Below are 144,179 nucleotides of genomic sequence, written 5' to 3'. Positions count from 1 at the left end.
CTACTCTCCCAAACTTAGTTTTGCAAGAGTTACATTTACACTCTATGTATTTATATGGTTCATATAGATTTCCTGGCTAAGGTTAACTTTTTATCTGGATTTCAAAATGTGGGGTTATTCATTAATTTATACACTTGAAGACTTGTCTTTTTTTAAAATGTTTATTCCTCTCAGGGTATAACGTCACGTAGTGCGTCGTGATAGGACTCTGTTCCCCAGTGTGATTCTCGCTATGTTGAGTGGACTGCATCAAAAGTGAATGTCTTCGATTATGCATGTAACCTCGGTTCCCTGAGATGAAGGCACTATCACTTCAGAGTTGCGAGGTGTGGGCGATGCACTCTTGTCCCTCAGTCCGAAAATTCAGAAGAAATTGTGATTTCACACCCTCTTATATAGGCCAAATGTGTGCCTAAAGCGGCAGGGCTCAAACACCATTGCCAATCAGAGGTTTTACGTTCTTGTATATGGGTTTCAACTAGGGCGTCGGGAAGTAATCCCCCAATGTGATTCTCGCAATGTCTTGTTCACTTCATCTCTGGGAACCGAGGATGTATGAGTAAACAGAGATGTTTTACTAGTAATTATGACTGTTGTAACCATGTAGTAAAACCATGGTATTTCATAATGGCAAACCCTTTGAAGTGTACCAAATAGAGTATTCCTACTTTGGATTTTATAGTATTTCTTTTTTTTCTGAACATTGCAAGTACCAAACCGTACCAAAAACAAAAAGTTGAACCGTTACACCCCTAGTAACCGCACACATTTTTACGATCACGCAGTCTTTTTACAGTCTGAGGTGTGAGTGATTGGTGCCGAACTAAAGTGGTTTCATGACACTTCAACATCATATATTAAAAGATTGATCTATGGATTTTAAGAATCAATATCAAGATTGTCAATATCAAGAGGAGGCAGGACCTACCACCGTGTCACTTCCATATGTGGCTGGTAAGCCCATGTGACATATTTGCCACATGTTAACCTCCCCTGCTGGGCAGGATGTGGTCTCCGCAGGGTCTTTTCCCCCTGAAAGAATATGATTGGAAAAGAACACCTTCCCCAATGCGTGTTATAGCGTTAGATGGCCCAAGCCGCATCTAACACTCTATGGAGAGAAAACTTAGAGAGGAAAGGCAGCGGCCTGCTCCCATGCTAGTTATGTCGCTCCCCACCCCCCTCAGGGATGTGGGGAACTATATGACGACTTTTGGGGCATTGGGGAAGGTTACGTGCAGTCTGATGCACCTGCTATTTTTGCACGCAGCAGCTTGCTTGCACCTGCAACAGCAGTCCACATAACACGGTTCAGTATTGTGGCATTTTTAGATAGGGACCCCTAGTGTCACTACATCGAAACAACGTAGAGTGATGGAGGGAACGAGACATTGTGTCCCTCTTGCCACAACACTGTACTAGCCGCTGAAATGGCCGGGGCCTTACTCTCAGCTCCTCTGCTCAAAACCTGTCTGAACAGATGCACGCTTCCCTCCTTTTATACCCGTATGTCCGGGGGAGGGGCATGCAAATTCTGTTCACCAATTCTCATATCCTTTTCTCAAAGATAAGAGGTAACCGAGGCTCTCAAGAGAGACCCCTAGTGTCACTACATCAACTCAACATCTCGTTCCCTCCATCAAGGAATGGAGGTTATGACAGTAACCGTAAATTCCATTTTTTTTTCATACTGCAAATTGTCTATTAGCACAGAATTTAACAAGTAATGAACTCGATTACATGTCATTACATAATGACAAAATGTGTTATGCTCCTGATAGAGTGGAATTGAAGAGATCTTGGGCTGAGAAAACGCAGATGATCTGAATGAAAACTTTTAAACATTTCATGCTCTCGGCAAAATCAAGCAACTCTGCTCTACTCCGCACTGCTCTGTCTCTCTTGCTCTGGATTTGATTAGACCATCATGACAAGCATGTTACTGACAGCAAGTGACCAACTTCAACTCCACAAAATATTTATTGCTTTTCGTCCCACAGTGTGTGGGATTTAATGATGTAACATTGTGAAAACCTGAAACTGCCTTCCTCTGTGTCAAAAACTTGAGTGACTTATTTGCCAGACATTCTCTTTTTAATTGGCTCAGCAAAGAAAATTTATCTGACAAATTTATGTGCACATAAACAACCTAGCCATTTTAGGTAGTTAAGTGATTATGTTCACCACTAACAATCACGTTATTACTGATGCATGGTAGGATATGAATCACCCTCTAATTCCACAGGAGAAAGACTTTCACTGTATCAGAGCATCTAGCTGTACTGTATTCCAGGTATATGCACTCACACAGACTGTCTGCTCCTTGCAGGGCAATTACCTTTCAGTCTAGTTATTACTTACAACTTAGCCTGACTGGCACACTAATGTAGATAGTTAATAGTTAGGACATCTGTGCCCCATAATGCGATGATTTCAGCCATTAGAGATGCACTATATTTCATATTATGTTGAGTCAAAATTTAGCTTACTTATTAATTATACACAGTGCAAGGAGCAATACAGGGAAGAGTGTTTTGTATTAACAGAATGATATGATCATTAGTGCCTCATAAGCACATATGATTGATGTCATGCAGAAAAAGCCTGCTGTTGTTTTGCCTTCATTTCATATCTATTCCAAAATACATTTACTTTACTTGCCAAACTCTAGGTGCAGACCTAGAGTCTCTCATTAGAGCAGGCCATCACATGAAAATACCAGAGGGTAAATTCATTTAGACTGCATTCACATCCATTTACTGTAATTCCATTATATTTTCTGTAAATCCTTTAGAATGTAGTAGCTATGACAAGCCAATGTACAATGACAAAAAAAAGTCACATTTTGGATTTAAATAAGCAGATACTTAAGAGCCTATGATTGGATCATTATTGCAGTGATTAATATGTTTCAGATGGCAACAATTCTTTTAACCCTAACTAATGCAGTGTGTAGCTTCTCGTGTCTTAAACAACCATGTTGTAAGACGTATCCCATGGTCGTGAAAAATATGTAATTGTGTTTCAGAAGGGGAAAATGATTGGCCTGCATCAAGCAAAAACAACTAAATAGAATGCTGAAATCACTGGAATTGGGATAAGAACTGTCCAATGCATTATTAAAACATGGAAGGATAGTGGTGAACTGTCAGCTTCGCAGACAAAATGTGGTCAGAAATAAATCTTGAATGATCGTGATCGGAGATCACTAAAATGCTTGGTGAAGTCACATCCAAACAAATCGACAGTAGAACTCACGGCTATGTTTAATAGTAAAATTAATAGAATTTCCACATGCACAATGTGATGAGATCTTACAGGATTGGGAATAAACAGCTGTGTGGCCACAAGAAGGCCACTTGTTAGTGAGGCTAATCAGAAAAAACTACTTCAATTTACTAGGGAGCATAAAGATTGGACTGTGGAAAAAATGTGGTCTGATAAGTCCAGATTTACCCTATTCCAAAGCGATGGCCACATCAGTGTAAGAAGGGAACCACATGAAGCGATGCACCCATTATACATAGTGCCCACTGTACAAGCCTCTGGAGGCAGTGTTATGATTTGGGGTTGCTTCAATTGGTCAGGTCTATGCTCAGCAACGTTTTGCGGCAAGTCAGCTGACTTCCTGAATGTACTGAATGACCAGATTATCCCATCAATGGATTTTATCTTCCAAACGGTACAGGCATATTCCAGGACGACAATGCCAAGATTCACTGGGCTCAAATTGTAAGAGTGGTTCAGGGAGCATGAGGAGTCATTTTCACACATGAACCACCACAGAGTCTTGACCTTACCCTATTGAAAGTCTTTGGGATGTGCTGGAGAACACTTTATGGAGTGGTTTGACTTTCCCGTCATCAATACAATATCTCGACAAAAACTGTATGCAACTTTGGACAAATAAATATTGTGACATTGCATAAGGTTGTAGAAACAATGCCACGATGATTGTGCTCCATAATCAAAGCTAAAAGCAATCTAACTAATATTAGATTATTATCAGTTTATGTGCATGCTTTAAACAGACATTAATCCGGGCCTGGGTAGCTCAGTGGTAAAGACGCTGGCTACCACCCCTGGAGTTCGCTAGTTCACGAGTTTGAATCCCAGGGTGTGTTGAGTGACTCCAGCCAGGTCTCCAAAGCAACCAAATTGGCCCGGTTGTTAGGGAGGGTAGAGTCACATGGGGTAACCTCCTCGTGGTCGCTATAATGTGGTTCATTCTCGTGGTGCGTGGTGAGTTGAGCGTGGATGGCGGTGTGCATCCTCCACACGCTCTATGTCTCCATGGCAACGTGCTCAACAAGCCACGTGTTAAGATGCGCGGGTTGATGTCTCAGACGTGGAGGCAGCTGGGATTCGTCCTCTGATACCCGGATTGAGGTGAATCACTAAAAAACCATTGGGAATTGGACATTCTAAATTGGGAGAAAAAGAGGGAAAAAGAAAACAGACATTAATCAAATTGGCATGCACTCTAAGAGAAATGTTGTTCTCACTGTAGCAAAATTCAAACTTTGAATTCAATGACAGAGCACTGCTAATATTATTATGAAGAAACAAAAAATAATTCTGGATGGAACTCACCCTTCTTTATGCAAAGGTGTAAAGATTTAAACAGAATTATAGCTTAAACAATACACTAGTTTTCAAAGAAGAATTAATTTAAGTGTCTTTATTCAATTATAAGCTTTACATTTCTGCCGATAAACCCTCTAAAATCGGCCCCATTCACTTCCATTTTAAGTGCCTTACATAATGCAACAAAGGCTGTCAATTGAGCTTAACTTGTAATGAACCCGGAATATTGAACAAGATCAATTTACTTGAGAAGCAAAATTGTGATGATTAGACATGATCACATAGGCACATCATTTTTTTTTATCTTTCTTGTTTAAAACTAAATCCTGTTAGATTTGTACCTATGACAAGAAAAGAAAACAATTAGCTTATGAGGTAAGAAAATAAACTGAATTATAATGCCATTTATCTTAAGGATGTTTACATATTTTTCCTGGAAAACAAGACAAATGTACTGAATAAGAAACGTATTTTTGCACCAAAATATCTACTAATTGAAAATCAGAACCTACAGTATGCATGCAACTAAAATATTTTAGACATTTGACAAGAAAAAGTGTACTTGAAAGAAACCATAAATGAAAGCATTTCCCCAGTTCAAGATTATGATTAGTAAAGAGATGGCAGATGACTGAAGTACAAATAGACAACAGCAAAATTGACCGTTTTCTCAATTAAATGGTTATTTGAATTGTAATTGAATGAGATGGTATTTTCTTTGATTAATTGATCTGCTGGACCAGAAAATGAGCCTTAGGGTTTGAATGCTCAAAGACAATGACATTAATGTCACGAACCCCGCTCCTCTGCCCCATCCCCTCTTCGTCGCACACACACTCACTCCCTCGACCTCACTCCCTCGCTCCGCCCCCTCGAGCTTTTCACGCTCTTTTTGCTCGCTCGAGCCCTCACGCCCACTTTGCTCCTACTCGCTCACATGCTCGTAGGTTATCTCCCTTCCTCGAGTTTCTCACGCGCTTCCAATCCTCCTGCACATTAGTTTCACCTGCACTCATCTCATCACCTTTCACTGTTTACACCTGCACCTTCCCCTATAAATACCACAGCACATCCGTTTCACGGGTGTTGGTTATTGTGTTTAGTTTCCCGTATCTTTGCCCCCGCTAGTCTCGTCTAGTTCTGACCTCCTCTTGTTTACCCCTTAGCTTGCCAGCTCCCCTTGTTCCCCTTTCTTTGATCCCGCTAGTCCCGTCTAGTTCTTCAGCCCTAATTGTTAACTGTTTTCCGGCTTCGACCTCCCGCTCTCGTTTACCACTCTCTCCTGGATTTGCCCCTTACGATACTTTGATTCCCCGGCTTTTGACCCTACGCTTCCCTCGACAACTCTTCACTGGATTTGCCCTTTGTACTTTTGCCTGCACTGCTTTCTATTAATAAAGCAGTTTCATCCGACATTGTGACTGTCTCATCTTGTGTGTGTGTGTGTGCGGGTTACAATTAATCAATATCAACATGTAAAATGGATGCTTATACTAAAGGTCAAGACAGACATTTCCCTAAAATGCGATGCAAAACACTTTGCTTTAATTAGCTGAGCACACATGTACAATGCAGGAAAAAACAAGCAGTTGTTCTTGTAAGGATGACCAATTTTTTCCCCGTTTTAACCTGTGACATACAACAAAAAGCCAAAGTGTCATAATTTCAACTGGTAAATGTTAAAGTGGTTTCAGATGTCTATTATCTAATCTTGATCTTGGTTCTTTTTAAGAAACATGGCAGGGTGCTGGTGCTCTTTGAATGTCAGGGAGCTCTAGTCTAGCCCTGCTGTCCCTGTTCTCCAAATGTCTAATTCATTGAGTGATAATACAGATGGCAGTAGGCAACATATGTGCCCTGTCGTATGCAAAATATTTCTACAGGGTGATATAGTTTGGTTACATCCCTCAGTGGAGCCTGCAGCTGTATGGTGATGTGCACTGTGCGTACCATGAGCGCTCTGACTGACCTGAGAAATATTTACTCTCAAAATATTTCATCAATCATGAAATGCGTCCTGTATTTCTGTTGGCTGTTTAAAAAAAAATAGCAAAAATATTCTTTTGTGTTGGTCCTTTTCAGTGAATTGGCCAAACAGGCTTGCAAAATGGTCTGAATCGATTCGTGATTCAGTACAAGTCGTTAGGACCGCTCTCTTACGAAATCATTTGGAGCGGCTTCTCACAGGGTAAAACAGTATCCGAATATTTACAAATACAGATAACAAACAGCACTTAATATAGTGCAAAAGGCTGCATTCGTATTTGGAATTGTGGTGGCGTGGTTACTCACCTCAATCCGGGTGGCAGAGGACAAGTCTAAGCTGCCTCCGCTTCTGAGACCGCCAATCCACACTTCTTATCACGTGGCTTATTGTGCATGACACCGCGGAGACTTCGCATGCGGAGGCTCATGCTACTCTCCACGATCCATGCACAAATTACCGCGCCCCAATGAGAGCGAGAACCACTAATCATGACCACGAAAAGGTTACCCCATGTGACTCTACCCTCCCTAGCAACCAGGCCAATTTGGTTGCTTAGGAGACTTGGCTGGAGTCACTCAGCATGCCCTGGATTCGAACTTGCGACTCCAGGGGTGGTAGTCAGCGTCAATACTCGCAGAGATACACAGGCCCCTAAAAGTCTGCATTTTTAAGAGGTAAATTTGAGAAACTTCAGCTAGTGCTGTGTCATATTAACAAGGGGCTGTTCAAACTAAATGTTTTTTTGCGTCCACTCGTGCTGTTTGTCAATCGTTTTCCATGTAAACATTTACTAGATGGATGTCTTTTGACAACTGCGTCATGTTTCACTGTGTTTTTAGCATCTCTCACGAGAGCACTGCATTTTTAGATGCTGTGTCAAGTTAAAAATAAATTCTTCAACTGATAAAAATGCATCTCGAGACACTTGCGTTCGTCTCTATTCGTGTATTTTTCTTTTTTAGCATGAAAACATGTCTGTCTGAACGGTTACTGGAAGAAATCCTTTAGCCAATAGTTACATGAATGCTACTCATGCACAAGAAAATAAAACAAATGCTTATCTCAAAGTCACCAGAACTGAATGCTTTAGTGTTGTTTTTTGAACAATAAAAAACTGTGCCTGCATTTGAGCACAATTACAACAATATCTGAAAGCCATATTTTTTTTACATACAAGGATCCTGGGACTAATAGATATTCCAAACTGTGCAAAACATGTAAATTTTTTTTTTTTTTTTTTTTTTTTTTTTTGGTTCTCCATCTTTTAACAATTTTAATGTTTTTACAACATACATTATGATATTTTGCATTTTTGCATTTTTATCTACCAAGTAATCATGAAATCACAGTATATGAACATTCTTTTCAAATCCTTATTCATATTATTTCTTTAAGAAAGCATCTGCAATGAACATAAATTAAATTGTAAATGATGGATCAGCTGTTTATCCTTTCAAATCTTCTCCCTTTGTTTGTCTGAAAATATGTGCCTTGTTTGCAGACTCCAGATGTATTCATGCAATATAACAAAATTAGACATTATTTATAAGGACATTGTTATGGTTTATAGTACAATTTAAGTTTATGGTAACATTTTTAAAAGTCAAAATCTTGTTTGCAAGGTATTTTAATCCTATGAGCTTTTAGACAGCATATATCTGTTGTGTTTCCATCTACCATTGTCAAGTGTCAAGGTAAATACACTTCCCCTTCTGTCGCTCTCTCCACGTTGTGTCGGAGAAGCGACACTAGGGGTCTCTCTTGAGCGCCGATATCCACCTCTGATCTATGAAAAAAGGCCAATGAGAGTTGGCAGCCAGTATTTGCATGTCCCGCCCCCGGACATACGGGTATTTAAGCGGCGCAAATACGGGAGTTCATTCAGAAAATTTCTTCGGAGCCGATGGTCTGTCTGCAGTTTGCTGCGAGTTTACACACCACTATAAACGTTCCTGTTTCCTCTGACGATCTGCATGCTGTTGGATCTTGACGGCGCACAACAGCGGCTTGCTCCTTCACATTGCATGGCATGCATTGTTGCCCCTGAGCGCTTCGACAGCGCAGATACACACACGCATTGTGTATTTAAAAGAGCAAATTCCTATTAAAAGAGTAATTTCTCTAAAAGAGCAAAACACAGCGGCGTTGAACGTCCTTTTCAGGACGCGTCTTTTTGAAGATGCCCTTCCGCCCCTGTGTTGTTCCTGGATGCGGTAGAGTGCTCTCCGCTTCAGACGGCCACAGGCGCTGTCTCGTGTGTTTGGGCCGAATCGCCGGGTAGCCCCCCGCGAACCTCCCGTTCCCCGACACGCTCGCTGGTCCCCGTCCACGCTCGCGGCGATATCGGCTCGCCTCACGGCCTGGCTGCCTATCCTCCCGAGCCTGAAGCAGATGAGCTCGCCGCTGCATCAGAGAGTGTGATGTCTGATGCCGAGGACTTCCCTGGACTGCCGCCTTCGGGCCAGCAGGCCCAGGCTGAGGCCAACGCTCAGATGTCTGACATGCTTTCCCGGGCCGCCGTGAGTGGCCTCTTCCCCACAGCCTTCACGGTTGGATGACTGGTTCCTGGGGGCAGCGCGCCATTCGAGACCTCCTCCGCAGTCACGAACCCGCCCCCTGCCGGGTGTGCGGAGCAAGTGCTTTGAGTCTATTCTCAGCACCTCAGCCTCAGGCCGCAACGAAGCCGCCCGACGCTGCATTACCTGTTCCGCCCCGCTGCGAGGCCCCGCCGGGTACGTCCAAAATACTCGTCCCTTTGGTGCCCCTACCGCAGAGCTGGGAAGCGTGGCTTTCGCTCCCCAACGCATCACGCTGGCTGCACCGGACCATTCGACTCGGTTACGCAATTCAGTTTGCCCGGCTCCCGCCCCCCTTCAGGGGCGTCCACTTTTCCGCAGTACATAGCGAGCATGCCAGTTTCCTGCGCACGGAAATCGCGACCCTCTTGGCCAAGGGCGTGGTAGAGCCCATCCCTCCAACCGAAATGAGGAAGGGTTTCTACAGCCCTTACTTCATTGTACCCAAGAAAGGTGGCGGCCTACGACCAATCCTGGACCTGCGAGTTTTCAATCGGGCCTTGTTAAAACTCCCGTTCAAAATGCTCACGCAGAGAAATATTCTGGCTGGTGTTCAGCATCTAGATTGGTTCGCAGCGGTAGACCTGAAGGACGCGTACTTCCACGTCTCAATTCTGCCACGACACCGACCCTTCTTAGGTTTGCGTTCGATGGCCAGGCGTTTCAGTACAAAGTCCTCCCCTTCGGCCTGTCTCTGTCCCCTCGCGTCTTCACGAAGGTCGCAGAGGCGGCCCTTGCCCCGCTACGAGTAGCCAGCATCTGCATTCTCAACTACCTCGACGACTGGCTCATCCTAGCACACTCTCGAGAGTTACTATGCACATACAGAGACCAGGTGCTCCGGCACCTCAGCCGCTTGGGGCTTCAGGTCAACTGGGAAAAGAGCAAGCTCACTCCAGTTCAGAGCATCTCTTTTCTCGGGTTGGAGTTAGACTCAGTCTCAATGACAGCACGTCTCACGAGCGAGCGTGCTCAGTCGGTGCTGGACTGCCTTGCTTCCTTCAAGCCAGGCACAGTGGTCCCTCTAAAACTTTTCCAGAGGCTCCTGGGGCATATGGCGTCCTCCGCGGCGGTCTCGCCGTTGGGGTTGGTGCATATGAGACCACTCCAGCACTGGCTCCAGACTCGAGTCCCGAGACAAGCATGGCACCACGGCACGCATCGGGTAAGGATCACCCCCGCCTGCCTCAAAACACTCTGACCCTGGACAGACCTCTGCTTTTTACGGGCAGGAGTGCCCCTGCAGCAGGTGTCCCGACATGTTCTAGTCACAACCGACGCCTCGCGGTCCGGGTGGGGTGCCGTTTGCAGCGGGCACGCAGCAGCAGATGTGCATTGGCACATCAATTGCCTGGAGTTGCTGACCGTCCTTCTTGCTCTCAGGAAGTTCCTCCCGTTAGTTTGGGACAAACATGTCCTCGTGAGATCGGACAGCACCACGGTGGTGGCGTACATAAATCGCCAAGGCAGCGTACGCTCCCGCCACATGTCACAACTCGTCCGCCGTCTCCTCCTATGGAGCCAGCAGTGACTCAAGTCGCTGCATGCCACTCACATCCCCGGCAAGCTCTACGTCGTAGCGGACGCACTATCACGACAACGCCTGCCCGGCGGGGAGTGGAGGCTTCACCCCCAGTCGGTCCAGCTGATTTGGGAACGGTTTGGCAAGGCCCAGGTAGACCTGTTTGCCTCCCAGGAAACCTCCCACTGCCCGCTCTGGTACGCCCTAACAGAGGCACCCCTCAGGACAGACGCGCTGGCACACAGCTGGCCCTCGGGGCTGCGCAAGTACGCATTTCCCCCAGTGAGCCTTCTTGCACCGGTGCTGTGCAAGGTCAGGGAGGACGAGGAGCAAGTCACGTTAGTGGCCCCCTACTGGCCCACTCGGACTTGGTTCTCGGAACTCAGGCTTCTCGCGACAGCTCCTCCCTGGCGAATTCCCCTGAGAAAGGACCTCCTCTCTCAGGGACGGGGCACGCTCTGGCACTCGCGCTCAGACCTCTGGAACCTCCACGTCTGGTCCCTGGACGGGATGCGGAAGAGCTAGCCGGCTTACCGGCGACCGTTGTGAATACAATCAACCAAGCCAGAGCCCCCTCTACCAGGCACCTTTACGCCCTAAAGTGGCGTTTGTTCGCAGATTGGTGTTCTTCCCGAGCTGAAGACCCGCAGAGATGCGCGATCGAGTCAGTGCTCCTGTTCCTACAGGAGAGGCTGGACAGGAGGCTGTCCCCGTCCACCCTCAAGGTGTATGTTGCCGCCATTGCCGCCCACCACGATCCTGTAGACGGCAAGTCTTTGGGTAAGCACGACTTGATCCTCAGGTTCCTGAGAGGCGCCCAGAGGTTGAATCCCTCCCGGCCAGCCCTAGTTCCCTCCTGGGATCTCTCGGTAGTCTTGGCAGGACTCCAGAGACCTCCCTTCGAGCCGCTTGAATCAATTGGACTCAGGGCCCTCTCTCTTAAGACGGCCCTGCTGATCGCGCTCACCTCTATCAAGAGGGTCGGGGACCTGCAAGCGTTCTCTGTCAGCGACACTTGCCTGGAGTTCGGTCTGGCAGATACGTCTGTGATCCTAAGACCGTGACCGGGCTATGTGCCCAAGGTTCCTACCACACCCTTCCGAGATCAGGTAGTGAACCTGCAAGCACTGCCCTGGGAGGAGGCAGACCCAGCCCTTTCGTTGCTATGTCCAGTGCGCGCCCTGCACATTTACCTGGACCACACACAGAGCACCAGACGCTCTGAGCAGCACTTTGTCTGCTTTGGGGGACGGCAGAAAGGGAATGCCGTCTCCAAACAGAGGCTCGCCCACTGGGTTGTCGACGCCATCACACTGGCTTATCACACCCAGGCCGTGCCCCTACCCTTGCGGGTCCGAGCTCACTCAACAAGGGGTGTTGCGTCCTCATGGGCACTGGCCAAGGGCACCTCCCTAGCAGACATCTGTAGAGCCGCGGGTTGGGCAACACCCAACACCTTCGCAAGGTTTTACAACCTCCGCGTTGAGTCGGTTGCGTCTCGTGTTTTCTCAGGTCCGAGCCCGTAGAACTCGGTAACACGTAGACCGACCGGCCATTTCCTGACATCAAGGTAAAGTAGTGCGCCTTCTTCCCAGGGCTCCACACTCCGAGTCGGGACCCTGGTCGATTCCTCCCCAGCCCTCCGGGTCCGCGGTTCAGCGGAGGAACTTGCTGACCCAAGCCACTGCGGGTACCCTGATGGCTACCCTGTACTGGTGCTCCACAGGTAAGGCCTCCTGCTCGGACTCCCCCTGTGTGTAATTCCACGGTTCTGTCCCCTTACGAGCGGACCCCCGTGTCTCCCTTCGGCAGTTACAGCTGCCCCGGTCACCGTGCTGTAGCAACTCCCCCCTTTCGAGGCTGGATCTACAACCGCACCATACTTTCCACACGAGCCCTAAGACGGCCGTGTGACGTGTCTACCCATTTTCCTCCCCAAGAAAAAGGGCAGGTGTGGTCTCCGCAGGGTCTGGGTAAGACCCCCTTCCCTATATGCGTGTAAGGGCCCCGGCCGTGATTGCTCTATGCGAGAAACATAGAGAGAAAAGAGGCCCAGCCAGGCTGGCCCGTTCCCATGTTGGCAAACATCGCCTTGTTCCCCTCTCAGGGTAACTAGAAGGATTCCGATGTTCTTATGGGGCATTGGGGAAGGGTACGTGCAGCCAGGTACAGACGATGCGCGGCACTGGATGAAATCCCTGCCCGCCTCTGTATCGGCGGTTCACGTACACGGTTCAGCGCATGGCAAGATTGGAATGGGTCCCCTAGTATCGCTTCTCCGACACAACGTGGAGAGAGCGACAGAAAGGGAACGTTTGGTTACGTATGTAACCTCCGTACCCCGAGGGAGGGAACGACACGTTGTGTCTTTCCTCCGCCATGTCGCTGAACCGAGCCACTGTTGCGGCCGGACCATTTCCGGCTCCTCAGAAAAATCCTGAATGAACTCCCATATTTGCGCCGCTCAAATACCCGTATGTCCGGGGGCGGGACATGCAAATACTGGCTGCCAACTCTCATTGGCCTTTTTTCATAGATCAGAGGTGGATATCGGCGCTCAAGAGAGACCCCTAGTGTCGCTTCTCCGACACAACGTGTCGTTCCCTCCCTCGGGGAACGGAGGTTACATACGTAACCAAACAATTTTTGTCAAGGAGGCAAGGAGTATAAATGTTACAGAATGAGCTAGATGCAATGCTAGAAAAAGTGTAATGTGCATTTTATTTGGCAAGCCTGAGTTGGAAATGTATAATACCACGTCGCTTCAGGCTGCTGGTTTGCTACGATTGTTAGAGAAGCAGTTTACGATGAACATTGATAAATGAATGTGACCTAAATGGGATTAACTGGACATGACCTATCAAAAAAAAAATGCTTTGGCCCTCTCAGGTTCAGAGAGTTGAGGTGTGCTTGTGTGGTGTTCTGGTTAAAGGCTTATGGTTGGTAAAAGGTGGGTTTCTGGTTTGATTCCAGCATGAAACAAGCCATATGGTCTCACAAGAAAATTATATTGTAATTTGGATGAGGGCATCAATTTATTGTCAAAACAAAATTAATGACTGCCCACAAAGGTTTGGAGGTCGTGCATGGAAAGAGATGTGAAGCACTTAGTCAAGTTGTGTTCTGGCTGTTAACTGAACAACATGCTCCCATGACCTGTTCCTGTGGTGTGAACAGGTCTGCCTGACAAGCTATGACAAATTGTTGCCATTGATCTATGTGGACAATATCCCTAAGGGAAGAGTCTACTAGTTCTAACAAGAAGACTCGCAGACTTGAGTGAAATTTAAGATGACATTTATTTGATGAATATAAAACAGAAAATTAATGTCTCTCTTTGGCATAGGCGGTCTGAAGAAGTTGTACTCGGAACCGTCATATCTTGCTGGAGATAGGAGGCAGGGACGAGGGGCCTACCCCCGTGCGGTACGGGACTCAACTAGTGGTGGTGGGGTGGTGGAGGTTGCCATGTTAGCACACTGAAACAGCAATGTGAAAGATTGTGAGCAGACTTATAAAGCAATGGCTTACATGTGATTGGCTAGGAATTACCCAGCTAATGGTGCGATGATGTACAAATGCTAGTCTCCCCGCATGAACTATGCTGCGCTTACATTTACCATTGATTAATATTCCAGATGGTTTTGAGGTTAGCTTATCTGCCAGTATAACTACCTCTGCTGCAGTCCCTTTTTTTGATGAAGACAGCTACACTGAGACAGGTACTATCTGTTACAACGGATCCAACGGATCATCTCCATCACATTGCACGGCCACAGTACACCGAAAGGCAGAATAAAGGACTGTTAAAGCTGAATGTGTTTTTACATCCATCAACGCTGTTTTCCAATTGTTTTTATGTAAACATGCACTTAACAGAGATGGCTTTAATCATTGCGCCGCATCTCAATGCAGGAGCTTTCCTTTTTTATACGCTGTGTTAAGGTAAAAAGAATGCCAACTTTTAAAAATGTGTCTCTTTTTTTGTGCTGCATCTAGTTTTTTAGTGCAAGAATCTGTTCAATCAGAACTATTGACTAAGACTATTGAAAGTACAATCTAGCGCTGTAATGAGGTTCTGCTACAAAAACCTAATCCACTGATCTCATTGTGAATTAATCGACAGTAGGTCAAACGTTTTTGTTTTTTTTTGCTGAAACTGGTCTGTGCTCACTGAAATTTGAAGCAATTTGAATTTGGGTATGTGTGAGCTCCAGTTTCTTGGTGAAATATCCACAGAGTGGCACTAAAAGCAAGTTGTATTTTTTTGTTGTAAATAATGTAATACAGTCAACAGGAATGCATATTAAATTTTTCCTATGTCCTAATCCCAACCCTAAACCTAAATATCAGTGGAGTAAAAATGTAATCTTAGGGGGAAAATGCAGCTTCCAAATCATGCTCAAGACTGATTATGTGACTACTTCATTTCACGCATTTACATTTACATTTATTCATATGGCAGATGCTTTTATCCAAAGCGACTTACAAAAGAGGAAAACATAAGCAAATCATCTTAAGGAGACATTTGTACGACAAGTGCCATACTACAAAGTTTAACTAACATCAGAATAGCATTAAAACCCGATTTAAGTGCAACAAGAATTACTGAATTTTTTTGTGACTGGTTAAGTGCTTGTGGAGCGGAGGGGGGCGGGGCCGGTCGGAATATCGCGCGCCCGGTCCCCAATCAGCCTGATGAGGCGCCACGAGGATAAAGGCGGCGGTGACGATTGTTCGAGAGAGAGAATTACGGACATGTCCGTCATGTGTGTTTGTTTATGTGTTTTTGAGTTTCTCATTAAAATATAATTTATGTTGACAAGCCGGTTCTCGCCTCCTCCTTGCCCATCCTTCAACTGTGTTACAGTGCTCTTGGAAAAGATGTGTTTTTAGCCGTTTTTTGAAGACAGAGAGTGAGTCTGCTTCACGGATGGAGTTGGGAAGGTCATTCCACCAATGTGGTATGATGAAACTGAGAGTCCGGGAAAGTGTTTTGGTGCCTCTTTGTGTTGGTACAACAAGGCAACGTTCCTTAGCCGACCGTAGGCTTCTGGTGGGAGTGTAGATCTGCATAAATGATTTTAGGTATGCTGGAGCAGACCCAGTGACTGTTTTGTATGCCAGCATCAGAGCCTTGAATTTAATATGTGCATCAACCGGCAGCCAGTGGAGAAAGACAAAGAGTGGTGTAACATGCGCTCTCTTTGGTTCATTAAAGACCAGACGTGCTGCTGCATTCTGGATCATTTGCAAAGGTCTAGTTGCACATGCAGGAAGGCCTGCAATTCACATTTGTCTAAGACAGTATATTTCAGCAGGATCAGGAACAAATTTCACTGGCACTGTTCAAGTTGCTGGTCACAAGCCATAATGGGTTCTTGAGTTGTTAACATAACATTACTATTTGTTAGTGTTAAATGTCTGTATGAGGAAGCAAAAGTGCAATGAATTGCTGTACAGAATTGATTTCATGTTGTTATGAGCTAAGATTATGCCAGTGCAATTTTGTGCTGTGACTTGATGCCAAAATTGATGCCACTGTTACGGCCTAGTGATATGCCAACATAAATTTGAGCTGGTAGAATAGTTCTGCATTATATACAGAATAATAAGTAGTATTGTAAAACAAGTTTTTATACACTGGCAAGATCATTAGTCATGTCAAAAGACAAGTGTCTGTAGATATGGGAATTAAATGAGAATTAGAGGGCTGGTGCATAAACATGTATCGGGATTACGTATTTAAAATACAAAATATTAGTAACTGTATTCCACTTCAGTTACAATTGAAATAATTGGTAATTATAATACAGTTACATTCAAAAATTATTTTGATTACTGAAGAGATTACTTTGCACTTTATTGTAATTTGTTTTATTTAATATTTAGTCCTTTCAGATGGAAAACATTTATACATACTGTATATGATGCGATCCAAAGGTGTATTTGAACATCTGTGAAACATTTTCTTATGATGTGTTGCATTCATCCGAGCAGACAGAGAAGTAAGTTTGAAGTATGTTTGGAGCAGAAGAAATAGAAATAAACCTTGTGTAAATTGTCAGCTTTATGCTAAGCTAAAATGCTATTTGATATATCTTGTTTTAGAAACAAAACTGCATAAGATATTTAGGCTTTTCAGAGAATGTATTTTTAACGTGTATTTTGTCTTACTGTACTGGCAGAGTTTTTATAGTAAAACAAGTGAAAAAATCTACCATTGCTGAAGAAGTAATCCAAAGTATTTAGAATATGTTACTGACCTTGAGTAATCTAATGGAATATGTTACAAATTACATTTTACAGCATGTATTCTGTAATTTGTAGTGAAATACATTTCAAAAGTATCCCTCCCAACCCTGTGCATAAATTAAAGGAATAATTCACCCCAAAATGAAAATTCTGGATGAGTTTAGAATGGCATACTACCCGTGCTACACATAATACTGTATGGCAGAAATAGTAATAATTGTATGGTAGCATGCCATTCCGATCTCGAACCCAGTTAACATTTAATTACATTTGTTATTCCAAATTGTCATTGCATCTTTTTTCCATACAGTGAAAGTAAATAGTGAAAGAGGCTGTCACTCTGTAAAATATTTCCTTTAGTGTGCTACACAAAAAGAAATTCATACATGTTTGTTAAATAAAATTTGAAATGGCACAAGTATATTGCTGATATTTGTTGGGAGTATTAAGAAGCAGTTTAAGGCAAAACAATGTTTTGTGGGGATGGTGAGATAAATGAGGATAAGTCTCTGAAAGACATTTGTAGAAAACGTGAATAACTATTTAATTGCCTCATATCACCACTAAGTAGACGTCACTCCCCTCTGTAGGAAAATTAGTTATTTTATTCCAATAAATCACAGTGTTGTGTAACATTTTAATGAGGTACATTACTGTAGATAGATGGAATTTATTGCTCTCCCATACACAATAAATTAACCCATTCTGTAACTCTAAATTAACAACTCCATTCCAAACTTATGATGTTAAGGATGGATATGGCCTTTACTGGAGTTATATCACTGTTACCATCAGATCACCACCTTACCATGACGTGTCGTCTAATTCTTTGTATATGTATCATACTCCTTGCGTTTTTCTGGTGGTGTTTCCCTAATCAATTCACACTTTCTGAAATATTATCTCAGAGAAAGGGTGATACTTTAAAGCATGGCACATGGTTCTTTATTATAGTAAATTATCCAGACAGTTCAGTCAAGGCTAAGCATCTTTGCTTTAAAACAGCTGAGCAAAAGACCTTGTGTAGTGAGAGCTGGGATACATCGGGAAAGTGTTTGTTTTTGTCAGAAGACATTTAATATTTTATTGAAAAGTTTTGATTACTGACCTGAAAAATAGAATAACTTCTTTACTGTAGTTTTATTGGCTGTCATAGGCAAGGACGGATTAAGAACTGAGAGGCCCATGGGCCGGTACAACATGGAGGCCCCCCGTTACATGTCATGTGACTACATTTACTTTTGCTCAATCGGCATGGTGGTTAATTCATCCCTGGTCATATGGCTGTCAACTGAATGTGATAGTTTACTGAGGTTATGCCCCCTGACCCATATGTAAATTCTTTAATAAGGGATTTTCCTTGTATCATAGAAATTCAAGCTTAGTACCACCATCATGTTTTTGCACGTTATTTTTAATTATTTTTTTCATGAAGGCGAAGCACAATTGAATGGAACAGAATGCTGGTCTCTTGAAACTAGTTTTTCCTGATTGTTGTGAACTGTTTTAAAAGTGATTCGGCATTCTAAAAATGCAGCGCTCGTGGTGCAAGATGCTAAAATATGGCAAGATGCAATGCAATGGCTAAAGACATCAGTCTGCATGTAAACACAGCCTAGACGAACAATTAAAAATATCACAGAGCACGTCCTGTGTGAACAGCCCCTAAGTCTTCCTCGGAGAGACTGACAACTCGATTACACAATAGATTGCAGTGGACTGTTAATCACAGTTAGGCATGTTTTTAATGATATGGAAATAAACAACAATACATTTATTTATAAATCCACTTTTTGCAATGTCTAGTCAATGCTTTTGTCTATCACAATAATGTAATATCTTCATTTTGTGGCTTTTCTTAGCTAATTTTAATATATGCAAATAAATTTAGATTCATTTGTTTAATTGCCATATTGTGTAAATAATTTGAACAGTTTGGACAGCCCAAGTTTTATGTTTTTGGGCCAAGTTGCTTCATTCCCATGGTCTATATTTTATTAAAAGACCACTTCCTATCACACAAGGACTAAAAGATTTCAGTCTCACCTCTGAAAGATAAAGGACATTATTTTTCTGTCAGTGATCAACATCCCAAGCCTCTAGAAACCTATTAAATAATTTCCTAAATGCAGTATACTGTATGTGTAAATGTTAGAAGCACAGTCAGGGGGCCCAACGATTTGTGGCTTCAGGACACCTGCAGTTCAATCATCATGAAAGAAAGAAAGAAAGAAAGAAAGAAAGAAAGAAAGAAAAGAAAGAAAAAATTGTTTCTCAATAGTAACTTTTTGCACTTTAACATAAGAAGTGCAAATTTTTTTGCTAGCAGTCTTTTCCAAAAGACTCTAAAACAGTGCTCCATTGTCATGTTTCCCTTTTTGTTTTTGTTTTTTGATTTTTACAATATCTGGAATAACAAAATGAGAAGGCAGGGTACCTCAGAATACAGTTGAAACTTTGTTCAGTGTTTGTTTGTTTTGGTTTTTAGAATGGAAACAAAAAAAGAATATTGTCATTTTTTATATATTTTTTTAAATTAATGTGAATAAAACCAAACTGATTGGATTAATCAGTTGTCATTAATCCAGTATAGGGAAGAAACAGGTACATTTTCACAAAGACTATATAACCATTATAGACCAGTAACCATAAAAGTTGGGGTGTAATTGTGCAAATATGTTTTCTCTAGCAGAGGTTTTGTGTGTTGGTTTCAAATATCTAGTTCAAAACCTTCTTAAATTAAAATTATTTTTGTGAATTCTACCCTAATTTTCCCCATCATCATATTTTGGTACAGCTCTTGTGTAAACAAGCAAACATAAACCCTTGTAACTTTGCTGACACTGGCAATGACAATGACGATGATAACGATTATATGTGATGAACCCAAGTGCAGTTTATTATAAATTGTGATAACCCTAACTCAAAACATGAACAAAACATAAACATGAACTTAACTTAACTAAACTTGACATAGACTATGAAACAAAACATAACATGACATGACTTGACTTGACTTGACTTGACTTGACCATAGAACCAACAACAATACATACACAAATACAATACCTGACCAAGGACAATGATAAACATGACAGCTTAAATTCATGGACAAGGGGTAAAACAATGACGAGGGAACCAATGAATAGACAGAACTGATAACAAGATAATCAAAAAATAAACCAATGAAAACAAGACACATGAACCTGGAGGGAAACATGAAATCACATGACATGAAACAGGAACTAAACTTTTCAAAATAATAGACATGAAAAACATGAATCAACAAAATACACTTGACAATACCAGTAGCTGAGTGTACATCCAACAATATTTATGCAAATTCTGAAATTGCGCATATAAGAAATCCTGAATGAAAACGCTTAATATGCAAATCAACTCTCATAATTAGGTTTAAAGTACATGCACTAGGATGAGGTAGATTTAAATAAACTTTTATTAAAAAAAATCTAAAATGCACATTAAGGTGATGGAATAAGTTTATTTACTTATAAAAAATTTTTTACATAGGCAGGCCGACAGGCGCAGACGATGATGTTGTGAGAACCCAAGTGCAGTTTATTTACAAAGTTATAAGTCAAGTCATTTTTATTTGTATATTGCTTTTCATAACACATATTTTCAAAGCAGCTTTACAGAAAATCTTGCATTAACATAAAATGAAACTGTAATATTTATAAAGCCTTAGAGTCATCATTGTGTAGTTTGATTAAATATGATTGAAAATTGAGGATAAAAATATTCAAATAATAATAGTATTTAGAACACCAGTGAGCAAGACAAAGGCGACTGTGGCAAGGAACACAAAACAATCTAAGTAAAACTAAGTAAGTGTTATCGATGCATTGTCCTGTGTTAGTTGGCTGATGAAGGCTTTTGTTGGTAATTAATTGATATTCTATGTATTCCATTTTAAGAGTGTAGTCCATCAATAGACAAAGGTGATGCAGGCAGAGATCAATGAGGTGCATCGCAGATTGGTCTATCCTAAGACCAAGGTTCAGGCAATGGCATATGAAGTATTCCATGTAATATGGTTGGAGTTGGCATCAGTTCATCCTCTGAAGTCCATCATAATAGACTGGCACCGGCTGCATTTAGTCATCTTAACTCAGGGACACAAAGCAGTGAGGTCTGTCACCAAGCATGAACGGAGCTGGATCTGGACAGCTCTGGGCCAGGAAATCAAATAGAATAATCTTAGCACAGATGCCATTTCAATTTTTGTGGAGTTATAGATCCTGATAAATGTTTCTGGTTCTGGCAGACCTAACTAAATCAGCATAATTGTGAGTTGATGGATATATTGTGTATGCCTGGCTAGATAGGTCTTTAGTCTAGACTTAAACTGAGTGAGTGTGTCTGTATCCCGAACAGTGTTAGAGAGACTATTCCATAGTTTAGGAGCCAATTAGGAAAGGATCTACCTACTTTTGTGGATTTAGTTATTCTTGGAACTATTAACAGGCCAGAATTTAGAGATCGTAATGAACTTGATGGAATATAGCATTGTAGAAGGTCACTTCAGTACTGCAAAGCTAGACCATTCAAAGGTATGTAGTTAACACATTTTTAAATAATATGAAATTTAACAGGTAGCCAATGTAACAATGATAAAATGGGCTAATATGATCATATTCCTTGGTTCTAGTCAGCACTCTGGCTGCTGCATTTTTAACCTATTAAAGCTTGTTTATTGAACTTGCTGGACATCCTCCCAGTAATGCATTACACTAATCTAGTCTTGAGGTCATGAACGCATGCATTCGTTTTTCTGCATCAGCAACATAGAGTTTCTTAACTTAGCATAAAGTGGAAGAATGCTGTTCTACAAACTTTGGAAATTTGATTTTCAAAGGACAGATTGGTATCAAATGTAACACCTAAGTTATTTGCTGTAGAAGATTATGTAACAGTACATCCTTCGAGAGTCAAACTATATTTTAGGGGCTTTTTTATCGGAATTGAGTAGAAGGACATTTCTGGTCATATAATAAAATATACAAAGCAAAAGCAAGAACTAAACAAAAGACTGGACTGGTCTAGACTGTACAAAAGACTGACTAGCCATGACTTGACTTATTACAATAACAAAACTAAACAAAGGTCAAAGGCAAACATGAGGGCTTAAATAGACAATGACTAACCAGGTTAACAAGACAACCAATGACAAGTCTAATGAAACGCATTGAAAACACGCAATGGCTGAAAGGTGCCGTACGTTGTTCCTGGCAGGATCCACATGTTTAGGATTAGGGTGGGGGTTGGGTTAGGGCATCTGCTGCCTGCCAGGAACAAACTGAGGCACCTTAATACAATGAACTGTGTGGCAGGGTGAGCAAGAGACAGACACAGTGGGTGTGGCATCAGAGAGGCAGAGTCTCACAGAGGCATTTATTGAAAATAATAATAAAAAAATATGTTCATAAAAAGGGGAATAAAGTGTCCAGGGGGAACAAGTGTCCAAAATAAAGGAGGATCTGGCATCCTCTCAGTGAGATGGGGCTCCTTGAAGGTCGGAGGAGTGTCCATGGAATGGCCCAGGTGTGAGCCAGGTCCGACGGCCACACACGCTCTCCTCCTGGTCTGTGGCACATGGGGCAGCGAGGTCCTTGGCGGCCTGTCTGTCCAGGCACTCAGCAGGTATGAGGAGAAGGCGGCCCTGCCTTCTTTCCCGATGAAAAAAGTCAAACAGCACAGGTCAATGTAATCAAATAACAAAAAAATGCATTCCCTTTCTATAATCTACATCCTCTGACATACCGTCATTAAAATCGCAACCCTTTATCAACAAGCCATGTTATATAGCATAAACCCTATTTGGATTCGATTCCTTTTATTCAGGGATGTGGGGCAATGTAATAAATATCAGAGCTTCTCATTGATTTTAATCCCATCCAAAAGGGCAAATCAGTATTTTTTCCAGACTTTTTCCGGACTGCGCGTTCCCGTGCCAATAAATCTTTTATCTTCTATAAAATGCCCTGAAAAAACATCCCAGGTAAAGGTAGTCCACTGTGAATTGACATGTTGGTAAAAAGCCAGTGAATCTGTGCTGTCAGTGAGCACTTGTTGTTTCTGAAGTTCTCCATGTTTGAAGTCTTTGGAGAAGAAGAAAGAAACCAGGAAAGAGAAGACGCGCTTCTCATCCTCGGATAAAGCTGGCTGTTGTGTGCATGGGTTCATGTATGTTTTTCCTCAAGCATTTTATGCAGTCGAGTGTTTATTTATTTAAAGATTAAATGGTTGCTCACAGGTACTTAGAGGCTGGCGGCGTATGGGAACAGACATTTGAGCCCTCATTATGTAAGCTATTGCACTTATTCTGCAACATCTCCTATAGCATTTAATAACAATGTATAGTTGCTCTATTACAGCAAATACAACTCTCCCTGAAGCGAGGAGGTCGTTCAGCTGCTTCATGACACAACACAGGCTCTCTTTAGATCAGAATCAGAATGAGCTTTAATGCCAAGTGTAAGATTCTTTGGGGGGTGATAGGAGAAGCAAGTACACACAGAACAATACAGTGAGACACAGAATATAAAACAAGGTAAGAGTATAAACAGACATACAAATAATAGGACATACAGTCGAAGTCGGAAGTTTACATACACTTAGGTTGAAGTCATTAAAACTCATTTTTTAACCACTCCACAGATTTCATATTAGCAAACTATAGTTTTGGCAAGTCATTTAGGACATCTACTTTGTGCATGACACAAGTAATTTTTCCAACAATTGTTTACAGACAGATAGTTTCACTTATAATTGACTATATCACAATTCCAGTGGTTCAGAAATGTCAATACACTTAAGTTTACTGTGCCTTTAAGCAGCTTCCAGAAAATGATGTCAAGCTTTTAGACAAATAGCCAATTAGCTTCTGTTAGGAGGTGCACTGAATTGGAGGTATACCTGTGGATGTATCTTAAGGCCTACCTTCAAACTCAGTGCATCTTTACTTGAAATCATGGGTAAATCAAAAGAGATCAGTAAAGACGTCAGAAAAATCATGGGACCACTCAGCCATCATACCGCTCAGGAAGGAAATGCATTCTGTCTCCTAGAGATGAATGTAGTTTAATGCGAAAAGTGCAAATCAATCCCAGATCAACAGCAAAGGACCTTGTGAAGATGCTGGATGAAACAAGTATCTATATCCTCATTAAAGTCCTATATCAACATAACCTGAAAGGTTGCTCAGCAAGAAAGAAGCCACTGCTCAAAAACTGCCTTAAAAAAGCCAGACTACAGTTTGCAAGTGCACATACTGACAAAGATCTTACATTATGGAGAAATGTCCTCTGGTCTAATGAAACTAAAATTGAGCTGTTTTGCCATAATGACCATTGTTATGTTTGGAGGAAAAAGGGTGAGGCTTGTGAGTCGAAGAACACCATCCCAACCGTGAAGCACGTGGATGGCAGCATCATGTTATAAGGGGTGCTTTGCTGAAGGAGGGACTTCACAAAATAGATGGCATCTTGTGGATATTCTGAAGCAGCATCTCAAGACATCAGCCAGGAAGTTAAAGCTCAGTTGCAAAAGGGTCTACCAAATGGACAATGACCCCAAGCATACCACCAAACTGTGGCAAAATGTCTAAAGGACAACAAAGTAAAGGTATTGGAGTGGCCAACACAAAGCCCTGACATCAATCTGATAGAAAATTTGTGGGCAGAATTGAAAAAGTGTGTGTGAGCAAGGATGCCAACAAACCTGACTCAGTTACACCAGTTCTGTCTGAAGGAATGGGAAAACATTCCAGCAACTTATTGTGAGAAGCCTTTGGAAGGCTACCCACATTTTTGACCCAAGTTAAACAATTTAAAGGCAATGCCACCAAATACTAACAAATATATATAAACTTCTGACCTACTGGGAATGTGATGAAAGAAATAAAAGCTGAAATCATTCGCTCTACTATTATTCTGTCATTTCACATTCATAAAATAAAGTAGTGATCCTAACTGACCTAAGTAAGAGAAAGTTTTATACGATTAAATGTCAGGAGTTGTCAGGAAAAACTGAGTTTAAATGTATTTGGCTAAGGTGAATTTAATTTTGACTTAAACTGTATAACAAAATGGTGTATGTACATGTGCATGTGGTAATGTATGTTCAAGGTTGGGGTATGTACAGTTGATGTAGATGTACAGTCCACGGAGGGTGGGGAGGGGAGTACCAATAATCCACTCAGCAGTCCTGACTGTCCATTGTAGTTTCCTTCTGTTTGATTTTGTGGCTGAACCAAACCAGACAGTTATAGATGTACACAGGACAGAATCAATGATGGCCAAGTAGAACTGCCAGCAGCTCCTGTGGCAGGTTGAACTTCCTCAGCTGGCGAAGGAAGTACATCCTCTGCTGAGCCTTCTTTATAATGGAGACTATGTGGGGTGTGCGGGGGAATTTCTCCTGAAGTCAACTATCATCTTGTTATGATCCCGTGTTGTCCGTCCCGTGTTCTCCATTTTCACTTATCACGTTCTGTGTCACGATCCCTTGTTGTCCGTCCCGTGTTCTCCGTTTTCACTTATCACGTTCCGTGTCACGATCCCGTGTTGTCTGTACCGTGTTTTCTGTTTCACCCGTCACTAGTCACGTCCACGTCACACTCCCTTGTTGTCCGCTCCGTGTTTCACTGTCTCTGTGGAAAACTACACTTCCCTTCTTCCTGTCCTTTCCGGCCCCGTCACAGCTTTATTGTCCGCACCTGTTCGTCATTTTGTTATCACCGTGTCTGCCCATTTAAACCCCGCTGTTTCTCCTTCCCCTGTCGATCGTTGATGTTCCATGTCTTCGCCCGTGTATGGTTCCACTCTCTCTTCGTGTTTCCCTGCCTGTCTGTCAGCCCGCTCAAGGTTACCCTGTTGTCTGTCCGTTCGAGGTTACCCTCTCGTTCTCCGCCCTCCGTATCCCCTAGTATTTAGTTTGCCTTTTCCCATTGTGGACTTGCTTTTGTTCCTGTGTTCTATTTATTCTGTTTTCTTGTAATAAAGGCCGCACTTGGATCCACACCCCGTCTGCATTCTCCTATTTCCACGCATCATTACACATCTCCACTGTTTTGAGGGTGTTAAGCTCTAGCTTGTTGTGACCGCACCAGACAGCCAGCTGATCAACCTCCCATCTGTATGCAGACTCGTCACCATCACGGATGAGGCCAATGACCGTGGTGTCATCTGCAAACTTCATAAGACAAATTTGGAAACATTTGGTTGGAAAAACAGCTACTGGCATATGTCAAAGCAAGGGTGAACTTGATGGCAGATTTTTACCAAAAAATGTTTTATATGTTCTTAGGATTTTTCGTGAATGTCAGGTCAGGGCATGTTGTCACATGTTTGGGGGGCAAGTCACGTTATATATGTCATTGAAGTTTTTGTTATAACTAAGATTAGGTTGACTTTTGATTACTTCGTATGAGCAGAATTTTATTTGTAATGATGTTTTTGGCAACAATTTGTCGACATTTACCCCAAAGAGTAAGAGACAGTCAATGACTTTCACAGTACGAAATGAACAACCCCCTGAGCTCACGTGATTACTTCATGGTTATATGATGCTACATTATCATTAGCCCTCAGAACATGGAGAAAATGATAGCACGGAAACAAGGGGAGAAATGTAAGGCAAGTCCCAGGCACAAGAATAATGTTCCCACTATTATCTAATCAATATGTCAATCCCTGCCACAAGCAGATAAAAAGACACAGGACTATCCCTACATCATACGCTTGAACACCTCTGGGTAAATTGAAGTGCGATCAAAGCTTCATCCTTTTCAAATGGATTGTAAAGATAGCAATTTCAGGACCCAACTGCATAACATTTGGTTTTGGCTTATGACTGTGGTGCAAGGTCTATATTGTTTTTTTATTTTTTGACAGGCGGAAGGTTGTATTCATTTTTAGATTAATAAACAAAATATAATTCATAAATCTGGCTCAACCAGTAGTGTGTGTTTGGGGTTGTCCGACCCATCATTCATTTTGTTAACCCCCAAAAATAGTTTTGTATGCTGTGTTTATTAACAACCCACTGGCTATATGTAAAATTACACACACCACTGGTTGAGCCAGATTTATAAATAATATTTAGTTTATTAATCTAAAAATTAACACAACCTTCCTCCTGTCAAAAACAGTTTTTTCTTTTTTTGTTTAACAGCCATCATGGCTGTTAAACAAAAAAGAAAAAACTGTGGTCGATGGGGACATGTATATATGCATGTGTGTAAACATGGTCAAACTCCACTAATCCACATGCATCCTTCAAAAATGATTCATAACAAACGCTCAGTTTTAACATACGGCTCTTCTGAACACATATTTAATGCACTTTATAAGCATTTTTTGTGAAATTTCATATTGACCCAAGAATTCTCAACTGATGAACAAAACTGGGAGCTCTTTTGTACAACACATTTTCTCACATCCTTAACACCAGAGAGTGTCGAAAGCAGGTGTTGCAAAACTCCAGTTCTTAAAGGGGCCACGTCCAATATATGACTTGAATTAAATTACATGAAATTTCTCCACTTGGCTTCATACAATTTCTTGATGATTACGTTTTTATTTTTAAGAATCGAAACTCTAAGAATATTTTTTTGGGCATGTAACAATAACTTCAATATTCCAAGCAGCTGTTGCAATGATGAATACTGTCTAACTAGAAGACTATACATTTCATGGCCTGCATTTTACACCTCGAGCCTTGTGAAATGAACCCCATTTGCAGTTGTTGCACATACAGGGACCATATGTGCCCATCCGAGAATAAATAAAACATGAAACAGGCCATGCATAATGTATGACTGTCAGTGTGCTGTCTCAGAAGTATATGTGATGTGTTACTTAGAATGTGCACCTCAAAACTACTGTATAATGACATACTCATGATATGACAATTTCACTGTAAAATATGTAAAGAGGTTCTGTACATAAAAACAATGTTGTTTACCAAAGAATATTGAACCAGATTATTAATGTTTCAAGAGAATTATTTTTTTTTTACAAGAATCATCTTTATGATGTACTGTATATATTGAACCGGTGGAAAAACATAAATAATTTTAATGTGAAATCTGCATAAACAAAACCGTCTCGGTTACTGTCGTAACCTCCGTTCCCTGAAGGAGGGAACGAGACATTGTGTTGATGTAGTGACACTAGGGGTCGAGCCCGAGACACCTTCAGATCTTTGAGAAAAGGCCAATGAGAATTGGCAAGAAGAATTTGCATGCCACTTCCCTCAACATACGGGTATGCTCAGAGGAAGGCGTTCTCTTCCGTTCCTATCCTTTCAGGGGAAAAGACCCAGCGGAGGCCACACCCTGCCCTGAAGGGGAGGATAATAAAGTGGCGAATACGTCATATGGGCCTAAGGGCACACATGGAAGAAATGCAGCGGAGGGGAAAGGCGCTATACACAAGTGATACACCCGGCCAGCTGCTCAGCCTACCTGTTCATACTTGCCGGTTTATATAAGCCAACAACATGTGCTTGCCCTGGATCAACGGCACTATCCTCCGCAGGGAGAGCACTACTGCCAGCATCTCGAGGCAGTTAATGTGCCAATGCAGGTGAGGTCCTGTCCAGGAGCCAGCGGCTGCGCGCCTAGTGCACACGGCACCCCAGCCAGTCTTGGAGGCATCCGGCGTAACCACGACGCACATGGATACTTGCTGTGTGGGGACTCCAGCCCGCAGGAACGCAAGGTCTGTCCAAGGTTTGAAAAGGTGGTGGCAGGCAGGAATGAGAGCCATGCGATGTGTGCCACGATGCCATGTGTACCTCGGGACTCGGGTCTGGAGCCAGTGATGTAGCGGTCTCATATGCATCAACCCGATCACCGTGACTGCTGCTGAGGATGCCATATGCCACAAGAGCCTCTGAAAGTACTTCAGTGGGACCGACATTGGCCGCCTGGATTCGGCCTGGATTCAGAAATTCAGGCAGTTCAGCACTGACAGCGTGAGTTCGCGTTTGTGCGTTCTCATTCGGGCTAGATACCAGCTAGAACCCAGATACCAGTCATCAAGCCACGAGTGCTCAGGGGTGGGTGGCTTTTATTTATTTCTTTTTTTATATATTTACACTCGCGGTGGCCTGGGCAAGCATGGCGGTCAGCTCCGCGTCGGCCTCAGACTGGGCTGCCACACCTGAAGGCGACAGCCCGGTCGAGACCTCTGTGTCTGACATCACCAAGGCACTCTCCGATGCAGCAATTGACATCTCTCCTCCATCTGCTCTGATTGGTCAGCTAGCCCAGTCTGTTGTGATTGGTCAACCGCTTGGAGCATGAGTCGGAAATGTAATGCCCCTTACCATAACTTCCTGAGCTGCACATTCCTGAGGCAGAAATTTTGAAAATGTTTTACAAAGTGACGTAGTTATGTCAGAAATAATGGCTGGTCTGCAAATTTAATTTTTTTCTATGGGAGAGAGTAACTCCCTTTTGCATGGACATTTTCTTTGTAACTTTGCTGACTTTTATGTGCACAAACAGCTATATTACACACTAAAGGAAAGGTTAAATCCACAAAAGTTTAAAAGGGCCTCTTTAAGGTGATGTATGCTGAAGCATATGGGTAGGCTGACGCCCTGTTTGTACTTTCTTTTGATAATAGCCTCTACTGTATTTTGTTTCCTTATTTCTTTTATATATATATTTACATTTATGCATTTGGCAGACGCTTTTATCCAAAGCGACTTACAGTGCACTTATTACAGGGACAATCCCCCCGGAGCAACCTGGAGTTAAGTGCCTTGCTCAAGGACACAATGGTGGTGGCGACTGTGGGGATCGAACCAGCGACCTTCTGATTAACAGTTTACCAGCTTTGTGCATTTGACCACTACACCACCACTCCATACATATATATACATACGGCCTCAGCTACTGCTGTTTTTTCTTTTTTTTATATAAACAGACATCAGAATAAAACCCCAAAAGATATTTTTGTATTCTGTGAGGTTTATTCACAGCCCACCGGCTACACATATACACATAAGACTTCTGAAGCTATATAATGGATTTGTGTAAGGAACAGAGCCAGGGCCATTTCTAGCTATAAGTGGGATAAGCTGCCGCTTAGGGCTACTGAGCCACCAAAGGGCCCAACAAAGCAAGGACATTATCTTTATTTATTTATTTATTTGTAAACATACTAAAAGCTGTCATACTCAGACAGATGTTATGGCTAATTTAGACAGTTATAGGGGGCCCCCTTGTGGCCCGAGAGGGAAGGGAGAATGTAACTGCAAGGAGAGAGTTGTGGCTAGATGGTTTTTTTTTACATCAAGTCAGGAGTTGAAAAAAGAAAAAAGAAAAAGGAAGAGGAGGAGAAATTAAGCCAGACCACTGGTAAGAAATTATTGTAAGTCAACTTCCTGACTAGATGGTGTTTGTTCATTGTCATGCATTAAATTGCAACAATCATTTATTTGTTATATTTTTGTATGTGTTTTATGTAGTTAAACTATTCAAATTGTTGTTAATATATTCAAATTGGATGAAGACTGCATTGTGGTGTCTTTCTTGGTTGGACCTGATTCCAGATTTTATTTAGATCACTAGTTACTAGTATGTAGCATTTAAATGAACTTTTCTGTTACTAATCTAATCTATTAATATATGTATCTATACATATATTCATATCTATACATCCATCTATCATTGAGATATATATATAGATATATATCTTGCAAGAAATTGTTTCAGTCACCATTTGGAATGCCAAAGCTTCCTCATGGAGAGTGAACATAGAGCCTTCTCAACATTGTTTTTTTTTTTATCAGTATCTGTGGAATGCAACCTCCACCTTCAGAAACTCCACACACAGCTGCTCCTGCTTTCATCTCTGATAGTTTTGGCTGTTGATTGTCTCAAGTCGTTAACCTTGCTGTTATCTTAAACACTCACATTAGAGTAAAAAAAGCATCTTCAACACACACAGAACATTAGTTCAAATAGAGGACAGCATAGTTCAACAGAGGACTGCGTTAAAAGCATACATTTCCATAACATATATATATACAACATTTAGTTCCGGTCCTCAAATCTGATTGAATGAGAGACATTCCATAAGCAATGATGGTCTGACACCATCAGCACTCGGACGCTTCACTGTGTGTATCACTCCGCTTGTGTTCGTCATACTAAACTTAAGTGTAAGAGCAGTGCATATGTGTTAAGAGCTAATGTAGGCTATGTGTCTCTTTTTACATATTTTTTTTTTACATTACATATATTAACCAGCAGGTGGTGGCAAAATATTATTTTTGTGTGTAATATGAGCCAGTTGGTGGTGAAGTGAATCCATTAGTCATTGTTTACATAGAATGTGAACACTCGTATTACTACTACATTACTAAAGATAGGAAATAGCTTTAAATGGCTTTAAACAAACAACTTCAGCATTAAGGCTTATCACAGCTGTGAGACACAACAGACTGATTGATTACAGAACTCAAGGTGCTTACCTCTTACCGGAGTTTCCACATTGGATACATACTGTTTAAAATGGCAAGGACATTGTGGTTTCTATAGTCAAGAATGACCAAGCGCACCGCTTGGATGGCTATTTTGCTACTGAGAAAGCTGGTCTTCAGATAGAAATCGTGCTATATGGGCCTAAATCAGCACTGCTGTAATTACCTACGGCACTCGGCCTGCGGCTGAATCACAGCAGTGCTGATGTAGGGCCATATCGCACTCTTGCTTATGTGATATTGCTTAAATATATATATAAGTGTTTTCACGATACCAAAATGTAATTAGTCGGTACCAATACCAGTGAAGTTTCACGGTTCTTGATACCAATTTCGAAACCACAGCAAAAATATGCTAATTTTATAATGTGCTATTGAACATACCAGTTTAGTTATTTTTAATTATTTAATAATTCTAGTTTAATAATTATTATTATTTTCCAGACCTTTCCAATTTTTTAAAGTTTAATTTAATTTCATCATCAAAATGGTGTCTAATCAATACATTCTTAAAACTTAAAATATAACTTTTCAACATGTCATAGCATTTTATTTTATTTTTTGCCAAACTTTCATTTGTATTATGTCTTGTTTGTGATACTTTGATTAATTATTAATATTATTATTATTATTACAGTGAATATTACATTTTACTATACAGTTATAATATATTTATAAATACATTTCTTCAATTTCAGGCATCTAGATTTTATTTTGAATCGTGCTCTTATTATGACCGGTGTTTTGTGCCGAAAGCTTCACTTTTCCAGATAAACAGTGTGATCACTGATCATTGAAGACTTTTAAGTCTCATCTGAAATCTCAACTCTTTACACTGGCCTTTGAGTCTGACAATTTTAGTGTGTTAATTTTGGAATGTTATGTTTAAAATTGTATTACGATGAAGCACTTTGGTCAACTCTGTTGTTTTAAATGCGATATAAAAAAAGCTGAGCTGAGATTAAAGCACAGATGCTGTGATTTTAATTATATAAATATATATTTGACACGTGCTGCATGGTTCACAATGGATAAGTGCTCTGCTCTGTCATCTAATACAACGTGAATGATTTTCAATGTCTGTGGAGTTTCTATTGGATGAGTGGTTGGATTTATTTAAAATTATATTTTATTTAAAATAAACCCTACCAATCCTGTAATATCCTCATCGTGAAAGTTTATCCATGGATCGATGTAAAAAGCTATAACAAGTCCAAATGCAATGCTGATACAGCTGAGGATCAAACTTTTTGACAGAACTGAATTGTTTAAACTGATTGACTTTGTCCTCTACTGCTATTCTTGTCAGCTAACAGTTGTATATTCAGTAAGGTTGTATTCTTGATGACCAGGTGTTAATACGTTATATGTTCTAAAATACCTTTAAATGAGAGGAAAATATACTTAAATAACAATGTTGTTGTTGTTTTGTTTTTTGTCTAAACATTTTTGCAGTTTTGTTGGCTAAAGGGTATGGTCCTACTGGCATTATAAGGAAGCATTCTGTGTCTTGAAACTGGCACAGTAAAGTAGAAGTGGATAAGTATTGGGAAGCTACATTTGCTTCCCAATACTTATCCACTTGCCATTACAGCAAAATCTGGCTTACAGCTGGTACCATATTTACAAACACTGCATTTGTCCCACCCATCCATTCTGTCCAGACCTCTGTAAATTTGAATCTGGCACTAAATTATACGCTGCCACAACAATAAAAAAATACCCCACTGGAATCTTATAATGCCAATTTCAATTTGAATATTAAAGCGGCATTTTATTCAGTTGATGCATAGGCTGAAATCAGTGCTACAAACTAAAAAGTGTGACTGGAGAGTGTAGCATGCATGAAGCATGTTCCTCCATTGCATTTTAAACACAATTTGTAGTCTGGCTGACATTGGCAGCTTATGAGCTCCTAAAAGAAACCTCATCTGGGGCTTCACCAGTATTTTAGTCCTCCCAGTGTTGGATACATTAACGAGAGGCTTGAAAGCTGACATATCTGCCAGTGGCAGGATCCTTCACTGCTGCCGTTATTTTAATTTTGTGCGGCCATCTGCAGTAAGAGGCATACATGATAATTAGCCATTAGTCATCAGCTGATCTAATTTCTGCCCTTGTTAATTACCACACTGGTGCCAGCGGGGGAAAGAAAGTGATCAGCTCATATTTTTCCACCCTGAGAAGCCTCTCTCCTCCTGATTTCTTGGCATTCTCTCTCTCTCTCTCTCTCTGCTCTCTCTCTCTCTCTCTCTCTCACTCTCTCTCTCTCTCTCATCTCTCTCTCTCTCTCTCTCTCTTTATTCTCTGAGATGATTGGCCTCAGATTGATGAATATGGCTTGGTGGAATGATCATTACAGTTAACAGTGCACAGTGACTGACAGGATTTTGCTGGGGTGTGCTGTCAGGTGTTGCCTCCCTGTCAGGTTTCCTTCTCTTATATTGACCATATTCCTCAGCGTTTTGTGCTGATTAAAGAGAACATGATTTGGCAGAAGCAGGCTCCTTTGCCTCCTGTTTATACTTCAGCTGTGACTCTGCTAGACCTATAGATCATATAAGGGACAGTTCACACAAAAAGAAAAAATTCTGTCATCATGTACTCACCCTAATGTTTGTGTAATGAACAAAAATGGAGATGTTAAGCAGAATGTTAGGGATGACAGCCTTTGTCACCATTCACTTTCATTGGATGGATAAAAAATGTCTTAATTTGTGTTTTACAGAACAAAGAATTAAGTTTTTTGTATTTGATGTTATGGTAATATACACTGTGGTTTCTCAACATGCCAGGATATATTTCTTTTTTAAACATATTTCAGTGCAAGTTCACAGTGCTTATGGAAATATTTTGTGTTCTAAATCAGTCTTAATTTCCTGTTTTTTAGTAGCTAGTGCTACTACAAATAAATGCTTTGTAACTAAAAATGTTTGACTCTAAAAGTTATTGATATTTAGCTAAAAATGTACATAGTATTGCTAGCTAATGTTTATTTAGCAAGTTTCACAGAGATCTGCTTAAAAATAGAGTCTAGCTGCCAAAGGTCATGTCATTTTTTCCAGAAATAACTAGCATTAATCCTACAAATAAATGCTTTGTAACTAAACCGTTTTGACTTTAAATAGACAATATTGAGAACACATGTTAAATATCTTGTCTTAACTTAAAGATCACCTCCGTTTTCAATTTGAAGCAGTACGTCCAACACTGGAGGTAATCTCCCGGGATATCCTCTCTGGCTCAGCCCAGGCAAATGCAGATGACGATGATGACGATACATTTATTATTCATGCTCAGTAACCCCTTAAAGAATCATATGTGCTTTTGGCTTATATTGTCATGAGTATCTGCCAGTTTTCAGAAATAAAATCGGTGATTGGACGGCAAAGATATTGAGACAGGAACCATGGGAATAATTGTTCCCAAATTTGAACGCTCTGGCTGGTAAGGGTTCATTTATTGCCTCGCCATGGCAAAACCGTTAGATATACAAAAAATCCATGCACAATTTAGCATCTTCAATGTCTTGGCATAATATTGCCTAAGTTTGGTGCCAGTCACATGAATCCCCTAGGAGGAGTTTTCAAAAGTTCAGGGCTGACTTCTTGTTGGGCGGAGCTAATTACTATAATTAAAAAAATTGTCTGGCTTGATGAGAAAAATATATATAGAAAGTTTGGTGACCATAGAAGAAACTGACCCCACCACTTTTGTCAAGAGGTTGCGCTACATCCCAAGTCACAGAGGTTTTCAGGTTGCAATGAGAGTTCTCCGACATGTTCTTGCATCTCCCTGTTCATACGAAACTCACAGAGCACCATTTTCAAATGAACCCAGGGGTAGTGGTACGCAGTCGTCCATACCGATTACCCGAGCACAAAAATGAAGTGGTATGGGAATAATTAAAGACCATGCTAGATATGGGGTTACTAGAAGAATCCAACAGTGACTGGACCAGCCCAGTGGTTCTGGTTCTTAAGAGCGATGTCCGGTTCTGTGTGGATTATAGAAAAGTCAATGCGATGTCTATGTTCTATGCATACCCAATGTCTCAGTTAGGCATGGCTCACTTTTATTCCTGACCCTTCCTTTCAGTCTGTTTGGGGACAGAGCAAATTTTCAGCGGCTCATGGACAGAATCCTCAGACCTCACGCTGCATATCTAGATGACATAAGAATTGATACCTGTGGGAAATTATCTCTAACAGCTGTTTTGTTTTGGAGGCACAGTGTGGTGGTGGTGGAGATGCTGTTCCCGATCCGGACTGACTGAGGTCTCCCATTCAGGAAGTCCAGGATCCAGTTACAGAGGGAGGTGTCCAGGCCCAGCAGGTTCACATGTGCCTCCAGTGGTTTAATCCATGTCTTCAGAAGTGATATGATAGATGTGGTGAGAAACAGATCAATATTTAATTCGATTTTTTACTATTAATTCGCCTCCCTGCCCAGTCAGTCTCCACTTTAAATTTCACATTGTTCTTCTTGTGTTTTTGGTGATTCATATTCTTCATGCATATCACAACCTACAGGGCAGAGAGAAGAATTTATAGCAAAAAAGGACTTAAATATTGATCTGTTTCTCAACCACACTTGTCATATCAATTCTGAAGTCATGGATTAAACCACTGGACTTGTATGTATTACTTTTATGCTGCTTTTATGTGCTTTTCGGAGTGTCAAAGTTTTGGCACCCCTTCACTTACATTGAATGGACCTACAGAGCTGAAATATTATTCAAAAAATCTTAATTTGTGTTCTGAAGAAAGAAAGCCATATACAGATTGCATGAGGGTGAGTAAATGATAACAGAATTTTCATTTTTGTGTGAATTATTTCTTTAAATGGCACATGGGGGGCCACTTTGACCTCCTTTTGAGATACAATGTTCAACACTGATTTAGTTCTTGTATCTTTTAAGCCAAGAAATAGTTGATTCTTTCTATCTTTATAAAGGCTAAGCATAATTATAAATTATTTTATCATCTCTACTTTTCTGGTAATTTATTATACCAATTAACACACTCTACATCAGGGGTCGGTGTTATTAAAAAAACTAACAATATTATAAAAAATTATTATTATTAAAAATGTCATTGTTTTATTATATTACATTAATAATAAAATAAATAAAGCTAATCAAGTTATTCGGCCAAAAGTAATGAGTGGTTTTCTCATTTCCTTGTTATTGTTGTTTGATTAATAGTCTTTATATGACATATGGGGGCTTTTCCACTGCACGGTACAACTCGACTCAACTCGACTCTGCTCGCTTTTTTGGGGGTTTCCACTGTGGATACCTGGTACCTGATACTTTTTTAGTACCACCTCGGTTGAGGTTCCAAGCGAGTCGTGTCGATACTAAATGTGACGTCAAAATCCTGCAGATCACTGATTGGTCATGGAGAATCGTCACTACCAGCGTTACTGGATTTCCGACACGTGACATCAACCCGCTAGTTTTAAAGTTAGCAATAACGATAACAGTATCATTTGTTCAGTGAAACGAATATGTCTCTCAGGAAGTGTCTCAGCTGTTGGCCACACACGGCTACCACCAGACCTACCAACAGTGTAGGGAAAAGGTAAAAAAAAAAATCAAAAGTGACTACAGAACCATCAAGGAAAAGTGGAAGTGGTTCGACCAAATGGACGCTATCTTAACCGGCAAGCAATGGGAAGGAGAGCACCCTGGACTCAGCCACGATGAAGGATGGTACATTTTGTTATGTTAACTCTATATTCTGCTTGAAAGCTTCACTTTATTTAGTTGACCAGCTACTGGAAGCTTGCTTCTAAAACAACCAGGCCAATTTAACTTACACTTGTGTAAAATCACCAAGCAACAACTGATTTATGCAGCACAATGAGCTAGTAGCTAACAGCTAGCGGTTGTGTTATTGTTTTGGTCAGTTTGTGTCGTGTTTAAAATTATGTCACGGCAGTAGATGCAGCGCAACTATGATGACCAGCCTATAATCCCACCCACGTTGAGGGGCACTAAAATGCAGTGGAAATGCAAGCTCTAAAAAGTAAAGCGAGTTGAGGTAAGTTGAACTGTAACATGCAGTGGAAAAGTGATGCAGTGTACTTTGTCCCACTGTTTAAGTTCACTTAATACATAAATTACTGTGTTTACATTAAATCCTCACCAAGGCACTGGTGTAATTTACGGTAAATTACCGTTAAGTGTATTTGACCGTTTAGGCGCAAACACGCAATAGCTTGTCAATCATACAGCACACGCCTGTCAATCAAACAGCACGCAACTACAGATGTCTGAAAATAAAATGTCAATATTTGTTACATTTAATCTAGATCAACCAACCAGTGGTGCTCTTGCTATCACGATCATTGTAATGAACACCCCGTTCTAGATGTAGATCATAGGCTAAGTATAGAAAACTAGGACATTGAGGACATCTTTTTTTTTTTCGATAAGCCTCTAGATCATTTTATTTCCCAGCCCTATTGATAACATCGCATTAAACTCTCACATCAACCCAACAATCTCAGTGATAGATAGCTAATTTACAGGCTACATTATAGACACAGAATCTAGTAAACAAAAATATTACATTTACCTTGATATGTTTCTTCAAATTAGAGGCAGGTTTAATGTTGATATCTGTCTTGAGCAAGTTAACTTCACATGACACAGTTCAAGCAATAGGCCATTTTCACTTCAAAAATCAATTTTAGGTGTGGCCGTGATGTTCAGGTGTTGAACAGTGTTTGAGGCATCCTCCATAGTTGGTGTCAGATCTGCATCTGCCGTTCAAGTTTTTTAGGTGTGATTTGATTTGACGGGAGTCATGAGACTCTACCTTGCCAATCATGTTGATAGATAAAATAAATTCAGGACAGGGAAGTAGCGAACACAGACGTGGGAAAATAGCATAGTAAAAGTACAGTTACAGCACTCAAAATGTACTCAAGTAAAAGTAAATGTATACAATTTTTAAACTACTTAAAATAGTACAAGTCCTGGGGAAAACTACTTAATTACAATAACGTGAGTCTTTTTAATTTGTTACTTTACACAACTGATTACCATACAATGGTTTTCTAGCTGTCAGTGACTAAAACTCTTCTACTGTACCAGCCCTCATTGACATGAACATCATTAGCATACCTGGTTCATGCAGAGTTTGATACTACCCTAGGTGGAGAGTTGTAGTCTGTTTGGAGGGATGTATTTCAGCAAATGCAGAGTCTAGAGAAGTGAAGTGTGGTCTGAGTAGTTGGAAAAGACATGGTACACATACCTGCATCATTAATTACAACAGTAATGGTCAAGGGAGCAAAGAATGTTACATGATGGTTCATGTGACTTCCTGTTAAAACCAGCAAATGCAACCTTACCTGGCGTTCTGATTGTTGTTCCCTCTCTTGTGTCTTCTGAGAAACTGTTGTCTCCTGTTCAGGTTGTGAACCTCTCCCCAGAAGATATCTGGTTACAGGCCAGAACCAGACTTGGTACTCTGTCTTGTGTCGAGAGTGTGAAGTCCAATGAGATGTGTTAGGTGAGATGTCAGAGAATTTCAGCTGATATCAAAGAGATTACTGTAAATACAAAAGACAATCATTTATTGGATAAAGGCTCCATGAGTTGCATAACAAGCTTCACATTGGTGGTACTCCTGAACAGCAGGCAGATCTGAGTGATTTGTTGATGAAGTACTCACGAGGTGAATGATTTACTGGTGTCCCATCCTTGTAAGTGTATACCACCTACTCACTATAGGGAAGTAAGAGAACATAACACCAAGACCCGTAAGAAAGGCGTGAGTCAGGAAGCACTAGTGCTTATGCTTCACAGATCGTGATAGTTAGGAAAACTGATGGCAGTCTCAGACTTTGTTTCGATCACAGGCAGCTGAACTCAAAGACTAAGCGAGATGCGTTTCCTCTGCCTAGGATAGATGAAAGCTTTGATGCACTACAAAGTTATTTTCTTCCATTGATTTAACTAGTGGATATCATCAGGTTACTGTCCACGAGCAAGGCATATACTCCATTTGGGATCTTTGATTATTCTTGGATGCCCTTTGGGGTTTGCAATGGACCTTTAAGATTTCAACATCTTATGCAAGCTTCCATGGGTGATATAATTTTTCAGATCATGCTAGTGTACCTTGATGACATACTAGAGTACTCGCCCACTTTCCCTGAGCACTTGCAGAGACTGGAAGTAGTCTTTAACAGATTAAAAGAAACCAGTCTCAAAGTTAAGCTTGAAAAGTGACATTTCTTGCCGCATAAAGTAACTTTGTTAGGTTATCTCAGCTCGAGGTATTGGTACTGATCCAGGTAAAGTTGAAGCAGTCAAGCAATGGAAAATTCCCAGTACAGTTAAGGGATTACATTTGTTCGTAGGGTTCTGTAGTTAGAACAGAAAGATCATTGAGGGTTTTTCTAGAATTTCTGGCCCCTTCATGATTTAGTGAACCGGTGTATCAAGAAGTTTGGCACCACAAAGAGAGAGTTTAGTGCTTTGTGGTCATCAGAGTGCCAATCAGCATTTGAGCTGCTGATGGAGAAGCTTATTTCTGCTTCTGTGTTAGGGAATACATATTTCAAGCTTCCTTTCACATTGGAGACTGATGCGAGCAGTGAAGGCCTAGGTGTTGTCTTTATAACAGCAGCAGGGTAAGTATAGGAGAGTCATAGCTTATGCCTATAGGAGATTTCATAAAGCAGCAAGGAATGACAGAAATTAAAGTAGCATGAAGCTTGAGCTATTGGCCTTTAAATGGGCTATCAAATTCTTTCATTTTTTACTGGGTTCCAAATTTGTGTTTATTTGTAGATAATAACCCTCTGTGCCATCTAAAAATGGCCACGCTCAGTGAAAATAAGCAAAGATGGATCGCTCAATTAACCATTTGTGATTTTGAGGTAAAATAACGTGTTAACGTGTTAATTGTGAATGATGTTTTCACAAAGTTCACACAGGCATTTACAATCAAGGATCAGAGGGCTGATACCACTGCCAAGATCCTGAAAAAGTGGTTTATGAAATATGGTGTGTCTGAACGATTACATTGACTAATCAGGTTAGAAATTTTGTTTTGAGTTATGTATGGTGTAAAGAGAACCCGAACCACTCCTTATCGGCCTCAGGGCAACACTCAGTGTGAGCGCTTTAAAAGAACGCTCAATGATCTATTACTTACACTTTCCCCTGAAAAGAAAAAGCATTGGCCAAAATACCTTCCTCAGTTGGTTTATGCTTATAATATAACACCACATGCAACCACTGGATACTCATCACATTATTTGCTTTTGGAGTCAACCCACATCTTCCAGTAGATGCACTGCTACGTCAAGTGCAAATTGTTGACAGAAAATATGATTGGTTAGTGATTTACCAAGACAGATTGAAAGAAGCTTGCGAAAAAGCCAGGGAATACTCCAAACACAAGGCTGCTGAGAGACTTGCCCCTTTGAATGACAAGGTATATTGCCCTGTGACTGATGTGGGGGTCCTAATGTATACAGGGTCATAGATGTGTAGGGTACTATACATAATATTGAGCCCCTTGAGAGTGCCCCTATAAAGAGAGTCCATAGAGTTCACTTGTGCCCCTGTGCTAACTCTGTTCCTGAGCCAGAGGTGACTGAAACTCATTCTCCCACAACACCACTATCAAGGGGATAATCGGTTTCTGAGAAGGTTGAGGTTGTGCTAGAAGAGGTCACACATCATAGTTTACAAAATACATAAAATATGAAGCCTGAAAACCCTATGTCAGCCGCTGAAGCCCTTATATGTAAACCTGTAATGATTTCAGGGAGCATTGAATAACAAGGTTCGGGACAGTTGAGTCAAACAATGACACAGCTCCTTGAGTGTCTGGTCCAGAGAGGCTTGAGACTTTACAAGCTTGGGCAGTGTGTTCTTTAGCGAAGCTGCTAAAGAAGTGAAAAATATGTATTAAGTCATCAGGGACAATGACTTTTAGCAGGGAGGAATTTAGCCAAGTTGAGAAATTTAATGTAATTTAACTACAGTCATAAATTGGACGTGGCTCCTTTAAGAGTTTTGCAACACCCGCTTTCCGGCACTCTCTCATGTTACTCACAGGTGTGTTGGTAAGAATGTAAGATCATGTATAGCACAAGAGAGCTCCCAGTTTTGTTCATTGTTTGAGAATTCTTAGGATGCATATGGATTGCATGTGTGGAGTTTGACCACGTTTTGCATACGTGTGAGGACTGACACTGTATTTCACTAGTGTTTCAATAACATATTACATTTATTGTATTTTCTTTATAATGTTTTTATATATACAGCCATCAACTGCTTAAAAACAGTTTTTTATCCTATGGGTTCTCTTAACATGTAAATGATATTGCTGCATCACTGCCTTACATCCCTTTTAAAAAGCTCTCTGATCTTGCATGGGCTGTCTTCATATATAGCTGTATTTTTTTCCTTTGCATTTAATCTTATGTGAATCCTCTTATATCTCTAATATAACATATGTTTAACATATGTCTTTGTATCAAAATGCTTTTGTATACCAAAAATGTGGCATTGACTGAAAAATGGCATTGAAAAAAAAATGTAATTTCTGTGCAATTGTTAATAATCGTTCACAGTTGTTATTGGAAAGTATTCATATATATGTGTGCATCATGCAGTGTATAAAATTACTTAGCATACATGTGTGGCAGTGGCATATAATCACTCTTATTACAAATGATAACATTTTATAACCATTAATATAATTTATTTACACATTCTTTCTAACCACCCCTCAGACTGTGTACATATGATAATACTACCAGTCAACTTGTACATCAGGTGAACTGAAATAATTTGTAAAGTGTCTCGAATGTTTTCTTTTTCATTGAGCAACTCTTCTTCTCATAGACTGTCATGGGCGGAGGACAGCCCAGCTCAAACATGCGCAGAGCAACCTTGCTTGTCGATTAGCGGCATCTATTGTAAAGGTGTGAATGTGCCAATTGCAGTTATTCACTTAGCTTTCTATGGGAAAGGGCCATTCGCCAGTGATTCGCCTCTCATTATCGAGTCACGTTTGGTCTGAAAAGACCTTAATTTGGAATTACTTTCTTTTTCTGTGGAACACAAATGGAGATGGTGTGCAGTCCCAGTCACCATTCACTTTCAGAATCAGAATCAGAATGAGCTTCATTGCCAAGTTTTCTCACGTACACAAGGAATTTTTTTGGGTGATAGGAGAAACAAGTGCACAGACAACATTACATTGAGACACAGAATTTAATACAAGGTAAGAGTATAAATAGACATAGAAATACTAGGATATATAACAGAATGGCGGCTGTGCATGTGCAAGTGGTAATGTACAGTTGAAGTCAGAATGTACATACACCTTAACTAAATATATTTAAACTCAGTGTTTCACAATTCCTGACATTTAATCATATAAAACATTCCATGTCAAATATTTTTGGTAGCCTTCCACAAGCTTCTCACAATAAATTGCTGGAATTTTGGCCCATTCCTCCAGACAGAACTGGTGTAAGTCAGGTTTGTAGGCCTCCTCGCTCACACATGCTTTTTCAGTTCTGCCCACAAATTTTCTGTTGGATTAAGGTCAGGGCTTTATAATGGCCACTCCAATACCTTGACTTTGTGACCAAGCTTTAACTTCCTGGCTTATGTCTTGAGACGTTGCTTCAGTATATCCACATTATTTCATTCCTCATAATGCCATCTATTTTGTGAAGTGCACCAGTTCCTCCTGCAGCAAAGCACCTCCACAACATGATGCTGCCACCCTCATGATTCAAAGCTGGGACGGTGTTCTTCGGCTTGCAAGCCTCACCATTTTTCATCCAAAAATAGTGATGGTCATTATGGCCAAAAAGTAGAATTTTTGTTTCATTAGACCAGAGGACATTTCCCCAAAAAGTAAGATCTTTGTCCCCATGTGCACTTGCAAATTGTATTCTGGCTTTTCATGGTGGTTTTGGAGTAGTGACTTCTTCCTTGCTTAGCAGCCTTTCAGGTTATGTTGATATAGGACTCAATTTAATGTTGATATAGATACTTGTCTACCTGTTTCCTCCAGCATCTTCACAAGGTCCTTTGCTGTTGTTCTGGGATTGATTTGCACTTTTCGCACCAAATTACGTTCATCTCTAGGAAAAAGAATGCGTCTGTTTTTACATATGAATGTGGTACCTTCTGGCATTTAGAGATTGGTCCCCAAGAATGAACTACAGACTTGATGAGGTCCACAATTTTTTTCTGAGGTTTTGGATGTCAAGCAAAGAGGCACTGAGTTTGAAGGTAGGCCTAAAAATACATCCATAGGTACACCTCCAATTCAGTACACCTCCTATCAGAAGCTAATTTGATAGTTGTCTAAAGGCTTGACATCATTTTCTGGAATTTTCTAAGCTGCTTAAAGGCACAGTTAACTTAGTGTATGTGAACCTCTGACCCACTGGAATTGTGATATAGTCAATTATAAGTGAAACTATCTGTCTGTAAACAATTGTTGGAAAAATTACTTGTGTCATGCACAAAGTAAATGTCCTAAATTACTTGCCAAAACTATAGTTTGCTAATATGAAATCTGTGGAATGGTTAATGGTGAGTAAATTATGATTTTTCATTTTCGGGTGAACCATTCCTGTAAAGTCTTAACCCAACATGGAAATAGTCCAGGGGAACATACGGAGAGCATTATAGTGGGATACACTGATAATGATAACAACAAAAACAGTGCAAATTGTATAAATTACATGTAGAGATGTAATACCTTTGAGTGAACTGAACTGAAATATTAAAGACTTCAAAAAAACAAGCAGCCTCTTCTTAAAGGTTATTTCAGAAACCCATCTCTGTGGTGCAAATATTTTTGTCTACTTCATAATTCAGCTTTGAAGGCAGAACGCTAACCTCTCCAGGATATAACAGTGGTGTTTTGAAGGTTAATACCTCAGCAGTGTAAAGAGCAAACTCTAAAGCAGTGCCCCCTGCCATCCTCTGTGCTTACAGAAAAAAGCTGAGATAAAGAGCTTTGCACAACCTTCCATATCGTATGAACCTCACAAGTGTGAATCCCCTGGGTGCACAAACTCTTCTATCCCCTCCCTCCTAAGGAGACTCTCTCTTTCACACAGTGAGCAAATATTTCACCCAGCCTCTAATTGCCAAGGGCTGCTGCCTCTGCTGCCATAGCCATTGCTCAGACAGCAGACTGCAGCTTCTTGATCTGTTCTAGACGGAGGTGATGTCTGCTTCTGAAATTGCAAAGACTGAAATTCACATTGCACCCAAGTTTCACTCTGACTGTATGGTCATTCCATGCCATTGAAATAGGAGGACCACAACTATATAGCCTTGTTTAAATCCCTTCAGATCAAGTTATACAAAAAAAGTCAAAAGGGGGACTTTACTGAGAACAAATTAAATGCACTGTCTGTGCTGTTTTATGAAAATCAGGTAATCACACAAAAACCTCCAACAGTTTAGTGTTGAGCAAAATTTGCACTGCACAATTCCCAATATTGGGGATTGGTTCTGAGTGCCAGGTAGTGGAGGATTTAGCAGACTACCATGATCTTGCTGGAAAAAAATCTAATTAATTGTACCTTCATTTGAACAATTCTGATACTTGTGCTTTTTTTACTTTTTGCCAGGGGTGCTCATTACACTGATCACGATTGACCAGTTGATCATAAGACTGGTTGATCTCGTTAACATGCCAAAAAAAAAAGATAGTACAGTGAACAAGAAAATAAAATTACAAGAATCTTAAAGATCACTTAAAGAAGGGCCTGAGTAGCTTAGCAAATATTGACGCTGACTACCACCCCTGGAGTCTCAGTTCAAATCCAGGGTGTACTGAGTGACTCCAGCCAGGTCTCCTAAGCTACTAAATTGGTCTGGTGGTTAGGGAGGGTAGAGTCACATGGGGTAACTTCCTCGATTAGGGGTTCTTGCTCTCAATGGGGTGCGTGGTAAGTTGTGCATGGATTGCGGAGAGTAGCATGAACCTCCCGTGCTGTGAGTCTCCATGGTGTCATGCACAGTGAGCCATGTGATATGATGCTGAGATGCTCAAACTCAGAGGCGAATGAGACTTGTCCTACACCACCCAGATTTGACATGTCTTAAATAATAACTTGAGAACTTGAAACAATGTTTACTTAAATTCGAATTTTGTTGTGTTATCAACACTTGTATTGAGAATTGTCAAATTGCTTTCATGTGTTTGCAAAATAGACATTATATCTGAAATATACCTAAATAAATTGGAATCTAATCAAATCAAAATGGAATTAAATCAAGAGCTTGTGAATCAGAATCTAATCAAATTAGGAAATTATAATGATATCCAGCCTTAGTCGAAAGAGTGCTCTGTTACACTGGTTTCTGGATAACACTCTTCATCATAAAATTCTGTTTACTGCCTGCTTTATGCTAGCAATTATAGACCTTATTAACAGCAGTGCCATCTTTGATTTTTGACAGGAATGAGGTTGAGGCTGCGGGATAAACGTACAGTCTCTTTAATGGACTGCATTAACAGTGTTTTTGAATTGTTCCACTGACAATATATTTACAAAAAATCTCCAGACAACATGAGTTGTGTAAAATCAGATGGGATCTAGGAGCTTAATACAGTTTTGTAGCATGCAACAATGACAATGACTTCATTTAAAAGTGCATGGCGCAAACACTATTTTAGCACAGTTTGTGCCTGTTAAAATGGGTTGAGAGTGGTTAGTGAATAAGACACAGGAATTTGGTCTGAAATATAACATGCTAAAGTGGTACAACTGCTCAGTCAATTTGCTCCAAAGCGCTACTTGTGGTTTGACCAAGATATCAATAATGTTGACAACTAGCACATTTAAGATGCTTGACGTTCTATAGCACCAAGCACCTAACATCTTAAAAAGAGAAAGGCATCGCCAATGGAAACAAAACAGAAAACACAAAAGGGGAGTTGGGGGGATAGGAAACAATCAAGGCGAGTCTAACCATGCATGAAATTTGTCAGTGTCTTTTGCTGCATGGTGTGATTGCGCTAACAATTTTTAGAAGCTATTGCTACAAATAGCCCTGTCTGCAGAGTGGGAGGAGGGAGTGTATTTTTCCACCTCCTTACATTTCAAAGGTTGTAACCTGATAGAGCCGTCTTCTTGCTGACAGTGCTAAATGCCAGGCTTTAAAATTGCAACACATATTGTGACGGGCCACAATCTATCCTCCCTGCTAAGTCCCAAAAATTCACAATTAAATTAGACAACAAGTGAGCACTGAATATACTACTTCTACAGAACAGAAATTTGAAGTGGCCACCTGCAAAAAGAGCAGGCTTACATAGTCACGATACAAGATCAGTAGTGTGTTTGTGGATGTCTAATCTGTTTTGTTCAGTCTTTCCAAAGTTCTGTGTTGCATTTTCTCTAAAGAGCTGCAACACATGCGTCTCCATTTAAACATTAACACAAGTATGTAGTTTCTTTCCTTCCATTAAGTGTAGCATTATGTGATAATACAATCCCACAATTGCGCTGGATTGTTATTCCCAGTTGAAAAGATAAGGCTGAATGTCCAGGCTGGTTTATGCTAGTAAATGCTGGTTTGATGCAGGCATAACTGGTGGACCAGTATAGTAAACTATTTTATAAATATGTATTTGAAGTCAAAGTATAATCTCAAATATTCTAGGTGGGCCTGGGAGTAATTTTGGTGGGCCCAGGCCAACGCCAGCCCACCATTTGCTATGCCACTGGCCCAGATGGAGACTCACTCAAGAGTTCCAAACTACATTGAGAACCGCAAGTCGGACAGCTTCCATCAACTGAAATTTATATATGTAGCCAGTGGTTTGAAGATAATAACCACAGGATACAAAAATATCTTTTGGGGTTTTATTCTAGCATCTGTTTATAAATAAAGAAAAAAAACAGCAGTCAATGGAGCCGTATATAAAAAAAAAAAGAATAAAGAAAATACAAAAAATGAAACACAGTACAATGAAATATGGAACTGAAATACAGAAAAGAAATACAAAAAATGGAATATGAAAATGAAATACGGTAGAGGCTAATGTCAAATGAAAATACAAACAGGGCATTAGCCTACCCATATGCTTCAGCATACATCACCTTATTACATGCTCATATCATTCACAGCATTTTACGCATTTAAGCACTTGCTTAAATGTATAAAAGTATTTATGCATTTAACACATGCTTAAATCATTCAAAGCATTTTATGGATTTTTAATCAGACTTTAAGAACATGTATTGCAGTTTAAAACAATAGAATTCTCATATTTTCACATATTACACTTATTCACTAAACTGGAAAATACTCTGGGCTATAAATCATTAAATACGATATGATCAATTCTAAATCAACAGACCCAGTCATCGCATGTGTGCCAAAACATGGTCAATCTCCACACATTCAATCTATATGCATCCCAAATATTTCTCAAATGATGAACAAAGCCAAGCGCTCTCTAGCGCAATGGATGTCCTCACATTTCTAACCAGCACACATGCACAACACATGGAGTGCCGAAATGCAGGTGTCACAAAACTCTGGTTCTTAAAGGGGCCATGTCCAATTTATGAGTTAAATTACATGAAATTTCTCCACTTGGCTCCTTATGTGTATACCAAGTAAGTTGTTTTTGTGCTTAAATGGTGCTGGTTTAACAAAACCAGAGTGGATCATTTCTGCGGTTGTTGTTATTGCATCATATATTCAGGTCACATTTCAATGCCCACTTCCACGAATGAATTATGTCTGAAATCTATTAACATGCATACCTAAAGAACTTACTTTTTTACTGGCCGAGAAGTGTGTCCTTAATCAAATGCAGCACATACTGTGACAGTACGCAGGGCATCACACAGTAGTTGTGGTGGGTGTGCATCAAACGCATTCATATTTACTCATGTTCAAAAGAGTAGCCAATACTTTGGAAGGCAATGCTGTCAACAGGGTGTGATCCAATTCGGAAAGCACAAAAACAAAGTATACTCAGGGCTTAAAAATGTTTCCCTGTCTGTCACCCCCTCAACATTTTGTCGATGTAATGACACTAGGGGTTCGATCTTGAGAGCCCCAATCACCTTTGCTTTATTCAGAAAAGGCCAATGAAAATTGGTGAGTGGAATTGTTATGCCGCTCTCTGCACCGGATAATATGGGTATAAAAGGAGATGGATTGCACCACTCATTCAGACTTGTTCTTCGGAGCCGAGCACATGTATGTGCTCACCTGCCCCAGCCACCGGCCACTGTTGCAGGCTTGCGGGGCAGCACTCCCGGATGATCTTCCCGGTGGGGCGTCTGCCCTGCTTTGCCGCGAAGCACCCACCCGGCGGGCGTGATGACATCAATCGTCTCCCTGGTGACATCAGTGCAGAGGCTGGGAGCCTGGAAAGTGCTTCAGTGGTCTCCTCTCCACCACGATGTGAGGCGAGGATACCTCGGTCCTTTGGACGGAGTTCCCCACCCTTCTGGCGAATGGAGTGGTAGATCCCATCCCCTTAGCCGAGACGCACAAAGGCTTTTACAGCCCTTATTTTATCGTGCCAAAGAGAGGGGGTGGTTTGCACCCAATTCTGGATCAGCATGTCTCAAACTAAGCCTTTTACAGGCTTCTGTTCAAGATGTTGACACAGAAGTGCTTTCTGGCATCAGTACGACATCAGGTTTGGTTCACGGCCATCAACCTGAAGGACACATAATTTCATGTAATCGATCCTTCCTCAACACAGACCCCTTCTTCAGTTTGCATTCAAGGGACAAGTATACCAGTACAAGGTCCTCTGTTTCGGTCTGTAACTGTCTTCTCATGACTTTACCAAGTTTGCAGAGGCCACACTGGTCCCACTAAGGGAGAAGGGCACCCCGCATCCTCAATTATCTCGTCGACTTGCTGATCCTTGCCCACTCGCAAGTTCTATTGTGTGCGTAAAGGGACCTTGTGCTTCAGCACCTCGACCGACTGGGGCTTCATGTCAACTGGGAAAAGAGCAAGCTCTCCCCTGCGCAGAGCATCTCTTTACTCTGTATGGAGTTGGACAATAATGGCGTGCCTTATGAGCGAGTGTGCCCAGTTGGTGCTGGCCTGCTTGAAAACCTTCAGGCAGAAGATAGCGGTGCCTTGAACTGCAATTTCAGAGGCTCCTGGGGCATATGGCATCCTCAGCGGTGATACTCTTGAGATGCTCTTGAGGCATATGAGACCGCTCCACCACTGGATATAGACTCAAATCCTGAGGTGGACATGGCACCAAAGCACCCAGAGAGTGAATATCACGCCAAACTTTCAGCCCTTGGTCAGATCCATCATTTCTATAGGCTAGAGTTTCCATTAGAGCAGGTCACGAGGCATGTCATGGTCACGACAGATGCCTCGAATTTGGGCTGGGGTGCCACATTCATGGCAAGTATGTTTGGTCCGGACGGACAACACAGCAACCGTTGCATACACAAATTAACAGGGCAGTTAACAGGGCTCACGTCGCTTGTCACAACTTGACCACCGCCTCCTCCTTTGGAGTCAGCAGATGTTGAAGTCTCTGTGAGCCACTCATCTCCCGGGTGTCCTCAACTATGCAGCGGATGCGCTCTCACAATAGGTAACGCAGGTAACACAGTCCATTTGATTTGGGAGAGATTCAGGGAGGCGTCGGGTCTTTGATGTTGTTCCTACAGGAGGGACACAACGTCTCATTCCCTCCATCAGGGAACAGAGGTTAAATCTGTAACCAAGACATTTTAACTCGCTCTTATTTACTAGCTTTTTTCTTACCATGTGGTTTACCTTTTATGAGTTTGCACTTTTTTACAGCCATATGTTATGGCACCATAGAACAGCTCCTCTAAGCCTCTTTCAACCATCGTTTCTCAATTTACACAAGCCTGTTCCTTTGCTTCCGGGTAGGTGAAAGTAACAAATATGCTGTTTTGCTTACTGCCCCACCCCCTCTGCCCCCCCCCCCTTTTCAAAAGCATTAAGATGCTTCAGGCATTTGTGTTTTTCTCTCGCTCTCTTTATCTTTGCCTCAAAAAAGTCAGAGGGCTATTTTCAAGAGGAATCCAAACACAACGGAGCGAGACAAAGGCAAACAGACAACAAAAATAATCCCAACAAAAGTAATCCCATAAATAATGAGATGTAGAGGTATGACTATGGAAACACAGCAGTAGCTGATGAATATAGTAGATGGAGAAGAGGTTATAAGGTGCAGTACATAAGACAGGTGGTATCTTTCTGTGAAAACATGGTTCTCCCAGGGATAAAGATATAACCCTGAGATCTGGATATGCCTTTAGCTGTATACAAGATGTTTATGAAAAACTTTTTTTCAAAGATCTTTCAAAAGAGCAGATATTGATTTTGCTATTTGATTGTGCCAATTTTCTTTACCTTTTACGTATTCTCGCTGTAGGCAACAACTAAAAGTACAAAGCCCAAAATGTGAAAATTTTTAGGTTTTTTACTTGGCAACTGAAGGTAGTTTTGATTGTTGGCATGTAGTGTTTGGTGTTCTATTACAGAATTCTAACATTAAAATCTTATTGTTAAGTGTTACAGAGACTTTTGATAGGTGTCTTGTCTGCTCAGAAAAAGTACCTGATAATCACACGTCTCCTCTAAAGTTTCGAAAGAGATATCAATAATGTCTCAAAAACTTTTTAATTTTTTCATGAAAAACTTTCTCATCTTATACTCCTAATTATTACCATATTAAAGGAATATTCCAGGTTCATCTCAATCGGCAGCATTTGTGGTATTATGTTGATTACCACAAAAATGTATTACGAATCTCCTTTTCTGTAAAAAAAAAAATGTAGGTAACAGTTGAGGCACAAAAAATGGAAGTGAATGGTCCAATGAATATGGGGGATGGGAGGGGGGGGGTTAAAGGCAGAAATTTGAAGTTTACAATTTTATAAAAGCACCTACATTGTTTCTTCTGGGAGGGATGATGACCTTTGGTCCCTCAACATAGGGGGGGCGAGGGTCAAAAGGTGGTCAACATCACATGGCCTGCCAAACTGTGTTTGTTTACACCATGCTTTTCACCCTAATTCCAAGCCATGGCAACATGGGAGCAATGGCACGGGAGAGTGCTGCTGGAATGTGGATTTTAAAATAAGAGCTGGGGTTCGCAAAACACAGTCAGAATGGGTTTGCAGTGAAATGAAAACACAGCGGTGCTGCAGCATTTTGGATACTGACATGTAGTTGTCACAAGGGCATTCCAGGCTGGAGAGGCTGGGAAGGGGAAAAACAAAGTCAGCAGTACCCTCTCTCTCCCTTCCCCCGCTTCCCTCCCTTTCTTTTTTTCTCCCTCTTTCCCCTCTCTACTTATGTGGACAGTTTCATTTAAAGACACAATCTCTTCAGACAAGCAGGTTAAAGGGATGATTCTCCCAAAAATTGTATTCTGTCAATATTTACTCAACCTCTTGCTATTCCAACCTTCAATTACTTTCTTTCTTACCTGGAGCAAAAAAATGAGAAATTTAGAAAAATGTACTGAATGTACTGTACCATTTAAAAGAAATACTGGAACCAAAGGAGTTTCATGACTTCCTGTCAGCCTGATCTCATGAACATTACGTGACCATGTCTACCTTTTTGCAAAAATGAATTTCTCTGTACAGCAGATGCACTCTTTTCCGGGTTTTTCCCTCAGTTCAATAATTCACTCTAAACATTAAACAAACTTCTTTGCAAACACTCAATAGCTTCGGCACACAATGTCAACAGTAAGCAACGCTGCACGTTCTCTCTCTGGGCCCGCCCCAGCAGGTAGAAGCGGAGGATAAGGACCACTCACTTAATCGCCAAACACTCCTTTTCAATGGTGCTGTACTAAGATTGACTCAGCGAGTGTTTACAACTAATATACAGCACCGATCGCTCCTCCATCTCCTGCGAGAGTAATACCCCCTGCCCTCTGTCATATGCATCCGTCTTCAAAATAAAAGGGAGAGAACAGGGAAGAGCGATCCCCCACAAAAAGCAGATTTCACTTTCCGAAAAGCATGTTGGCACGACTCCATCCTCTGGACCGGATCGGGATCCCATTTTCGAGTGAGAGCACTCAGCAGGCTGGTGACGTCAGAGAAACTAGGCACCTTCAGTAGTAGCCAGCCAGCTCCAGAAACTGTCTCACCTCCTTTTTGGTCTTGGGCGCTGGGCAGGCCACGATCGCTGCTGTTTTATTCATTTGGGGACAAACCTGCCCATGGTCCAAGTGGAACCCCTGATCCCTAACTTCCTACCTGCCCAACTGCACACTTTTTCATATTGTCCTTGAGCCCCGCCCGCCGCAGCAATCTCAGGACAGCTCTTAGATGTTGCATATGCGGCCTGAGAATTTTGTCCATGAGATGCTGGAACGTAGCGGTTCTTGAAAAAGCAGTTTTTTCCAATAGCCAATAACCTTTCAATAAATCCAGTGTCGAATAAAATTGAGCCACCCTCAACCGATCGAGCAGTTCATCAATCTGGGGCATTGGTTATGCGTCAAATTTAGACACCGTGTTCACTTTTCGGTAGTTCACACAGAATCACCTCTGGCCCGAGCTCTGCCCACTCGGGAACTATCATCACCAAGGCCTGAGGGACTGCCTCCCTCCATGATTTTTGGAGGTTGAGATGGTAAACTTGATGCATTCGCTTAACCTAATAATCAAGATCTCCAACTCGCTGTGTGTCCTCAAAGGGCACTTGCCAATTGGTGAGTAATTTAGAGCTTGAGGTGGGCAGTAATACAAGCACTTTAGCTCCTGGTGTGAATACCCATAGTCGAGTGCCCCTGTCATACAGCCGGCTTTGACGTTCCTGAGCTTGGAGCAAATTCCTCTGTGTTAATTGACCCAAAGTGTGGAGCTTTGCTCTAAGATCAAGAACGTAGAGAACTTTGTTTTTACTGTTTGAAGGTCCCTCCTCCCAAGTTTCCCGTATGACGTTGAGCACATTGAGCGGCTTTGCTATACAAGCCTAATCATACAGGCAATGTAGAATGTGAAAGTGAAATTCCTGTAATCATCATTGCTGTTTGTCATATCTAATGCTGACTATTTAAAACAGAGATCACTTTTGCGAGCTCCAGCTTAAAGCTAAATTGTCTGAAAGTACCGTCTTTCACCTACTATTTGATGAGGGCGATAAATGACTCATCTGGTAAGTTTTGTTGCAGTAAACATTTGTCATGATGTTCTGCTGCAGTTGCCTGGCAACCTTTGCGAGATGAGAGAGATATGTATGGCAGGGCAGCCCACACTGCTCTATCAAGTTGCTGAGATGAAGCTAATTATTGCTCTAGTGAAATTTAAGGACAAAGACAAAGTCCTAATCTTCTCTCTAGCAAGCCAATGAAAATCCAATTTCTGGGTGATATTTCAGGATATGGTGAACCTTACTGGGACAACCTAACAGTTGGGTATTTAAGTTTAAATGTTGAAAATGTGATCATTTGCATCAAATACTCACCCTCATGTTGTTTCAAATCCATATGCCTTTGGTTCTTTTATAGCACAGATGAAGACAGAATTTTTGTCTCAGACACCATTCACTTTCATTTCATCTATTGCATACAATTATAAATAAATGGTGACTAAGGATCTCATTTTGCCTCACATATCAATTTGTGTTCCACTGAAGAAAGTAAGTCATACAGGTTTAAACAACACAGGTTTCAGTAAATGACAACAGAATTAAAATTTTTAGGTGTAAACTGTCCCTTTAAGGGCTCGTACAAACAAAAGTTAGTTGAGAATGTGCCTAAATAGTTTAAAACGGAAAATAATAATTTAGGCTCTTCAGATCTGAAATTGTCCAGATTGTATAGACTAGGCAATACTACACAAATAAAAATTCTGTGCCTTCCTAGATTGTTTGAAAATACTGAAAGCAAAAAGGAGTGATTTGTAAATTATATTCAACCTTTCCTATATCGAAAGCACTACAACTTCACATCATATGATGTTTTACTTTGTGAATTTCATTGTTTGTTTGTTTGTTTTTTAAATGTACAGTAATTTCAAATCAGATGATTGCAACACGTTCCAAAACAAAGTTGGGACAGACGAGTGTTTACCACTGTGAAACATCACAATTTCTTATAATAACACTGGAGCGGAGGGGGGCGGGGCTGGGTCGGAATATCGCGCGCCCGGTCCCCAATCGGCCTGATGAGGCGCGCGAGGGATAAAGGCGGCCGGTGACGATTGTTCGAGAGAGAGAGAATTACGGGCATGTCTGTCATGTGTGTTTGTTTATGTGTTTTTGGTTTGAGTTTTCATTAAATTATGATTTATATTGACAAGCCGGTTCTCGCCTCCTCCTTGCCCATCCTTTAACTGTTTTATGTTATATCCAATACCAACTAAGCTCTTAAAAGAGGTTTTCCCTGTAATCTCAGAACCTCTTCTTAATATTATTAACTCTCGCTATCCTTAGGACATATCTGTTATGAAGGGTGAGGAAACAGGACAAGACAGACGAGAGGTGCGGATCCAAATGCGGTTTTTAATGACTTTAACACATAAGAAATAAAAGGTAAACACAAAGGAAAGTCCACAATGGGAAAAACTGGAAACTTGAACACAATGAACAGATTAAACACCATGAAACAAAACACAAACAAAACTAAGAACTCGGGTAGGGAACACGGACCAGGCTAGGAAACATACAAGAAACGAACGACAATCGGCAGAGACTCAACAAAGAAAAGCTCGGAGGGCGGAGCTCTGGAAAGCTCGGGAACCTCGGAAGGCGGAGCTCTGGAAGGCTCGGAAGGCGGAGCTCTGGAAAGCTCGGAGGGCGGAGCTCTGGAAAGCTCGGAGGGCGGAGCTCTGGAAAGCTCGGAGGGCGCTGGCTCTCGGATGGTCGTGGCTACTGGCGCTGGCTCTTGGACGGTCATGGCTACTGGCGCAGGCTCTTGGACGGTCAGGGCTACTGGCGCAGGCTCTTGGACGGTCAGGGCTACTGGCGCAGGCTCTTGGACGGTCAAGACCACAGGCGCTGGCTCAGGGACAAGGACTCAGGCTCGCTCACAGTGAAATGCGTGGGCTCTAGCTCGCTCACCGTGGCTGACGAGGACTCAGGCTCGCTCACAGTGACATGCGTGGGCTTTAGCTCGCTCACCGTGACATGCGTGGGCTCTGGCTCACTTACCGTGACATGCGTGGGCTCTGGCTCACTTACCGTGACATGCGTGGGCTCTGGCTCACTTACCGTGACATGCGTGGGCTCTGGCTCACTTACCGTGACATGCGTGGGCTCTGGCTCGCTCACCGTGGCTGACAAGGACTCAGGCTCGCTCACAGTGACATGCGTGGGCTTTAGCTCGCTCACCGTGACATGCGTGGGCTCTGGCTCGCAGACCGGGGCTGGCGTGGGCCGAAAGGCGGAAGCCCGTCTTCTCTCCCTCCTCCGGGCTGACGAAGTGGGCTGCGCTGGCTCGTGGTAGGTGACTGGCGTGAGGGTCGGTTCGCAGACAGGTGGGGCTGGTGTTACTGGGGCCGCCGGAGGTGGTCGAAGGGACTCCATTGTGGATGGCAAGGTAGAGTCCTTCTCAGCAACGCCCACAGTTAACGGTGAGCCGCAGACCACGAACGTCATCTCCACGAATCTGCAGAGAGTCCACTCGTGCGTTGCTGGTGGCAACCGCTCCCTCAACGAGGCGTTCAGGTTGCCCCTGAAGTAGACCACCAGGGCAGAATCCGGGAAGTCGGAGACGCTAGCCAGCCTGAGAAAATCGCCAATGTGAAGCACTGCCGGTCGGTCCTCTTGCTTCAGACACAGCAGCCGATAATTGGCCTGTTGAACCGCTGGATCCATTTTTGGGTCGATTGTTCTGTTATGAAGGGTGAGGAAACAGGACAAAACAGACGAGAGGTGCGGATCCAAATGCGGTTTTTAATGACTTTAACACATAAGAAATAAAAGGTAAACACAAAGGAAAGTCCACGATGGGAAAAACTGGAAACTTGAACACAATGAAACAGATTAAACACGATGAAACAAAACACAAACAAAACTAAGAACTCGGGTAGGGAACACGGACCAGGCTAGGAAACATACAAGAAACGAACGACAATCGACAGAGACTCAACAAAGAACCAGGGTTTAAATACACAGACAAAGTGGAGACAGAACGAGACACAGGTGGAAACAATGATGAGTGCAGGCAGTGAGGGAGGCCGGAATTGTGGGAAATGTAGTTTTAGACAAGGACAGTGAAACACGGGCGGACAACAAAGAAAACGTGACATGGAGCGTGAACGGTGGCGGGTGAAAAGGAAAACACGGAGCAGACAAGGAACCAAGACAAGAAAGTGAATAGAGAAACATAGAACACAAGACAACAGTGAACATGACAGAATAAAAGAGACTACAAAAAGACTACAAAACCAAAACAGGAATTAAACTAAACTTCACGATGACAGTACAAAAACAAAAGACAACAGGGAACATAACAATATCCCAAGAAACTTTAAAATGGCAGTTAAGAAGCCACAGCTTGATCCTGGAGAATTAGCTAATTTTAGACCAATTTCAAATCTCCCATTAATGTCGAAAATACAATAAAATGTAGTGTCCTCCCAACTATGTTAATTTCCACAGGGAAATGGTATATATATGAATCACAGTACAGAGACTCTTTTCAGAGTTACAAATTACTTGCTCTTATCATCTGATCACGGCTGCATTTCTCTTCTAGTGCATTTAGATCTTAGTGCTGCCTTCGACACCACAGATCACAACATACTATTGAATAGAATTATGTTGCCATTTGTGGACTTGCATTAGCGTGGTTTAGGTCCGGAGTATAGTATGGAGTGTCACAGGGATCAGTTTTAGGGCCTCTGCTTGTCTCCTTATACAGTATATGCTTCCCCTGGGAGATATTATCAGGAATCGTGGAATAAGTTTATATTTCTTCTAAACCTGACAAAATTTCACAATTCTCCAAATTATCAGAGTGTATTAATGAAAACAAAGATGGGATGGCCAGAAATTTCCTTCTACTCAATTCCGACAAAACAGAGGTACTATTTATTGTACTAAAAGCCTATAAAAAATAAGCCTCTAAAATATAAGTTGACTCTCGATGTATGTACTGTTACTTCTAGAGTAAAGAACTTTAACATCAGAAATATTGCTAAGTTATGACACATGCTCTCTGTTGCTGATGTCGAAAAACAAATTAATACATTCATGATTAGATTAAAGCAATGCATTGCTGGGAAGATGTACCGAAATTTAAATAAAAAGAAACTTCAATTTGTTCGAAATGCATCAGCCAGAGTGCTGACTAGAACCAAGGAATATGATCAGATTAGGCCATTTTATCTTTGTTACATTGGCTACCTGTTAAATTTCATATTAATTTTAAAATTCTATTAACTACATGAAAAGCTTTGAATGGCCTAGCTCCACAGTACTTAAGTAACCTTCTGTTACGCTATATTCCATCACGTTCATTACAATAACAAAATTTTGGCCTGTTAATAGATGCCTAGAATATCAAATACACAAAAGGAGGTAGATCCATTTCCTATTAGGCTAGCACTGTTTGGGATGCAGACACACTCACTCAGTTTAAGTTTAGACTTAAGGCTCATCTATTTAGCCAGGCATGCACCTAATTTATCCATCAAATCACAAATAGGCTGCTTTAGTTAGGTCTGCAGGAACCAGAAACATTTCTTAGAAACATTTCTCATAATCTATAAATCTGTAATAAAATGAATGATCTCTGCCTGCATCACCTTTGTCTATTGATGGACAACACTCTTGAAATGGAATACATAGATTTCAATTCATTTCCAACAAAAGCCTTCATCAGCCAACTAAAAAAGGACAATTCATCTATGTGAACTTCTGCAGCTAATCTAGGATGGACTTCAAAGATATTAGTTATTAATCTTACAGTTCATACAACATCTATGTTTAAACACTGGCCCTTAACACTTACTTAGTTTACACATTTTAAACCATGACTTGCACTTAACACAAATAACTAATATTTTCATTATATTAATCTTGTTTAGCCAGAGGGGAACTGGCCACCACAGTGAGCCTGGTTTCTCCCAAGGTTATTTTTCTTCATTAACCAACATCTTATGGAGTTTTGTGTTCCTTGCCACAGTCAACTTTGGCTTGCTCACTGGGGTTCTAAATACATTTATTGTTTCAATCAATTTACAATCATATTTAATCAAACTACACAATGATGACTGTAAGACTCTATAGATATTACTGTTCATTTTCTGCTAAAGCATGATTTTCTGTAAAGCTGTTTGAATCTATGTGTGTTGTGAAAAGCGCTTTACAAATAAAAATGACTTGACTATGTGGTTTGAAGTTGTCCAGCTGGAAAATGCAGGGACGTCCTTGGAAAAGACGGTGCTGGGTGGCAGTATATGTTGCTCCAAAATGTTTACATATATATCTGCATTCATGGTGTCCAGGCCAATACAGACACTGGCTTTTGGACCTGATGCTAATAACAGCTTGGATGGTCCTTTTCCTCTTTGGCCCGGATAACATGATGGCTGTGTTTTTTTTATCTCTTCGGACCAAAAAACACAGTTCCACTGTTCTACTTTCCATCTAAGATGAGACCGAGCCCAGAGAAGTCGGTAGCGCTTCTGGACAGTGCTTTTACTTTGAATAGTAAAGTTTTAACTTGGATCTGTGGATGCGGCGAGTGGTGTTTACTAAAAAGGTTTTAAAAAGTAATCCCATGTTTTTAAAGACCGTGACGTCATATGGATCAGAGATCACGCACATTCAGAAGTATTTTTCGTCTTGCCCTTTACGCACCAAGATGTGACCAGATTCCTTTAATCTTTTAACTATATTGTGCACTGTAGAGGGTGAAAAGCCCAAAATCCTTTCAATTTGTCTTTGGGGAACATTGTTCTTAAAGTGCTGGATTATTTGCTGATGCATCTGTTGGCAAGTCTTGAACAATCTTGCTCTTGAAAGACTTGGCTGTTTTTGGAGGCTCCTTATACAGTATAAAGTACTATGACACAATTGCCTTTCCTGTTTGTGACAGTTGTCAGCAATTGTTTTATCTATGATTAATTGATTTCCTTTTTTTTCTGCTGTTGATGAAGTTATTTTAAGAAGTACACATGCAATTGCATTCTCTCCTTTGTTGCAGGTCATCCCAGGTTAAGCTGCTGGGTGTATGAGAGAGAGTAGCGTCTTGAGCACTGCTTCGGCCACAACTCCGTATTTAATGATGAAGTACTAGGGCTTGTGTTTTATAGTTGTGGCGCTTGCGATTCTTACCTTAGATGGAGTTTGTGTTCCGCGTTTGAATTTGAGCACTTGTAGCCTAAATCAATGGTGGAGAGAGCTGATCATGCAGACGGTAGCATTGTGTCGGTGATGGGCATGGATGTTTCTTTCATTATTTAAATTAAGCAGGGATTATTGCAGTTTAAACAAGGATACACAGTGTTGTTTTGTTTATAGGGAGGGTATTTTGTAGGGATGTCATTTCTTTTTATTTGGCGCTAGAGTTGCTAGTTCATATCCTTTATTGTTTCGAAAATATGGTGGTTTGACTGCAGCGCTACAGAAGTGCTTTTTTGTTTTGAACTGATTGTCTTGGCCCAGTAATTCAGCGTGTGATGCAGTAAGAGAATAATATTGTTTTGTAATAAATTTTTTGTCAATAATTTGTCCAACTATTATTGTTTGTATATATGCATGATACAAACATTGTAGTAACATTGATCATGCCTGGAGATTTTTTTTGTTGTTGTTTGTTTTGGTACAGCAAGGATTTTTCTCATCATTTTTCCCCTTAACTTTTGAGCCTGAAGACCTTTTTACCCATTTTTTTCCCTTCCCATGGGTTTTTGTGAATAGCTTGTCTCTACAATTTTTTTGACTTCATAAGAATTGCTTCATTTATATAAAATTCTTAATTGTTGCATCTATATTGTTATAACCCACAAGGCATTGATGAAAACGTATTTTCATATTTTGGTATACTCACCCATGGTTGTTGATGTTGTAAGGTATTAAAAGGTAAATGATCCAGGGCCTAGACTATAATTCGCTGTGTTCAAGTTAATTGTACTACTGTGTCATGTGATGAATGTCTGTCTGTGATCTGATTTTATTGAACAATAGAGAAAAGTTCAAACAGTATCTTCCTGTTCCTTGTGTTATTTTAAATTTATAAGAGAACTATTTGTCTATTACATTTACACAGATACAGTCTTGTTAAGGATAACTGGAGTTAATTTAATAACTGTGGTGGTTTTAACCCCTGGCACCTGAACCCAACCTATTAATGCCAACACTGCGACATGTTTAACATCTCCGGTTTCACATTGCCTTATTTCAACTCCTCAAATTGTTATTAGTCTTAAATTGCCCCTATCTCAACTTTTTTGGAGAGTGTTGCAATCATCTGATTTTGATCATCTGAATAAAATTACTGTGCATTTAAAAAATAAAACAAAATTCACAAGGTAAAAAACATCATATTATTATGAGTAGTTGTGGTGATTTCAATATAGCAAAGGGTGAATATAATTCGTAATTTGTTTTTATTAGCATTTTTCATACTGTCCCAACTTACAATCAGGTTGACGCACTAATCATGGATGTGTGTATGTATCTTTACGTTTTGGAGGGGCTGGGTTGAATGTTTGTACGAAAGACCAAGAAGTGTGGCCAAAGGTGTGTGTTTGTGTCATATATTAGCATTGCTCAGGTAAGACCTGTCAATCTTACTTTATTTATTTTTTTAGCTATCATCCAGGAAGGAAATATGGAAATAACATACGAAATTAAGCTTTTCTTCAAACAGCTCAGTTCAAGCATCAGACTGCTTAATTTAATAGTTTGAGGCTGTCAATTACATTCAGGGGAGCAAGCAGTACACTGTCAATTTCATCCTGTTGGCTGGAGTATTAATTTCCAATGACTCTTGTTGCTTGGAGACCAGCATAAAGTTGGATTGCTTCAATGTTTATTTACCAGAGTGCTTTCAGCCAGTCGTGGGGAATAATGCTAGACATACTTAAGATGGGAATAATGTCCTCAGTTCAGTGCAGTGAACTCACAGTCTGTATTGTGGCATTTCCAGATTTTCCAGGGGTAGAAAGAATAGTGAAAAATCTAACTCTGGAAGAAGTACTGTTACTTCACAAAAAATGTTGTGTGAGTAGAGTAAAAGTAGCTGTCCTAAAAACTACTCAAGTAAGAGTAAAAGAGTAGCCCATTTAAAAGTACTCATGAGTAGTGTGTATTGAGTACTGAGTTGCAAAACCTATTGTCACGATTCCCTTGTTGTCTGCCCTGGGTTTCACTTGTCATTGTTAAATGTACTACACTTCCCAGAATCCACCTGCCATCACCACTGCCATTTTGTTCATTGTTCTCACCTGTGTCTAATTCAGTCATCACTCCCTGGTTATTTAAGCCCTGCTTTTTGTTCACTCCTTGTCGTTCGTTGAATGTTGTCAAGCCTGATCTGTGTTTCCCTGCCTGAGTTCTTAGTTTATGTTTGTTTCCCCATCGAGGGTTTTTTCCTTTGTATTTGTTTTGTATTTTGTTAATAATAAAGAAGCCTGCATTTAGATCCTCTCTCCTCGCTGCCTCATTCCTAACACCTATGCCCCATTCTAATGAACACTGTATGCCGACTTTTAAAATACATCACTTATCTATGATAAACACTACATGAATCTGATTCCAAAAAATAAAAGGGAGACATGATAACAGAAATTAAAAGATTAAAAAGTTATTTTCAATACACTGATCACATTGTAATGTATTAAACAATTACATTAAAATCAGTTTATGTGTAGGGTCTAAATTTCCCTTAATGCTAACAGAGCATTATTGTTGTGCATAAAACATGTTTAAACAATGCAAGGAATGCAAAAAAAATGCTAAATAAGCAGGATCCCTTGGCATGTCATGTCCTGCACAATAGAGGCGGTAGGGCTGGCAAGGAAAAAGTTGTTTGGTACTGGGGCTTCATCATGCTTAAAAAGGAATAATTCACCCAAAAATGTAAATTCTCTCATCATTCACTCACCCTCATGCCATCCTGGATGTGCATGACTTTCTTTCTTCTGTAGAACACAAATTAAGATTTTTAGAAGAATATCTCAGCTCTTTTGGTCCATCCAATGAAAGTGAATCGGTGCTAAAATATTGAAGCTCCACAAATCACATAAATCAGCATAAAAGTAGTCTAATCCATGTGCCTCCAGTGATTTAATCCATGTATTCAGAAGCAAAATGATAGATGTGGTGAGAAACAGATCAATATTGAATTCCTTTTTTACTATTAATTCACCTCCCTGCTCAGTCAATCTCCACTTTAACTTTCACTTTCTTCTTGTGTTTGATTCACATTCCTCATGCATATCGCCACCTACAGGACAGAGAGAAGAATTTCTAGCACAAATTGACTTATATATTGATCTGTTTCTCACCCACATCTGTCATATCAATTCTGAAGTCATGGATTAAGCCACTGGGGTTGTATGTATTACTTTTATGCTGCTTTTATGTTCTTTTTGGAGCATAAAAAAATTGGCACCCCTTCACTTACATTGAGTGGACCTACAGAGCTGAAATATTCTTCTAAATATCTTAATTTGTGTTCTGAAGAAAGAAAGTCATAGACATCTGGGATGGCATGAGGGTGAGTAAATGATAAGGGAATTTTAATTTTTATGTGAATTATTTCTTTAAATAGCACATGGGGGGGGGCACTTTGTCCTCCTTTTGAGATATAATGTTCAACATTTATTTAGTTCTTGTATCTTTTGAGAAAATAAATAGTTGTGTTCTCATTCTAATGCAAGTTTGTGACTGGTGGAATGTTCTGCTGAAGCATTGCTCTGCAAGGGTTGATACTTTTCTATCTTTATAAAGGCTAGGCCTAAGCAAAATTATAAATTATTTTATCATCTCTACTTTCCTGGTAATTTATTATACAAATGTACACACTCTCTACATCTGGGGTCAGTATTATTAAAAAACAAAACTATTTTCAAAAGGTATTATTATTAAAAATGTTACTGTTTTATTCTATTACATTAATACCTTTAAAGCTACTCAAGTTATTCAGCCACAAGTAGTGAGTGGTTTTCTCGTTTCCTTGTTAATGTTGTTTGATTAATAGTCTTAATATGACAGCCTACTAGACAGTGATCAATTCAGTTACATGTACACTTCAAGTCCAACATTTTGATGCAAATATTATTTTTGTCCACTGTTTAAATTCACTTTAGACATAAACGACTGCCTTTACATGAAATACTTACCAAGGCATTTGCGGAATTATAAAGTGTATTTGATCGTTTAGGCGGGAACCCGATAGCGCTCAAACATTTGCCGCCTGTCAATTAAACAGCACGCAGCTACAGACATCAGGAAATAAAAAGCCAATCTTTTATATTTCATCTAGATCAACCAACCAGTGGTGCTCCTGCTATCGCAATTTATGTAATGAACACCCCTGTTCTAGATGTAGAATATAGGCTAAATATAGAAAACTACTAGATCGTTTTATTGCCCAGCCCTATTGATAACATTGCATTAATCTCTCATGGCAGCCCAATAATCTCAGTGATAGATAGTTCAATTACAGGCTACATTACAGACCCACAGAATCTAGTAAACAGAAATATTACATTTACCTCAATATGTTTCTTCAAATTAGAGGCAGGTTTAATGCTGATATATAGTTTGAGCAAGTTAATCTTACTTGACACGATCAAGCAATTGCCATTTTTAACTGCGTAAATCCCTTTTAGGTGCTGCTGTGATGTTCAGGTGTTGAACTGTGTTTTATGGATTCTCCACAGTTGGCGCCAGATCTGCAGCTGCTGTTAAATTATTTTACGTGTGATTTGATTTGACGGGAGTCACTAGACTCTCCCTAGCCAATCATGTTGATAGATACAAATAAAATCAGGAAAGGGATGTAGCGAACACAGACAGTGGGAAAATAGCACAGTAAAAGTACAGTTACAGTACTTCAAATATACTCAAGTAAAAGTATCAAACTATTTAAAAAAGTACAATTAATTGCAGTTAGAAAAAAGTAGTTAATTACAGTAACGTGAGTATTTGTAATTTGTTACTTTACACCCCTGCTGCAAAGATGACTTAAATGCAGAAAAAGAAGCCAACAAAGTACAAATCATAACAAGTGGTATTGAGTTGACAAAGCTATCTCACTTTCGACAGTTTATCTTCTGCACGATGAAGACAAATACAACGCAGTTAATCACAGGAAGTCAAAAAGAGGAGCATGTTCCATTATCAGAAATGTTAATGGGGTAGTTCTCCCAAAAGTTAAAGCTGAAATCATTTACATACCCTCATGCTGTTATTGTTTTTTGTTTTGTTTTTCTGTGGAACACAAATTATGTTATTTTTATGTTCAAGCTTTTTTCCATATAATGAAAATGAATTAAGTAAATTAAGTTTTATAAGGCATGATTATTAGGAATTAACTTAAATGTTGGTCTATGATCACACAAAACTCTTTCACACACTGTGAATAATTTACATGTTTCCATTGATCATGTTATAAATATTGGGGGCCACGTGTATTTAAACTGGAAGTCAAATGCAACAACACATGGTGCGTTTCATCTGAACTCACCTTTAAAGCCATTTTTATTGGAAATTCACTTTGAACACACGGTGAATTCTAGAAAGTTTCATTTTTAGATTAATCAGTAGTCTGTAAACCTTTCACACCTGTGACACAATGATGTGCCTCTAATCATTAGACTTTTATCTGTTTTCTGCCCATTAACAAATCCTCTTATCTGTCAGAAGCATGTCTTTCTAGTAAGACTATAAAAAAACTTTTTTAATGATCTTATGAGGACTATTTTCACATATTCCATCATAAAATACAATAAAAGAATACTATGGCCAAGGTTAGCATACTAGCAGTAGCACCATGAATGCAGACAGTAAAATTTGATATTACACCTTATGTACTGCATATATTTTATTTTCAACTATCACTGAGTGGTTATAACAACTTTTTTTTACTGATCTCATGTGGATTCAGTTCATATAATGAGGCAGAAAGCATCAAATTCATTGAATATGCAGCCTGAAGCAAACGATAGTTAGAGATGCAGAACTGTTCAAGTAAACAGAAAACAAACCTATAACAAAATACTAGAAATTGCCAGGGAGATTTAGACAAACATATTTTCTAAATCGTCTATTTATCCACAACATCTTTTCTCAGTCTAAACATTATTATTACACTTAACACTGAGTTTATAAGGATAATGTCCTTATATTGTGGTCTGGGTTAGAACAATCCAGGAGCAAACTGCATCGTCTGCTGCCTTCGGACATCATTATAAGTACAACGGATAACGAATCTGTGTTTCCCAAAAGCCTCGCAAGCTTAAGTTGATCGTAGAGACCATTGGCTCCAATGGTTTCTACGATCTACTTAGGCTTACAAAGCTTTTGGGAAATCGAGCCCTAATCTGCACCTAAATCTATACATAACGAATATAAAAATTGGAGATTGCTTTAAAGTTTTCCATGTTGTTAGTGACTTTTGTTTATGTCTCACTGTCAAGAAGCTAGTTAGCTGACTTCTTTGGCACTGTGAAACAAAAGATCAACCAGAAAAAGTCTATGTCACTTCCCCAGCTGAGGTCCTTTCTTCAGCTAATCAATTACGCATGGTGTCATATATTGGACATAGAGATGAAGACCGTAGTGCGACAATGCAAAATCCTGTGGAAGCTTGATTATTACTGCCGATTTAAATGTACCCAATGATGATAGAATTTTCATTTTGGGGTGAAATATCCCTTTAATTGTTATTAAACACTCATCAGCCATAATGTTGACAATAGTGACTGTGATGTATCCACCAAAAATGTACTTTACTTACAGTAATCAATTGATATTGGCAATGCAGTAATGAAAAATGCAAATATTTAAGAGCGCATCTTAAATGTTGATTTAGAATGATTTTTTTACAAACACAATTTACCTCTATTTCTAACCCTGCAATGTAATTAGGCCCTGTGGAATCTGGCTGTTGACCCTGCATTTCTGTTACCGGAGTGTGAAATGAAGCAGATGATGGCAGAATTCCACAATCATTTAGCCATGGTGAGTTGAAATTCACAAGACGGGGTAGCGACTACATAGCAGAGAGCAAGATAATGTCATAATATGGAGAACGTTTTCAAGAGTCAGCGGCTAATACTGTGTTTGCGTGGCAATTGCTTCGCCAGTAACAACACAAAGGTTTGTTGTTAACACTCCATTATCACTCCTGAAAATTAATGACAGAGCTTAAATACATACTCAAAAAAAGAGAAAATGCATCAAACTGCTGTTTGGGCAAATTCTTAGGTCAAGTACAGGTGTTGTTGAACTGTAACATTTAGTCAGGGGCGGATCTACCGGGGTGGCATGGGGTGGCAAATGCCACCCTAAGAAAAAGTATTGACACCTCATCTACCACCCCAGCATTATTGTTGTTGATTTTTACATTGTGTAGGGATTTATTCATGTCAGACTGCCTAAACTCTCACTGAACGCATAAATGACTAAAGACTCATTGATTGATTACAGCAACAACCAATGCTGTGATTGTTTACAACAGCAGCCAATCACAGCATAGCCCAATTGCCTACATACTATTGCAGTGTTTGGGCTCTCACAGGCTGATGATCTCATTTCCTCAACAACTATGACCACATGTACAACTATGTGGAAAAAAAAGAGGTAAAAGATTAATTCACTGAATAATTATTAGATGCATCGCTGTCAGTTATAGATTGAGACGGATGAGACGTGTCCTTGCAACATTTTGAAATAGCTGTCGTCAGTTATGTGTATAATCCAGATGAAACAGCTCCAGTTTTTGAATAGGAGTTTCTATTTCATCTGTGTGTGTTTTGACTGGTGATCCGGCACTGGAATGTGTTATTTTGAATGTTATGATAAGTGTTCATTGGGGCTGTTGTCAGTGTCGTTTAGTGTCTGCAGTTTTTCAGCAGCTCGTGCTCTTTTCCGTGTCCTCCATTGTGATGGCCTTCTTGGCCGTATTTTGTGTGTGTGTGTGTGTGTGTGTGTGTGTGTGTGTGTGTGTGTGTGTGTGTGTGTGTGTGTGTGTGTTGTCTTTATCTCTTTTTCTTACTCTTTCTTTATTGCTTTCAGGAGTGGGGTAACCAGGTGAGCTGATTGTTGATTGGACAGACCAGTGAGCAGTGTGTTTCCTCCCTATGTAGTGTTCCATGGCTGGGTTGTGTGAATCTGTGTTATCTCGTTCAAGGGCGCTCAGGTGCATTCCAGGTTCCTGCTGCTGGAGCAGAGAGTTTGTGGTGGTCGCTGTCTGAATTTTGGAGTTTGCTGTTCTTTTATATATAGAACTGTCAGTAAATGTGTTTCTGCTACTCTCGTCTCCCAGCATCTTTTATTGCATTTTATTTTTAAAGTGTAACACCCATCCACTGACTTATAGATGCAATCTTGTTTTATTAATATAAAAAGTTATATTTGGGCGAATTAGAATCCATAACCTCTAAATGCAGGTGGCGGTGAAGTGGAAGATTATCAGTGAATAACAACATTTAATTTCTCTCATAATGCAATGGCATGGCTTCAGATGTCTTACAATCAGTAGTGTAGTCTAGGGCATATGTAGGCATATGCTGTATGCCCACCTATCTTTCTTGTGATTTTGCATATGCCCACATTAAATTATTGATGATACATGTGGCTGCCAGTACAATGAGTAGTCTTTTGACCCAGAACTTTTTCAATCTACTAACGCAATGCCGCAGAGTTGTGTAAAGTGTACAGAGATTATCTCTAAATGCACACTTTCAGAAATTAACAGTATGCCCACCTCTTTCAGAAATTCAGAGTACACCCACCTTTTCAGACACTACTACAATATAGTTCAAAATTGAATGGACTGCTTTTATGATACTCTTGTGAGGGTTTTTGTCCTTTTTGGAGCTTGAAAGACAGTCAGTATGAACTGTTGTTGTATGGGTTGTATGGATGAAGCTTTGTAAAGAATTAAAAAAAAAAATCATTAGAAATATAACAGCATCAATTTTCAGAGCGACATACATTTACATTACATTTACATTTATGCATTTGGCAGACGCTTTTATCCAAAGCGACTTACAGTGCAATTATTACAGGGACAATTCCCCCGGAGCAACCTGGAGTTAAGTGCCTTGCTCAAGGACACAATGGTGGTGGCCGTGGGGATCAAACCAGCGACCTTCTGATTAACAGTTATGTGCTTTAGCCCATTACGCCACCACCACTATGACATGCGTGTGAAACAATAACATAACATGAAGAATGCATAAATCCAGTTCTGTATTAGTATGGCACATACATCAAGTACAGATTTACAACATGAGCCTGCTCTTGTACCAGTATTCAGTCTCTAAAATATCTGCCAGTAAATTGAGACAGAGGCAGAAGACTGTTTGAGAGCTAACAGACAGACCTGTAACAACAACAATGCTTGCAACTCCGTAAATCAATTGGAAACTTGATGAACCATGGAGGTGTAATTGTTGCAAAAGTTGCCTCATGCTTCAGCACTTTATTACTGACTGAACTTATCGTCACGTCTGCCATGAGCACACACACACACACACCACTTAAAAAGGCTAAATGAATTGATTAATGGTGACTTTGTCAAAAATTGGCTCTATATAGTCTGTAAGCATCCTGTCTTTGCATGATGAAACAAATGAAGGGTTGAGAAGCCAGTCTGCCTTCCCACTGTGAGAAGCAGTATTATGATGATTGTTAAACACTAAATTAGAACATTTTTGATAACTGAAATAAAAGTCAAAACTAACATAGGCCTAACTGGAAAAACTTAAACTAAAATTGAATATATTTTCTTTACTCCAAAACTCACTACAAATGACTAATTCATTTTAGTTTGTGATGCACAATAGGCTATACTATAACATTTGAAACCTTTACAACCCAACTTCCTTAAATATAAATCTATGAAAATGCCACTAGATAGTGATATGACTAGACGACCCTGAGAATTTTAACAGTGTTAAACATATTTCAAAGATATTTAGCCTACAACTGTAATGTATACAGTAAACATTTTAACTTGTAGACGAGAGAAGTTTATTACAGGTTACTGACATACAGTAAACCAGTCTTTTGTATTGCATAAATAAATAAATATGGAATGAGTAAACAAATTTGTTTATAGACATTTCTTTTCTTCAAAATAAAGTGTTGAAAAGAGGCTAGCTAAAATGCGATGCCTATTGTATTGATTTGAAATTCTGTTGGATGATTGGTTGGTCTCTAGGGGAAAAAGAGTCGTACCTTTTTAGATGAGCCAAGTCATACAATATGTTACAATTTCACCATCCCGTGCCAATTATTACATGTTGTCATAAGTCAAAAAACATATCATGTCATGGCTATGTTGGAAATAAGAACTAAAATAATTCTGAATGCTGGAATCTCATCAGTACAAATCAATACACTAGGATGACACTGTAGATTAATCATTTGAGAATATTGACAGACATGTCAAGCAATGGCAAAGGCATGGCTTTAACTCACTAATGTGATGCCAGAATCTCAAAATGGTTCTCATGTGATCAGTCCTTTCTTCAATAAAGGCAATGCCATAGTTGATGGTGATCTGTGCTAACATTTGTGCAAGGACAGATCTGAGTGAACATATTTGGTTAAGAAACTAGACATCTGTACAGCTTAACTTACATTTGCTTATTAACCTTCAACAAAACAGGCATTTCACTAAAATGCCCCAAACTGTTTGTGTAAGCAGCATGTAAGTGGCACTGCAGCGTAACAGCAACAGCAGGCTCACATTGTGCTTTCACACTGACAGCATTTCTGAGGCATAACAGTGTTTCAGCTCTATACAGAAGTTATTTCTCGGTTATCACATTGAATAGGGCAATATCAGTTCACAATGGCTATGCATTATAAAAGGATCTGGAGTGAGCTATTGAGAACAAGTACAAACTTGACTGTCATTTACATGAGGAAGGGGAACATTTGCTTCAAAATGGTAATTAATTTACACTGAACCCAAAGAAATAGGTCATTGTCTACTGAATAGACAGGCTTATTACAGACAATAAAAGAAAGTACAGCTATTTTATGTAGATAGGCTGATGCATGTTTAATGCATTAGAATCTCTCGGTTACTGTCATAACCTCCGTTCCCATTTTGGACTCAAGATGGCGCCGAGTATGGCTGCTGCATTGCCAGCTCCGACACAACACTGCAGTTGATTGTTTGTTTTGTTTACAGTTTTTTGTTTTTTTTGTCTTGGATGTTGTCTGCCTTATTGTATACGACAGACAAATGCTTTTGGACATTGGTTCTGCAATTACACACCGAAAACTGGACTTCAAATTCCTCAATACCAACCCGCTGTTTACAAACACGCCAGCGGAGCCCTTTGTCTGGTCTGCCTGGCCGCAGAAAAGCAAAAGGAAAAGGGGAAAAAGAGCCGGCGTTCTCATCAGAGTAAGACGTTGCGCAAATCGACCCCCGCTACCCAGTATACTACTGGCAAATGTTCAGTCTCTGGACAACAAGCTCTGTGAGCTGAGAGCACGGATCTCTTTCCAACAAGAGATGAGGGATTAGTGAATTATCTGCCTTACAGAAACCTGGATGTCTGCGGAGATTCCAGACTCGGCCATCGAACCCGTGGGTTTCTCCGTGTACCGAGCGGAAAGAGCGAAAGACTTCTCTGGTAAAAGCAGAGGTGGTGTATGTTTTATGATCAAGAAATCATGGTGCGATCAGAGGAACGTATATTTTATGAAGTCTCCAGCCACCCGAGTCATGGGCTGCTGTCACTGCTACCATCAGGCAGGTGGTATCGCAGCATCAGGACCCGCACCAGCCGACTACATGACAGTTTCTTCCCCCAAGCAATCAGACTTTTGAACATTTGATCTCTCACAATCAATATATATCAGCACTGCACTTTATTAATCTATTATCTCACACTGAACTGTCATAATTATATTCTCCTCAATACAACTACTGTATATATATTTTTATATACTCTTAATTTTTTTTGTATGTGTATTCTATATTGTGTGTATTGTTTACTGTACATTGTATATTAATATTGTGTTGTGTAAGTATGTGTACATTTGATATGTAAATTGTGTTGTGTAAATATGTTGTTTATTGTAATTGGTATATGTCTCGTCACTGTCATGACTGCTGTGTTGCTCGGAACTGCACACAAGGCTTTCACCTACAGTTGCACTTGTGTACATGGTAGTGTAAAATAAAGTGATTTTATTTGATTTTATTTGATTTGATGGAGGGAACAAGAAGTTGTGTCAATGTAGTGGTGCACTTGCGAGCCCTCAGATCTTTGAGAAAAGGCCAATGAAAATTGCCGAGTGGAATCAGGGAAAGGAAGTTACGACAGTAACCGAGACGTTCCCCTTCTGTCACTCAATCGACATTGTGTCGATGTTGTGACACTAGGTGTTGCTATAGAAAAATGCCACAACAGCTGAACCGTGTTGGGTTACGGCTGGGACCATCTAATGCTATTATATACACATCAGGGAAGGTGTTCTTTTCCTTTCCTATTCTTTCAGTGGGAAAAGACACCACAGAGACCACATCCTGGCCAAAAGGGGAGGTCAAGGTGTGGCAATACGACACATGGCCTCACCAGCCGCACATGGAAGAGGCGCAGTGGTAGGTCCTTCCTTGAATGGAAGGAGCTTTACAAAAACAGCGACTGGGGGCAGAGAGAGCTCTTACCAAGGGAGACACGGGTCTGCCTATAGGGAGAATGTACAGTGGAAAATACATCACATGGGTTTACCGGAGTAATCGGCACCTGTGGAGCACCTATCCCAGTACAGGGCATATAGTACCCATAGTGGGCCTGGCTGCGTACTCCCTGGAAGGACTTCCAGGCTCCACTACTTCATGAATGCGACTGGGGATAAAAGCACACGTTTACGCCTCAGGTGTAGGGAAAGGCGCTATATGCAAGCGATACACTTGGCCAGCTGTTGCGTATTACCAAGCTCTACCAGTTCGTACCTGAAAGAACATGGGATGAAACCGGCTCAACCTGGAGATTGTAAAATCTTGCGAAGGTATTGGGTGTTGCCCAGCCTGCTGCTCTGCAGATGTCTGCTAGAGAGGTGTCATTGGCCAGACCCTGGCACGGCCTGAGTCTGGTAGGCCAATGCGATGGCATCCATGATCCAGGGCAAGCCTCTGTTTGGAGACAGTATTCCCTTTCCACTGTCCACCAAAGCAGACAGAGAGCTTCTCAGAGCATCTAAAGCTCTGTGTGCGATCCAAGATACCCGTAGGTAGAAGGTGCAGTGTGGGGGTGGCTGGAGTGGCTTTCCCCAGAAGAAGGAAAGCCACGACCGCAATGTTGCCATGGTCATATTCTCACAATGAGAACATGAACCATCCACAAACGCTGCCTCAGTGTGATCGCTGCCCAGACATGTGAGGCAGCACCTGTGGCCGTCAGAGGTGGGGAGATAACGACCACATACATGAATCACACAAAGACGTCAAGGCATCTTTATAAAGACTTTCACGTCAATGTGTTTGCTCTTAAAGAGGAAATATACTATTTTAACAGAAATATACTCTCTTAGTAGCGCTGTCAAATCGCCATGTGGCGTAATCTGCACTATGCATGCAGAAGGAGAGAAATCCACTGTAATGCGCCGTATGTCCAACAGCATACGCTTCTTCAAGGTGAATGAAACAGCAGTAGTATTCAGCTTGCTGATACACAACCGCTTGGCTCTGAAGAAAACATCTGAATAAGAGTGGGCATTCCTTCTCCTTTTATACCCGTATGACCGGGGGGGGTAGCATGTAAATTCCACTCACCAATTTTCATTGGCCTTTTCTCAAAAATGGGAGGTGTTTTGTGGCTCCCAAGAGCGACCCCTAGGCCATATGTACACTGGTATTACAATGCGTGTCTCACGCATTGTAATACCAGTGTACACATGGCCTCATTTGGGGATGAATGGTCGTGTAGATGATGCACTACATTCATGTATTGTTTCACTTACTGCCCCCTACTGAAAATAGGTGGAACTTCAAGCTTGAATTGCTAAAATGGTAGGAATATTCCTTATTACGGTCTGGGGTTGGGTCATGTTTAATTGCGTTAATCTGTTTAACACATTTTTTTATAATTAATCGCACTGAATTAACACTAAATTGACAGCCCTAATATTAAAGTTAATTCTGTATTAACTTTTAAATCAACAAAACGTAACTCCCTATCCTAAACCTTAAAATAACTGATAGTGTAACAAAAAAGGAAATGTTAGATGAAAAACACAATTGCTGAAGCAACCATTCATTTTGTGATGCATCTTTGACACTTTTGACTCACGTGTCGACTTGATCTTCTTGACTAGTTCCCCAGTCCTTTGCATTGCAAGTTTGAAGCTCTATAATTTGAGCTATGGCATAAACATGAAAATGTATTGCCTTAAAAGTTATGCATTATAGTAAAGTGTTTTGATGTTTTGAGATAGCATTGTGTGGGGAACAGAATTAAAATTATGTGTAACTGATAATCTGCCAATTTAATCAAATACTTGATTTGTATGAAAGTTAATAGTCTTCGTTGTTGTAGTGCCTCTAGTGTTTTTATTTCAGCTGGAAACTGCCATGACTACAATGAGCCACGTAAAAATAATTTAGCAAAAACATCTTCATATCACTACAGAAAGAGAAAGTAAAGTAAGAGTACTTACTTCTAATGCCTTGCACTTCAGTTCTCTGTTCAATTAGAACCGACAAATGGTGACTTAAACTAGCCTTTATTTCCTCCATAACTGAAATGGATGTGTTTATCCACAATGTAATGAAGGTTGACACTCTTTGTCTAAACTGAATCGTGCTTTCTTGGGAAGTGCTGTCAGTTTCTTTTAATTCTCAAGTTGGAAAATAAATATTTATTAAAAAGATAGAATCTAAGCTATAATCATGTATGAAAAGCATTTTGATATTGATATTTTAGTATGAAATATACGTAGCTAGTATTATGCATGCAGCTTTTATAATCTCATATTCATTGGAGAGACTCCACTGAATATTTGTATTCTTTTTTTTGTATTTGTAATATTTGTAAAAATAATTTGTCACACAACAGGACCAATGAGCTAGTGAATAAATGGTGACCAGTTACAGGACCTAAAACATACATTTTCTGTTATACATTCATATCAGTTTTAACCTTAAATACATTCTTGTTAAACATTAACTACCCATTCACATGTGGCCTATTCACATATAATATTTAAATGTATTTATATTATGTTCACATATGTAATGATATCTAAAAATGTCAGTTAAAATATAAATAAAGCCACGTTGGGAAATGGAAATGGAAGAGAGCTTACAGATTTTAGCCTGGCTGGATGTCAAAAGTTGCTCAACAAGCTTAACATCCTTAAATTGACCTCATCAATAGAAATTAAATGCCAAATGCATGTATTGGAGATGACTGTTCACATGTGCAAAGCTTAAGAAGAAGTGAAAAAAGACAGAAAGTGATTCAGAGTGACTCTGAGTTAAGAAACAAATGTGTGATACATGTGCTGCTGTAATGCTTTCAGTTTACAGTTTTGTATGTAACCTGTCATAAGTATATGCGCACCAACAGGGCTAGTTTGTTATTGACAGGTCAGGATCTTAAAAGGGTAAATAGGTATGGTGCAACTGTCCAATGCAGAGAACCATGTGACCCAGGTGCAAACAGATCAACACCCAAAGGAGATTATATAATTTGATGAAGGTTCTACCAACTAATTAATTTGTGCTTTAAAAATTTGACAAACGCATTATGGTCCCACAAGATGTTCTTCGCTGAAGGGTGGAAAAGACAGTAGACATTTTTATGTTATTAGCATGAATTAAAGAACCTCAAGATACTCATCTTAAAACTAAAACTTGCTAGATGTACAGCACTGGCAACAATCTATCGGTAATCTATTGCTCATAATAAAGTGAGTTCTCTGAAATAAAATCGTATGGCCCGTGACGATTTACTGGCGGGTTACATCACACAGAGGGGAGATTAAACAATATAATTTTTACACCATATAGAATTTATGATTGTGGTGTTTTGTTTATTTATTTATGTATTTATATTCAAAGGTTAAGGAAATGGTCCACTAACAAATAAACAGAAGCAAGTCTTTTGAAACATTCACAGGGATTGTTGCATTTGTCTATCTGTAAAACAAGTGGCACAAATGTGCAATTGATTTTGAACATAAGACTTAGACTGTGTAAAGCTCATTAGTTAGTTTCCCTACTGAGGCTTATTCAGGCATGACTTTGGGATTAAACAGCTTTGGAATGCTATTGTCTAAGCAGTCTCTAAAACTCAAGCAACACTTGGATAGGACCAGGTCCTTCGATGAGAACAAATCCTAAAGATAGGGATAACTCACTCTAATTTGACAGAATTAGGAGACAGTCTGGAGATTAATAAAAGTATAGTATATATAGCTCTTGGTTATGCTTGTCTTCCTGTTTGCTTTAAGGCATTTTCATGCAAAGCAACTTTCACTGTGATTATAGCCGCCCCGTCGAGCAATTTGTGGTTATGTGCTTTCTCAAGGGCACAATAGTGACAGAGCAACACTCAGTAACTCAACAGATTACTCAATTACTCAGTAACTCAATACAATTTTAAAATACTATCTCCTATCTTAATTGCAGAAACAACTATAAGTCAGCCATGCATGGGTTGATATGCCTAAAAAAGTGTACACATTGGATATGTGGTGCAATGAAACAAGCTTTGTTTGTTTGTTTGAGCATCCCATCTAGCATAAGTTTGAAACTTTTCAACTGTAAATATCCAGATTTGGAGTGACCAGTGGTAAAATAAATTTTAATTATTTGACTCAGCTTCTTGGCAGGCTCCTTAGTTTTAAACCCCCAACTACTTCCAACACCATAGATAAGTGCATTCCAAACAATGTTCCAATTAATTCAAATCTGAATTGTACATGCATTAGGAGCCATTGAATGAAGTAGGTATCTTTCTCTTTCCATCAGATACCACTTTCTTCACTGGTTGCTTTGTATAGACAAAACTTTCCAAAAGCACATGCATCTGAAGCCACAATAGGCTTAATGGCTGTGGTAATGGCCCCATTAATGTAATGATCATATCAACCAATGACACTGATTCTTCTAAAACAGATATACATAATTACATTTGAATGGCTTGTATTTAGAATTGAGATTTTTCAAATGGATTGAGCTCTGTGAGATTTGCATTTACTTTTGTTGATTTGTTTCCATGCATTTATGTTTACCATGATGATTATGGGGACTATGATGATTGATCCATCTATCAAGGTAGTTGTTATTTATCAAGACTCACGATCATGCTTAGTAGCAATTACATCCAATAATAACATCCAAACATATGTTTCAGTGATAAGATATGCATAAAAAGTGTTCTGTTATAAAAATGTTAAATGCTAATTTTTCCAATGAAGCATTCTTTGCATCTGACAGATGATTGCAGCAGGGGGATAAAGCTTACATCCCTCTAAATTTTTGTTTGTTTAAATGATTTTCAGAGAACAAACACACTGTCAACCATCTCTCAGCAGGAGTACTGGTTTGGACGTGCAGAACGTGGAAATAAGTTGGCAGCAGTGTGTGCAGACATAACAGTCTTATCAAAACTCCTGGGATTTAATTGCTGCTCACTTTTGCTTGATGTGCTCAAGTTTGACTGTGAACAAAACTCAGTGGTCAAACTTAATATTACAGTGTTAATATTACTGTCATGCAAAAATTTTTGAAATCTTTAAATTTTTAATGAATTAATTATATTACTATACTTATATTTCTTAAAAGGGTTTATCAGACCTTTTGAAATATGGACTGGTCAAGCTCAGGCACTTAAATATAAACATAAAATACTTTAGAATTATAACTTTACACAACGGCTAATGAAAATAAAAATATAAAGTTAACCATTGCTCAAAGTATTGAGAATTATATTACATGAGGTTGTCAGCTTGACGTTATAGATTTTTTTAGCCATATTTTTGAATGTTGATATTATCATAATTTAATCAAATTGGATGGAATGTTTAAGAATGAGGGCGTTTTCACACCTGGCTTGTTTGGAGCGTTTGTTTCGGAACCTGGCACGTTTTCTCCCTTGGTTTGGTTCGTTTAGGCATATATGAACACGGTAGTCACGCTCGGATCAGCACCAAAACAATCGGTCTGAGACCACCTGAACGACTGCTGTCCTTTTCTGCATATCGCGCTGCCGTTTTGTTGTCTGTTATGGATAATGCGGCGGCTCATTTTAGCTTATCGCGGCCCATTCTGCACATTTCGGTTCTCCCGATGGCCAGTCCGCCCCTGATCGGCCCCAAAGTGCTTCGGCCCACCGGGAAAATGACCGGTATGCCAGATTACCAGTCCAGCCCTGGTCTAAAGGTCTGAAAATGCCATGAGACAAACCAGCCTAACCCAAAACCAAGAATTTACAATATTATGCAGTATATCATGAAGACACTGGCTTTTCTTAGTTAAATGGATATTACAAAAGACTAACAGAACAGGACCTGACTTACATTGAGGAGAAACGATAAATTTAAATTAAATCAATATTCCCAATTAAGAAAACATATTTTTAAAACAGAAAAACAATGAATAAACATATGGAATGTGTCTCAAAAATTGCTTGTTTATTTAGTGCAGAGCACCCAAGGGAATGGCAAAATCCGCTCAAACCAAAGTAACGAAATTGTTTAGAATTCAATTGTTTGTACACTTTGTGATATAAGAAAAAGAAAAATACGAAAAAAATAGAAAGCAATTTCCATCTTTTAATATTAGGTGTTAGTTAACTAGTTTATCCAATATAGTAATGCATTAATACATATAATAAAGACATAAAATTGTAGGCTTGTAGACATATTGTATATACGTATTGTTATCAATTATATTTTCATGCAATCTGTGTAACATGTGCACTGTAATGTAAAGTGTCACCAACCCTGTTTATCTAAATCAATGTATCCTGTGATACCGTGTGGCTCGACCACGCACACTGGCTTTAAAAAAAAACTGTGAAACATGATGCCGTGTTTTGCTCACTCTCTCCCTGAACAGAAATAGCCGCAGTGAGGTAATGCGTGCAGCGGTGTTGCTCCACGCGCGCGGAAGGCTATTGGTCGCGCGCTTCAAGCTCCACGTTTTGCACGAGCGCAGCTCCAGAATTTTGGATAGTCAAGGTTCTATTTGCTCCGCCCCAGGCTTGGTTGTATATGAGTGCTGACCAAAAAGCGTGAAACAGTTTTTTTTGCGTGATGTTTTGATGCGGAGGTTGGAGTTGAATGCGGTGTGCACTTGGACAGCGTACGGTTTTTATTGACTTGGATTAAGACGGATTGTAAACTCTTTAATCTCTGGGATTGTCGTTTACTTTTGGCTGTTGCAGACTGCGGTGCGAAGCACTCAGCAGATTTAAGCAGAGAGGTAAAGGTGACAAAGTTTTTGCATGTTTTTTAATGTTCATGATTTGCAAACGATACAGTTACACATAGTTTGTTAATTGCAAAGCGCGTGTTTAATTGAGCAGATTGTAATCGTAATTAAACGGTTCCTTCAAACCAAATCCTTCTGCGCACAAAAACTTTAATGATTATGGATTATTGCCGTTATATGCATATGCAAAAGAGTTTAACTGATGTTCGTAATTGCTAACTGTTTTACAGGGGAATGGTAGACCGCATGATGGCAATGAATCATGGACGTTTCCCAGATGCGGTTAATGCTCTTCAGCATCAGCACTCCGCGCGCAGGATGGGAATGGGACAGTTTTCAAACGCGCTTCAACAGCAGCAGCAGCAGCAGCAATATAACGTCATAATGGGAGACCACATGCATTACGCGGGAGGGAATGTTAACGCGAACCACGGAATCCGGCATTCTATCGGCTCTGGGAATAATATGAACGGAGGGCACCCGAATGGCAACTTGCCTGCCCGCTTTAACTCTCAGTTTGTCGGACCTGCTGCTGTGACCAACCAAGGGCAGCAGCTCGCCGCGAGCATGCAGTTGCAGAAGCTCAACACGCCTTACTACGGTCACCACACGCATCCTTCCCATCATCACCATTATATGCATGAACTACACCCCGCTAGTCACCAGTTAAACGGGACAGGGCAACAGTTCCGAGAGAGTAACGCTAAACAGAACACGTCTGGTGTGCCTTTGCCTGGTCACCACATGCCTGCAGCAATACTGCCCCCCAACGTTATCGACACGGATTTTATTGACGAGGAGGTCTTGATGTCACTGGTGATAGAAATGGGCTTGGACCGAATAAAGGAACTGCCAGAGCTGTGGCTGGGACAGAATGAGTTTGATTTTATGACGGACTTTGTCTGCAAGCAACAGCCCAGCCGAGTGAGCTGTTAATCTCACATTTTTTGTTCTCTCCCATTCCTTTGTCGTTTTTTTATGAAATATATATTACTGGTGTTTTGTTTCCTAGATCCATAAATCAGAACCATACACAACATTCATGGAAGTTAACTTTAATCAGCTGTTCCATGCCATTCTGTACAAGAAATCGATTTGTCTTGCATGAGGAGTTTTGAGGGTTCGCAAAGGATTGTATTTGGACACCCAATAGTCATGCTATGCATCACATACTGTAAGCAGTGGCCGGAGGTGAGAAAAGCAAAGAAAGCCCAGAAAATCAAAGACTAACGTTCAGTGTTAGTGTAGCGGAGAATACATACATTAAAAAAAGCCCATCATCTACATGTAGAGACCTCCAGTGATAACAGATGTCAGTAAATGCATATTCTAAATAATGTTGATGGTTATGTGACATGATTGTAGATAATAGTGTGTAATTGTCTCAATCAGCAATGTACTATAAACTTTATTGGCCATATTTACCAGATTCCTGTGCTGCTCAATGAGCTGGTGCTTCAAGTTGTTCTACTCCCCAACCTTTCAACTGAATCTGATACATTTGCTTGTGTGTATATCAGAGCTTAAAACATCTATAGAAGTGATATGAATTTGTGTGTGTGTGTGCATTGGCGGGCTATTCTATATGCTTAATTGAGTACAGTGTATTGAATGGTAACAGATAAAACAAGGGGAAATCTATGAAAGAATCCATTGTAGATATTGTAATCCTGAATGTTATGGTCTGGAATGTTTGCAAAGGAAGGGAATGGGGAAATATCCCAACACAGAAGATTTTCATCTTCATCGGTTTCCAAAATAGATAGACCACTGTGCTTATTATAGAATGCGGTACATGGCAATACTACTGTGTTGAGGCTTTCTAGGAAAGTTTTACAGTATTTTTGTATATTTTTATTAGAAGAAAATGTTAATTTATTATATTTTAATTTGCAAACATGAATAAAGCAGCAGATGCTCAGTACTGAAGTGAATGCGCTGTTCCTTTGGGTGCCGGAATCAATTGGGATGTTCTCATGTCATTATAGAGCGCAACAGTCTTTTTCTGGATGTAAAAATACAATACATTTTCTCCATAGACTAATTGATTTTTAACGATAACTTGTAAATCTTTATAGACAGACCTACTGGGCGCTCAGAAGTTGTTAACTGATTGGATATGTTTCTGTTTAAGCCATCGGTCAGTGTTATTTTATCTTCATTTAAAAAATTGTGTTTAACAGTGGGCTTTCTGGTTAAGAACTACTTTGCCATGATTCTTTGATTGGTAGATCTTTTTCTGCAAGATAATGGGTAAAGTACAGGAAAAAAGCTCATCAGCGATTGCCCACTTCTACTAAGCAATCGAGTTTGTCTTTCTACGCTCTCTCAAAATACTTATATATTTGTATACAGTATATCTGAATATTTTGCATTAAACTTAAGTGTATTGTTTTCATACTTATAATCCACAATTTTAAATCAATGGTTTTATATTTTTCCATTGTTTTGAATTAAATTACATAATTCGCAATGCTTCATGGGATTGCAGTTAATTCCCTCAAATACATTAGTACACAGTAATGTGCCTTTGATGCAAAATCAGACAAAAAGTCCAAGTATGTAATGCTGTGATTCACCTCAGATCTGGTTGGTTTTGGGCTTAGAACTCTTATGAAGGATTTTATGTAACCCTATGAAAATTAATTAATAGGACAAATTCTTCCGGAACCAAAATGACTGAGAATGTGCATGGGCACTGTTGTGCTCTACTAGAATAGAGAGTTGTAGGGCCCTATTTTAAGAGCGCTTACGCTAAGTGCAGCGCTATGCCATTAGTCATAAGCACAAATTCAATGGGCACTACCATGCAGTTTTGTTATTTTTGTACAAGTATGCACTGAGTCTAGGTGCAAGTGGGTTTGGCAAAATCATGAGTGCAATGCACTAATGGGCTGGGTTATGTGCAATTTAATTAGGAGGTTTATCTCCTTGGTTGTATTGGCACGCACTTCACTTCTACCGTTCAATTCATTTATTGAAACGTGAAAGAATTTAACCAAAACTATTTAAACATTAAAAATATACTTTAAACTAAATGAAAATATAATTAAGGTAACAAAATGGTTAAAAAAATAAATAATAATTTATCAAATTCAAACATTTTATCCTCTCCAGCTTTTTCCACTGTTCCGTTTTGCAGTGACATAATAATCACGACAACAGGTGGAAAAATACCATTGCAAATTAGATCATAAATACAAAACCATGACCTATAGATAAGATGGCTATACAGCTCTGATTGTCAGGGACATAATTTTATGTACCATTATGTTTTAAGAGTTTGGACATTAACTTTATTACCACCATCTAGGGGAATCTCCAAACTGCAAATATAGGAACTGAGTTTGGACTTTGGGCTGAAAATAGAGTTGGTATTTAAATTTCATAGCGCAATTACCTATTTCTCTGGAAAATAGCAAATTACATTTTGCTGCACTTCATGAACACACAATACACCCACATATAGTGCAATCACTCCCACACACGCCCACTTGCGCATTGTGCTGGCACGAAAACTGCAGAATTAGCACGTTCACAAAAATTGGATAAGATGCAGCACAAGTTGCTGCGTGTAGCGGTGAGCATTGCACACTCATGAAAAAAGAGCCCCTAATATTATCAGCAGAATACAATATATTTTGTTACATCATACATTTCATACAATTTTAATTTCCTGGCCTGGACAAGTCATGGAAATAAGTACAATCCTAAAAAGTCAAGGAAATTTGTATAGTGGGGGAAGTAATAGAAAAGTGCTGTTGGTTAAAGTAAAGAAGAAATACATTTCAACCTTTTTATTTGAATGTAGCCTAAAAAATATGGATCTGCATATATACGCGTGAGTTAACAGAGAGCAAACAGAGTTTACATTTTCAAGGAGGAAGAAGTGGTCTAATTATATGTTTTCTATATGGTCTTGGTGCTAGTAACAGGGCTCCGACAGTCAGGGATATCCTGGAAATATAATACAATTTTAATTTACATATACATTTCTCTAGTTCTCTAGCTATCACAAATGACTTGGAAAATAATGGAAAGATGCTGATAGTCAAAATCAAGAAGAAATAAATGTTACATTTTATATTGAATGTAGCCAAGAATATATTTGTAGGCCTCTAAATTAAGTTATCTGACACTTTGGGTGGCATGCTCTGAGCACTTATTCTTCTAGGGGGAAAAAAAGAACATTAAATAAAGCTTGCTGTAGATGTACATTTAAATGCAGACCAAGTTCTGAGTAAAGTGTCCAGTTTCACTGCATGAATAATTATCATGTAAATAGGTAGCATTCAGCTGAGTTTGTCCTGCAGTGAAATTGAAGCTTCGGGGGCTGACAGAGTCTTCAGCTTACTAGTGCCAAGCACATTCTAAAAATTGTCAAGGGTTGATAGTGAAGACTCAGATACATGCCTAAGCATTGGCATAATTTTGAATTCAAGTCATACAAAAGTGAGAAATAAGAGTAAGAGCTCATCCTCATTCCTTCGAGAAAAGAACTGTATTTAAAAATGATTTCAAACATTCTTTCCAAGTTGTGTGTAATGCAAATATGATTATGAAATAAGAGTAAGAGTTCATCCTCATTCCTTCCAGAATATAAATTTGTTTAAAAATTATATCAAATGTTCTTTCGAAGTTATGTGTAATGCAAATATGATTATGCTAATGGTGATGAAATTCAATGTGCGTCAACCTCTCAGTAACATTGCCAGAACACATTAAGTGCTGATGTAATAAGTGTAATAAGGAATCTGAGTATGTTTAATCATGTCTCAAAATGGTCTAATTTATGAATTAAACTGTGCTGCATCGGGGAGTTTCTGTTATTACAATCCTTTAGAATGAGCTGGTTGGAGTCCAAATGATCCCTGATGTACAAGAAATCTTTCATTAACTGTTATCTCAGTATTCACACCCATCTCCTACTCATCATAAAATCCATAGAACATAAAAATGTTAACCTCAATCTCAAATAGTGTTGTTCTGTTAGGGATTGTAGTTGGGATACTTTTATTTATTCTTAAAGCTCAAGTGTGTTATTTTTTTATGTTAAAATAGTTTCCACTATGCCAGCTTATATGCAAAGTTTGTTAGCAGGTCATTTGTAGTTTGATTTCCCTAAAAATGTAAACACTGTGGCTCTTTTGCACAATCGAAACACTGCTCTGTTTGTTTGAGCATCCTGACCAGTCCAACACTGCAACCTTTTCTCAACCAATAGGCTGAATTTGGGGCGGGGCTATCTGTTTGTCCAACCAATGGAACACAAGGGGCATGTTCAAGAAAACATTGGGAAAACAATAATTATTTCTGCAATTTCGTTTGGTGACACTGGTGGCACAGAAATTATACACTTAAAAGGGATAGTACACCCAAAAATCTAAATTCTCTCTCTAAATTTACTCACCCTTCTGGCATCCCAGATGTGTATGACTTGCTGTCTTCTGCAGAACACAAATTAAGATTTTTAGAAGAACATTTCAGCTCTGTTGGTCCTCACAATGCAAGTGAATACGTGCCAAAATTTTGCAGCTCCAAAATCCATAAAGATGCCGCAGAGTATGGCTGCTGCGCTGCGAGCTCCAACCCAATATTGCAGTTTTATGTTTGTTTTGTCTGCAATTGTTGTGTTATTCATCTGGGAGGTGGTCTACCTTATTGTCTATGATAGACAAACACTTTTGGACATTGGTTATTCAATAGCACACAGAAAACCACACTTTAAAAACCTCAATGCCAACCTGCTGTTTGCAAACACGACTGCGGAGCCCTTTGTCTGGGCAGCCCGGCCGTGGAAACGTAGCCATAAAAAGGGAAGGAGATCCGGTGTTTTCGTCAGACTAAGACGAGCCCCAGCTACCCGCTACCCAGCATTCTACTGGAAAATGTTCAGTGTCTGGACAACAAGCTCTGTGAGCTGAGAGCGAGGATCTCTTTCCAACAAGAGACGAGGGATTGCTGCATTATCTGCCTTAAACAAACTTGGATGTCTGCGGAGATTCCAGACTCAGCCATTGAACCCGTGGGGTTCTCAGTGCACCCAGTGGACAGAGTGAAAGACCTCTCAGGTAAAAGCAGAGGTGGTGGTGTATGTTTTATGATCATGAAATCCTTGTGTGATCAGAGGAACGTACATTCTATCAAGTCTTTCTGCTCTCCTGATCTGGAGTTTCTCATGCTTCTGTGTCGACCATTCTGGCTACCGAGGAAATTCACAGCAGTCATAATCACAGCTGTGTACATCCTCCCACAGACCGGGCACTTAAGGAACTGTATCAGAGTATAAGCAAGCACCCTGAGGCCGCGTTCCTTGTGACCAGGAACTTTAACAAAGCCAACTTCAAGTCAGTAGCACTGAAATACTACCAACACATCAGTTGAAACACACGAGGGACCGGGTTTTGGACCATTGCTACTCTCCCTTCCGGGATGGCAACAAATTCCTCCCCTGCCCACCATTTGGCAAATTGGACCACTCTTCCATTCTCCTTCTGCCCACTTACAGGCAGAAATTGAAACAGGAAGCACCCGCCCTCAGAACAATCCAGTGCTGGTCAGACCAATCAGATACTATGCTACAGGACTGTTTTGATCACGTGGACTGGGAGATGTTCCGGTCTACCTCTGATGACGACATCAAGGTCTACACTGATATCATAACATGTTTCATCAGGAAGTGCATAGATGATGTAGTGCCGACCAAAACAATACGTATCTACCCTTAACCAGAAACCATGGATTAATAGCAATGTTCGTATGGCACTTACGAGGAGCATAAACAAGCCAGATATGTCCTCTGCAAATCTATCAGAGCAGCCAAATGCCAGTACATGGACAAGACTGTAGGACTGTTCAACACCAACTCTAGAAGGATGTGGCAGGGAATTGTTATCATCATGGACTTCAAAGGGAATAAAAACTCCGCCATGAACACCGCTGCCTCTCTCCCAGGTGTGATTAATAATTTTTATGCTTGTTTCGAGGGATACAACACCGCCCTCGAGGAGAGAGCTCCCGTGGCTGAAGCTACAGAGGTTAGTTCACTCTCCGTCTCTGTAGCGGACATAACCCGATCCTTCCGACGGGTGAATATACGTAAAGCAGTGGGTCCAGGTGGCATTCTGGGCTGCGTCATCAGAGCATGAGTGACCAAATGGCTGGTGTTTTTACAAGTAAGTGAGGATGAGAGCAGGCTTCACTCAGTGTATATAATGAATTTTAAGAGTGCTGGCCTAAAAGATAACATATAAAATGGAAAAAGTGGCCGCAATATGCATATATTGTTTATTTTGAACAGACGCGTCTGTGCAAAATAAACAATATATGCATAGTGCGCCACTGGTGTTTTTACAGACATTACAACCTTTCCCTCTCCTTGTCTGTGGTTCCCACATGCTTTAAAACATCCATCATTGTGCCTGTACCGAAGCAACTCAAAATCACTTGCTTCAATGAATGGCGTCCTGTTGCTCTGACCCCCATCATCAGCAAATGCTTTGAGAGGCTAATCAGAGATTCATCTGCTCTGTGCTGCCTGCCTTGCTGGAGTCACTGCAGTTTGCTTACTGCAACAACTGCTCCACTGATGATGCCATTGCATCTACACTACACACTGCTCTCTCCCACCTGGAAAAAAGGACACTGTTTGAATGCTGTTTGTAGACTACAGCTCAGCATTCAACACCATAGTGCCCTCCAAGCTTGACGTGAAACTCCGAGCTCTGGGCTTAAACTGCTTGTTGTGCAGCTGGATCCTGGGCTTCCTGTCAAGCAGACGCCAGGTGGTTAGAATGGGCAGCAACATCTCCTCATCACTGACCCTCAACACTCGAGCCCTGCAGGGCCGTGTTCTCACAACACTCCTGTATTCTCTGTACACATATGACTGTGTGGCAACACATCCTCACATGGTTCTACACCAGCATTGTAGAGAGCATCCTGACTGGCTGCATCACTGCCTGGTACGGCAACAGCACTGCCCTCCACCGCAAAGGGTGGTGCGAACTGCCAGACACATCATTGGAAGTGAGTTTTCCTCCCACCAGGACATCTATACCAAGCGGTGTTTGAAAAAAGCTCAGAGGATCATCGGAGACTCCAGCCACCCAAGCCATGGGCTGCTCTCACTGCTACCATCAGGCAGGCGATATCGCAGCATCAGGACCCGCACCAGCCGAATTCATGACAGTTTCTATCCCCAAGCATTCAGAACTTTTACAGTGTGTATTTTGTGTATACTGTATATTGTATATTATTAGCTGTATATTATATATTGTGTTGTGTAACAAGATGTGTAAACTGTGTTATGTGTAAATCAGATGTTTATTGTAATTGTCATGCTATGTTGCTTGGAACTGCACCCAAGACTTTCTACCACTGTTGCACTTGTGTATATGGTTGTGACAATAAAGGGATTTGATTTTGATTTGAAAAGTAATCCATATGACTCCAATGGTTAAATCCATATCTTTAGACATGATATGATAGGTGTGGGTGAGAAAATGACCAATACTTAAGTTATTTTAATCATAAAATCTCCTCCCTGCCCAGTAGGGGGCGATATGCATAAAGAATGTGAATCACCAAAAACACAAACTATGAGAATGTGAAAGTAAATTGGAGATTGACAGGGAGAAGAATTTATAATAAACATGGACTTAAATATTGATCTGCTCCATATTGTATCATATTGCTTCATAAGATATGGATTTAAACACCAGTCGTCTGGAGTACTTTTATGTTGTGGATTTTGGAGCTACAGAGCTGAGGAATGCCTCTAAAAATCTCTGTTTGTGTTCAGCAGATGAGAAAAAGTCATACACATCTAGGATGGCATAAGGGTGAGTAAATGATGAGATCATTTTCATTTTGGGGGGAACAAACCCTTTAAGCTTTAAAACTACAATTTAGAAATTAAGCTGTGTCTTAATATGTAACCTGAAGGTTTGAAAAAAAAAAAAACACTTTGGATATAATAATACACCAGTCGTGTTGCTTATTGAAGTATAGTGATGTTGATACATTTTTTACTCAAATTATGCCACTTTTGAGTAAAATGTTTCTTGGCTTCCCTTTTTGAACTTTTGACTTATAGTGGATGTTTCAGTAATGCCATTTTTAATAGCAAATGTCAAAAGGAGATCCACAACCTCCTGCTTCTTGGCTAAATGTAAAGTGAACCCTTAGGTAAAAAGCCTGGGACTGTGGAGTTAAACTGTGTGTGCCTGACACCTTTCCAAGTTCTCAAGTTTCTTAATTCATTTGTTCCTGCAAAGGCAATTATTCATGGCACTATTATGTATCCATTACAGCAAGTTTATTTGAAAATAATTTTAAATGCAGCTTATAGCAATAATTGAGACTAATAAAAAGGAAATGTCAAAAGACTCCCCAAAGAGTTTTTTGGGAGAATATGCAGGAACACACTCACACTTCCTCAAGGTCTGTTACCCTTCAGTTTTTTGGCAGAGTTTCAAATTCTGCCACTTCATTCTAAATGAAGTAAAAAAGAGATATACCAGTGGAAGTGGAGGGTAATTAAAATAATCTTATTTGTGACAAGGCAAATTACATTTACAGATAAGTAATTTACAGAGTGGTAATTACAGGAACATGTAGGCATCGGTACAGAGAAAGGAGTAATGCCAAGCACTCTAGTTAAAATCTGTCTTCAATAAGAAATCAATTATTGAGGAATTAATTTGACTGTGCCAAAAACACTTTGTTCATAATTTATATGAATAATTGCATTCAATCAGTGATCCAGAGCATACATATTAAAACTATTGTATACATATTTCACACTGATGGAGAGAAGTAATAGCACAGCCCTTACCACAGTGAATGGTGACTGAAGTGAACTTTCTGCCTAACATCTCCTTTTTTCTTCCACGTAAGATAGTACAACTTTACGTAACACAGCAACAGTTCTTATTTCATTCATGAAATAAGAATGAACTGAGCTGGACATGACTTACTGAGTTGGACAAGACACAGTAAGATTCATTCAGTAACTGCTCTGACTGATGTGTAACTATTTTTGATTCACTAAAAAGAGTCAGTTCATAAGAGTCATTTCTTCGAGAATATGACTACACTGATAATGTTGTGCCGTAAGTTGTTCACTCTAAATTCAAAATAACTTTTTCATTATAGTATTTAGTTCAGGAATTGGAATACACTGGTCGCACTCTATGTTTCTGATTTACTTAAAAAGAACTGACTCATTGGATTTGTTTGTTCAAGAATCAGACTGCACTGGTCATGATTTTGTGCACTGTGGATTTAAAGCGTATAAGTGTAATTAGTTCATGAATCAGAGTCATTTGTTTGTATATCTGTCTACACTGATTGCGCTGTATGTTGTGTGCTGCAAATTCAAAAGAATGTGCTCAGAAGAGTTATTCATTCAGGAATCGGACTGCACTGTTCACACAGTATGTTGCACACTGTTGATTCAAAAGAACTGGTCCGTAAGTGTAATATGTTCGGGAATTGGACTACACTCAAATATTATGTGTTTACTTCACTAAAAATAATCAGCTCTTTAGAGTGATTTGTTCAAAAATCAGTCTACACTGGTTGTGCTGTATGTTTTTTATTCTCAAAAAAGAACAGACGTGTTGTGGTCATTTGTTCAAGAAACAGACTCCACCGGTTGTGCTGTATGTTGCATGCTGTTGGTTAAAAAATAACCAGCTCATTAGAGTAATTCATTCAGGAATCGGATTACACTGCTCACGCTGTGTGTTTCACACTGCAGAGTTGACTTTACTGAGGGATATCCATTATAGTAATCTGTCCATGGAGGTTCTGCCCTGCTGATTAGAGGTTAGTTTTAAAACAGCATGTTTTTTCAGCTTAATGCACTACAGATGCTGTCATTCCATTGCATGAAAGACACTTACATAGGACCTGTCAACATATCCATTATCATGACATGGTACTATGAATCAGTATGTGATCACACAATTCTAGGGGCTAAAGAGGTATTTTTTCATTTAACAAGGCTTTAAAGCCATAAGCTGCATTTCCTCCTCAAAGATTGTACCTTTGTTTGCATTGAGAAAGATAATCACTCATGTTGGAGAGAAATACCAGTACTTGCAAGGCAGTAAAAAGAATGGTCACAATTTTGGGGAAAATATGGTGACCACAAATATCTGCATACAGGTTTGGAAATAAGGGTAAATAAATACAGAGCAACAGCGATTTCTCCGAGTAGGCAACAGAGGCGGTGCCTCCTCAAAAATTCGGGTGAGCAAAATAAACAACTCTGCCTATATATAACAAATAAAATATTGTAAAATGTGAGCTCAAATAATGTGCATAGCAGTTATCTTTCTAAAGTCTTTCTGTCAAACAGCAACACCCCAGTAGATACAATTTCAGAGGGCGGCTGCATCTCTTACACCTTCCTTCAGCTCATTTCAATAACACTGAGCAGTGAGCACCTATAGCGTGGAGTAAATGTGAGTGGGGATGTGTGTGGGGAGGGTGCTCTGATTAGCATTTTCCCTGACAATATTGTAGCAATCCCGTATTTTTTTCACCTGTTTATAATCAGGACTAGTGTGCCCGATTTACAAATAAATTACTCATTTGATTCGATTCCTTCAAAGAATAAGTAAAAAAGTTTAGCAAAATGGTCTGAATCATTCAGATAGCTCACTGGATCGTTTGAAGTGTTTCTCACTCTGTAAAACAGAAATTCAATAAATAGAACAGAAAACAATGAAGTGGAATATTTACTGTCATGATACACAGAGCAAATGAGGAGCTAAACTTAAGTGTTGAAACTTTATTAAGCACACTCACTCCAACTGCATGTCTCACAACAACTCTCTCTGTAATGATAGAGCAGCCCATTTAACCTAGCAACCCCGGACCTTGCTTTGTAACAACCAGTGCCCCTACCAAGTGAGCCTGCAAAGTGGGGATTGGTGTGGGGGGGATTAATAGGGTTCAAAGCAGTGCTACTATGAATGCAAACATTAATACAGTGAAAAAGACACTCTATTAGCGTAACATACATATATATATAAATAAATACAAATTTCCAACATTCTTTTGAATGTCGATGTACTGAAATAAAATATTTGATGCCATGAGTGTACCTTCATTTACTATTAATATTATTTTGAATGGCCATGGAAAATGAAGCAATGCGATAACAAATTTACCAGTTCGCAAAAAGTTGTCCGTTATTTTACCTGATGAACTTTCACCTTTTGCTGACCCTTTATGCTTCACAGAGCTAATGTTTGCTTTTAAATCACTTGCAACTTTATTAGCAACTGACACATAAGTGCAAGATTTACACGTCATACATTCTGCTTCTCACTGATCTCGACCTGGATGAAAGCATGGGAATTTTTTGTGCAAATCTTCTGTAAATTTGCACTTTCGTTTGGGCATTGTTTCCACTCAGCTGTCATTTGCTGCTACTATCAAACAACTGTTTGATGCCGAACACAACAGTACTTCACGCGTTCACGGAGAGATTGACAGGCAGAAAATTGGCCAATAGTTGCTGTAAGCCTCTTACAGAAGTGAATGTGTATGTGAATGGGTGAATGAGATGCAGTGTAAAGCACTTTGAATATCGCTAAGGTTAAAAAGGCGCTATATAAGTGCAGACCATATTTAATACCATATATACTTATAATTAAAAATGAATATAAAAGTTGATATTCTTGCAGTGATTTGGTCACGGTGAAGGTCGGGGAGTTGAGAAAAAGGTTTGATCTAGGTAAAATTAACCATGGTTTTGCTAAAGTAATATGGTAGTGACCATGTTTTTTTGCAGAAGCCATAGTTTTAATGCAATTAACCATGGATTTACTACAGTACTATGGGGTTAATATAGTAACAATGTTATATTTTGTGGTTACTATAATTTTTGTAAAGGAATGTTAGGTTTAGGGGTAGGGGTTGGTGTAGGTTGTCTCCAGTGATCCCCCTATACTGTATGTTAGTATATACGTGATTAAGAATGCAAATAGCATCTTACACTATTTGCACTTTGAGCAAAAATTATGCTTTTGGTTGCTATTTGCCCTTAATGTAAAAAGAATATGTAGCAAATATATATATTTGCACTTAGTGAGAATAGACTCTGCTAAATAAATAATAATGATAAGAAAGTGAAAAGGGTGAAAAAAATTGTTTTTTTATTATAGGTGAAATAGCTGAGAGTAATACTGTGCTTAAATGATGCATAAGTGAGAATGTGAGGAAAATGTTAATGACATGCCAGCTGGAAATGTGGTCTTGTCCCACACTGATCTGGCTTCTTTACATTAGCAGATTCCTTTGCTTTTAGAGGACTGGCAGTGGGTGCAAATTGCATTAAAGTCAACACAGAGGGTTGTTGACTGTAATAATTGCCTTCACTGTGGGAAAAGGTTGTGAGAAGTATTGTTCCCGTCCCTTACTGTTAGTTGTAAACCCCCCTGGACTTTCCAATCTCTGTTACTGTGAATGCAGACACCACCTCCAGCTGTACCCTCTGCTGCATGGCAAGGAGATACAAACAAGTCAGTGACATACAATGTCAGGAGAGCTAGTGGAGTGTGTCTGTTACCTTGCATATATATTGACACATCTTCCCGTCAAGTTCTGCTCCTTTCCTACACCGTGAATAAAACACGAGTTGAAATACCTGATAACAAATACCTGTACATTTTCACATTCCAAGGAGAGATCGCTGTTCTGCTTCCTTTTTTATAAGGCAACTTGAAATGGTTACTCACTCACATGGTACAAGATACATTTACATTATCATCCAATGATAACTTTGGTACTCAAATACACATGATGCCCTTTTATTTGTTTCAGCATTTTTACATCATGCAATGTCTAAATGGGGAACTCTGAATCTATAGTTTAAAGCAGGGAATGTCAAGCGATTTAGAAAGATAAATAAGACAAATTACTCTTAACCATCTCATTTGAAATTTTCTACCGTCTGCAATCAATGTTAACAACACAGTCTGCAATAACACAGCATTTCAGAATCCAGCTTGCCTCGTTATCAACCATTAAATACAATGTGTGACAGAGTCTATTAGATGCAGGATATATGGCCATTGCTGTCTATATGGAACACAGTCCAAGGATCAGAGTGCTTTTGACAGCACCTGGAGAGAGAGGAGAGCGAGGCATGGTCAAATCTGCAGCTCATTATGAGAAGCTCTCAAGCCAAAAATAAATAAACTGCAGCAAGATTTGGTATTCTGTTGTGACCTTGGTAAAAGAGCCTTATTGCTTAGTTATTATTTTTAGGGAAGCTACTTTGAATCTCTAGTTTAGTTAAGCTAAACTTAATCAATTTAAAGCAGTTAAAGTACAGGCAAGCTACTATTCTGAAAAAAAATAGTCTGCTTCACTACAAGCTAATAACAAAAAGTAGCTAACTACATTGAGTGTATGAAGGGGGCAATATATAAGGGATAATGTACAGTCAGTGGTTGTTATCACATAATAAACCCAGGGAGATCAGGTCTTGTATCACCCTCAGTACCGCTGCTCCCTATATGCATATTAAGCAGTCTGCCTAGGGAACCAACTCCCTAGGGGGGTACCAGAGACACCACCGCTGCCCTTACTCGATTTTATATGTTATTCAAGGACCCTGTAGCAGTCGCGGAACACAGACAATCACCTTGTGCTCGCACATTCGCACCATGCCTCGCAACTCCTACCAGCTGAAATCAACCTCCAGAGTTCTGTTGATGTTTACTTTTAAAAAATGGCCGTCTGAGCCTATTACATGAATACTTGCCAAATAAATAAATAAATAAATTCACATGACACATTGATTTGAGTTAAAATTATTTTATTAGCTTGTGGTGATCGCACAGTGAACTGAGAAGTAGGAGAGACAGCTCGCAGTACCCAGATACGTCCGATACATCTTAATCCTCGGATGTGCGGTTGTTACAAAGCAATATCTGACCATTGGTTGGTCAGAATCAAGTATTCCGAAGATTAATCAGATAATTATTTTTCTAGATACAAAAACAACAACTGAGAATTAACAATCTCAGTTAGGGTGACTCTATTAAACTTGAACATGTACAGTACATTTACTGGAAATACAACTAATAAATAAATACACCCTAATTTGTATAACTAACTTAAAAACAGTAATGAACAGCAGCATTAAACGTAATATTTCCCTATAAAAGAAGGCCAATGCGTAGGAGTCAGTGCAGGAACTTGAATCTGTAAATAACGATTTAACAGATTATTTACATGAACGGTTTAAAAGAACCAAGTCACTTGAATGAACCTGACTTTGTAAAACTCTATAGGTAGTGTATTGTTGTGCTACACCGCAAATTTTATCTACTTTTTTTATTTACCTGTTAAATTTATTCAAATTAGCGAATAAATAAGACAATGTTTACATGATGATTGCATTGTAAAGATGACAAAAAATCATAAATAATATTTACTTATAAGCTAGATCATGAATTTGTACAGGTTTGAATTGAGTACAAATGTAGAATTTACTTAATATTTTCATGTTCGTGCCTTAAAGGATTAGTACACTATTTTTGTCTCATTATTTACTCACCATCATGCCATCCCAGATGTGTATGACTTTCTTCTGCTGAACACAAAAGAAGATTTTTTAAAGAATATTTCAGCTCTGTAGGTCCATACAATGAAAGTAAATGGGTACCAAAATTCTTGAAGCTCCAAAAATTACATGCTGCCATCATAAAAGCAATCCATACGACTCAAGTGGATTAAATAATGTCTTCTGAAGCTTAACGATATGTGTAAGAAAACGATCAATATTTAAAACTTTCCTTTATGACATACAGTATAATATGTCTGATATATTAACAAGGATTCATTAACATAGAGAATGTGCCACAAAATGGAATAAATTAGCAATTATATGTACTGTATACTAATTCTATCACTCATTCGTACATAATTATCTGTGCTTATAACTGCACTGGTCAAGTCTCTGCCAACCATTAACACATGGGCCAAATTGTGCACAGTAAATCAAGGTTAAAGAGACATTTATCAATACACCCGAGCAAGAGGACATAAAATGATTTTACCCAGTGTCTCTGCTCAAAGAACAAGGACATTACAATCATTAATTGAGATGCAGGCACTGAGAGAAATAATTAAGCTTGGAGCCAAAGTCAGAATCACTTTTATCTGGTGATTAAAGAGATTCACTAATAAAAGCCAAATAGGATGAGGATTATCAGAGAGACTTCCCATAGTAAGGATTTATGTCCACCTTTTGAGTTCCATCCACCCAGAACACTTTTAGGTTGGAAAATATATAACCAAGAGGCATTTATTTCAATTGAAGTTGCACAAGTACACTTTTCAAGGTCAAGGGAAACATTTCACAAAATAAGAAATTTCTTTAGATTTTAATGATGAAACAATAGATACCCCGCATGACATAAAATTATTAAAAGTCCTGCAGCATTACATGCTAAAACTATTTAAACTGTACTCTGCTAATTCTGCAGTCTTTACATGACATATTAAGAGACATTCATTTGTCACACTGCAGGACCAATTAAACTAGTAAAGGCCAAAAAGTTAACCAAAAAATAAGTAAAATAATAAATAAATATTAAGATTTTACCAAAAACTATTTTGCAGGTTCTTGCACACAGTTCTTCAAAGTAAATTAAATTAAATAGTCTACACAACTTCATGAATAATATTAAATAAAGTAAGTGAGTAAATAGAACTGAAACATTTAAGTTTGTCATGTTTTCAAGTCTTTTATTTTGAAATTAGTTAACTTCCTTTTCTAGTCATGTGATAATCTTGTTTCCCTCTTGTTCATATGCCTTGTTCTCACTGGTTTATAGTCGTGTTATCTTGTTATTAGTTTAGTCTTGTTATTGGTTCATGTTTCATTGTCTTCTTATCAGTTTTGTAATTTCATTGGTTGTCTTGTTAACTTGTTTACCCAGTCTGTGTATTTATAGCCCTCATGTTCTCCAGTCCTGGTTGGATTATTGTTGTCGTAATGTTATAAAGTCATTTATGTTTGGGTTTTGTTTTGGATTCACGTTTTTGGATTTATCGCACTTTCTATAATAAAACTGCACTTGGGTTCTCACTTAATCATAGTCTCGTCCTTGTCCATTCCTGTCTTCAGCTTGTCCTGCCTTGCCCGAATGTTACAAAGTTAAATTTACACATACTTTACCAGTGAAATTTTCTCAAAAAGGTTTTTTTTTTTTTATAGGACTGAAACATGATGCATTGTAAAGATAACAAACAATCATAAATTATATTTACTTAATTAATTTCTACATCAACAATTGACTACAAATGTAGAATTGTTTTAATATTTTATTAATAGTTTATTAATTATAGATGCCACTTGGTTGGGAATTTTGTTATCTCAGTCAATGACATTGAAAAATTTTAAGTGTGGTTTAAGTGTCTGAATGAATACTTTATATGGCTACTGTAGTTATAGTTAACTGACACAGTAATAATATCTATGTAAACCTAATTTTGTGTTTAGTGACATGATGGCTTTGGCTCAAAAAAATTAACTAGTTTATTTGGACTGAATATGAGAACAAGATCTGAAGCTGGGTGGCCATGTTCCACAGTCATGTGCCAAATATTTTCAAATATTTAGAGATATTTGAGCAGACAAAAATATAGTGCTGATCAGTAGCACCACAAGAAAAAGTTATTTGAATTGATGAAGGAAAGTCTGATGTGGGATTTGTCAGTAATTCATCAGAATGTGGTTGATTTCAGGGTACCGGAACAGTCATTGAATCAGAGGGAGAGGGATAAAGGAAGAGTCGTGGACGCCAGAGAGAGAGAGAGAGAGAGAGAGACGTGTGTTTTGTTTCAGTATCTTTGTATCATTAAAACGTTATTTTGACTGCTTAGCCGGGTCTCCGCCAGACGGCCGGAAGAGCAAAACCTTCCCTCCAGGAAGGGAGGGGTGAGTGTCAAGCCGGAGGTTTCCCCGACCTGAATTGGGCGGTGAAGGAGTGTAACGAGGAGGATGGCATAGGTGGGCCATGAGGGTGCATGGCCAGTGCTGAGTCATTGAATCAGCGGGAGAGGGATAAAGGAAGAGCTGTGGACACCTGCGTGCGTGCGTGCGTGTGTTTTTTGGGGCGGCTGTGGCTCAGGTGGTAGAGTGGGTTGGCTGCTAATTGCAGGGCTGGCGGTTCGATTCCCAGCCCACACGACTACACATGCCATAGTGTCCTTGGGCAAGACACTGAACCCCAAGTTGCTCCCAAATGGTGCATGGCAGCTCTGCCACCATTGGTGTATGAATGTGTGTGTGAATGGGTGATTGGGACACAGTGTAAAGCGCTTTGGTAACCTCTGCGGTTAGAAAAAGCGCTATATAAGTGCAGACCATTTACCATTTTTATGTTGCTGTGTTTTATGTTATTTCAGTTTGTTCTTTGTATCATTAAATCTTTATGTCGACTACTCAGCGGGTCCCAGCTTCCTCCTTTTCCTTAAGCAGAGACTCTAATCATTACAGGTAGCAACATGTCGACTTCCCATGTGATCATGTTGATCGGCCACCCTGCTGTCTAGCTATCAGTATCTGCATTGGCCATTTAAAAAGCCCATGTTGGAATGAACAGAATTAAATTACGATTAGTTGATCTACGCTAACTCAAATTTCAGTGATCTGGCACTATATGGAGAACCCTAAAAGTCCTTCAAAGGTTACCATAAAATTAACTCCTCAGCTGTCTTCCTGAAAAGGCTGCTTAAACAGATCATGACAGGCCGTTTCATTCTGAGTGTTAGGCCCACGCTTCCAATGGTGTTCCAATGAGGTTATTTTGAGGGGCTTGTGTTATCAGCTGTTGTCTTGAGTCCTGTTGGACCCTCCTCATTTCTCTGTTACTCTCGGCTGAAACTGTGGACTGACTTATTGTCCTCCTTTTCCAGTTGAACTAAACAGTCGCATATGTGGTAAGTGTTGAGCTTTAATATTTTCAGACTTTATTGATGTTGAGATTAATGTCATGTGAGCATATCTGAAAACATCTGAGCTTGTTGGTTTTAATTGATGATATGTTTTGTTAATTTGAGTCATACACTGTTTTGATTTCTGGGATACAAAGAAAATCATATGAAAACAATATGAAGACAAAGACAATTCCAAGACAATAATTCTGTAGTTGTTTGGTCAATTCAAATTTAAAGTTCTACTTGTCTTGAGAAGGCAAACCATCCATTTCCAGTGCTTAAAGTTACTCTTATCCATCTTATGTTTCACTCTTAGCCTGGTGTTAAAATACACAATGATGCTTAGACTAGCCATGTCTTTGTTTTTTTCTACTTTGCGTAAAACTGCCATCAGTGACAACAGAGGGTACGTGGCCAGAATAATAAATAGCTTGTCCATATTTAGAGAGTCCAAAAATAGCAAGTGGCTTCAGAACAGGTGCCATGTTGCTCCCCTGCTGAAGGAGGAGGGGTGTAGAGATGTGGTGGATATATGGGCAAGGGGTGAGAAGAGGGCTATACTTTAAGTCTGATAGGCAACAGTGGTCATGAACTACAAAGCTGGGACATAAACAACCTCTGGAAACTCTGAGTTCATTCCACATGAAATCAGCTGTGTAGAGCTGAAGGGCTTTAATCCTGCTGGCTATCTGTGACACATCAGATTTAAAGGCTCAGTGATACTGTGCTACTGTGATTTGTGCTATTTTCACTGCGTTCCCTACCCCCAGCATCGAGTGTCACACACAGCTCATTCCCTTTTTTCAGATGTCCATCCAGTATGCAGACAACTGCAAGCTCAGATAGTATTCTTTGTATACAGCTTGCATTGAAAATGTTTAATCATTTGGTGGAGTTTGAGGTGGAGTAAAGATAAATCCCCTTGCCTTATAACACCACATAATGGGAGTAAATCCTCTCTTGATATGATAATGAGTTATAATAGTTCTTTAGGATTAATTCATTGTAATAAATCAAATGAATCAGACGATTAACTTTTAACTAAGTGAATTACCATAGACAGACAGACAAATAGAGATTTAGATAAAAACTAGCATCCAGAACCTTTGTACGAGATGGCAAAATCATAAGATAGTGTATGACTTAGCTCACATGAAAAGTAATGACTTTTAGTCCAATACAGACCAACCAATCAACAAACAGAATTTCAAAACAATACAATAAAGGCATCATACAGTATACTGTACTTGCTAGCCTCTCATTCAACACTTTATTTTGAGAAAGTAAACGTCAGCGAACAAATGTGGTTACTCATTCCATATTTATGCAATACAAATCCCTCATGTATGTCAAAAAATCTCTAATGCTTTCCTCATCTTGTCCCAAACCCGAATTTTATTTCTTCTACACAAAAGTTACTTTCCTAATGAAATGATGGGGTTTGGGTAAGGAGTTAGACTTAGTGATTAGGTTAAGGTTTGACCAGTGCTCTATAATTTGGACTACAGTTTCATAATAAAGTCTCCCGGTACAATGTACTGTAATTTATTTATTAATGGAAGTCAGTGGGTGATTCGATGTGGCCCGCCAATCACTTTTATCTTTCCCTGACTGATATTGATAAAATCGTGTCACATTTTAAACATCTGAGCGCTCTCAGCAGTGAGTTTAACAACACTCATCAGAAGCGATCAGTGGTCCAGTTCCAGACCGAATCTTGCATTTTTAAGCTTGTCTGGGCATAGTTCAGTTACACTGCTCTCCAAAACATCAACCAGCAACTTATGAGCACATTTTATCCCATCTTATTCAGTCTAATGCATTTGGGTGGTCAAAATTACAGAATACGTCACAGCTGTTAGTGAAGAAATGTCAGCTCATACATACAACCTATTTCAACAAAAGATAAATCAATGATGAAAAGTTTGCTTTTATTTTTAACGCACCTGTGTCATCATCAGTTCAGGGTCTGTAGTGCTCATTAAAAGTGAAAAACATGAAGCGTCACTGAACTTGCATGCAGGCAAATATCTTGATTTTGTTTGGTTCTGTTTACAGATGTGTATCTACGTTCTCAATCCCAAACATCATCAAATTAGTTTGTTCTCTGTTTACAAATGATTATCGGCACAAGTATCTGGCTCCTGCACAAAGTCACATCTGCAGTTCAAGAGAAGGCTAATTTTCCCATCATTGAATGGGAGGATAATAGAGAAAAATAGGAACAGAAATCGCTTTATGTTTTAAATGTATTTTATTTAAAAAGATAGCACTATGTTAGATTGTCACCCTTTATTTAAAATGGGTTGATATTGTAAAAAGATACAGATTTGAGCAGATCTGAAATGTATTTCTCAGTTTTCATAAACAATAACCCCAAAGTAAAGTTAATAAAAACCTACAAGTTAGTTGAGTGTGTCATGTCTGTTCTTCAGTGAAGGAATTAAGAAGGAATTATGGCCATGTCTTAAACATGTTAATTGAATACCATTGACTATTTTAATGTAAGTAAACGCATAGTTTTAACAGTGTTTTGTTTTTCATATTAACATGTTAGTTACAAGGAAAGTGTTAGGTAAGATAAATACAGAAAATGTGGGTTTTCATCTGGATCATATCTGGCCCTCTCAACAAAGTAATGGTATAAACCCCAAATGTATTTTTTTTTAAAATAAATATATTTTCTGAACAAAAGTAAGGTCTCATAGTATAATTTATTTACTAAAATATTGAGTTTAATTATTTACTAAAATATAAAATTTACAGTAATACTAACAAGGAGAGTTCCTGCACTTTTTTTCTTCCACTTCAAGCACAGGGTTAGAGGTTATACTTTGTTTGTTAGTTACATTTTTCCTCTATGGGAGTAAAAGGCTAATGGATGTGTACTAATCAATTCATATGAATTCTTACAATTTGGCCATCTTGTTCTATTCCAGACTGGGTTGCTGCAGCTTTACATCAGGGAAAATTTTAAGTGACCAACCACAGATTTTGTTTTGTTTTTATGTGCCATTTAAGGGTTGGGATTATCAGAAATAGATTTTATCACAATAATAGGCTGGTGTAATTTTTTAGAATGTCTCTATGAACAGTGAAAAATGTATTTACAATCTGGTCAGCTTTGCTGTCTATCCAAAAGTTATAAGTATTGTAATTATTTCACAGACACAAAATGTCAGTAAACAAATAGTAAAATACAATTCTGATCAGGGATATATAGTCAAATTAGAAGTGTCTCAAACTAAACTCTAAATATCTGCAAAAGATGTTACACCACTAATCTGGCCATCCAGTGATTTTTTATTTAAAATCCTCGAATGCATTACTGTATCAACCTGGTACCTTGTTAATGACATTGTTTCCAGGCTGATTAAAAACTATTGGCCTTACTCCTAGAATTTGCGTAATGACAAATAATCAAATTCAGATTTGGCATATTAAGATAGTACTTTCCAGTTTTGTGTGCAACATGCATCAGACAGATGTATGAACTCAGATGTGTTCTGTATTACACTGAAACTACTGTAAATACTATAAATCAGACTTACTGTTTCAATTAGCCAACATAATTATACAGACAAATCACTTCACATATCCTCCAGTTATTACCAAATCTCAGTTTCAGCAAATATTTAGGCATATTTTTCAAGGTCAATCCTCTATAATCGAATTGTGTCTGCCTGAGGCAAATACATTAATCAAAATGAAATGTTCTCTCTTTTCTCAAATTTGAATTCATATTTTGTTACAAACAACCTCATGCATTTAAAACATAAACTCCATCTATTTACACAAACAGATTACAGACTGGCCAAAAGCCATCCATCTTCAATTTTGTGGCTGGTGATTTTAGTGAGTTATATGTAATGCATAATCACTTCTCATTAATTTCAATAGTCTCACTTCTGCATCAAGCCAGGAGCGTAATCAAGGAACTGGCTGTTGTACCTCTGCTAATCAATCTGCTCTCTTACAGAGTGGTTTTATGACGTATTTAAATTTTCTTTAGCAGATGATGGAGGGCAGTGGCCAGACCTCTGAAAACACCATTGAACAAGTCAATGGCACCGAGGAGCAGCCAACAGACCCCATGGAGGTCTTCAGCAGGCAGCTAGAAGATATAATTAACACCTATGGCTCAGCATCCAGCTTGATGGAGGAGCAGATCTCCATCCTGGAGACTAAGGAGACAATGGAGGGGGAGGAGGACATAAAAGCTGATGAAGAGGCTGCTCCCAAAGAAGCTGAAGCCAGCCAAATGAAAGAGCAGAAGACTGATAACAAACTCCTCAAGGGCCTGGGTGAGGAATCTGCCCCTCTTTTGTCATCTAACTGACATGTATTGTTTGATAAAGAATGGAAACCTGAAATTTCTAAAGAGTGCTAATGTGCTGATAGCAAAATTTTAACTGGAATAGGGATTTACTGATATTCAATTCAAAGAAAGTCTACATAGTCACTCAACAGAGGAATTTAAAGCATTAGTGTTGTGTGTAATCTAATCACAAAGTAATAATTTTCTGTAATCTGATAACATTTTAGTACAAAGAGTACTTTAGAAAATGTAATTGAAGTTTTTGTAATCCGATTACATTTACAGACTTTCAAATAATTGTATTACTTTGAAGTACACTCTTTCTAAAATAATACAATTTTGTAAAATTCTATTAAAATATAAATGTGTTAGTATTTCACATTATAGGGGAGAAATGTCTGGTGCTGGGTGTATGACTTGGGTGTGACAATAAACAAGGAGAAAATAGCCATTATTTTGAATTTGTTTAGTAAAATGTTTTTGTGAAAAGTGTTTATAGAAAGAAATGAGTAATGTGATTACTTTTCAATTAAGTAATCAGTAAACTCTTTAAAAAAAAAGTGAGAATTAGCCATTTATAGTGGAGTACTCACCCAACACTGTAAAACATAAATAATTAATTTCATTTAACAATGTGATGAATAATTGTGTCTTATTATGCCTAATTATTCCCTGATATGTAGAATAAATTGTTGTGATTATACATTTCTGTAAGCATATAAACCTTTGATAAAACCTTTGATAAAAATATTTATTCAGAGTGTCTATTTGCAGCCCGGTCTAAATAGTATCTGCCACACAGTGCAGCTATTTTCACTCCAATAGTCAGGTAGAACCACAGGAATATATAACAAACTAATCAGTTGATGTCGACGGTGTGGGAATGTGTACTGTTGTGCTAACAACTGCGGTTCGAATCTGAATTTTGTCCCACTCTTATACCCATCCGTTTTCCTGTTTCCACTCTTAATACTTCCTTTAATACTACTTAAAATAATAGGTGAAAATGAATATAAATGTTGATTTCAGCGCAGTGATTTGGTCACGGTGAATGTCAGGGAGTGCAGAGAAGGGTTTGATCCGTAGGTGGGGTCTGACGATCACACTCGTTCACACGGCTCAGCGTCGTGTGTAGATCACTGTTGTGTGCTCACTGTATTATTAATATTGTAGTAACCAATATGTTTTTTTCAGGGGCAGAAACCATAGTTTTAATGCAACTAACCATGGTGTTAGTAATATGGTGGTAATAAAGTTGCCATGGTTAATTTTGTGGTTACTGTAAATTACATAAAATACCATGGTTACTGTAGTAAAACCAAGGTTATTTTTTCTAAGGTAATGTTAGGGATAGGGGTTAGTGGTGTGTCTGTGGGACTCTATATAAACACAATAAACACACTATGTTGGTATTTAAATATGGGTGCAAGCAATATCTGACACTATTTGCACTGGCATGTAAATAGCATACTTTTATTTGCACCAGGGTGCAAATAGCATCTGCCAACATTATTTCTGTATTATTAACATGTATTATTAAAAACACTTAGCAGTTAAAAGTTAATTTATTTTGCTTGACACCGCTATTCAAATTCAATTCTAATTTAGGAATTTATCTGGGATGTAATGGTCTCTCTATATATATATATAGCTACATGAGATTTTAGTGAGAATACTGATTCTGATCATGACTTAAGTTTGATATTGAAAACAACACTGTATGTACCAGCTCTCAAGCGCACAAATGATGCCATAAACAGTGATTTACTTTTTCTATCAGCAAAAGAGTAGAGCATTTGTACTAGTTGAGTGTAATAATCAAATGTTTGGAAAATGTTCATTCTTAAGAAAAGACTCCTCGTCAAGACTAAAGCCCACTTTACCCTCAAAAAGGAGACAGCTAGTGCTTATCTTCATTTTCTGACATGTCTTAAGCCTGAGTGCCACAAATATTCTTATGAACTTCCGTCCATGTCTTATGCCTTGTTTACTTTTCTATAGTAAATGCTATCAAACTGTGATTTTACTGCCTCAGCTGTTGATTTATTTTGAAGCTTGTCTGCAGAACACTCCTTTGTGGGCTTCTGCTCATCTTATTTATCTTTATGTTCTCTGGTCTAAATGCAAAATGCTTGTCTCGCAGGTAAAGAGGCCACATCCTTATTGCAAAGTCTGAACAAGCTCAGCTCACCAGAAGATAAAGTGGAAATGGTGTTGAAGAAATACACAGAGATGGTGATTATCCAGACCCACGAGAGAATGTTGCTCTCTGAACAGTTACCACCGGCGGCAACAACAATGCATGGAGGACAGTTAAGAGGAAACAAATAGAATACAAAGCGGATTGGTACAGGGAGAAAATTAAAGAATGCCTGGCGAGATGTTAGGAGTGGCTTCGCTTATACAGCGATGACCTAAATATTCAGTGCCCCAGGCTCAATAAGCAAGTTTGAATACAAGGCCATATGCCACACAAGAAACTCACTAATCTCTCTTCAGTTTCAGAGCACACAGATAATGGCAAGGACATGTAGAGAGGAAAATATCACAGAAGACTACAAGTTATTCTCATAGTTCTGACAAAAAATAGATATTCATGTCTTCAGAAATAGACAATCTCTGGGGCCTCTTGATGTAGACAACTCAAAAAAATCCTTGAGAGCTGGGCCCGACCTTAGAATCAGGAAGTTGCTTACATAAAGGAATAGCTACCCCCCAAAATTAAAATGCTCTCATAATTTATTCACCCTCACACCATCCTAGATGTGACTTACTTTGTTCTGCTGAACACTAACAAAGATGTTTAGAACAATATCTCACCTCTGTTGGTCCATTCAATTGAAGGCAGCATAAAAGTAATCCATAAGACTCCAGTGGTAAAATCCATGTCTTCAGAAGTGATGTGAAAGGTGTGTGAGAAACAGATCAATATTGAAGTCCTTTTTTACTATAAATGTCCACTTTCCACAGACCTCTTAAGCGCTCACTTCCATCTTGAGAGTTTTTCTTCTTTTGTTTTTGGCGATTCACATTCTTTGTGCATATGGCCACCTACTGGGCAGGGAGGACTTATATATTGATCTGTTTCCCAATGACACATCATAACACTTCTGAAGATATGACTTGAGTCCTATGGATTGCTTATATGCAGCCTTTATGTGCGTTTTTGGAGCTTCAAATTTTGGGTCACAATTCACTTGCGTTTAATGGACCAACAGAGTTGAGATATTTTTCTAAAACTCTTCGTCTGTGTACATCAGAAGAAAGAAAGTCATGCATATCTGGATTACCATGAGAATGAGTAAATGATGAACTATACTTTAACCTCTTCAGTTTCATCAATGCTACAAAAAGTATCAATGTAGTCCTAACTCAAATAGATTAAGTAAACTTACATTTGTACTAGTTTAATGGGATAGAAAGCAATGAAATCAAGTTGTGACAAAATGTTCTAGAATTGTATTGAAAAAGCCTTCATGTAAACACAAAAATGACCTGATTGAGCTGGATCCGAATGAATTTCCATCCGATTGAAGGGGGTGATGTAGACCTAAAATAATCGAATTAAAAGAAAAATATTAGCCATGTACTTTCTCAGTCATATTCTAAAATACCTACCTTGCGCTCATGCACAGAGAGATATAATGATATAATACAACAAGATATAATGCGTGGATTGACTTCTCAGGACAAATCTCATTTGCCTCTGCCACTCGGATTGAGGCAAGTCACTACTCCACCACGAGTGCCCCCTGGTTACAAGCTTTGAATAAACAAAAAAACTCAAAAATATCGATAGCCTATTAATAATAATATCTAGGTTTTAGACGTAAGCTATTATTACTGACAGTTATTTAACACTGCAAGCATCCCATCTCTTGCTGTTTTAAATACCCTAGCATTTTTTTCTTGAATTATTAAATGCTCCGTTCCGCCGTCATTTATGCTTTGTGAATTTTGGGTAGAATCCCATCCACAGCTGTTGCTCATTCTTCCGTCTTTTCATCCAATCTTTATTGCTTCGCATCAGTTTATCCGTAAAACACCAGTCGTGTTTCATTTGCAAACTATTTTTGAAAGAACCTTTTATGTGAACAAATCGTTGTCATTCACGTCCATTGTTTTGATCATGAACGACTCAATGTGTTTTTGAACAAGTCAATTGAATCAATAATTCAGTGACTCACATAATTGGCTACATCAAAAATGCTCATTTGTCGCCAACTACTGGCATACTACTGGCGCAGAAATGGTGATTGAATGTATCTTTTTGGCTGAATGATTTAAAAAAACAAACAGATTAGATTAATCAAAATCCCCATCTCACATTGTAATCTCATGCCCCTTTGACAAGTGCTCGCACCCTTGAAAAGTACAGATGTAAAGCAGCTTTAGAGCAGCCAGTGGTACTGCAGTTTCAACATGATGTATGGATCACACATCTGTGTGCATGTGTGTACTTATGGGGCAGGTGGAAGAACACAGATCTGAGAAGAAACAGCTGGAGCAGCTTCTGCAGAGGCAGGGTCTTCTGGTCAAGCAGAGAGATCAGCTCCAGTTTGAGCACAGCCGTGCCATCCTGGCCCGCAGCAAGCTGGAGTTGCTCTGCAGAGAGCTCCAGAGACATAACAGCACACTGAAGGTGAGAAGTACTGTCAGTTTAACAGAGAATTGAACATGCATTTGCAACATGGAACTTAAATGCGTCGAACGTCCATATGTAACATATTTCTCTGTGAAGCAGAATACTCAGTCAGTGGGAAAATATTAGAGTGGGAATTGGTTTGGTATTTAAAGGGGTATTATTGGATTGTGAAAAGTTTAGATAAAATATAATATTATTTTCCCAAGCCTGTCCTTGGTTACATCAGCAGATGAAACTATGAAAATAAACTTGTTTTTTACTTTAGAAAAACAACTTTGAATCAATGTGATCTTTAAGCCTTAAACACCTAAGAATTTACAGTAACACAGCAAAACCTGTAATCCTGCAAAAAGGTGTTTAACGGAAGAATTCATGTAAGTGCTTTTCTAAAATTATAAGCATCACATTTCTGCCTTTAAACCCTCCAAACATTGGCCCCATTCACTTACATTGTACCTAACTGTAACCTCAATAATTAATTTAATTTAAATGTTTAAGAAAAATAGGGATGAATCAAAATGCATTTTTGTTGTGTACAACATTATGCCACAAATGCTGTCGATGGCTTTGACTTTTTTGAGAAGCCTTCTAAGCAAGCTAGAAGGCTGAAATTGAGCCCTGTGACAGTCCATGAAACACATGCTTCATTAGGCTACATCGGAAATTATTTTGAATATGTTTACTGGGGGTCCTGGGTAGATCAGCGAGCATTGACTCTGACTACCACCCCTGGAGTTGCAAGTTCAAATCCAGGGCGTGCTGACTGACTCCAGCCAGATCTCCTAAGCAACCAAATTGGCCCAGTTGCTAGGGTGGGTAGAGTCATAGTGATTGCTCTAATGTGATTCTTGCTCTCTGTGGGGCATGTGGTGAGTTGTGCGTGGATGTCGTGGAGAATAGCGTGTTTCTCCACATGCACTAGGTTTTCACGGTAACACCCTCAACAAGCCACACGATAAGATGCGCGGATTGACGTCTCAGATGCTGAGGCAACTGAGATTCATACTCCGCCACCAGGATTGAGGTGAGTCACTACGCCACCTCGAGGACTTGGAGCATTTCAAATAACAAAGCGCATTATGTTTACTGAATGGGCACTGTTGCATTACTTAAAAACAATAAGACCACTAAGGCCTACTGTTTCCTTTTCAAATACTTCAGATGTGGTTTTCAATGGGGTCCATAGGGAATGACCATGTTGGATGACTTTGCCATGTTGGAAGATTCTAGTTGTAACTGGGTCTTGTTCCTGCCAAATTGTACATTTTAGAGTGTGAGATGCTGTTGTAGTTTTAACCAATGTTTAGTTAAAAAACACTTACTTAGCTAGCTTTTAACAACTGTTGAAATTTTCCTACAGTGGGTCTCTGAGGGTTAAGTGGTGAAATTGTCTTGCAATTTGTTGGAGAGTGTTGGAACATCTGACTTGTTTTCCTGCAAGCTCTGTCAGTATTTTGATGGCTGAGATTGAGTCGACTCAACTTCTTCTGAGAGGGCAGTCTCTTTTGAGCCCAGTGGGACTTTACTGCAGTGGCTCAATGAGGCTCTGACTTCTCAGATTCAAAGTGCTGCTGACAGGTCACTATGACAAGAAGGATAGTGTTATCAAGCTTCAATGGCATTTGCCCTTCTTTTATAAATAAAAAGTCAAAGAGAGTGACTCACAGGTTCAAATCACTGCATTGGGCCATGCTCTCCTGTTCTACCTTTCTATCGGTGCTATACAGTGACTCAACATCTACAATGAAGGTGGACTTCCTCCACGTTTGACAGGGGTTATAGGTCACATCTAAAGACAGTTTCCTACTATACTTTAGAGAGCTTCCTTTAGAGCTGATTTGTATTATAATGAATTATGCATTAGCTTTACTAACAAGCTATTGCCCTTTCTGCAATATGTATTTTTGTAATGTACTGATACTGTACTTGCTCAAGCTATAATAAGTTGCACAACCTGTTGGAGACAGTCAGTCTTCTAGATTAAACTAGCAAGGCAAGGGTGGAATCATTAGTAAATCAAGTTATAGTGAAAGTACTGAATTGTTTCTTCCTCCAAGAGACACAAACAAGACACCATCAAAACAAGTTTATTTGAGAATTAGAACCGTTTGTGAAGGTCTCTGTAAACTGAGCTGTCATATTGCCTGCAGTCATTTGGTCAAGTCAAGTCAATTTTATTTGTATAGCGCCTTTCACAACACACATCGTTTCAAAGCAGCTTTACAGAAGATCAGGTCCTTGAAATATTTTCCCATAGTTGGATATTGTAGTCATCTTATTTCCTTTTGGCTTTGGATAAAAACTTCTGTCAAATGAATAAATGTCAATGTAAATGTCCTTTCAATCTGTCAAAAATTATGTTGCCTTTCAAGAGATGGTATCCATAGTCTGTGTGCTGCATGAAAGTTAAGACAAAAGATGTCATGTGGTATGCATTGCACCTGGAGCCATTTTTCTACAGGTGTGGGAGGATTTTTTTTAGAAATGGAGCACTTTTTGTCTTTGAATATGCATCTGATTCTTACGTTTTTGTTTTCTGTGAGGTGAATCAGAGGAGTGTCTTCATCACATTTGTGTTTTTTGTTTCTTTTTTGGGCATAGAAGATTTTAAAGGTGAAGTGTGTAATTTATGCTCCACTAGCATAACTAAACAGAACTGCAAAATAATATTTTTTTCCCAAACAGGTTTTATGAATACTCCTTTTTTATAATGTTGGATGAAACCAATATAATTACAATATATTACAATATTATTAGAATACGTTTAAAACATGCATTATGTTCATATTTACATCTATTTGTGTTTCTGCGATAGTTAAAGGGCTCCATAACGAGTCATTTTAAGGAGAAAAATTACATTTCTTCTATGCCCCTTAGAAGTTGATTATACTTGCTCTCCCCAGAGGCTGGGTTTGACCTTGTTCGTTCTCCAGTCAATTTTAATTAAGTATTGTAGCAGCTATTAATGAGCAGGTCAAAGTAGAACATCTAAGGCCTCTGTGTTGATGGGATTCTCAGCCGTGAGGACGGCAAATTAGATTTAATCTTGTCTTTAGAGCGGGGTCATTTCTCTCGAGTGCCTATGTGTGTATGATTCAACTCCCTGAAAAGCTTGCCTACTGGTTTATCAGCTTCACCTTTCCCAAGTGGGAGCTTGAGACTTATGCCATGAGTAAACACAGGCAGCAAACCGATTCAGCTCTTGAGAGGAACATTCCACGCTTGTACTCCGAGTAAGGGAGCTGGCATAGCTGAAACAGGATCTTATGTTTACAGAACACATGGAATAGCACACCTGTTTAGCACAGTCCACTCTGAGATGCTAAAAAAGGTGATATTGTTGTTTATCACATGCCACTAATAAGAGATCTCATTCACTGCAAAAGTGATTTTCGTATTTTTGTTTTCCAGGAAAACTATCTAGACATCTTTAAAACTAGATACATTTAATTGAAAACCAAAACAATACATGTAATCAGTAACACTTTTAGGATAATTTATTATTTATTTTAGAATAAACTTTTTAGATAATCTGATTACTTTGGATTACTTCATCTTTGTAAGTGTGTTAAGTAGGCCTACCAATTTACAGTTATTCCACTAAATTTTAAACATGAAATCTGATTATGAACATTTAAAAATGAAATCTAATATAATTACAAGTACTTGATTAGTGTAATTTGATTAAATAATCCAGATTACATGTAGTCCAACTACCCAACACTAGTCCTGTTTTCAGAGAAATCTATTACAATTTTGTGAGGTTTATGCTTAAAACAAGAAAAATAAAACAAATTGATGATAGTGTAAGACAAATGAACTTGTTAGTATTATTAGTAAATACAGTCTTATGTCTTTCTTATGTTTGCTTTAATGAAACCATGCAATTGAGCATGTTTATGTGAAACCTGATGACCATGAAATCCCAACATGATCTGAGACTGTTCCAATGCAATGGCATGTGGTGGACATTTGAAATGAGGAGACATCTTAGTGTTGTTGTTGTTGTTGTTGTTGTTGTTTTAAACAAGTCCAATGTAAATTCCTTTATCAGTTTCATTTGAAATTTCAGGTTAAACCCATACAAATCTGAAATCTGATTTAACACAGCATATGGTATAAAAAGTTGGCCTACATAACAGTAGATGACATATAAAAGTCACATACTTGCACACAAATGCAACAACATGTATTTAAAATACAAAAAATAGCTGTTCTCCTATAACATACTGTATATTTAAATTAAATCATAGTTTTTATAATCCAATTTGAATAGGCTATATACATATATGCCCAAACAAAACAAACTATATTTTTATATAAATTGTAATTGCCATGTCTATTCTGTACAGGAAGGCATGTGACATACTTTAAGTTACACTATAAATAAGCTTGGAATACTTATATTTTTGTATGTTCATATTAACATTATTATTAATTAAATCAAGTCAAATCAAAGACTCATCAAGTTTATGTAATGTATTATAGGTATTTTTTTTACATTGCTTAAAAAACAATACCTACCAGAATACATCCAGGTGGCGGGAAGAGCTGGAGCCTATCCCAGCTGTCTCAGGCCGAAGGCAGGGAAACACCCTAAACAGCGTTTTATCTATATTTTATCTATTCGACTATTATTTTTATAGACATCTTGTTTTGAATAATTTGTAATCTACTCCTTGGTAAACGCTGCATGTTTTATGAAGGCATGAGCTGACACATTTAAAAGCAAGCGCTCAAGCAGCTAACTAGTACACCATTTAATGTTTCAAGTAATTTCAAGTTTTTGAAATGTTAATTTAAACGTGGCCAAAAGTGCTGTTGTCCATGTTGGTTAGTTGTTTACTGTGCAAATTGTTTCTCCACTTACATCAGTCCGTTGTGAGGACGAGAGAGCATGAGACGGGCATTATTGCATTGATTGATTGACAGCAAATTGAACAAATCAGCGCTAATCAGAGCCAATGTCTCCCCTCATGTGACCTTTTGATGTAGTCGGTGGTTACCTCCCTCACATTCAAACCACGCTTTAGGAGCTCAATGATATTGCAATGAGCTGAAAGGAGACTTGAGAGATGCTGCCTCCCTCTGAAACTTCATCCGCTGGGTGTCGATTGTTGATAGACTAACTTTAGAAAGGTGACTGTTATATACACACTATTTGAGCTCACATTTCAAAAATATCATATTTCTTCTATTACAGTATCTCTCAACCAAATTTTTGAGGAGGCACTGCCTACTTTGATTACCAATGTGGTCTCAGACTTTTGGACCCCACTGTATATTGAATATAAAATAAGAACAGCCTTCCAAAAAGCTTTGTTTGATTAAAAACTTTGAATCACGTCCACACTAACACTTTTTTGCCTCTAATCCATGCATTTTCCTCCACTGAATATGGAGACTTTAAAAAAACTTTCTCTAGCACTTCATATTTTAGAAAACGATTGCATTTGGAAATTTAAAACAGTTTTCAAAAGAGAACAGATTACAGTAGTGTGTATGTGACCTAAATTCACTTCTAATCACCACTGTCCATCTCACACCATGACTTAGTACTAGATCCAAATTGATTTCATCCCTTGCTACATATTTACCCAGATTTCCCACACATTTTCCTCTCTTTCTCACTCTGCAGGAGGAGAGTCTGCAAAGGCAGCAGGAGGATGACTTGAAGCGGAAGGAGCTCACCACTCATTTTCAGAGCACACTAGTGGACATTCAGGCTCAGATCGAGCAGCACAGCAGCCGCAACAACAAGCTGTGCCATGAGAACAACGAGCTGGCCAACAAACTCAAGACCATCGTAGATCAGTACGAGCTCAGAGAGCAGGTACAGTCACATAAGCATATGCATGCATACATCCATGGACATAGTAACATTATTATCATAATTACTTAATTACAAACCTAGAAATAATTATAAATATCATATACAATAAATGTATGTCAGATTATGAAAATATACACAACATCATTGTGGTCAGACAAGTAAAGCATTGGTTAGGCAATACAAAAAGTTCCTTTAAAGAGCAAATTGTTTATTTCCAGAAATCCATTTTGCAATTAAATTAGTCAATCTGTCCAAGATTGTTATTAAAAGGGTTTTTCTAAAGACGTTTCTATGTGCATGCATCAGAGTGATGCTTTTGAAGCATCTCATTTTGGATGCGTCGTGCCATAAACAGAAGTTTTGGAATGCAGTATCAAGTATTTTGAAACTTGGAAAAATATATCTTGAGTCTTTAATCCATCCATCTGTTTTTGAAAGAGTCATCTTTAACTCTTTGCTGATGTCAAATGTAATTTTCCTGCAGCTACAGAGTAATTAGTAACATGCCATTTACAGCTCAGGTGATTAGCTCAAACACTTCTGTGCCATTGAGCAAATATTTCAAATAGCGTTCTTCAGGGGGGTTCTGCATCAGCTCAGCAACTGCCTTTTAGAATAATGAAAATGCTAACAAACATATTTGTCTAGGTATTATAGACCTCCTTGAGTGAGACCCAGCAAAAAGATTTGACTTTTACAAACACTGCAATATCTACAACATCTGTTAAGGCTATTAAACAACAAACACATTTAAAATTCTTACCCCAAGGCACAGTCTTATTTTGTGATTATATTGTGCTAAAAGTAGATCTGCACCATTAGCTATTGTACATTTTAAAAAGCATCTGATTAGGTTGACAAAGGTCTATTCTCTGGTTAACAGAGAAGGATCTGAAAATCTTTAAAGCTGAAGTGTGTAATTTATGCACCACTAGCATCTCTAATCTTTAAAAAAATAATCAAAATAATTATTGTTTTCCAACAGGTTTTCTTCTGAACACTCCCCCTGTCTTCCAGTGGTCCCACCCAAACTCATACCATTGGTTGAGGTTGGCCTGGTAGAACAACTAGGGCAATATTTTGCTAGTGCCACAGTGTTTAAACATTTCAGAGAAACCAACTTTCAAATGTCTTACTCATTTTTATCTCTAAATATCAAACTTGGAAAGGAGAAAGTATTTTATTTAAATTTTTTTTAAATGACACACTTCTGCTTTAAGGTTTTTTATTATTCATAAATGAAATGACTGTCCATGTCTCACTAAAATGAGATGTTGTCTGCGAACCATATGAGCAATTCTTACACTATGCAGAAATGTATGCACATTTGAGAGTAGACAGCTTATATCTGCAAGAGCTGTAATTTCACAACATGTGGAGGAGGAGGAAGCTGCGCTCTCACACATTCTAAAGCTGCTATATGCACAGGCAAAAATACTTTGCATCGTTTGATTTTGACTTAGTGATTCACGCCCTGTTTGACAGTGAATCTGGCACCTTGTAGAACACTCTTGTATTCCGTATCTAATCACAGGAGAATCGACCAGTGGAATGACAAGCCTGATTTGAGGGAAGAGAAGCTCAATCTGTCATGCTGATGGGCACCACAGAGACTGTTCACAGACAGCTGTGTGGTGGGCTAAAACAGGCCCCGTCTTTCAACAGGAATTTAAATGACTTGGAATCAAATTGCATCATGTGTATCTACTGCCCTCTGCTGTTTAAAGTAGAGACACACATCACATGATCTGGCTGTAGAGGGAGGCGCATCATGATTTAAACAAATAGACCATGTTACTAAATAAACATTCTTTGTTGTCCCTGGAACAACATATCCATCAATCAATCATTGCCCTCTGATTTTAACCGTAAAGCTAAGATTGATTCATATAAATGGTATTCCTAGAACAAGAAAGGATGTTGATCAAGGAACATGTTATACTTGTGTAAGCCACCTTTTGCAGTCTGTTATATAGACTAATTCTTTGTTGTTAAAAACTTGCATTGTGTTGATTGATGCAAATAAGAATAAACATTATGTGGTTTAATCCAGATAAGATCCTGCCCAGCCACTAGAGGTGGACATTTTTTTTTAGAATGCAGTGTTAATGTCCTGTACTCAGTTTTGGACGTTATGCGGTCTCATTTATCTTGTTGTCTTGTTGATCTTTGTTATGCAAAACAAAAAACATTAAAAGAATAATCTTTTGAAAAGGAAATCAGAGTACTATAAAAACACTGTAACTTTCAGAGCTCAAAACATCCATCCCAAGTTCAAAAAGACCATTTATTGAAACTTAGATGCAAAAATTTGGTTTATTTCCTCATTTCTTATCAGCTTCATTGACAGTCAGGGGCGTAACTACAGGGAGGGCCGGGTGGTCAGCCACCCTAGGGCCTGAGGTGAAAGGGGGCCCGTGACGGCCGACCAAAAGGGAACAATTAAAATGGGCAATGAAAAACACCAAGGGGGCCACCCCCAGAAAATCAACCCAAAAATATCATATGACACATTGTTTAATGTTCTTTCCTGTGATTCATACAGAGTTTAGAGAAGATCTTCAAGAACCGAGATCTACAGCAGAAATTGTCCGATGTCAAACTGGAAGAAGCCAACATGCTACTTAATGAAGCCGTAGAGAAGCACAACAGAGAGAAGGAATATGTAAGACACACAGTTCTCTTATTCCTGCTCTTCAGATGTGCCTAAAGTAAACGGAAGGGCAAATAAAGCAATTTGCATGTGCTCAAGAGGAATTCATTTACAGCAATATATTACATAGAACTCACTTTTAAACTCTGAAGAAGTGGCACACGTTAACATCTCGACATTTATGTTGATAGTTGCTTAAAGAGGCAATTGAAAAAACAAAGAAATGCTACGCAATGAGGGAGCAGGAGTTACAGATGAAGAAACAGGTAAAGTCGAGTTCTTGGTCTCTCTCACCGGTCTGTGTGTGTGTGTGTGTGTGTGTGTGTGTATCTTGTCTTTAACCAGTTACTTACTCAGGCTGCTGAATGGAAACTACAGGCTAAAGAGCTGAAAGAACAGCACACAGTCATGCAGGCTCAGGTGAATATCTACTGCTGTGCCATTACCTGCCATCCCACATTCGCTCCTTCCTAGCTGTGGCATTCATTTAGTTGTCCATTTGAGCAGTATGACAAACCAAAAAAACTAATAAATCAATGGACAATCCTGATGCACACCCAATAGGCATGATTGCATTAAATGTCTGTAGAGATAGATAGATAGATAGACAGATAGATAGACAGACAGACAGACAGACAGACAGACAGACAGACAGACAGACAGACAGACAGATAGATAGATAGATAGATAGATAGATAGATAGATAGATAGATAGATAGATAGATAGATAGATAGATAGATGGATAGATGGATAGATAGATGGATAGAGTGAGCGAGAACATCTCATCATCTCTGGATCAACAGAAAATAGTAACAATGTTCATTGGGTTTGACAATGAGCTAATTATGGTGTTGGCTGTAAAAGCGTCCTTCCTCAGTCTGCAACATCAGACAGAAACATATTATCAGTGCTGGGCAGATTACTTGTGAATTGTAATCAGGTACTGATTACAAATTGCATGACAGAAAATGATATTAGTAACGTAATCTCATAGATTACATTTTTATGTTAATCTATGTGACCACTTTTGGATTACTTTCCACCTAATTCTGCCTGATAGGTGCTTATGTCCACAAATTCAGAACAATTACTGCAAATGTGAAGGGAGTTTTCATATTTCCCCCTGTGATGCTGATAAGAGGTCTTGGCCCTCCATCAATGACACACTCAAATATGTTTGAGTTTAACAGACATTTCTTATTGGAGTTTCTAAATTATGGACAAGTTCTCAGGGCATGTGAACACAAATGTGGTCATGCAATTTTGTCATTTTACTAATGCCATGCATGATTGATAAGAGAGCAGGCCAGTTATATTTGCGAATCAGTGTTACAAAAACATCTCAAAGTTATTACTACACCAAAAGTGCATTCATGAACATTTTTGAAGCCGACTACAAAAGCAATTTAAGAGACTAAAAGTAACTTTACAGCGCTAATCCAATAGAACATTTTGATGCATTTGATGGACAAAACCCTTTCAAAGACACTGCAACACATGGTTATATTACGCACAGAGTGATAATTCAAATTTACATTTACATTTACATTTATGCATTTGGCAGACGCTTTTATCCAAAGCGACTTACAGTGCATTTATTATAGGGACAATCCCCCTGGAGCAACCTGGAGATAAGTGCCTTGCTCAATGACACAATGGTGGTGGCCATGGGGATCGAACCAGCGACCTTCTGATTACTAGTTATGTGGTTTAGCCCACTATGCCACCACCACTCTATTATTTTTCAAATAATAATTGAAAAATTGTGTTTGAATTGGTTAGATTTGCGATGTAAGGTTAAAGAAACATTCAAACTTACATCCAAATGCTTCTTTAGATTTTTGTTTTCAGATTAACACTTTTGAACAGAAAATAAATCATATTAATAGAATCAACTATAACCCCAATATTCCCTTTCCCCCTCACAATCCCAAACCCCACCCTGAGCCTCAACTTCCCTGTCGTCACAACTTGAGTTACACACACACATTTAAAATTGCACATCTCTCTCCACAGCCCCTCCACGAGAGCCCTCAAAAAAGGCCAAATAGCCGCCCCATTTTTATTAAACGAAACTAAGCTGCCTAGCCTTCTACATGACATCTCCTTGAATGCTGCTACCCTGGCCATCTCTGTGCACCACTCTTGAAATGAATCCCCTAAGAATGATCTGTCTACCTATCATAACACTGGCTAAGACCCAATTTTTTATGCATTTATCCCCTATATTAATGAACGCCCCGTTGCCTAAAATACAGAGTCTGGGGCAAAATGAAATTTGAGTGCCCACATAAAATAAGTCCCTTTTAAATACCACATAAAACCCTGAACTCTCAACCAAAATTCCTGGATCTTAACACACCACCAAAAAACATGGGTTGTGTCCATCTTCTGAATGGCATCGCCAGCAGGTGGGTGTGTCTTTAAGATCAAGTCTATACAATCAAGAGGGGTCCAACAGAATCAATGTAAAATCTTGCATAAGGTGCACCATTGCATCTCTAGATGCAGACTTGGTGGTTTTTTTTAGAATCCTAGCCCACATTCCTCCTCCAATACCAAGTTTAAATCTTTCTCCCATAATCTCTTGAGAGATGTTGAAGCTTCGTCCCCCAGACTCTGAATTAGCAGGGAGAAATACACTGATGCCTCATGACCTTTTCCAAAAGCAGTAATCACCACTCCCAGAGTAAGGTGTAGGTGGTGTAGCTGTAAATACCTGAAGAATTTAGACCTGGGTATCCCAAAATGTTGAACCATATTTTCAAAGGACCTCAACACTCCACTCCCATATAGGTCACAGAGTGTATTAACCTCCCTCACAATTCACTCTGTCCAGCAGAAAGGGGACTTATTAATACATAAGTTTTAGTACAGCCATATGCTTGAAGCAACATTTAAATATATGTCCTAATTAAACACTCTGGACACTTTTGCCATACCGAGTGTGAATACGAGATAACGGGGTGTAACTTAACTTCTCCAGTTAGTTTGATAGAAAGGCTTTGCAATATCAAAATAGGGGCAAGTGTATATACCTTTTGACCTGTTTGGCTGATGTGAGGGCCTGGTTGTCTTTAAATTTTCTTAACTTTAATCAGAGTAAAACTGAGATAATAGTGTTTGGTCCTTCAGACTCTGTTAGTCCACCGAAAATTAATTTTGGTGAGTTATCCTCGTCTGTGAAGCCTTGGGTTAAAAATCTAGGGGTTGTTTTCGATGATGGGCTGAAATTTGACAAACATATTAATACAGTGGTCAAATCATGTTTCTTTCAGCTTCGACTTCTAGCTAAAGTAAAACCTATTTTGTCAAGAAAAAATTTTGAACAATTAATTCATGCTTTTATTACTTCGAGATTGGATTACTGTAACTCACTATACTTTGGGATTAGCCAGTCAGCTTTTTCGCGGTTACAGAGAGTTCAAAATGCAGCTGCAAGACTTTTAACCAGGAATAAAAAACGAGACCACATTACGCCTGTTTTGCGTTCTCTTCACTGGTTGCCCGTGCGTTACCGAGTGAATTTTAAAATTCTTCTTTTGGTGTTTAAATCATTAAACGGTCTGGCCCGTTCTTACCTCTCGGAATTACTAACTGAATATCGTCCAGTTCTGTCTCTCCGGTCTTCTAACCAGAGATTGTTGTGTGTTCCAAAGTCGAAGCTGAGGCGCAGGGGTGAACGGGCTTTTTCAGTAGCTGCGCCCAGACTGTGGAATGCACTACCCTTGTGTATTCGCTCTGCATCATCGTTGTTTGTTTTTAAATCTAAGCTAAAAACGCATCTTTTGAACTGGCTTATATTCAATGAGGAAGTGTATTGTACGTTTTTTAAACTGTTTTTTATTACAGTTTTTAATTTTATTATTGTTTTATTGTATTGTATTGTCTTATGTCTACTATAGTATGTGCAGCACATTGGACAACCTCGGTTGGGATTAATGGTGCTAAATAAAAATGACATTGACATATACAGAGTAATGCTTCTTTAGATTTTATTTAGAATCCTTTGCAGTTGACAGGATATTAACTTTTGGAAGGAAGAGTTTACATTACACATTGATGTTTTTGCCCCGTGTCTCCTTAAAAATGAAATTATCTCTATAGATCCAGTGGTTAAATGCTGAGGTAGACCGCTCCATCTTCACCAGGCTGGCTAGTAGCGAGAATCAGTTCTGCGAGTGCAATACACACAAAAATCTCGAAGATTTACAGAATGTATATCAGTGGTGTGCTGAATTTGAATGAAAAATGTAAAAGATTAAAAAAAGAGAATGATTAGGATGATCAATAAATTATGACTAATTTACTGCCATTGCCTTGTTAATATGTAATCATTTAATCTATAAAAAAAAGGGTAGTCCGATTACGAGTAATTTAAAATGTAATTTAATCCAATTACAAATACTTGATATTTGTCATTTGATTATGTAATACAGATTTCATGTAATCCATTACTACCCATCACTGCATATTATTCCATTAAATTACCATTATTCTCAAGTGTCTACCATGCTAAACAGTAAATATGGCTGAGATAAATTGATTCACTACTGCTTTTATAAATAATGGTTGAGACGTTACACCCATTGGAGTGATAAAGTGCTCACTTATTTTTTGAATAGGCAGACTGTCTTGACTCATAAACTAACAACATAAACTGCAGCTGTAATATCACTGATTTATTCTTTCCTCTTTACATCAAACCCATATTATAAATAACATATAACCAGTAGTTGCACAGGAAAGATCAAATCTATTTTTAATTAAAAAACGTTGATTGTTTCCCTTGATGTATTTATCCAGTGTGGTGTGAAAAATAGCATCAACATAACAATTATTTGAAGAAAAAAAAAACAAGCTTATTAAGTTGAAATGCATCATTCTGATGCATGTGCTCTTACAGTATATGGAATAAACTGCAAGAAAACTTTTTCTTTGATATAGCATGTTTTCCAGTACAAGTAGTTCCCAGGAAAGATAATGTAAGATAATAAGTCTTGTTTTAAGAGAATATATCTTGAATTACTTACTGTTCTTATTAGCAGATTATTTTTCTTGTTTAAGCATAAATCTCACTCAATTTTATTTGCTTTATGTGTAAAATAGTTAGTGAATGGTTGAAAAAAATAAAAACTTAATTCCAGATTCTCTGAAAACAAATCTTAATATATTATGCCATTTTTATTGTTTAGTAAATATACAGTTTCCTGTTTTAACGATGTTAAGGTTATTTTAGTGGAAAGAAACTAGAAACTAGAAACTATTTGGTAGGAATGGTAGAAACTAATCCAAATATTTATTTTTTGTTTTTTTGTAGCTTGTGCTGTACTCCCAGAAGTTCGACGAATTCCAGGTTACACTGGCAAAAAGCAATGAAATTTATGCCACTTTCAAACAACAGATGGATAAGGTTTGTTACATTACACACTTTTACAGTCTGGACTCTGGAAGCAATTTGAAGCTTTTTGTTCTGAAAACAACTTGAAATGGTCTATTTTGAAGACTAAATTCTGAAGACTTTATTTTCACTTGAACAGATGACAAAGAAGATGACAAAACTGGAAAAGGAGTCAAATACATGGAAGACAAGGTTTGAAAGCAGCAACAAAGCTCTTGTTGATATGATAGAAGAGGTAACTTATGTATATATGATCTGTCATTATTTGAGCATTAGCTCTGCACACACTTACATATTTTCCTGCTCCTAAAGAGATCTGAAAAGGCAAAAGAGTTTGAGCTCTTCACTTTGAAGATTGATCGTTTGGAGACTTTGTGCCAAGCCTTGCAGGATGAGAGAAAAGTCCTGTACACCAAGATTAAAGAAATTCGTCTTCCGGATCAGGCAGCCCCAGCACCTGCTGTGGACACGCCTCAAGAAGATGAGTTTCCAGAGCTTGTCCAACCTTCTATGCCAGCTCCAAATCCTTCTCTGACCGCTGAGATGATGAGGTTGCGGGAAGAGCAGACACGCCTGCAGGAGTTTGCAGCCTCCTTGGTGACTCCCATAACAGCTGACATTGGGGAATCGGACAGTGAGGAAGAGGAGGTATCCGAGTCTCGACAAGAGGTACTAGCAATTCCTGAGGTCCCACAACCTGAGCCCACCAAACAAGCAGATAAATCAGTATTCATCCAAGAGGAAACTTCTACCACTGAGGAAAACAAACCACAGGTTGTTGGAGTAAATGAAGACAAGCCTTTGCCCACAGAGCTTGAACCAGCCCAAACTGAGACAGAATCCAAACCTCCTCAAGAGCCTCCACAACCAGAGACCACAGAACAACAGACAGGAAAACAAAAGCCAGCCCAAGAGGAACCAAGCCAAGAACAAGTGGCAAAAATAGAACCAATCAAACAAGAGACCATCAAACAAGAATCTACTAAGCCAGAGCCTGTCATAAAAGAAGAGGCAATACAAGATGAGAACAAATTTGAAGCTGTTAAATCTGAGCTACCTGAAGTAGACTCAACCAAACAAGAGCCCATCAAAGAGGAGGATGTTCAGAAAGAGGAAGCTGCTGAGGCACAGGCAGCAAAACCTAAAGCCCCAAAATCTCATGAGGTCAAGCCAAAGGCCAGCAAACCTCAGCCTAAAAAACAAGGTCCTGCCAAGAAGAAAGGTTCTGCTAAGGGTGTGAAGAAAAGCTAAGCCAAATCATACAGTGGGTACGGAAAGTATTCAGACCCCCTTAAATTTTTCACTCTTTGTTATATTGCAGCCAGTTGCTAAAATCATTTAAGTTCATTTTTTTTTCCTCATTATTGTACACACAGCACCCCATATTGACAGAAAAACACAGAATTGTTGACATTTTTGCACATTTATTAAAAAAGAAAAACTGAAATATCATATGGTCCTAAGTATTCAGTATATTTATTTAATAAATGTGCAAATCTATATTTTCTAAATCAGTTTGTTTAATGTAGCTGGAGTGTTTTGCTGTTAACAAGTTGCATATAGAAGATGACAGACTTGTCATAAGCCACTTTCCTTTAAGGAAGTTTACTTCAAGAATGGCTGGCTTCTTGCACTCATTGCATTAAAAGTTTAATTTTGACAATGCTAAAGTGTACTTTTTCACAAAATCAAGACAAGTTACAGATATATGATGGCAAATTACACTCCATTTTTACCATTTGTGTAGAACATTTTAGGGCTATGAAAACATTTTCTGTTACTGGTTACCAGAGCATTGTTAGGTGGTTGCTAGGGTGTTCTGGATTATTGTTTATAGGCCCAAGAAAACAAAACTAACCCGGCAAGTCTCTATGGTATTGATTATGATCCCTAGATACGGCTCAGCTCCCATCTTTAATATCAGACCAGTTCCAAAGTAATCTTTTTTTTTTTTTTTTTGCTACATTTATTATTCTTATACACACTGGAATGGTGTTTTCCTCTACCAAAAATAGAAAATTTCTCTCCATAACCACATAAAAGTAGTGCTTGAAGTAGGTGGGTTACTCACCCAGGTACACAGTATCTGTACTTCTGTAAATTTGCTAACAGAGTAGGCCTACTGGAAGTTTTTCTTTCTCAGAGACTCGATGTCATTTCTTAATTTAATGTAATGTCAATGGATGATTCAATGCAACCCGCCAGTCACTTTTATCTGACCCTCTGATTGATTTTGAGAAATCCAAGCACTCTCTGTGCAAAACTCATCGGTGAGTTTAACAACAATCTACAGCATCAGCGGTCATCAAGAATCTGCGTGTTCAAGCATGTCATAGTGAGTAATATCAGTAACTATTGATGGGTCGTTCATAAACGATTCGTTCATTTAGAACACATTGTTTATGTGACTCAGAAGAACGAGCAGTCTCAGAGAGTGATTTGTTCATTTTGCGTTGGCTGTGTGAAAACCGCATATTCACTGTACAGGAAATAGAAATTATTAGTTCACCTTTCAACTCTTTTGGTCACGTGACAGACGCATACGCTCTGCATTGCACACACAGGAAACAGAAATGATTAGTTCACCTCTCCAGTCTTTTTGTCCAAGCAGTGTGCACTGGACGTGTACGGCTGTCACGTGACAAAAGATCGAATGACTCAGAAAAGAAGATTCCAGAGGTGAACTAATCTTTCTCTTTCTCAAAATTAATCATTGGCTGCATTATAATTTTTTCCTTTTTGGGACTATAATCAACGTTTGCGTAAGTAGACGTGTTGGGGGGGGGGGATTTGGCTATTGAAAATGTAACTTTGTAATTTAATTCTGCTCAAATGAATGAAAAGACTAATAAAGATTTGTTCATTTTGCTGAACGAGACTCAAAGATCCAAGTCAGTAAAATGATCCGATCTTCCCATCACTATCAGTAACCTTATAAAAGTTATTTTATTCTACATGGGGCAGGGGCACCCTCATGGGGGCAGTCATGTTAGAATCACATGACCAGCTGAACACTATTTAATCTCAGTTACTGCCCTGTTATTTGACACTTAAATTCATGAATTAAATTAATCCTGGTTTACGGTGCATAGTGAATTTCTACAATGGCATTGGTAACTGAAAACTACTGTATATGAATGATGCAGCATCACAGCTACTAGGTGTCAGCGTAAGCCATTGTAAACCACTTTGACATACTTCGAGTACACTTTGAGTACACCTTTAAATAAACATATTTTGTGAACAAATGTAGTCTCTGAGTACCATTTATTCTGAAAACAATACTGATTATTCTGAGTTAAACACTAACAAGGAGAGTACCTGCAATTTTTTTCATTAACTTCAAGCACTGTGGAAAAGGATAATATTAGGAAACTAAAAAATAAATCCTAAATGGATGTGGATGTGGCCTCACCAAAATGTTTTTTATTTGAAAACACATTGATTTTGCTACATTTACGTCTTTCATCCACACTGGACCAGCGTTTTCTTCCACTGACAACAGCGTTTCAAAAACGTTTTCCATTATCGCATTCTTTGGACAATGACGAAATGAAGAAACTGAAAACAGAGTTTTCAAAAATCTAAAACGAATAGTGAGGATCTGGCCTATAAGTCTATGTGATGGTTTTTTTGCCTGATGTATCGCCCGGCAGGAAAACATTTTACTTTTTGTCACTTAGAAAAGTAAGAGGACACTTCTCCACAGACCAAATCCCTAACCTTTAGGATGAACAACAATAACGATTGCCCTAGCTAGAACCACTAATGATATTCTGGGTACCTTAATAAAAGGACATTGTGGAGTTAGATGCACCCCTAAATTACGTTAATGGTCACTTATAGCATACAATAATTCCTTTTGCTCACCATGATTTTTACGCAAGCAGTAGTTTCCATGGCAACAGCCTAAAAAGGCAAGCAGCTTTCATGCTTGCACTCTTCAGTATGATTCAGTGTCTATACCGGCCGAGTGAATATGCATCAACCTATATATACACTCACCTAAAGGATTATTAGGAACACCATACTAATACTGTGTTTGACCCCCTTTCGCCTTCAGAACTGCCTTAATTCTACGTGGCATTGATTCAACAAGGTGCTGAAAGCATTCTTTAGAAATGTTGGCCCATATTGATAGGATAGCATCTTGCAGTTGATGGAGATTTGTGGGATGCACATCCAGGGCACGAAGCTCCCGTTCCACCACATCCCAAAGATGCTCTATTGGGTTGAGATCTGGTGACTGTGGGGGCCATTTTAGTACAGTGAACTCATTGTCATGTTCAAGAAACCAATTTGAAATGATTCGAGCTTTGTGACATGGTGCATTATCCTGCTGGAAGTAGCCATCAGAGGATGGGTACATGGTGGCCATAAAGGAATGGACATGGTCAGAAACAATGCTCAGGTAGGCCGTGGCATTTAAACGATGCCCAATTGGCCCTAAGGGGCCTAAAGTGTGCCAAGAAAACATCCCCCACACCATTACACCACCACCACCAGCCTGCACAGTGGTAACAAGGCATGATGGATCCATGTTCTCATTCTGTTTACGCCAAATTCTGACTCTACCATCTGAATGTCTCAACAGAAATCGAGACTCATCAGACCAGGCAACATTTTTCCAGTCTTCAACTGTCCAATTTTGGTGAGCTCTTGCAAATTGTAGCCTCTTTTTCCTATTTGTAGTGGAGATGAGTGGTACCCGGTGGGGTCTTCTGCTGTTGTAGCCCATCCGCCTCAAGGTTGTGCGTGTTGTGGCTTCACAAATGCTTTGCTGCATACCTCGGTTGTAATGAGTGGTTATTTCAGGCAAAGTTGCTCTTCTATCAGCTTGACTCAGTCGGCCCATTCTCCTCTGACCTCTAGCATCAACGAGGCATTTTCGCCCACAGCACTGCCGCATACTGGATGTTTTTCCCTTTTCACACCATTCTTTGTAAACCCTAGAAATGGTTGTGTGTCAAAATCCCAGTAACTGAGCAGATTGTGAAATACTCAGACCGGCCCGTCTGGCACCAACAACCATGCCACGCTCAAAATTGCTTAAATCACCATTCTTTCCCATTCTGACATTCAGTTTGGAGTTCAGGAGATTGTCTTGACCAGGACCACACCCCTAAATGCATTGAAGCAACTGCCATGTGATTCGTTGATTAGATAATTGCATTAATGAGAAATTGAACAGGTGTTCCTAATAATCCTTTAGGTGAGTGTATGTACTATATAAATGCAAGTCCTTTGCCTTCAAAAGGTGGCATAGATTACACATCCTGAGATACAGGTTAGTGTTCTAGGTTCTAATTGAAATTTAGAATAGAATTATTTTGTTTCTATGGCATCAAAAATCAAAGATGATGTCTTTGTGCACATATTACACATACATAAGCAGACACAAATACATTTCATGCCATTAGAATAAACTACACATTGTTGAAAATGTAATATTCAGAGCATGACGGAGAGAATATACCAGCAGGCAGTCCCAGCTTCTAACAGAATATGAATTTATCTCAGGAGCTGCAGCGGTTTGGTCATAAGTGTGAAAGAGGAAGCCAGCAGGTCTGTATTTGGCTTGACCTTTATACTTAAGCATAAATTATAGAGGCATTAAAAAACGAATACCTTAATGAGTATGCATACATTGTTCACTAAGCTTTTTAAGGAGCACAGTGTATACAATTCTAACTTGTGCAGCAATGTTCAGAATAGCACACTATCATACTATATACTATTTCTTCTGTATATAGCATGCATTCTGTGCTAAGTATGCATATATTCAGCATGCATAGAATTCCTAGATGGCCTACAGCATTTGCTAAAATGTACAGAATATAACAACCCACACTGCACAGAATACTGTTTGGACAATGCAAGGTGCTTGACAACCTTCTGTTTGTTGTGTAAAAGATGTGATTTAAACATCTCTGTCTTAACTCATTATTTCATTGGACTGCCAAATGGCAAGACATTTTTACACAAAATTTTATTACAAATGCTTAATTACTATAGTTGCAATATGATAACAGGACAGCACATTTCGAATAAAAAATGCATTGTGAGAACAATACTCCTATTATCATCGCATAATTTTTTTAGAAAAAAAATTGCAATATGTATATCCTGCGCAGTATTCCGAAAGTAGTTAACTAGTATTTCATTCTGAACATAGCCTTTGTGATTTTTGGATGGAATCTTATCTTCATAAGCCTTAAAGGGATAGTTCACCCAAAAATTAAAATTCTCTTAACATTTACTCACCCACATCCCAGATGTGTATGACTTTCTTTGTTCTTCAGAACACAAATGAAGATATTTTGAAGAATATCTCAGCACTGTAGGTCCATAAAATGCAAGTGAATGGTGATCAGACCTTTGTGGCTCCAAAAATCAGAAAAGGTAAACAGAAATAATCCATAAGACACAAGTGGTTAAATCATTTAAGGCCTTTTTTAGATCTAAATCTCAATTTTAACTTTCACTTTTATATCTGAAAGTAACATGCGGTTAAAAAAAGACATGTTGTAAAAAGACTTAAATATTGTTCTGTTTCTTACCCACACATATTATATCGCTTCTGAAGATATTAATTAAACACTGGAGTAATTAACTATCTCTTTAGAAATTGCATAAAAGCAGTACATTCGACTAGCTATCACAGTCAAGGACAGGCCAGCAACCGGTTTGGCAAATAGGTGCTACGTATTGTATTTATGAGGACACTTCATCATTATACGATGCAAAATGTATTTTGATCTCACACATTCTTTGTCTTCCAAGATTCATAAACCAAATGTTGTCCACATGAGAGCCCTGCTTGATTACTTAATCAAAGACACTGCCTCATTTGCAATACTGATGTTCATTGAGAGTTGCTATTTGATATGTAAAACAGGGATTATATAGACAGGTCCTGGGAGGAACAGTATTGTATAAAGGAGGTTTAAGATCAAAACGATAACTGACCAGGCCTTGGGATAATTAATAATTACACTGTAAAGAGGGAAAGCTTCTTTTACATATTTTATTCTTTTCTTGGTTTTTGTACAAAAGAGCAAATTTGGCATACAGAGATACATTCACTTGTCACAGTATTGTTCTTGCTTTATTTTAAATGCAAGCTCAAACATTTCTAGGATGGCATTAGAATGCACGCAAAGCACACCCTCGTTTTTTTCAGTAAAAGATGCTGTCTCTGATGTAATGACATATGCTTTAATTCCCTCTATTTTTGTTCTAAAGAGAACTAAACCCACACATATGTGTCAACAAGGAGCCAAAATAAGTAATTCTATGGACAGAAAAAAAAAACATGGAAAAGTACTAGCATGCAAAATCAACTTTTGTCAATAAGCTTCGAGAACTTTGAAGGAGGAGAATGGTTTTACAAAGTGATAGTCCAGATTGCCACAGTGAGGACACTGCTGCACATTGCTGTACTCAGAGAAATACTGCATGCCTACACGTACGTCTATGACGGGTTTCCCACAATGCTTGCAGTTCAGCCGAGCCTAAGCAGACACAAAGAATAGTGGTTCTTTAAGTTCATTAGACTATTAGATTTTAATATTATTCTAAAATCTGGAAAAAGTAATACAAAAAATCAGTAGATGTGCCAAACATTTGACACAAACTAATATATTACCTGGCAGCATGGTGATGCAGCCAATATGTCGTATGTATACATTGTGCCCAGCTGGTGCCAGCTTCCATCCCACCTGGATTTGCACTTTATACAGACAATTTTGTGCACTCCTTCCAGGCAGTCCACACAGATGGCGTAAAGGTGCATCAGCCTCCCTTTAGAACATAAACAGAAAACCCTTTTAAACTGCAATTAGGGTTTAATTAATGAAAATATATTCTATTAGGGAATTAATGACTTGCCATGATCAAAGCATTATTATCTACCACAGCTGCCTTGTTTCTATAATAGAAGAAGACTGCTCATGTCAGACAAAAAGGATTCACTTTATTCCCATTCAACTGCATTACTACTATAGGCCTAACACTGTACGTATATGTCTCGCTACATTACAAAATTCATAATAAATGTGTTATAAATATTTAAAGAGGCAATAATACATTATGAAATATTTGAACTTCAACAAACTGTAACTATTGAAGAACTTAACAAGTAGATATACAGCATCTATGCATGGGTTTGGCAAAGCCTTGCCTCATTGACCTAATGTTTTTACTATTATTATTATTTTATATAGTAACAAAGTAGCACTTAAATGTTAGATGTGGAATTTAATTGTCAATTTTAGGTTACAACCTTGTGAATATTTTTGCTAAAAATGTGTAGCTGAAATTTTTCAAACAGTGGCAGCTTCTCCAATGTGTCCACAGAGGGTTGTTAAAAAGTTCATATTTACAAAATGTTACATTAGTACAGTTTCATTCTGCTTTCTAAAGACTAAAATTGTTTAGTCCAATGACAATATAAAAGCCAATTATTTAAATTTGTAAAGACAGTCTATAAAATAGCACACTTTTTATTATTCTTAATACTAGAAAATAAATAGCTCCCTTTCTATTATAGGAAGGGTGGCCGTTGTATAGAGATCATCATATTTGGGGTCTTTGGCATCAAAAAGTCTGAACACCCCTGCTATATAAGTCACTAATGATGAAGCATAACTTAAAGGTGCTGTAAACAGTTTTATCTGTTAAGATAAACTTTCTCCATTTTCCTAACTTCAACCAAACCTCCAAAGAAATGTAAGCCAACCCTAACAGGCAAAATGATTCAAGGCAGAGAACATTTTGTAGCAATTTTCTGCTAAATAAATAAATAAAATAAAAAGAGCAGGGGCTGCACCTCAATCTTTTTGCTGTTTACAGAGCCACGGGCTGTCATACAGACACATGTGATTTCTCAAGACTCTTATTACAGTGAAACCTGTCAAGGTGTAGAGACATTATACATGGTATAAAAAAAAAAGATTACAGCACCTTTAACATTTTCCGAATGTATGCATTTGCTAGACACTTTTACCCAAAGCAACTTACAGTACATTCAACATTTCATCAATCAGTATGTTGTGCAGATATAAATAATCAAGCTACAGCAGGTTTTTGCATAGTCAAACTACAGTCTTTATCTGCCTATCAAAGTATACATGAAATAACTGAATTAAGGATGTCTGCTGAGGAAGTGTTAAATACACATTGTATACACCTCTTTTGGAGCATGCACAAAAAAGCTAGTCCAACTGCGCTCCAATTAATGTTCAAAGGTTCTTTCCACCTAAGATTTTCAACAGACCAGTAACAGGCCCTTTGAAGTGTGAATAGTGGATTCCCTCACCTTGTAAATGGCATGGTACATCATACTCAATCTCATCATGGCGTGAAGGGCTCAGGAACAGCGTTCCATCCACTAAAGGGAACTGCTCAAAGATGGGCAGGGTGTGGTGGCAGAGGGCACAGTTCACCACATTGCGGTGACTTGCACTGAGGGCAGAGAGGATGAACTTCCTGAGATCCTCTCCCTGTCCGGCCTGGGCATCGTCCTCCATTCGAACATGGTAGGTGTTGAGCTTGTGGCGGGGAATGTGTGTGAGCAGCTCAGAGAGATCCAGCCTCCGCAAGAACTGCACAGGGTTGTCTCCAGGAGAGAGCCGTGGCAGGCACATGTTGGTGGCCCCCTGCTCCAAGTGAGTCCCGCGTACTGCCAGCCCTGCGGCTAGCAAATGCTTCCTGTGGCCTTCCATATGCACTGCATTTTTTAGAAACTCGCCCAGGTGCCTTGAACTGCGTGGGCCACCAAGGGACTGGGGGGAGAAGGTGAAGCTGGATGGAGGTGACTGAGCAGGGGATTCGCAAGGGGACCGGAGCCCTTGAGGAATTCCACACCCAGCAATGGGTGGTCCCCCATGGCCTCTCTCTTGAGAGTTCTGCCAATCTGCCGATTGTCTGCGAAACAGCTCCTGACTGGAGCAACGGTGAGCCAGCTTATGGCTTCCGGATGATTTCCCTTTCTTGGGCTCATCGGCAGGTTCCCACCCATTTCCACCACAAGCACTCCCTCCAGAGGCACCACTGTTGGGCTTCCCACTCCCTTTCTCCGGGACCTTTTTCTTCCGCTCATCCTGCATGCGTTTTACCTGGTACCAGTCCGTGTCTTTTTTCAGGTGCCCCTGGCCACAGCGGCAGGAGCAGAAACGGAAGGCCAGATCGTAGCCCTTTTTGGTCCACATGTTCTGTCGGCACTGCTTCTCATTCCAGCTGCGAGCCCGACCAATGCAGTTGAACTGCACCAGGATGCTACTCTCCCACTCATAGAAGCACTGCAGGTGCATCCAGTTGCCATAGGGGCAGACTTCATTGTTGCACACCACCCGCTGGTAGTCATCCTTCTCAAGATCAATGGGACGGCCCAAACTGCACACTAATGGGGTGGCACATGACACCTCTGACAAACATAATGAAAGTTACATTGTTAAGGTAAAAGATGTGGGATGTAGATTGTAATGTCTTATACTATTTGGGAAATTTTCTCATTTATGCTCATTTAAGCATTTGGCAGATGCATTTACCCAAAACAATTTACACAGTTTCAAAGTATACAGTACATATTATCAGTTTGTGTTTCCTCCTGGGAATCAAACTCACGATACTGGTGTTGCTAGTGCCATGTTCTACCAGTTAGGATCATTTAGTGTTAATGTTTAAAGGAATATTCAAGGTTCACTACAAGTTAAAGGAATGTTCTGGGTTCAATACAAGTTTAGCTCAATAGACAGCATTTGTGGCATAATGTTGATTACCACAAAAATGTATTTAAACTCATTACTCCTTTTCTTAAAAAAAAAAAGCAAAAATCAATGTTACAGTGTGGGACTTACAATGAAAGTGAATGTGGCCAATTTTGGAGAGTTTCATCAGAAATGTGAAGTTTATCATTTTATAAAAGCACTTGTATTCATTATTCTGTTAAAACTGTGTATTATTTGTAATAAAGATGTAAAATTAGCTAAAACTTTACATAGAAAAGGTTAGTAAGTGATTTTTTTCCACACTAAAACGTTAATCTGCATCTCCTTACTGTCACATGAAACAGTGAGTATTTTAACATTCAAAAATTGTCCCCCATTCACTTCCATTGTAAGTGCCTCACTGTAACCCAGACTTTTACTTTTTTTAAGAAAAAAAGGGACATGTTGAAATTCATTTTTGGGGCAATCAACATTATGCCACAAATGCTATCAATCGAGCTTAACTTGTATTCAACCTGGAATATTCCTGTAATGTTTTGGTAACAGTTTTGGGTTAAATGGGTAAGATAATATAAGATTAATGACTGAATGAATGAAAAATAATGAATCAATGATTAATTGAATTAATTGCAGTAATATCACAAAATTCAATAATTCTATAAATGGGCAGCTATTTATAGGCAATGTGATTCAAGCAGTTTAACAGGCAGAATATTCAATATCAGTACATAAAACACATCCCTGTGCTATTTATGAGAGCACTGTGGGTAAGAACCCCACTCAACCAGGCAAAAACTATCTTGCCACACTTATGTGAATGAAGTGTGTATGCTTGTCTCTTAAGAGAGAATGGCTAAGAAACACAATTGCATTAAAGTGTGTCTGTGAGTCATAACAATTCGTAGCTGCCACTCAAATATATCAGCATCACTCCCAGTATCTCATGAGCCAAAGCCATTCTATGCATTATTAAACAACACTAAGCAATCAACTACACCGAGTCGTTGTGGTGACATGACCTGCAATTACAGAACATATGAGTTGATGTAGATGTCAAATTCACATGCAACACTATGTCAAGTGCTTTTACCCTTGAACAAGAACTACACCACCACCTTACAGTTCAGACGTGCACTGAAATCTGTAAGCTCTGTCGTAACAATTCTCTGCCACTACAATACTGATGAAGATGAAGACACGCGCACAAAACAAGTTGCTGCACGTGAGGGGAAACAGAAAAACGCACGCGGACATTCAGAGAACTTTGGCGGCCGTTCACACAAAATGCGTTACCTCCGTACGCTAGACGGACGTCTTAAACCGCTGCGCCGCGTCTCGCGCAGGAGCGTCGCGTTTTTAGACGCCGTGTCAGTTTAAACTCATACGTCAACTTTAAAAGGCGCGTCTCGAGACACCTGCGTTCTGTTCTATGCGTTGCGCTGCGTCTCGCTGTTTCAGTCTCAACGACGGCCCCTGAGAACGTAACGCTGGAAGCAATATTCACTAATGATATTCTTATTTCTTACCGCTTCTATTATCGCACGGCGGACCCGCTGTCGCCCCAGTTAACACCGAGGCAGTCGCTCCCGTAACTGCCGAGGCAGAAGCTCCATTTTCTTGCTCATCTCCGCTACTATTCGTGCGTTTATTTCTCTTCCCCTTGTTGCTTTTCTGGTTGGGCATAATGGAGCGCTCAATATGAATGCAGCCTGTCAACGACTGCCACCACCAAGCATTTTTGCAGATATCATATCGACGGTACTTGACGAATGCAATACGAATCCTAACGCATAGATGATGCAGATGTTACAGTTCGATCATCCTCTTCCAGATTTGTGCAGGCGGTCTTGACAGCAGAGGTACACCATGAAGAAGGCGTGTCCCTCTCTTGTTTTGATTCCTGGGCTGAGTTCGCAATTGCATGCTACCATACTACTCGTACTTTTTCTGCCATAGACACATATGACAGAAGTAGTAAGAGTAGTATGGGTAGTATGCCATTCTGGTCTCAGCCCTGCTCTGAAGAGAGAACGGTCAGGCGCCTTATGTTCCTCTGGCTCCGCCTCCATCTCTGATCCAGACCTAGAGCTCAAGTTATTAATAGCACAGACTAGAGGGAGTCCCGAGCAAATAATGGGCCTACTTCTATAATTACTAAAGTCGTTAAATGTTTTGCCAGGTATGGACAAAAAGGCATTATATGTGGCATTGTATTTTAGCTTCTTTAATTTTGGGTTTACTGAGGAAGATTAGGTGCATAATGCCTTTTAAAACCAATTTAAATCTTAACAATAAAATCTGATCGACATGTCTAATGTAGGTTATTGTCAACTAATATATATATACATCATGATTAGTACATCAGAGTCTCTAGATTGAGAAATAGACACCTCACATGTCCTCAGCTGACAGCTTCATTGAATTCTACCCGCTCAACACCAGTTTCATGTACAACAGTAAAGAGAATACTCGGGGTGCAGCCCTTATGGGAAGAATTGCAAAGAAAAAGCCACTTTTGAAACAGACAAACAAAAAGAAAAGGTTAGAGTGGGCAAAGAAACAGATATTGGACAACAGATAATTGGAAAAGAGTGTTATGGATCTTAACCCCGTTGAGCTTTCGTGGGATCAGCTAGACTGTAAGGTGCGTGAGAAGTGCCCGACAAAACAGACACATCTATGGTTAGTGCTACAGGTGTTGTGTGGTGAAATGTCACCCGAGTATCTGGACAAACTGACAGCTGGAATGCCAAGGATCTGCAAAGTGTCATTGCTGCACATGAAGGATTGTTTGATGAGAACTCTTTGAAGTAGTTTAGGAATTTCTGATTTTTTTTTTTTTTTTTCAAAATTGTAATAGTAATTTTTCACATTATTAATGTCCTGACTATTATTAGACTCCCAAACATTCCTTTTGCAAATAGAATATATAAATGTTTATATAATAAAACTCATCAGTCATATATTTGAAAGATAACATGTCTAAAATTCAGTTCATGTACTTAAATGCCAGGGTTTATTGTACTTTTAAATAAACTGCTCAGCCATTACTAAATGCACCATCACAAAAAATAAATAAAAAGATTTTTTTTTTGTGCTGCTCTTATGTTAAAGTTCTTCCTTAGCTTCAATGAAATGCCACAAACATCTGTAAAAACATAGATAACAAGGTTCTATCCATGAAAGTATAACATCGGGACAAAATCAAAATTAAGCACTTCAAGTAAATGAGAATCATTATTGGAAAACCATTACTATGAATCATCAAGTGCTTCATAAAAATTTGATAATATTCCAGAATTTCATACTGAAACTAATTCTTTCTTTATATCTTCAATAGCAGGAAATCAAATGGCAGTTGAGTGTGAAATTACTGGTCATATTTATGATCTTGGGATGTAATGGATCTAAGCAACTGGCACAAATAACTCAGCCAATGAATACCATTAGAGTTTTAGTATTGCAAACAAACTGCTCCACAAATACTGTTGAAAAGACAGCAATTATGTAGGCTATAAACAACGCAAACATAATTGGCAATCGTCTATAAGAATTTACAATTGACAATATCTGGTGCAGATATTTGTTTCCATTAGGTTGAAAAGAATGTTTGTGATTAATTTATTCAAAGTCCTAGAAAATTAGTAACATACTCATACACAATATAACTGCTAATATATATTTTAATGATGGCTGTTGAGGTGTTTGAACAGGGAAGATTGCTAAATTTCAAAATCATTGTGCAAATGACTCCCCTGAGAGAAATATTGCTGTATAAAAATATTTCCAATGCAGGATACAAAAAAATTTAACATTCTCAAGTATACAGTATTTCCATATCAAAATGCTCTCACTGAAGCAGCGGCATCTCAAAAAGACTTTTTAACTTGATTTTAGAAACGTCAAATTCAATCCTGCAGTAATACGACATCAACGTTATCATGAACTCCTTGCAGTAACAGCTCCCCATCAAAAGTGACGACCTTCTTTCGCTTGGCTGCTTTCAGTGTTCCGACCAGAGCTTCAAAGAGGTTGGCACACTGGTCATCATTAAACAAGACTCCAAATTTGACGCTGATCTTCCCATCTGCATCTGTGAGAGAGTGAGAGTGGTAAGGGTTCACAAACTAACTATTAATAATTAATTAACAACCATTTATTCACAGCAGATCTCTCCCATAAACATTGTGTACTCAAAGGACTAGAAAAAGTATTAAAAAATTACAAAAGAGTCCAATAAAAAAAAAATCATATGACTCGCTTTCATCAACCTTTTAAAGGGATAGTTCAGCAAAAATGAAACTTCTCTTATCATTTAGTCACCCTCATGCCATCCCAGATGTGTATGACTTTCTATCTTCTGCAGAACACAAATGAACATTTTTATAAGAATATCTCAGCTCTTTAGGTCCTCACAATGCAAGTGAATAGTGGACTGTACTTTGAATCTCCAAAAATGGTAGGCAGTATAAAAGTAATCCATAAAACTTCAATGGTTAAATCAAGGTGTGGGTGAGAAACGGATCAATATTCGTGATGGTGTTGTGGTCTAAACCACAGTACTGGTAAACTGGTAATCAGAAGGTCGTTGGTTCAATCCCCACAGCCACCACCATTGTGTCCTTGAGCAAGACACTTAACTCCAGGTTGCTCCGGGGGGATTGTCCCTGTAAGAAGGGCTCTGTAAGTCGCTTTGGATAAAAGCGTCTGCCAAATGCATAAATGTAAATATTTTTGTGCTTTTTACTATAAATCTCCACTTTCACTTCAACATTCATTGTTTTTTGCTGATTTGCATTCTTTGTGCATATCGCCACCTACTGGTCACAAGGTGGAGATTAAAGCCCAAAGTATACTTGGATTTTAACGCAAACGCTCAGCGTTAGCATACTGTTGAACGTGAGCCTGCAAAATAGACTCCATTTAATGCTGCACGCATACACAGGCAGTTGGCGCATGTGCGCTACAACTGCTATAAGACTCTGGTGTCATATTTCTCTTCAAGAGTTTAAACCTTTAAAGATGTCCTTATATTCCTTCAAACTCAAGCAATACAAATTCAGGTCTTTTCTGACTTCCTCACACACTCACTCTTAACGTGCACATCCACTGTTGTTGTTTTTTTCTTTGTCTCTTGTTATTTACCTGAGATTACATCTTCAAGCATTTCTTTGTGACAGCAGTGGCTCAAATGGGAGTATTGACACCTTGTGGACACATTTATTTGTGTAAATAATTTCAGGAGCATGAGCATTCTGAACGTTCAAAGACAAGCAGTTAGAAAAATTGGGCTGCACTCATTCAGTGCTCAAGCACTCTGCTGATGACGAGATATGAGTCACACGTCCTGTGGATGCTCAGCATTCGCGTCTGACCGAAGTATACTTTGGGCTTTATAGTAAAGAAATGACTTAAATATTGATCTGTTTTTACCCAAAAACCTTAAAAATCTTAAATTTGCTTTCTGCAGAAGAAAGAAAGTCATACGCATCCGGGACGGCATGAGGGCGAACTAAACATTTAAAGAACTAGAAAAGAAAATTGCATCAGCAAATAGGAAACACTAATGGAAATTAAATGTCCATCAAAATTCATCATGGAAAAAAGAACTTCAGATAGAGCCTTGAGAGGTCAGGACTGAGCAGTACTGCTTCTTTACTCCAGAATTCCTCATCTAGAGACATGTGAAGACTTGCATTATTAGAAAATTGTGACATGTATAGACGTGTCTTACCACAAACTTTTCAGTGAATCTAGAACCAGCATCACACAATGTTTTTTTAACCATTATTTCTTTAAATAAACCCAAGGATGACGTTGAAGGATAGTGCAATACTTACTTTTGGTGCCCAGTCGACGAATCTCATCAACAAGCAGAGTAACTTCATGTTCCACGTTCATTTTTGTGCTTTGAATGTATAAAATGCACATCGTTAATGCAGTTAAGGCTCCTTTCTCATGTGTTTCTATTACTTGTCCATACTGTAACACTCACATATTGGTCTCAAGTCAATCCTGACTACATTCAAATACATAGAGACTCCTGATTGGTCGTGCAATAATAACTCGGGCAAGTTTTGCATAGTGTTTTCTTTGTAATGCAAGTTTGAATAGATGTTGGAAAGAATAGAAAATTCAACTGCAATGATAAACAAAAGTTAATTTATAGCATCTTGTGTGTGTTTTTTTTTTAAATGCATTACAACAATAAACAATGCAAATACACAATCAGCTCTTCTCAGATTTAAACTGTTCTATGCACACTTGTCCCTTTTTTAGCGCCCTCTCTGGAGGAGTTGAGAATTGCAACGCCGCACCCTACCGGTTTATTGCAGATGCTGACCATTAAAAGACTACAATTATTTATCGTCTTGAACTTTGCTTAAAGAAAAAATCATTCATATGCCATATATAATTAATACCAGGCCTGACAACACACCGAGGGTTAAATATAATTAATCTTTAATAAACGCGTGTGCCTTTCACCGAGCACGAGGATTATCATTTGATCAAGCAATGCGGAAGTGCGAATCTTATCACTGAAAGTGTAAGAAATACGCGAAATCTGTATTGAATCATATTGTGAAACACGCCTGTTTTTAATGCGATAATCACATACGTTCCCTAAAATAAAATACGTAAATAAGCACTCTTTTTGTAAGTAAAAGCCAGTGAGAGCGGATCAAAGAAACATTCATATAATCTTCATTCATAAATTCACTGGGAAGTGGGAACTGTATTAGGTAAAGTAATTAATTCATTTACAGCACAAAACATTAAACAAAGCGGTTTAATATGTTTGACCTACCTTTGTGTTGGTGATGTGATGTGCCGCCGTCGCTGCCGCTCTGTCTATATGCTGTTTGAATTGAAATGGCAATACCATAAATGGATTTGTGTGACGTCACATTGAACTGCACTCTTTAGATCGCTCTTGTTACAAATTAACTTTAGTCTTAAAGACATTATTTGTTATGAAATAACGAAAACAAGTCACTGGACATTACTGTAACATGTGCTGCAGCTACATTTTATATTCATAAAAAGAAATAATTTATTTAAAGCCTAAAATGGCCTAAACTGAATTCTTGTTAGAATTATACAATTAAATAAATGCACTTAGTTTTTAATTATCAAGAGTAATTAATAACCAATATATTATTATGAGGTCTTCATACTGACCAACAATGTTTTATGATGTGAAATCTGAAATATATTTTATTTTATTTTATTTTCAAAGTGTACGTGGATGGTTTTCCCATTTATTTATAACTTTTTTTAACCTAGTGAATGTGTTTTTACAATGTTCAATCTTTTTATAAATAAGCTGTATACTAAGCATGAACCAAAAAAAAAAAGAAGAGAAAAATAACCTAGATATAAAGTAATTTGGGACCACTTTATAACTTTATATCACTACTGTAGTGTTTTGTGTTGACTTTTCAAACGTTGTTGACTCCTATATTAGTCAAAAGCTGTTTGTTTGTTTTCCAGAAAATCTTTGTTAAAGAAATAGTTTACCCCAAAATGTAAATGTTCTCCCTTCTCAACATTTAATCACCCTCATGCCATTCCAGATGGTATGACTTTCTTTCTTCTGCTGAACACGAATGAAAAATTTTACAATATTTCAGATCTAAAGGTCCATTCAGTACAAGTGAATGGTGGCCAGAACTTTGAAGCTCCAAAAAGCACATGAAGACAGTATGAAAATAATCCATAAGACTCCAGTGGTTAAATCCATATCTTCAGAAGTGATATGATAGGTGTGGGTGAGATACAGATCAATATTTAAGTTATTTTTAACTCTCCACTTTCACTTACACATTCTTCTTCTTTTGTTCTTTGCCTTCAGAAGACATGATTGAACCACTGGAGTCATATGGATTCATTTTATATGCATGCATGTCTTTTGGAACTTCAAAGGTATTCTTCTAAAAATTATATTTGTTTGTGTTCAGCAGAAGAAAGTAACAGTTTTAAGTGCCCTTTGTTCCTTTTGTGGTCTAAAACTGATTGCGTAGGGTCGTTCACTGTAACGACCAACCAACTTCGTCCTCTCTTGAGCACTGTAAACATTTAAACAGCATGACTCCATGTGTGTTGTTCCTTTGGGAAAGTTACTTGTCGTTTAATAAAACTTCTATTATATAATTGTATAATATTTATTTTTTATCTTAAATATGGCTGATTGTACATCTGTTTGGTTTTTGTACCATTTTTTTTTTCAGTCACATATCCCAAAACAAGACTTCAGATACAGGGTGAAGGTGGTTATAGTAATGAAGTAATGGCAAGGGGTCACACCAGCTACCTATAATCATATAGGTAAAGTATTAATTTCCCCATCAGTGATCAATGAAAAGACAATAAACCACAACCTCCACAGTTTGTTTGTATTTAACAGTCCTGGAACTTTGACTGAAAGAAATAGTTCACCCAAATAATGAAAATTCTCTCATCATTTACTGTGTATGACTTTCTTCTGCTGAACCCAAATGAAGATTTTTAGAAAATATCTCAGCTCTGTAGGTCCATATGCAAGTGAATGGTGACCAGAATTTTGAAACTCCAAAATGCACTTGAGGGCAGCATAAAATTAATACATACTTCTCCGGTGGTTAAATCTATAACTACAGAAGCAAAATAATAGATGTGAGTAAAAAACAGATAAAGAGTCTCCACTTTCACTCCCACTGTCGTCTTTTATTTTTGTGGAAATTTGCAGTTTGCGTGCATATCGTCACCTACTGGGAAAGGAGGGGAATTTATAGTAAAAAAAAAAAAAACGTTTCTCACCCATTGGATTTAACCAATGGAGTCATATGGATTACTTTTAAGCTGCCTTTATGTGCTTTTTGGAGCTTAAAAGGTCAGGACACCATTCACTTGCATTGTATGGGCCTACAGAGCTGAGATATTTTTCAAAAAATATTGAAACAGAAATGATTGAAGTCTATCAATCAGCATCTGTTCTGTGATGTCCACAGGAAAGCAGTGATTGCCAGTATGATATCAGGTGCCTTGGGCCAGTTCATCGCCAGTCCAACAGATCTAGTGAAGGTTCAAATGCAAATGGAAGGGAGGTGCAGACTAGAAGGAAAGCCAACAATAGTGACAGCCATGTTTAACAGCTGTCTTTATCCAGTGAACCTGTTAAGTACTCTTCATATTGCTTTGTGTTTTAACTTACAGGGTACATGGAGTTCACCATGCTTTTACAAAAGCATTGCAGAGGAAGGAATTAGGGGTCTATGGTCTATGAGCTGCACTGGATAATTTAGGCGGTACAAAAGTCATTTGAGCCTTTTGAATGAACGTAGTATAGCAGATGTAATATTACAGAAATTTACTTTTCCCTTAAAGGGCAGTATTTGCCCCCTGGATTTTGTATTCAGGGGCATTTACTACATTTATGAGGGCACACATCTTTTTTAATTATATAATTGAGAGGAAAGCACATAATAAAATCAAGCAGATTGATTGATCTTATATTTTATGCAATAATATTTATACTTGGACCTAGAATATGATATCAAGTAATTTTTTTAGATCAGATATCACAAATAAATCACCATGGGGGCATTTTTTGCCCCAACATTTTTAATTTTGGGGCATTTGTGTCAATTCCGATGAGTGATTTAGGGCGTAACTCATTTTTGACTAAATATGCAGTGATGTATTTTGCCTTTAGTTGGCATTATTAACATTTTCTAATGTATGCCATATTTATCATTTCAAATTTACATTCAGATCTCATGACATGATACAGTAAATCCTTTTCTCCTGAGAAACAACACCATACAGGACAACAGCCTTTGTCATGGATTGTTAAGGTGAAATTCTATTATCTTTGAATGTAATTGCAATGACTGTACTAATGCCATGTTCAACATTTTTTTTCTAAAACATTTTGTGCAACATATGCTCTGGATTGGTTGCAGATACCATGTGAACACAAGCTGATGTGATAAAAACTATTGTAATGAACCAGCCATGTGATTCAAATGAGAGGTCAGTTTAGTAGTCTTTACATGAATTAAGAGTAGAATTTAGCCATTTTGCTCAAATATTTACAGTATTTTGACATTCTGTTTTACAGGGTCCTTCTCTACAAGTCTCATATAGACTTCCTGGTTAATTCAGTGAAAGGAGAAGGTTTTATATCCCTCTTTAAAGGATTCCAACCAACTTTAGGTTAGGTTTAGAATGGTACATGATTCCAAATATGAGTCTATTTAACGTTAAGCTATGTGGCACCTCTGGTAATTCAGTTTTTTCTTCCAGGCTCCCTGGTCTTTGACTTTTTGGCTAACATTTGAACAAATGAGACAAGCAATGGGCATCTGCTCATTTTAAAAGGACAAACAAGCAATGTTCATATTGGACCAAATAAGAGTTTGTTTTACGTTGTCTCTTAGTAGTCTCAGAGTTGACATTTTAGTCCTCTTATACAGGGCGTGTGTGTGAATTCAGACTGCAGGATATTTAAAGAGAGGAAAATTATTTAATTTTCAGTTGTTTGTTAATTTCATGAGTATATGTCTTGGTGACAATAAAATAGCACTGGAATCATTCAAGCCTTTTTGGGGGAAAAATTTGAAAATTGCACTGTTGTTCATCTTATGATTTTCCTTTTCTCATTTAAAACATTAAGGCATATGTTACAAGAGTGTTCTTAAATATGAAATGTTTCCAGTTCATTATCCATGTTGTGTTTAACACTATCTCTGAGATTTACTGTAAATTGGTAGACACACACATTTAAAAAAAATATATATTTTAGGCTATTTTTAAGATTTATGCATTTCAATTTCATAACAAAATTCAGTCTATTTAAATTGTGTAATTTGTAACAAAATTAAATTAATAAAACTTATATTATAAATATTTGCATTTTATTTATTTTATTAAAGATTACTCAGTTCTATTAGATTATATTTTATTCATGAAATACTTTTGGGTAAATTATATGTTCTGTGGTGTGACATCAAAAACCTTTTATAAATGTCATTTTTTAAAATTATTTTATCATTTATATGATGCCATTTTTTTACCATATTAACTGAGATAGTACATTACATTACTTAGCACTTAAAAAAAAAAAAAAAAATGTCGCACCAAATGGACATTCAAAATTAACAGTGAAGGCAAGGAAGTTGATTAGAAACACTGACCAGTCATTCACAGCACCTGATATTCACACTTACCCTTATATATTCATAAAATAACAATAATAATGACAAAATAATAAAACACTATGACATGTGTTGACCACCCAAATACTTTGAAGCATGCATTAGAGTGCACCAATTTACTCAAACTTTTAGAAAACCTAAAAATTTTCCTCAAACAGGTGAAAATAATATGCGAAAACACCACCAAAAGACTTTTATAATACCCCAAGTACACAAAGTATTGGTTGACAAACAAAACATAGAATCACAATTTAAGATCTATTGTTAAAAATCCAATGCGTTGTCATTTTCACATGAACGACTGTTTCTTAATAACCCAGTGAGATAAAGATACAATGTCTTTATGCATATGATCAATACAATCAGGAGGAGACGTCAAACAACCACTAGAGGGCATCTGTTCTCTATATTCTGATTATTGAATATTCAGAATCATATCGTTAGCCTCATAGCATAATTGCTTAAGTCATTTTTTTGCCAAATTGTGATGATATCTGCCTATTTTTACTGTCCTTCCACTGCTGCATCATCCTGCCTTTCTGCCAATGTCCTTAGCCAATCACAACACTTATTAGGATCCAAAAACACTATCTGCCTTAGTCATCTCTTTGACTTAGGCAGTTTTGATACAAACAAAATGGCCAAAAACGTGGAAAGACAGATGTCCAGAAGTGATGTATTAGCTCTTCTGTTTGATTCGTTTTCATCTGGTAAGAGTTCATATTTCTTACATTTTCTAGACACTAAATGTAATTTCAGTCAATCAAAGGGATTATAAACTGTATTTAAACTTGAAATCACATTTTTTTGCTACAAGATAAGTAGCTAGCAAACACTAGCTAAATATTACCTAATTTCTGGTCAGAACATCACCATAAAAAGACATTAGGTAATTTTAGGCAAGTGAAGTAATTTTTCAAGCATTTACTTTTTATTTTAAGGGCAAATAGATTTGTTTTAGAAATTAGACATTTAGAAATTAGACATTTTGACTAGACATAAGAAGTAATTGGTAAGATTTAGATTTTTTTGGGGTAACACTTTACAATAAGTTTCATTAGTTAACTACATTAATTAACATTAACTAATAATGAACTGCACTTATACAGCATTTGTTCATCTTTGTTAATGTTAATTTCCACATTTAGTAATACTTTATTAAAATCTTGTTAATATTAGTTAATGCACTGTGAACTAACATGAACAAACAATGAACAGCTTTATTTCTATTAAATAACATTTACAAAGATTAATAAATACTGTAACAAATGTATTACTCATTGCAAGTTCATATTAGTTAATACATAATGTTTAATAAATTAACCTTTTTGTAAAGTGTTACCTTTTT

General features: G+C 38.8%; 4 protein-coding genes across 6 annotated transcripts; 2 read left to right on the top strand and 2 right to left on the bottom strand.

Annotated features, from left to right (window-relative positions):
- Window positions 1-78,763: 78,763 nt before the first annotated feature.
- cited2 (Cbp/p300-interacting transactivator, with Glu/Asp-rich carboxy-terminal domain, 2) lies at window positions 78,764-81,476 on the top strand. The gene is made up of 2 exons (XM_052098941.1): window positions 78,764-79,068; window positions 79,308-81,476. The coding sequence occupies exon 2, from the start codon at window positions 79,312-79,314 to the stop codon at window positions 80,011-80,013; it is 702 nt and encodes a 233-aa protein (XP_051954901.1). The 5' UTR covers window positions 78,764-79,068; window positions 79,308-79,311; the 3' UTR covers window positions 80,014-81,476.
- A 16,410-nt stretch (window positions 81,477-97,886) lies between these two features.
- LOC127624429 (beta-taxilin-like) lies at window positions 97,887-122,518 on the top strand. Of its 3 annotated transcripts, none has more exons than XM_052099250.1 (10): window positions 97,887-98,055; window positions 102,068-102,356; window positions 104,514-104,605; window positions 106,842-107,012; window positions 112,654-112,848; window positions 115,394-115,513; window positions 115,847-115,921; window positions 120,823-120,915; window positions 121,043-121,138; window positions 121,216-122,518. In XM_052099250.1, exons 2-10 carry the CDS (start codon window positions 102,068-102,070, stop codon window positions 122,152-122,154), a joined length of 2,070 nt encoding a protein of 689 aa, XP_051955210.1. In that variant the 5' UTR covers window positions 97,887-98,055; the 3' UTR covers window positions 122,155-122,518. The 3 variants fall into 3 exon arrangements, with proteins under 3 accessions (XP_051955210.1, XP_051955207.1, XP_051955208.1); XM_052099247.1 differs by having other exon boundaries at window positions 102,065-102,356; XM_052099248.1 differs by lacking the exon at window positions 115,847-115,921 and adding an exon at window positions 115,693-115,767 and having other exon boundaries at window positions 102,065-102,356.
- A 5,406-nt stretch (window positions 122,519-127,924) lies between these two features.
- On the bottom strand, window positions 127,925-133,513 carry LOC127624145 (headcase protein homolog). Its single transcript, XM_052098827.1, has 4 exons — window positions 133,160-133,513; window positions 130,223-131,329; window positions 128,552-128,706; window positions 127,925-128,417 (listed from the first exon to the last, which is right to left on the bottom strand). The coding sequence occupies exons 1-4, from the start codon at window positions 133,314-133,316 to the stop codon at window positions 128,253-128,255; spliced, it is 1,584 nt and encodes a 527-aa protein (XP_051954787.1). The 5' UTR covers window positions 133,317-133,513; the 3' UTR covers window positions 127,925-128,252.
- Window positions 133,514-134,636: 1,123 nt separating this feature from the next.
- Window positions 134,637-138,512, bottom strand: LOC127624232 (costars family protein ABRACL). The gene is made up of 3 exons (XM_052098958.1): window positions 138,442-138,512; window positions 137,474-137,541; window positions 134,637-135,726 (listed from the first exon to the last, which is right to left on the bottom strand). The coding sequence occupies exons 2-3, from the start codon at window positions 137,532-137,534 to the stop codon at window positions 135,542-135,544; spliced, it is 246 nt and encodes an 81-aa protein (XP_051954918.1). The 5' UTR covers window positions 137,535-137,541; window positions 138,442-138,512; the 3' UTR covers window positions 134,637-135,541.
- Between the last annotated feature and the right edge of the window lie 5,667 nt (window positions 138,513-144,179).

Source organism: Xyrauchen texanus, chromosome 30, assembly GCF_025860055.1.
Source record: "Xyrauchen texanus isolate HMW12.3.18 chromosome 30, RBS_HiC_50CHRs, whole genome shotgun sequence".
Taxonomy (NCBI): domain Eukaryota; kingdom Metazoa; phylum Chordata; class Actinopteri; order Cypriniformes; family Catostomidae; genus Xyrauchen; species Xyrauchen texanus.
The sequence above is the reverse complement of the archived record's forward strand: the minus strand, read 5'-3'. Positions and strand labels throughout refer to the sequence as shown.

What these genes read in the sequence shown, in the direction of transcription:
- cited2 (XM_052098941.1), top strand. Translation starts at nt 79,312, where the DNA reads ATGGTAGACCGCATGATGGCAATGAATCATGGACGTTTCCCAGATGCG.
- LOC127624429 (XM_052099250.1), top strand. Translation starts at nt 102,068, where the DNA reads ATGATGGAGGGCAGTGGCCAGACCTCTGAAAACACCATTGAACAAGTC. An exon ending in AGTACGAGCTCAGAGAGCAG is followed by an intron (nt 112,849 to 115,393) that starts GTACAGTCACAT and finishes TGATTCATACAG; the next exon opens with AGTTTAGAGAAGATCTTCAA. An exon ending in ACACAGTCATGCAGGCTCAG is followed by an intron (nt 115,922 to 120,822) that starts GTGAATATCTAC and finishes GTTTTTTTGTAG; the next exon opens with CTTGTGCTGTACTCCCAGAA.
- LOC127624145 (XM_052098827.1), bottom strand. Translation starts at nt 133,316, where the DNA reads ATGCCCAACCAGAAAAGCAACAAGGGGAAGAGAAATAAACGCACGAAT. An exon ending in GCCGTGCGATAATAGAAGCG is followed by an intron (nt 131,330 to 133,159) that starts GTAAGAAATAAG and finishes TATGTTTGTCAG; the next exon opens with AGGTGTCATGTGCCACCCCA. An exon ending in CTGCATCACCATGCTGCCAG is followed by an intron (nt 128,418 to 128,551) that starts GTAATATATTAG and finishes GTGTCTGCTTAG; the next exon opens with GCTCGGCTGAACTGCAAGCA.
- LOC127624232 (XM_052098958.1), bottom strand. Translation starts at nt 137,534, where the DNA reads ATGAACGTGGAACATGAAGTTACTCTGCTTGTTGATGAGATTCGTCGA. An exon ending in TCGTCGACTGGGCACCAAAA is followed by an intron (nt 135,727 to 137,473) that starts GTAAGTATTGCA and finishes ACTCTCTCACAG; the next exon opens with ATGCAGATGGGAAGATCAGC.